The sequence below is a fragment of the Pelodiscus sinensis genome, chromosome 4 (assembly GCF_052426305.1).
Source record: "Pelodiscus sinensis isolate ZL-2025 chromosome 4, ASM5242630v1, whole genome shotgun sequence".
Classification (NCBI taxonomy): domain Eukaryota; kingdom Metazoa; phylum Chordata; order Testudines; family Trionychidae; genus Pelodiscus; species Pelodiscus sinensis.
The window spans coordinates 87,421,539-87,543,434 of NC_143055.1; the positions used below are offsets into that span (position 1 = coordinate 87,421,539).

At 40.7% G+C, this 121,896-nt stretch overlaps 1 long non-coding RNA gene across 1 annotated transcript; it reads right to left on the minus strand.

The window, feature by feature from the left end:
- Nucleotides 1–65,542: 65,542 nt before the first annotated feature.
- On the minus strand, nucleotides 65,543–116,159 carry LOC142829430 (uncharacterized). The gene is made up of 3 exons (XR_012903834.2): nucleotides 116,024–116,159; nucleotides 84,883–84,971; nucleotides 65,543–65,859 (listed from the first exon to the last, which is right to left on the minus strand). It is a non-coding gene; the product is annotated as an uncharacterized LOC142829430 (long non-coding RNA).
- Nucleotides 116,160–121,896: the final 5,737 nt, after the last annotated feature.

Genomic DNA, 121,896 nt, shown 5'->3' on the forward strand with positions numbered 1-121,896 from the left:
TGATACCTGACATGCTGTGGGCCTTGATATAAAAGCCAAGAAGGTGTAAGGATTCACCAAGGAAGTGGCCCAGGGAAGAAGAGTCAATAAAGGGGAGTAAAGGAGGGAAGGAAAGACTGCCACCAAAGAGTTCCTGGGTCAAGGACCTAGTATAATGGATGGGCCAGGGTCCCCTCCTCTTTTCTCCTTCAGCACAACTTGCTACCAAATATAGTAGCCTTTACAGATTGCGGCTTGCCTTGAGACAAGGGCTAGAATTGAGGCCATAGTTGGCCACAGTGACAGGAGAATCTGAGGATTTCCAATAAACCCCCGGAAGAGTGTGAGAGACCACTGTGTGGGCACTGTAGGAAGGCAGGAAGGCAGTGCCCCCAAAGAGTGTGCTATGGTCTGGGAGCAATGTGGATCTAGACTGTGAGTGTGGAGCAACAATGGGTGAGACACCACTCAGAAGGAGGCACCCTGTTGATGACAGAACTAATTCCCTGGAGCTACCAGAAGGAGGCATTGCAGAGGTGAGCCTGGCCCTATGACACATCCTACAGATGTGGGAAGAATCCCTTTTTCTACCTACTATTTTAACACTTCTAGAAACAGATCAGACAAAGTTTGAGTTTTCATGAATGATTAAAATGTGATCAGAAACTGAACATTGCTAAGTTTACAGCCTACTAATAAAGAGAGTAAATAAAACACGAATATTCTTCCTGGAAGGCTGCAACATAACACAATTTTATTTATTTAGAATTCAGAACACACACGAACTCCAAACCAAAGAGAAATGAAACAGGCTGTTTCTTATAACAGGGACACCAATTACCCCCACCTTGTTTTAAGTTGGCTATTTTTAGGCTGACTCCAATCTCCTGCTTTTCTACAGAACCCTTTAGTCTTCAAGCAGAACTACAAATCTCCTCAGATCCCCACTTTTTTAGTGATAATTTGCAATTTCAACACAATCCTCAATACAACACAGATGTCAACAAACAGGGTTTGGAAATTCTGCACAAACCATTGCATTACTGTGGAACTAAAGTGAAAAGAAATTAAATAATTTCAAATCTTTTGAAACACAGGATATGCCTACACTAAATTTAGAGTGTTTACATTCAATTGCATTGGAAATGTAGCCCCATCTTTGTGGGCAGCAGAAAAGGGCTCTGAATACATACCTATGTTCTTGAATGGGAGGTACTTTCAGTATCTGTTCATACCACTGTGGCTATATTTCTATTTTTAGCTTACTAGTTTGATCAGAGCTAGCATGAGTACGTTTTCTTGAGCTGCAATAATGGTTTCCCACTCTAATATAGACACATCCATACTGGTGGTGTTACGGAGCACAAAAGTGTGTTTGCTACTATGACTTGTCTCCCTGCACATATGCTGTTGATCTAAAAGCATCTTAACCATTTGTTTAAGGATCCCCTCCCATTTAATTTTCCTTTGAGGCTTGTAATTTTGCAATCTTCTTCCATCACAATCTCCAGACACATTTCATCACCCTACATCGAATACTATGATCCCAATGCACATATCACTTAGCTCCTTAAGCCCCATCTTCAAGCAAGCTATTTGAGTACAGCCCTGAATCCTACAGAAAGGTCAATTGCAAAGCCTCTTCAGATGGCTTTAGTACTATTTTAGCTACCAAGTTTCTTTTAAACAAGCTACATATGGCAATAAATGTGTTCAGAAGTTTATGTGACTCAGTAGTGATGAAAGGGCACAGTGGGTGGATAGAAGGATGAATGCACAAGAAGAAGGGGCCTCTGAGCATTGGATATAAAATACGTCTCTTTCAGTATAAGAAAAAATAATTCAAGAAACTGAACCTTAATGGCCAAAAGCAAAGTGCGTATGTAAAACAATTAACATGAAAAACCCATCTCATGCACTTCTCTGATCTACACTAATCAGAGCTACAGACCACAACGTTCCCATCAGTTGCTTGATTTCACTTTGTGCTTAGCTCACAACTGAGTATGTTATTCGTTCTCATAGATGTCAAGTTAAAACACGATGGCAATCTGATCCCATTTATTTGCAAGTACACTTTAAAAGATAAAGCCATATTAAAGATTCTTGACACTGGAAAGTATTTTCATGCTGTTTGTAGCCTGAACTGCAACAGGCAGGTCTAGTGTTAACAGCTATTAGCAATGGAGAAAAAAAGGGAAAAGTTGAATCAAAGAACAGATGTTGACTGATGAAAGAGCTAGAGGTAATAAAAGGACATATGCTGAAAAAGACGTTTTTCAGGAAGCTTTATTACTCAAATTTACAAACATTATTCATACAAGCTAGTTGGACTGTTTTCTTCTGGAAGCAGTAAAAAAGGTTTGATTAACCCATGGTTGGTTAAAGTCTAAAGTACATTAAATATAGACAGCAGAAGAAAGACAGCCACATTTGATGTCATTGTTTTTTTAAGTTCTCAATTCCTACCCTCCCCTCTCTCAAAAAAAATCCATTAGTAAAAAGCTTTTTTTGTAATTATTAAACTATTATTTACTACTATCCAGTGACTTGAATGTATACTCTGAAGAAGCAGGTCAAAGCATCAGCTGGTATAAATTGGAACAGCACCAACTGGCTACATAGCTCCTCTCCATTTGAGGATAGGTGTACAAATCTATTACTGTAAAGTAAGACTATTGTATGGAATTTTCTGAACCTTAATAGTAGGAGCTGACTGATCAATGGAATGGTTTATGGGTTAGTATTCTGTGTTTTATCCCCTGGCATGCTTGTAAAGCAGTTTAATATAAAACAGCAGCTGTCAAGAGATGTAGCTAGCTTATTTGGAATTTAAGAGGTTTTAAAAGGCCTCTTAAAATGGTTACACATGTAAACAATGGTTAATTTAATATCTAAATGCTGTTTAATGCTACTTATTCAAAAAGTATACTGTAGAATTATTTTGCTCTACTGTGACCTTCATGCATGATAACATGAATACTTTTTAGAAAGAGTGCATCATAAACCCACATACTATGTGACACATTAAACCAAGTTAAACATCAATGGCCCTTATGATGAAGCAAACTAGGAATTATTGGTGATTTATCAGGGTAGCATTTGCTTCAAAATGGTCTAGGAATTTAACTAGGCAGACACTTTCCACTGCAATTCACCCCATGTCCATACAGTTTCTGTAGCACTTTCATTCCTTTCCTGCTTGCTCTGTCCTCCAAATAATCTCTCCTCCTGCCAAAGTTAGGATTTGAATTAATAGGGTTTTAGGAGCTCATCAGTGCAGCTGCTTATGATGATATCCTCTCGCACAGGAGATGAACAGGTAAGCCTGCACCCTGATCACTCCGATATTAATTAGTTCTCCTTGAGAAAGTTGATGGATGTAATTAGATAATCAGGCTGGTTAGCTAGAAGGGATGAGACAATTAGTCCAAGAGAGGGAAATCTCTGTTCCCTTCAGGTGGTAAGGAGACAGTCACAAGCACTGTGGGTTTATTAAATACATGGCTTCACGGAGAATTGTGTCAATGCTGGAAGAGACTTAGATTAAAAGGCTACAGATTAAAAGGCATCACAGCTGGCATCCATGCAGTTTCCCCAGGGAACACAGTGGGAGAGGAGTCATGCCCTATAACAGGCCACTTCTGCCAGTACTCATCTCTGTACCTTGCTCTTTAGCTGGCCGCACAGAGAAGCCATTTGAAAGTTGTTGCATTCTTCATCTCATCCTACTTTACATAATAGATGTGGAATTTTTTTTGAAGTGTTCAGTATCAACTAATGCCACCACTGAACCCTGTTGAAATTCTGAGCTCTGTGGTTAATCTCTACAAAAGGGCCTGGACCAAGTGGGCAATACTGTTGTCCTGCAAATGGCCTACACTTTGAAAAATCCCCCTTTCTCTGCCTCACACACTTTTCACATACACAATTCAGCCATGTTTGAGAAGCAAAGAAATCCACTAAGCTCTCCATTGTTGGAAAACCACAGAATAAAAAGATAGGGATGAAGAAGTCAGAAAGGCAGAATGGCAGTGACAGAAGCTTGTTGTTTAAAGTGCAACAAACTGCCGTTTCTACACCAAGTATTTATATCAAAAGAAATTAATCACTCTAAGGATACATCTACACTGTAGACTATTCTGCATCTAATGAAGCAGCCCATTATTTTAAAATCATTTTGAAATAATGGGCAGCTTATTTTGATGTCCCGGTAACCCTTGTGTAGTCAGCACCAAATTATAAAATAAACTATTTTGAAATACAATCGAAATAAGCTATGCAATTTGCATAGTGCAATTTGCATAGCTTATTTCAAGTTAAGGGAGCTACGTAGATACACCCTAATTGTGGTAACATGCAGAAACTTCTTGGGGAACATTTTAACTTGCCCAGGAACTCATTAATGGATCTGAAAGTTTCCATATTATTATAAGCCAATTTAAAAAACGAGCTTGAAAGGGAGGCTGCAGAGATTAATTTCCTTTACAATTTTGATACCTACAATTGAGGTTTAAACAAAGACCTTAACTGGATTACCTGCTACATTTCACATGCTAATAACATAAAAAACCAAACAAACACCCAGTACTTAACAGTACTTAGAACCCTTTCTAGCAGCTTCATTTAGAATGGAAACTTTGAGGCTATGTCTATACTGCAGGATTCTTGCACTAGAACGGCCATTCGTGACCAACATTTTTTGCAGAGTGTCTACACTGCATGTGTGTTCTTGCGCAAGTAAATTTACAGTACAGTCTTGGAACAGAGGTTTTCTTGCACACGAGTTATTCCTCTCACCGCGAGGAATAAACCTTCTTGTGCAAGATCTCTTGCGCAAGAAGACAGTGTGGATGGGCAACAAGGGTTTCTTGCACAAGAAACCCCTATGGCTAAAATAGCCATCAGAGCTTTCTTGCGCGAGAGCATCCACATTACCATGGACGCATTGCGCAGAAGCACATCTCTTGTGTAAAAGCACATGATAGTGTGGATGTGCTTTTGCTCAAAAAGTTTTGCATAAGAACTCTTGCACAAAACAGTTCTTGCGCAAAAAGCCTGCAGTGTAGACGTAGCCTGAATGACAATTCTTTTACCATTTTCTCCCTCCTTTTCTTTCCCTTCCTGTCCCCTATCTGCCATTTTTTTGGAACCTGAACCCCTTAAACTCCATTCATCTGAAGAAGTACGTTGTGTCTACAAAAGCTCATGATACCATCTACCTTTTTTGTTAGTCTCTGCAGGACTTTTCATTGTTTTTTAATGTTTTTCTATTACAGATTAATACAGCTACCCCTCTGAAACATCTAATTGTGGTGTTATTTCTCTCTGTGTGTGTGTAATCTTAATTCACATAAATGTAAAAATAAAATTATCTGCATGATGAATTACAAAGAAATGTATAGCTTTTACAAAGGCTGTAGTTCAAATATCACATATAAATCTTTTCTTCCATTCCATTTCAGTTTATCTGTTAAAAGAGTGTAAGAACAGATTCTGATTTCCTTATTCAAGTTGTGAAGTATTTTAAGTAAGTCAGTGAGACTACTGATATGTTTTCACTGAAAAAGATGTCAGTGAGACTACATAAATCAGTGAGACTACCCAGACTGTATTTTCACTGAAAAAGATGTGGTTTTATACTGAGATATGTATCTCAAGATAACTATCACTCGGTTTGTCTATATTATACTCGTAGCTTGAAATAAGCTATGCAATTTGAGCTACGCAAATTGCATAGCTTATTTTGAGTCCATTTTGAAATACAGTAGACTTCTGATAGTCCGGAACCTTTGGGACCTAGGTGGTACCGGATTATCAGACATGCCGGACTATCAGGAGGTACTATAAGGTGATTATATGTATATGCAGTATATACTGTATATAAAGTGTTTTAAACCCTTTTTTTTTGTACATACTGTATACAGTATACTGTAATATTTTAGGTTATTTAACCCCTTTTTACCCCTTTTTATTGTACATACTGTAATGCATAAATTTATTAATCGAATGAAAGAATAAATGTACAGTACAGTACTCACCATTATTATTGCAAAGCCTTTGAATACAGAAAGCAGAGGATTCTCAGTGTAAAAGGTCAGAGCAGTCATAGTCTTGGAATTAATGGGGCTATAATAATATGGCTCATGTTGTCTCTGGACTTGGTCTTAGTGTAAATGAGAATCAATATCCACCATTGCAGTTATGTGAGTGGAAATATAATTTAAGGGCCCTTTTCTAGTGTGAAATTGTCTTTATGTAAATGAGACTCAGGCCCTCTGTGTTGTAGCATGTTTCACTCTCACACTATATCGAGTCTGAAGTACATACCATTCTATACTTATTTAAACTTTAAAAAGATCTCCTTTGAAATAGCTTTCTCATGATAGATTGAAGAACCCCAATAGAACAGGTGTGTGTGTGTGTGTGTGTGTGTGTGTGTGTATAATATATATCTATATTCTTCTCACTCTTTAACTTACTCTTTAATTGTGCATCTCAGAACAATAGGGACCAGATTCTACAACCATTACATTGAATTGTACATTATACCTTGAGTTGACCAATCAGATTCAGTGGACCTACCTGTAAATATGCATACTATTCAGTGTGAAGATTGCAGGTGAACTATGCAAAAAATATCCCACTTTACCATTTCTCCATACTTTTCCTGATATCTAAAACATTCCATAATTCTTAAAACACACACTCACAAAACCCCAAGAAAATGCAGTGAATACATTTTTCTTAAATGTAAATGATTCATGGGTGTCCCCCATAATTGGAAATATTTACAGCTATGCAGAATGAAAATATCTGAAGATGAAGGATTATGCATGTGTGAAGAAGTGAATATGAATAAAAAGTAAGAACAGGTTCTGAATATAGAAGTGAGTGGAAATGAATAGTTTTGATTCAAAATGATCAACCAAGCACAAAACCTGATTCAGTATGAATGAGCATGAGTGAAGCAGCGTAAATGGAAATAAATATGACTATCAACAAGAGATTATAAACGTGCGTGGCAGAATGTGACAGTGTCTATGAACATGTCTGATTATGGGATATGATAAGAATGGAATTTCATATTTTGTAATGCAGCAGCCAACTACTTCTATGTCTTAAATATGTGGCTTATTTTAAAGACAAAACTACATCCTGTGAAATGTTCAAAAGATATTATATGCATATCTTGATGTAGGTCTTCTAAAATATGTAACAATGTGAACAAAGAATGTGACGTACATTATGGAACAATGCTGTTTATGTATTTTAATTAAATACCAACTATATATTGATAAAAGTTGCTATAATTCTTTTGTAAGTTTCAAAATGATGAAAAACATAATTAGCCATTGTTGGAAAATGTAATTAGCATTGTATTACCAAATTTGAGGAATTTATCTCCATTCTGACATATGGAAACATGTAAATTGCAGGATTCATAATTTCCCTAGATAGAAGAGTGACATCACAATTACCGAATGCAAAGATATGCAGAAAAATATCAATTCTAAATCTGTATTTTAATTTTCTATATTTAGAGTATTTTTATGTTATTTGGCAAAGAAACAAGATGTTTAGCTGCTATTTCAAAGGCTCTTAAGGAAACCTGTCTCTGAACCACATCTATGAAATTTAGTGCATAAATTCCTTTACTTCATATATATATATATTATCCCAAACACATACAATCATCTGTCCTTTGAGAAGAGAAGGTTCTCAGATGAACCTGTCCTTTTACGTTTGTAATGACAGATCAGGCATTAAATATGGCACTTCACTCATGTCTATTGGTGGTCTTGACAAATCAGGATGGTGGTTTCTTAAGTGGCATCCAGTGGATAGAAATGCTAGTAACTAATAGATTTGAAAATGGAGCCTGGCTAACAGAGTTTGAAATTGGATAATTTTCTGAACCTGCCAATGACATTCCACCTTATAGTGTGTCCTCTCTGTTTTCCACAAGAAATCTGAATATTTAATATTTTAAATACAAAATGTTTAGATATATGTATAAAAAGCAGGTATACTAAAGACAATATACAAAAATCTGTATGTAGTTTTCATTCAAATTAGATGATTTTAGAATAAACCCAAAATTTGAAATAATATCTCTCAGATATTTTTGTAAGTTACCATTTAATTGAAGAAAATGTTTGAGATACTATACCTACAGTAATTGCATCAGATATTTCAGAACCTGCCTATTGCACCATTTGCAACAACTAAGTGTTGAAAATAACCCACTTTAGTGGAATAATGATAGAAATGTAGCCGTGTTAGTCTGGTGTAGCTGAAGCAAAAAACAAGACAATGTAGCACTTTAAAGACTAACAAGATGGTTTATTAGGTGATGAGCTTTCATGGGCCAGACTCACTTCCTCATTCATGCTTAAATTTGACACTTTACACTTAAGTTTGAATAAAGACTCTAATTATCTTACCCATTACAAAGATAGCTTCCCCAGTTATCACCTCTAATATCATTAGCTCACAGACATCTACCTCGTCCCCCATCCCCCTTCTGTTCTGAAATTTGATTTGTCCTTTTCATATGTGTTCATTTTTTTAATTGTATCCATTGGTATATATGGTTGTGACAATTTTCTTCCACTATTTGATCTGAGGAAGTGGGTCTGGCCCACAAAAGCTCATCACCTAATAAACCATCTTGTTAGTCTTTAAAGTGCTACATAGTCCTGTTTTTTGTTCCACTTTAGTGGGAATTCTGTTCTTATTCCCAGGGAAAGTAGTGGGATCTATAGATAAAGAGAGTTATTTTCAGCCCCTTTTCTCTGAATTGTTGGTATACTGTGTTTTAGAAAGCTCTTTACTTCAGCCCTACTTCTATTTAAAATGGACATAAATTATTTTCCTACCAATTGTATTATAATTAAATATGTCCTAACATCAACTCCAAAAATTTGAGGCCATATTTGGGACTCTAAGTAAAACTATAAAACACAAACATTTCTCAAATTGTATTGGGAAATACAATCTACAACTCTAATGTGTCTTTCTAAAAAACAATTTGTTTTAGTTACTAAATCAGAAAACTCTGAGCAATAAATTATGATTGAGATTTTTAGCATTTGATCAATTTAACAATAGTTCAGCTACCTTCACATTCTTGAGTTTCATTTTAATTTCAAATAACAAGATACAGAAAGCAAAATAACAATAACATATAGCTAATGCATGTCAGTTACAATACAAAACCAGTCATACTAGAATTTCTGGTTCAATAAAATCTATTTATATTTAACTATGATGCAAACTTTAATCCATTATCCAAATTTCAGAAATATATGAAGACTACAGTGCCATTTAACTAAGCCTCTTATGTAGGGCATTGCTTTGGAGTTATCTCACTCTATAGTCCAATCATTCTTCATTCCTAATCTTTTCTCCATGGTTTGGTTTTCCCACCTTAGCTGTCATTGTTTGTGTGCTAGTTCGCTGAACCCCTATCAAGGTCCACTGTAACACCAAAACTTAGAGATGAGCTTCTTCTATTTATATTTCAAAATCTCTTCTCTTTCATAAGCATCTTGCCATGGTTTATTTGGAAAATTTGAGAATATCTGACCTTTATAATTTAATACATGAACTTTCTTTTTCTATAAAAATAAAATCTTAAGGGCATCATAAGAACATAAAAATGGCCATACTGGGACAGACCAACGGTCCATCCAGCTCAGTATTCTGTCTGCCAACAGTGGTCAATAGTGGATGTTCCAGAGGGAGGGAACACAACAGGTAATCCTCACGTGATCTTTCCCTTGTCACCCACCTCCAGAGAAACAAAGGATAGGGACACCATTCCTACCCATCCTGGCTAATAGATTCACGGAGGTTAGGTCCATCAATGGTTATTTAGGTTTTTTTTTGAACCCTGTTAAAGTTCTAGCCTTTACCACATCCTCTGTCAAGGAGTTCCACAGGCTGACTATGCGCTGAGAGAAGAAAAGCTTCTTTTTGTTTGTTTTAAACATGCTGCCTATTAATTTCATTTGGTGACTGTCAGCCGACGGTCAGGGCAGTGTGTGTGTGTATGCTTCCGAGAAAAGGTTTAACGTCCGTGTCTTTACTGCTAGGACCGGGGTCCCGTCGCAGAGGGTGGCCAGCAGGCCAACAGACGCCCCGTTATATAGAAAGAGCTTATTACACCTTAGATTTTAACTGCTAGAACACAGGGGTTCCTTCGCAGCGGGCAGCCTGGGAAAGGCTGGAAAGGTGCCCCAACGGATCTTGTCACCTGGGAGTGACACAGATCCAAACGCCCAAGCTCTCCCTATGTCTGTCCTTTTATGACCGGCTGAAGTTCTTTTAAATTGTGCTTGATTCTGTTACAGCAACTGAAGGAGTCAGGTTAAAGCTTAAACAGTTACAGGTTTATTAAAAGACTTATAAAAGCATATGGTTACAATGGCTATTGCTCTATTTCTTAAATGCTAACAAATATAGATTTTAAAAATGGTTACAAAGAAAATAAAGATAGAAAATAGAAATAATGGTACCAAGTGACAGCTTAATCTTTAAAGAGCTCTAAGTCTATGTATATATATACTTAAACAAAGGACCACATCCAGGTACAATTTTTACCCCTTTCTGTGCCTCTCGACTCCAGCGTGTCAGGCCAGGGCCGGTCTCTCAATTCCTAGGAAAGACGAATACGAGGTGGGCGTCCCCTTGGAACCTCGGGAGATCAAACACCAAACCCGACCAGCAGATAGATGGTAGATTGACACTCAGAGAAAATGCACTGCTGGACCTATCTTTATACCCCTGGGGGCCCGTATTCTCTTTCTTATCTAAGATGCCGAATTCTACTGGTCCGTTTTGTGGCGCCAGTTCTTACAAGCAAGTTTCAAGTTAATTTACACTTGCAAGAGAGATAACTAAATTGTGAGCACTAGACATTTTTTTACTGGGCGAGAGATTCCTCCCCCCGCGGATGGATGTGTGTTCGTATCAATATGGGTTTGAGTCAAGGGCACTCCTTGGCAGCCTCTTGGTCAGCAATTGGCGTATCTCTGTTTACAGCCATTCACGGTCACACAGCCTGGGCCTTCTGCTCTGTGTGCCCTGTATGCTCCAGGCAAGCAAAAATGGATGTTACAAGGGGGTTCTTGTCTGGCTACATTCCACCCCCTGATACGACACACCACATCCCAGGATACAAGATGGCGGTGATACCAGCACCTCTTGCCCACCTTGGGGGAATCTAAAAGTGCCCGATGGCCGGAATAGAAGGTTCAGGATCTAGGAATTGGCTAGGGTCCTTTCCTAGTGCTGTATATCGAATGTGCACAAAAAAGGTAGCTGCTTTAACTAGGCATTGCACAATACATAGAGCTATGCAGAAAATGATTACAAAAATTACAGTGGTTAGAGCAGTGGTTATAACAGAGTGTAAAAAAAAATGGAGTTAGGGAAAATTCTAGCTCTTGGGCTAAACAATTTAGCCATGAGATGTTTACATTCTTAGTTACAGCATGTCTTACCCTATACCATCCATTGCCACTTCCTTTGCCTCCCCCCAAAGTTATTTTGAGGATTGCGGTGGTCGCTGTTATCGAACCATACCGGTCTCCATTGGAAGATGTCACTCTTGTTCCATCAGTTGTTTTGGGCTGAGAGGGACAAACTCGATTCTCAGTCCAGTAGAGGAGTTAAGTAAGGTGTTCTGGTACAGCAGTAGCAGTTGGGATGAGGAAGAAGACCATGGCGAGTTGGAGTACCATGTCTTGCTTCAGCTTAGGTTTCTTTTTCTATAGTTCAGTCTATAACAACAGCGATTGCAAGCACTGCAACAGCAAGCCGTATATATACAAAAAGTTCATGATGGTTTCCTGGATCCACACCAGCGCTGGGAGGGATACATCCCACTGGAGCACTGTTCAGGGCCATTGCCTCAGTTTCCTGTAATAAAACAAAAAAGTTCGCCGGTCTTGGATACAATCCAAGCCTCAGTAGTGGTTATTGGTGTTAGCCCAGCATCTGCAGTGGTCCAGACTCCTTTTCCCTTGTAGGAGTGCAGTACGTAGGTTTGCATTCTTAAACTGGGGTGTTTGATTACTACAGTGTCTTCAGGTGCATATTTAGAATCTTTGAGTGGCACAGTGTGGCTAGGAGAGGTTCTCCCTGTAGGGAAGAAATCTCTTACTGATCGGACTGCCCGTAGGGGTCTGCCGATTGTTTAATCTTTGCACCACAGTATCTAATCTGTTTTCTTATTTGCCATCTGTGGGCCTTTGGGTCTTCATGGATTCTTTACTTCCCCACTCCCATGGGTAGGCACGGGGGAGATGGGGACTCACCACCATCAGGGCTGGGTGGTCAAAGCTATCTTATTCTTCAATACTGGCTTTCTAATTCTTTAATTTAGTTCCATTAATTAACAATCTAATCAGTCTCTGGTCCAAATATCTGGTTAGATCTAGTGAAGTGGACACAGAGCTGGACAGATCCTTCAAACTATCTAGGATCACTTGGTTGGCTTGGCTGGTGTGTAGGCCTTTACAGGCACTGGATATTACTGCATCTACCAGCCTGTATTCTATACAATTTCTGGGCTATGGCATAAGTGTTGCTGACAGAGTTTCCAGGCTCAAACTAATCTGCGATTGTATCTGTTAAGCCCCGTCGTTGCCTAATTAGGCACTTGCCAATTTGATTAGCCAGTCTAGCACACAGCTGGTCTATACCAGTGTGGAACATCACTAAGGTAAGGACTAGTGACAGTTGTCCTGGTTCTGGGACAGGGGTCTGTTCAGGGCACAATTCACAATTAGGAGGCTTTTATTTTGTCCTCAAGGTCTTGGTTAATAATATCTAAATAAAAGCAAGTTAGCAATGGCCATTGTTTAACAAATGACAGCCATGCCTCAGGGGTTACCTTGTCTGGTCTTTAAATGGTAAGCCCCAGTGGGAGTCAGTAGGTCCAACTTCAGTGGCCTGATGTCAGTGTTTAGCTTCTTTCCCACAAAATTCTACACAAACTTTAACTCAGAGGACTGTGTATTCTTTGTCCTCGTAGTGTTCATGTTGTTACAATAAACAAAATGATTCTGTGTGAATGAGGGGCGGCCCAAGGCCGTGTATTCTCATTGCCATTAGCGTGTATTTGTTCTATATATGTGACTTGAAGGAGGTTACGTTGACTAGAGTCACTGTTTCTTCTTATAGGACCAAGCATGGTTCACAGATGTTTAACTGATAACTCATGCAATTCTATAATTCTTGAGGCCTTTTAAGGCATCAGGCACCAGTGAGTAGCAGGGCAAGTAGCTGTTATTGCAATGGTGAGGTTACTAGTTTCCTCATTGTTGTGGGCATCTTTACTTAAATATGCTGATGTCCCACTTGCCTGTGTTGTTTCTTATAGATTTCTTATTATCTCTGGCGCTCTAGAGCTATTAAAGCAAAACTAATCTGGTGGGGGAGAGGGCTGGTACCTCACTCCCAGTTTTTCTGTTCACGTGATGCACTCCTTGCTTCTTTCCAGTTTCTTCTTTATTCACCTGTGGAGACATTGTTAACATTCTCCTAGCCTAAACAATTACTAAACTATCATCCTTTCACTAAAGTTTAAAGTTGCCAATTGACTAAGTTTACAGTTGCCAATTGATTGGGCCCAATTATTAATTTTGTTGGTTTAAATTCATGCTTCTGCTTTACTCAGAGTATCCTTTCATTAAAACACTATCTTACACACAACAATATTTGCAATACGTATTACAATTAAGACACACAAGACAAACTTGGACAGAACACAAACTTATTGTGTCATGACACAGAACCATGGTTTTTTGTCGTTGTTGTTTGTTGTTTTTCTTCAGCTGGCACCAGCGCTTTCTGATGATCTGAAAGACAAGAAAACATTTCTACCCCCGTCGGGGTGGTCTATTATAACTTAAAATACTGCCTAAGATCTGCTAGGGGAATCGGTTACAGCTAGTTCCTTACCACTTCCATGGGCGAGTGAGCTATAACTTTACGAGAACAAGGGCGCTTCATCGGTACTCGTGACCTTCCACTCCCTCGAATTACCTCTAGAGTTGCTAGCCTTCCCCAACAGTGGCATGCCTCAGTTTCCCTCTTGTACCACAGATCAGGCTTAATGTGTAAAGCTATAGTGCTTTTCCTTAGCACAAGGTATTGGTTGGCCAGTTACTGTTCCTGCAAGCAAAAAGCTTTTATTTTCCTGAAAAGAATCATATGTACAATGTTACAGGCTTACTTATGAGGGACAGTTGGTTTCAAACCTCTTCAAAACAGACAGGCAGTCTGCACCCACTTACAACCTTGGATCTAAGAGCAAGCTAAAAGTGTTATCAACTCAGCCTTGAACATAGACACAATGAAGTTTCAGAGTTTGAATTTCTTAAAACAATAACTTGGTTTTCTTAAAGAGCAAATTTAACCTTAAAAGTTGAATGCCTAACAGAAGCACTAACCAATTTGTGCATTGTCTGTTTGCAATTTTAAGCAAGAGGACATAATCCAAAACAAAATAAAACTAGTTCATTTGAAACCTACAAAATAAAGTGACAGTATATAGAGCTCATTCTTTAAACAGTCATTTTCCTTTGGGCTATTCCTGGTGGCAACTCCTTTCCTTCCAATATAGGCTTAATGATTGGGAGAGGAGTGTGAAGTGTTATGGCTTGAGCTTGGGTTAGCTCCTCTGTTTCCCTTAGTGCTGTGTAGGCTGTCAAAAGCACTTTTCATAAAGCGTGTAATTTAACTGTGACCTCTGCCATAACTTCGAGCCAAACTGTATGGGGCGGCGGGGTACAGTTTCTCCTTCTTGCCATAAGGCATAGGACATCTCTGTGTTTCCCACAGTAAGGTACAAATGAAATGGGGCATTCAGGTGAATCGGACCCATAGACTGATAAGTGCGTATCTCATTATCAGCTGTCTCTCAGAGCTTCCTCATGGGGGGGGGGGACTCATTTCCAGCGAGCATGCTTCCTGAGCAAATTATACGGGGAGTAGGTACAAATTAAGATTCCCCGTTTTTCCAGATCTTTAATTAGTTCACAGACCGGAGCCATAGCTTCGGCTGGAATGCGGTACTGTATTATCTTGGTTACAGTGGAAGGCGGGAGAGCGGGGGTTTGAGCCAGCAAAGTTTTAAAGCCAGCTCCAAAAGCTCATTTTTCTCCATTAATTACTTTCTCCTTCCCCTCTCTAGCCTCAGGAGGAGCCGTTCCTGTAGGTGCTCTATGTCCTTATTTAGGGTTCGCACTTGGGTATCCAGGTTCTGGCATTGCTCTAAGAGTTCGTATCTTTCTCTCTGCACCTTTATCAGCACTGTTTCTAAGTTCCAGTAGCGAGAGCAGGCTGCTTGCCACACACCCTGTAACAGCCAGATGCAAGCGCTTTTCCCTAACATCTCTTTATCCCACTTAGGGTTGCCCTATCTTTCTCGGGCAAACTCCTTTTCTATAGAGCTAAAATCCATGTCAATCGTGACTGGCTTCATGCTGCTGTATTTGAACCAATAGCACAATCCTGCCGACTACGCCAATTCTGTCAGCCGACGGTCAGGGCAGTGTGTGTGTGTATGCTTCCGAGAAAAGGTTTAACGTCCGTGTCTTTACTGCTAGGACCGGGGTCCCGTCGCAGAGGGTGGCCAGCAGGCCAACAGACGCCCCGTTATATAGAAAGAGCTTATTACACCTTAGATTTTAACTGCTAGAACACAGGGGTTCCTTCGCAGCGGGCAGCCTGGGAAAGGCTGGAAAGGTGCCCCAACGGATCTTGTCACCTGGGAGTGACACAGATCCAAACGCCCAAGCTCTCCCTATGTCTGTCCTTTTATGACCGGCTGAAGTTCTTTTAAATTGTGCTTGATTCTGTTACAGCAACTGAAGGAGTCAGGTTAAAGCTTAAACAGTTACAGGTTTATTAAAAGACTTATAAAAGCATATGGTTACAATGGCTATTGCTCTATTTCTTAAATGCTAACAAATATAGATTTTAAAAATGGTTACAAAGAAAATAAAGATAGAAAATAGAAATAATGGTACCAAGTGACAGCTTAATCTTTAAAGAGCTCTAAGTCTATGTATATATATACTTAAACAAAGGACCACATCCAGGTACAATTTTTACCCCTTTCTGTGCCTCTCGACTCCAGCGTGTCAGGCCAGGGCCGGTCTCTCAATTCCTAGGAAAGACGAATACGAGGTGGGCGTCCCCTTGGAACCTCGGGAGATCAAACACCAAACCCGACCAGCAGATAGATGGTAGATTGACACTCAGAGAAAATGCACTGCTGGACCTATCTTTATACCCCTGGGGGCCCGTATTCTCTTTCTTATCTAAGATGCCGAATTCTACTGGTCCGTTTTGTGGCGCCAGTTCTTACAAGCAAGTTTCAAGTTAATTTACACTTGCAAGAGAGATAACTAAATTGTGAGCACTAGACATTTTTTTACTGGGCGAGAGATTCCTCCCCCCGCGGATGGATGTGTGTTCGTATCAATATGGGTTTGAGTCAAGGGCACTCCTTGGCAGCCTCTTGGTCAGCAATTGGCGTATCTCTGTTTACAGCCATTCACGGTCACACAGCCTGGGCCTTCTGCTCTGTGTGCCCTGTATGCTCCAGGCAAGCAAAAATGGATGTTACAAGGGGGTTCTTGTCTGGCTACAGTGACACCTGGTTCTTATATTGTGGGAATAACTAAATCACTTTTCCTTATTCACTTTTTCCACACCAGTTATGATTTTATAGACCACTATAATATCCCCCCCTTGGACTTCTCAGCTTAGAAAAGAGGAGATTAAGTCTTTTTAATCTGTCTTGATATGGGACTCATTCCAAAGCCTTAATCATTCCAAAGCCTCTTATTATGTTTTTTTTTTAAATTTTGGGTATACATTTAAGTTGGGCCTTTATTATAGTGTCTTTGAAAAGTTTCCATGCAGCTTGCAGAGATTTTACTTTTGTCACCGTACCTTTTCATTTCTATTTAACTAACTTCCTCATTTTTGTGTGGTTCCCCTTTCTGAAATTAAATGCTATAGTGTTTGGCTGCTGAAGTGTTTTTTCCACCACAGGTATGTTAAATTTTATTACATTATGGTCACTATTTCCAAGTGATCCAGTTATATTTATCTCTTGAACCAGATCCTGCACTCCACTTAGGACTAAATCAAGAATAGCCTCTCCCCTTGTGGGTTCCAGAACCAGCTGCTCCAAGAAGCAGTCATTTAAGGTATGAAGAAATTTTATCTCTGCATCTCATACTGAGGTGACGTAAACCCAGTCAATCTGGGAATAGTTGAAATCCCCCACTATTGCTGAGTTTTTAATTTTGATAGCCTCTCTAATCTGCCTTAGTATTTTATTGTCACTATCACTGTCCTGATCAGGTGGTCGATAATATATCCCTCTGCTATAGTCTTATTATTGGAGCATGGAATTACTGTCCATAGAGATTCTATGGAACAGTTTGGCTCATTTAAGATTGTTACTTCATTAAAAGATCCAATTCCATTACAGGTAATTTCCCTTGATATGACTGCATGAGAAAGTGTATAGAGTAAATATAGATTACTCCTACCAATTTTTATTTGTCTATTTCTACCAGTATTTCTACCAGATTATTTCTCTATTTCTATTTCTGACCAGTCCCAAATGAAGGAATTTACCAGACCAGGTCCCTTGCTACCAGTCCCCCCAGTCCACCTCCCCTCCCTGATGCTGGCCCTAGCCAACCCCCTGCTGGACTGCCGTGCTGTTATGGCCCAGGCTGCTGCGTCCCCAGCTCTGGCCCTGCTATCGGGGCTGCTGCATCCCTGGACCCAGCCCTGCTACTGGGGCTTCTGTATCCCTTGCTCCAGTCCACTACTGGGGCTGCCACATCTATCACATACCCAGGCCTGTTACTGGGGTTGATGCATCCCCAGCAGCACTACTGAGGCTGTCAACCAGGACACCTTGTTTCTGGAACATCCAGGGTTCTGTCTGACCATCGATGTTGCTGGACCAGAGTCCCAATTTTGGGAGGTCCAACCTGTATAAATGTGAGTAGGTAAATAGCAGGTGTCACTTGCAATCCCATTCTTTACATTTGTAAATATCTCTTTTTTTCATAAACAACTTGCTGAGGTTCATTTGGAAAATTTGTGAATATCTGAAATGTGTGAAATATAACAGAACATATATCACCTTAAAAGACTTCATTCATAGAATGCTTCACACAATTTCAAGATTTTATACAGGTTGGATGTTCCTGGTACAGCACCTTTGGGATCTCACTGGTCCTGGATGAGGGATTTTGCTGGAGCAGAGGAAGTCATTTCTGGGTCCTCCACCACCAGCCCCCACTAACCCTAGCCTGACTTCTGTCCTCCTAGCTGGCTCCCCCCTTTTGCTGGCCCTGCTGCCTAGTCAGTCCCACTGCCCTAGCAGGCACTCCCATCACCTCTGCTTGCAGGGCTCCCACTGCTGTGCCAAGCAGCTCTGCTGCTTTCACTCACTGGGCTCTCAGTGTTGTATTGTGCAGCCCCACTGCCTCTGTGCACTGGGTTCCTGCTGCAGAGCCTGCCTCCTGCTGCTACTCCAGGCAGCCCTCAGTCTCTGCACCAGGCTCCTGCTACCACACATGAGGCACCTGCAACCCTCTGGGAATCCCCATTGCCATGCATGGGGCTCCAGCAGTTGCATATGGGGCTCTCACAGCCCTGCCAGCCTGCAAGGCTCCCAGGTACTATCCTTCCAGTAGGACTCTGGTCCTGGAACATCCTTGATCCTACCAGACCACAGATGTTGCTAGACCAGAGAGTCCTGATTAAGAGAGTTTCAATCTGTATGGTATGTTCCTCTAAAGTTCTTCCATTCTATTACACAGGACAAAAAGTAAAACCAAAGAGAATATTCTGGCTTTCAAACCATTAGATTCCCAAGGGAGATATCAAAATATGGATTACATGGACATCAGAGCTATGTGTGGGATTTGCTTCCTGCTGTCAAAGGTGCAAAATATCAGCAAACAATATCTTCTGTGCTAGACAAGATGAAAACTGCCTGCAGTTCTTAACTTAATCTAAGAACTGGCAGAAAACAATTAAAACTGGCTTTCTCTTTGTACCTGACATTGTAAAGGCACAATTAATAGGTCTTTAAAAAGAAACATTTAATTTTGGATGGTATTTGTTTCTCAGACAGGAGGAGCAGAAAATAGTCAATTTTCTTACTGACCTCCTATTTTCAGTCAAATTTACAACATGCAATTTTTGTTGTAACTATTATTTTTTTCCGGGTTTCAAACTGTACAATAAGTTGGAATGCATATATATTATAAATCAGAAGCTACTGTTAACAATGAGCCAGCTTTCCTTTTCTTAGATTATATAGTCATATTATTTTCTGTTTTGACACTAATGCTTTCCTAGCAATGTGACCCTCAGTTAAATTTTACTTCTCTTGTGTTTTTTTTTTTGCTTAAATTGCTATAATCAGTGCAAATACATCCTCATTTACATGCATTTCCTTCTGTGTAATCATATGCATACAAATCTACAGACAATAGTTTCTCTGAATGCATTTCAAATCATGAGTCAAATGACATGGCAAAAGTAAAAAAATTCTGTACCTTATCTATACGTACATAAAGTAGAATAGGAATCACTGCATAATGTTATTTCATATTATACAGAGCAAAATGAATGAAGGACTTCTAGCTATGATAATGATTTTATTTATTTTATTATTGGCTTTATTTTGCTGTTGATCAAAGAAATATCTGAGCACATCAAAACTTTTAACAGTTTTATCGTCCTTTAAGGCATACAATTTTCACATCCATAGAATGAAGATTATTTGAATTCCATTTAAAAAATGTAAGAGTTGTTTCCATAATACAATAATACACAAAATTATGACATTTTCTTCTATATTTATAATACAGCAGATAATATCTCTATGATTTTTCAGTCATGTGTTCTCTGTTAAAAGAATACTTTTATCCATGAAATGATCAGATTCCCATTGACTTCAGAGATCAATATGCTGCCAAAATTTAGCTATACCAAATAGAAAGATTTACTCCAATATAATAAACATTTAACAAATCTTTCAAGTTTAGTCCCAAAAGGACTATCATTTTCAAAGAATTATTTAGATGTTTATGAAACTGAACTTCCAGTATTCACACATGGTCTTCTTTATATAAATAATCTGGCAAATTTTCAAATTTGTACATTTACACCTATGCATTTCCTGAGGTGAATCAGGATAGGCCCCTGCAAACTCTGGCCACATATATGATTTGAAAATCTGGTTTTGTAATAATAGCTTTATCTTTGTAACACTCTAAAGTCTCAGTACTGCAAATGATGTTGCACTATGGGGGTTAAATAAATTGCCCCAAATTTGTTACTGAGAAAGATAGAACTAAAGGGATTAAAAGAGGTGTTCATTAAAAGAATTAATGGGGTGGGGGGGGGGGGAGTATGATTTGGGACTTCCATATTGATACAGCAGAGAGCCAACCCCCTATTCTTACAGCCCACCTTAACACTTCTGGGTACATTTACACTACAGAGAAGATTGAAGCTGATGTTGTCGATCATCCAGGGTTTGAATTAACGGGTCTAGTGAAGACCTGCTAATTCGAATTGAGAGGAGCACTCCAGTATTGAGAGGACCTTGGCTGGCATTGACTGGAGTAAGGGAAGTCAAAGAAAGAGTGTTTTCCCTTTGTAGCCAGACAGGCATTCCCTGCCACATCCATTTTGCTTGCCCCTCTAAGATGCCTCAGAGCACACAGGGCACAGAGAGCAATAAAATCAGCATAGTCTTTGATGCCTTGACAGAAGGCCCAGATATGCTGGCTCATCATGACCCTAGACAACTGTAAACATAGATAAGAGGGTGGCCATCAAGCCAGTCATTGACCAAGAGGCTGCAGAAACTGCCCTTGGCTACTGCCGATATTGATACAATCACACAATCGTCCTGGGCGAGGAATCTCCCGCTGAGTAAAGAATGTCCACTACTCCCAATTTAGTTATCTCTCTCTTACAAGTGTAAATTATGTTTACAACTCCCTTGTAAGAACTGGTGTCACAAAGATGAACCAGCACAATTTGGAACCTTAGATAAGAAAGAGAATACGTGATCCCATGGATATAAAGATGGGCCCAGCAGCACTCTCACTTTGAGTATCAATCTACCAACTACCTGCTGGTCGGGTTAGGTGATTGACTCTCAAGGTCCACACGGGGATGCCCAGCCTCGTATTCATCTTTCCAAGGAATTGAGTAACCGATCCAGGCCTGACACACTGGAATCGAGAGACGCAGAAGGGGGTAAAAATTGTACCTGTATGTGTCCTTTTTCTTCTTGTCATTGTGCACGTATAGCATTACAGCTCTATATAAGGCTAAGTTGTAAGCTTATACTACTGGTGTGTTTTGTTTCCCTCTTTTCCTTTGTAAACATTTAAGACCTGTATCTGCTAGCAGTTAAGAAGTTGAGCAATAGCCATTGTAACCGTATATTTATAAGTTTCTCTAATAAACCTGTAACTGTTTAAGCTTTAACCTGACTCCTTCTGTTTCTGTTACAAAACCAGTCACAATTAAAAGAATCATAGCCAGTCAGGGGTAAATGCAGTAAGAGCTAAGTGTCGAGTTGTGTTGCTTCCACGAGGCAGACTCTTGGGGCTCCCGTCAGCTTTCCTGGATGCCCGCTGTGAAGGGACTTTTGGCTTAGCAGTCAAAGACTTGGGTGTATTAGGGCTCACAGACCACTCGCTACTCTGGCCACCGGCTGACACCCTTCAACTTCCTTCAGTGTGGACAGTGCCAAAAGTCAAGTTAAGGAACTTTGACTTCAGCTACGCAATTAACGTAGCTGAAGTTGCGTATCTTAATTCAACCTTATCCCACAGTATAGACATACCCTCTTTGAGAGTGCTGTAGATAGTAAGGCCCTGGCAATGGATTTGTTGGAAGGACATGGATGGGAAAAGAGGGGGAACTAGTAAAAGCTCCCTGGTTAATTATGGAGTAAACATGTGGGTTACTTGCACTGTGCACTTTTATCTATTGGGTACCCCCAGATATCTAATAATAAAGTTGTAGCCTGACTATTTATTTATATATATATATAAATAAAAGACAGGAAGCATTTGACAAGAAGTTATAGTCAGACAATCCAGGAATCTTATTTTCATGTTTATTGCTCTGGACTTGGTCAACCTATTAATTGCAAGCAGTTTGTCAATGTGATCTGTCCCTTTTGCAAATTGTCCTATAACAGATATAACTTTTACGACTGTATCCATTTTTTAATGATTCAAAGAATCATGTAACCCCCCCTTTTTCCTCCCCGGGTTATGTGGGAGCAGGTCACACTCACAGGTGTGCCTGGGCACCTGATGGTTTTAACCCAAAAGGAGATTCTGAGTACGCCAGTAGCGATGGTGTTTAATTTGGGGGAAAAACCCTTTCCACCCCCTTGCTGCAGTCCCTTGCTCGTAATGAATGCACAAATGGTGATGCCTCTACCTGGCTGGCCCTGCACACACTCACTGGTGTGCCTTGAGAGCCTCCAGGAACATACTCTTTCCAACTATAACCTGGATCTAATTCCAGAACAACTACAAATCATATACATCTAATAGAATACTTTAAAATAAACAATCTTTACTTAACTTAAATAAACAGGGGTTAACAGATTAGCAATGAACAGCATTAACAAAACGTACAACACTAATTGAAGCTTATATAGATAACATTTGTACTGCCAATATTGATCCCACCCCTGGACTCACAGTCCCAGACTCTTGCTTGCATTGGCATGCTGATGTTGCAGCTGTAGTGGAGATTCGGTCCAGGCTAGACAACAGCTCTGTCCCAGGTAGCACTTTTTCAACAAGGCCCAAAAACTTACTGCCTCATGCTGTGCCTATTGGAAGCAGCCTGCTAAATCCTAGTTCCAACAGGCTTCTAGTCTCCTTGGCAGCAGCCTGGCTCCCCTTCGGTTCCAAACTCCAAGGCAGAGTCCCAGACTGCTAGGCCTCTTTTCTTCATGCACATGGAGAGAGAGTCATCTCCCCAAGAGACCTTCCTTCCTGTTTTTTCCAAGGGCTCATGCAAATTGTAGTCTGGTTTGCAGCACACAGGGTCTTTCCAGGAAAATAACAGAGGCCCCTTTAGTAAGGGGACTATAATCATTTTTTCAAACTCATTTGAGTCTGAAGTGTTCGCTCTGAGTGCTCCTTTCCAGAACTTGATACTAGTAAGTTAGTTTTAATTTTTTGTCCCTGGGAACATTGAAACATGTAAAATTTATTTCTGCCTTCTTTTATTAAAAAAAAAAAAGGTTATGGAATTGATCCAAATTTCAGTGAAATCAGTGAGCTTTTCCTCCTTGACTTCAGTTTACTATGGTCAGGTCCCATATTTGAATATATATGTTAGTCCCAATTTTAAACTAACAGAGGAAAAAGAGAATAAATGTCTGCCTACCTGATTTTGCTTTAATTCTCTCTTGTCATAACTATGTACCTGTAGACGGTGGGCAAGTGAGTATTTTTGACATCTTTTCTTATGTACGTATACACATGCTTGTTTGCATACAAACACTTTTGTTCATGCCTTAATGGCCATATACATATGAATATAAGTTACTATTCAAAACATTTTCCTGAGCAAAAAAAAAAAAAAGCTTCACTAATGTCTGTAGACTATCAAACAACAAGAAAGGTACAAACATGGTTGAATCAAATCAGGATTTGAATCAAATCAGGATTTAGAGAGCATGTTTGTGCATACATTATTCCACTCTTTGCTCTGCTGCAACCAGAAATAACACAAAAAAAACCCCTCCTGTACTCATAGAAGTATTGCACCAGCTTTATTAAGTATACATTTCCTACAAGAAACCTGTGGAAATATATTTTCCAGACTGCAGTGAAACATTAGAAGAGAAGTAAAAACTCTCATAGCAAAAACAATGTGTTTTTTAGTAGCATGACAATTTTTGTTCTTGTCATTGAATGGAAAAAGTATTAATCTTTTGATTTCCTTACATATTTCCTGTTCCTTAATTTTTCTTCAGCTTGGAATTCTATCTAGTACCATAGTATTCTGCATTATCCCTGGACCTGATATGAGACGATGTAATATTTTTTTGCTACTCTGAGGAAAACTACAGTAACTTGAAACCTAAAGTGGGCTTTGAGGGAGAAGAACCCAAAACATAGTTATTCTTCTGCAAATAGATGAGGAACAGCATCTGCTCATCCTTCCTTGCATTCTTTGGAATGCATATATCCTCGTGATTAAGGAATTGTAATTCTGCCTCATTTTTAGTTCAGCCTCCCAATGGCAGGCATGGAGGCAATACCTATTGTGACATGTACCAAAACAAATAATTATTGGAACCAGTTTAAATGATTTGACTAGTAAAAGAGGTTGGTGACATATCTGTGATTGTGATGCTGGAACAATATTTATAGTGGGGCTGGAGAGAGCCATTAAGCCAAGGATGGGCAATAATTTTAGATGGGGGGCCACTTCACTCTTTTTTTAAGTGGCCCCAGACTGCCCTAGAAGGGGCAGTGCCTCTGGCGGAAGGGGCGGAACCACAACACTTCCGTGCTTCTCTTCCCACAGACCCTGATTGGCATGGGGATGGGAGAGCACAGTGAAGCCTTTGTCCTTGCTCTCCCCCACCTAGAGAGCACTACCAGATGTTCTGAACAGCTGGAAGTTCCCTCTAAGCACCCGCCCCCTTAAGGGCAGGAGGACACTTTGCAAGAAATTGGGGCCTAGAGGTGGGAAGAGCATGCAAAGTCTCTTGATCCCTGCCCCCACCCTGCAAGGGGTATGCGGTGCTTGCAGGGCGGGGACAGGGAGTGAGAGATTTTGCATGCCCCTTCTGCCCCCAGACTCTGATATGCATGGGAGCGGGGGTGCGGCAAGGCATCTGTGGCCTGTATCCATCTGCTTGGCTGACTGGATCAGGCCTGTGGTGGCCCTTTTGCCACCCCTGTATTAAACCAAACTGTAAACCCCGGATATAATGGAAACCACTTCAAGCTTGGCTGCTCGCTCCACACCCACACATGCCACACCACTAGTTCCAGCACCAGTCTGCTATGACTATTGGCTGGAGAGACAGTCTTTTGAGCTTACTTGAGTTATTTGTCAGCTCTGGGAAAGGTACTCAAAGAGTCACAGCTAAATACAAGTTTGTTAAGCATAAGTAGTTAATCTTTTCCTACCTTGTATTTAACTACTACACCGTATGCAAGTTTTCAGCACCATACAAAGAGCTTTGTGTAGCTTGCAATCTTGTCTCTCTCACCAACAGACATTGGTCCAATAACAATTATCCTATTGCTGACCTGGTATCTCTAATATTCTAGGACTGACACAGTTTGAACACAGCATACAACGATTGGATTTTTTAATCCTTCTTCTGCAGGAAATGACGTGATGCAGCTCTTCTTGGACTTTTCCATAAAGGGATCACCTCTTAATAAACAGCTTGGCTTGTGGAGCACTGTCCCTCCAATTCATGGTCATTATGTCAACCACCTTCCCAATGATATATGCGATCAGATAACTCACCTATGGCAACTACAACAATTGCCTATGCTTAGGACAGCATTTAATTACCTTGTATTTGTCTGTAATGCAATATAACACGGGGAAAAAAATAGGGGTGCTGGGACAGACATTCAAGTCATTCACAGACCACATAGATTGTACTTCTTAGCCACTTCAAGATTTAAAAAGGTGATCATTTAAAATTAACTATGCAATATTATACTACAAAGCCCACCAATGTTCAGGGCCTGATTTCCAGAAGTTCTGGGCTCCTTAACTCATCAGAAGAAAACTGGAACTTTAGGTATCTCCTGAAAATCAGGGATTTGTTTTTCACATTTCATCTCATTTCATCTTTCATTTTATTTTCTCTTTTTTCACTCCATACTTCTTTAAATAACCTTTTAACAATATTGTATTGTCAGGAAAATTTCAAGACCATTTATGGAAGCCTCCCACAGATACACTAACACATATTTCCGGATGCTGTTTGCTTATGATAATCCTGTTAATAAGAAACCAAAGAAACTTCAGTTGTATACTGTCTCTAGTAAATGTTTCCTAAGCCAAAACAAATTCATTTAAAAATGCTTTTAAAACAAACCAAGATTATAATATAATATTACACCATAGTGAGCTGGATCATAAAAAGTAAGCTTACACTTGCTGCTTCATACTATGAGCCTAATAACAATTCAAATACTTTAAAATATTGAGAAATAAAACAGAAGCAAAAAAAAAACACAAAAATAAAATGATGACATGTAGACTTGACCTAAGTAATTGGACATGAGTGAGGCCTTATTTCTTGGGAGACAGAATTAGGGATATAGATGAATCAGCTAGGTGGAAACAGAATGTCTGTGCTAGGTATGATAAGGGAGAGCACTAAGGGAACCATTTACAATAGAGAATATAACAATGAGTCAGATAAGCCTGGAACGTAAGGTGAGGTAAAGAGGAAGTTGTGCATGGACACAGCATGCGGTACAGTGATAATTAGTTCCTACAAAGTAACAAACCCAATCCCCAAATATTTAATGTAATGCACATAAAGGAAATGGTGCTTTTGCAGATTCAGACTAACACGGCTACTCCTCTGATACTTGACACATAAAGGAAGAGATTTGCTTATAGATTTGGATATGACTCACATCTTCACCCCTCAACCTGAGTATAATCAACTCAGGTTCTTTTATCTAATATTCACTAAGTTATGATACTGGAGTAAAACTGAGTTCTTGGAAGAGGAAGAGGTGTCAGGGAACCCCAACACCATGTACCTTGATATGACTGCATCCACTTCGATGAGTCTCCCAACTCCTCACCAGCAAAATAAAAGTCTCTCTGTCCCATCTACTTGCTATATATGGTGGCCATAGTGCAACAGATGACATTGATGGTGACACTGTCTAAACTGACATATCTTGAAAGACATCTGTCTCTTGGCTGCAGCTGGTTCTGGGCTAGGGAAGGGGTACCGTGGCAGGTCTAGGGCTTGGGAAAAGGCATCTTTCCCTACATCAGCTCTGAGCACCTGCACATCACTTAATAGACAGCTGAGTAGCCACATGGCATAGAGGGAACTTATCTTAATACCTTGGGGTATGTCTACACTGCAGCGCTAATTCGAACTAACTTAGTTCGAATTTGTTAATTCGAACTAAGCTAATTCGAACTAACGCATCTAGAACTAAAAACTAGTTCGAATTAGCATTTTACTAATTCGAACTAGCACGTCCACATTAAGTGGACCCTGAACCGGGGTTAAGGATGGCCGGAAGCAGTGCCGGCAGGGCATCAGAGGAGGACTTAGAGCGTGGAGATGATGTCTCAGGCTAGCCGAGGGCTGTGCTTAAAGGGACCCGACCCCCACCCCGGACAGACAGTTCTCAGGGGTGCCCCGCATGCAAAGCAGTCGGCTTGGAGTGCCCTGAGTGCCCACACTGGGCACATCACAGCACTCGGCCATCAGCCCGGCTGCATTTACCGCAGGCTGCCATCTGGGGAGAGAGGGCAATTGGGGGGCTGCAGGAGAGCTTCCACCCCCAGAAGCTCACAGAGCCAGCCCAGTCCTCCCCATCGGGGGCTCGTACCCCATTCCTCCCTCACCTCCTTCCACTTACCCTTCCCTAGCCCCACTTCTTGATGTACAAAATAAAGATAACGTGTCTTCAAAAATGGAATCTGTCTTTATTGAACAAAACTGGGGGAGACTGGGAAAAGTAGGTGGGAGAGGGGAAGAGAGAGGCTGGGAGAGGGGAGGGCAACTAAAATGATCAGGGGTTGGGAACAGGTCCCATATGAAGAGAGGCTAAAGAGACTGGGACTTTTCATCGTAGAAAAGAGGAGACAGAGGGGGGACAGGATAGAGGTCTCTAAAAGCAGGAGTTGGGTGGAGAGGGTGCATATAGAAAAGTTCTTCATTAGTTCCCATAAAGAAGGACTAGAGGACACCAAAGGAAAGGAATGGGTAGCAGGCTTCAAACTAGTAACAGAAAGTTCTTCTTCACAAAGCAAAGAGTCAACCTGTGGAACTCCTTGCCACAGGAGGCTGTGAAGGCTAGAACTGGAACAGAGTTTAAAGGGAAGTGAGATCAAGTCATGGAGGTTGGGTCCATGGAGTGGTATTAGCCAGGGGATAGGAGTGGTGTCCCTGCCCAAGGTTTGCGGAAGGCTGGAGAGGGATGGCACGAGACAAATGGCTTGGTCACTGTCTTCGGTCCATCCCCTCCAGGGTCCCTAGGGTTGGCCGCAGTCGGCAGACAGGCTACTGGGCTAGATGGACCTTTTGTCTGACCCAGGACAGCCATTGTAAGCTCAGGGCTCAGGGTCAGGGGTCTCACTGGACCCCCTTGATTCTCTTGCACACCTGGTCCTGGGTGGCCAGGCTGGCAGCTCTCCTGCCCTAGACGGCCACTTTCCTGTGCCTAGTGCGGAGATCGTGGACAAGGTCCACGATGTCCGCACTAGCCCAGGCGGGTGCCCGCCTTTTGCGGTCCCGGGCAAGCTCCCGGGAGCTGCCAGCCTGGTCACGGGAAGAGGGGGAGCGCTGGGGGGCATCGAGTGGGTGGCTCGATCCGTGCCAGGTGCAGGGTCTGCTGGCTGGGTGCTGGCAGGCTTGCACCTGACATGGGAATCGTAGCCAGCCCGTGCCCCTTTAAGGGGTCCGGGGCCAGGAGGGGGGCATAGAGTTTCTCTGGTGTTGGCCAGAGTGGCCACCAGGGAAACCTGGGGAGGGCTAGCCTCCCACTAGTTCGAATTAAGGGGCTACAGATCCCTTAATTTGAACTAGCTAGTTCGAACTAGGCTTAATCCTCGTGGAACGAGGATTACCTAGTTTGAACTAAGCGCTCCGTTAGTTTGAATTAAATTCGAACTAACGGAGCGCTAGTGTAGCGCCTATGAAAGTTAGTTCGAACTAACGTCTGTTAGTTCGAACTAACTTTGTAGTGTAGACATATCCTTGGTGAGCTAACAGAATAATTTAATAAAGAAACAAAACACAAATAAACAGATAGCACCACCTCCTTCCCCATGTGCTATTAAACCAAATTTCTGATAAATCACCAGCAGTTGCTTGGGATTGGACAGTAATAACTAATGAACAACAAACCCCTGAAAATCAGGCTCCTTCAAGATGACTCACATTTAGTCCCCAAAGCATGAGACACCACATTTACTACAGGTTGAACCTCTCTGCTCAGGCACTTTCTGGTCTAGCAACATCCATAGTCCAGTATGATTTAGTTAGCCAAATGTCCACTTACCATGATGTGAGCTAAGTTTCCTGTGCTCCTACAAGTCTTCTAAGGCAGTAGAAGTGTGGCTAATGCTGCTAGATAATATTGATGTCCCATGGCTCGACACATTCTCTGGTTTGGCACCGGTCAAATCCCAAAGGTACCAGACTAGGGAGGTTCAACTTGTTGTTACATTTGCAGATTTAGTGCTTTGCATATTTAATAACTTTCCAGTGGGCTCCCAACTTACATGTTCACCATTAGTTGCAGATAGAAATTTTAGACACACAAAAATTGAAGGACTGCTGCTAATTTTAGCCTTAGGATATTACTATCAATGTGCCTTTAGGTCTCTTTGCAGAAACACAGTATCATCATTCAACATATCTCTGGTTAGGCTAATGTTTCATTCAGCTCATTGAAAAAAGAATAAATCAAAGATAATTTTATCTCAGCAATCAGACAACTTAGGTTTAGCACTGAAAATGCATGTGTGTATATTGAAGCCATAGAACCCAGTCCAAGTTATTCATAAACTTTCCATGGTTCCCAGAATCTTAAATTCTTTACAAAGAGAAGTTGCCTGGGGAAATGACAAAAGAAAAAATCTCTGTTTGTCAGCTCAGGCAGAAGAAAGACACGAGTCCCAGCTTCTGAGGCTGATGTCACAAACATTTAAACAGCTGTCAGAACCAGTTCAGACAGTCATCAGGCTTGACCTTATATCTAGTTTAGTTTTTAAATGTTAGGAAAAAAACAACACAGTGAAGTTACACAGCTGCCTGAAATATTAAGTGAAAGAAATGAACATCTGTTCACTTGCTCTTCACATTTTAATGGCTTGGAGAGAGATTCTGTTGTCTTAGATCTTTAAGAACATCTGAGACCCATACAGCTTTAGCACCTGTGAAAGATTTTTCCTCAAAACATGCATACACTTCAAAGCTTATTACTTCTGGCTTATTTTGCCAAACATATGTTGCCAAACAACACAGCAAATTATTATTAATATTTAAGTTGTGTCTGACTTTTGTGTGGTAATGTTCTGACAGAGCACCTAAATACTATTTGAGTCTCGGTATAGTTATAATTAGAAATGTCAGCAAGGATTCTGTGCTCAGAAAAATAGTCAGAAATTGATTTAGGAGACCATAAGGAATGTTTTAGCTTTATGAATGTACATCTTTAGAAGCATAAGATTAATGCTTGTATGAATTCCATGTAATGAAAGTACAGTATAGATAAATTGTTTTGGTTTTGTTGATGTTTACTAAGCATTTTTACTTTTAATTTTCAATCCTTTTATCTCAAAGTTGTTAGCATGTGTTCATAACAAACCTAAAGGACGTGTCAAAATTAGGCAAAAAACACTACTTAAATCCAAAGAAAACTAATATTAAAATTAATACATCAGTTTCACAATCAGTATGAAAATAAACAAAAAAGTAATACCTGCGTGAAGTGGTTCCCAAACATAATTGCATAGTGACCTCCTTCTGACAACAAAAATGATTAGAGGTTGAACCTCTCAAATCCAGCACTCTCTGATCTGGCAACATCCATGGTCTGGTCGGGTCATGGATGTTGCTGGACCAAAAAGCCGCAGAGGAGGGAGCAAGAGCCAGCTGAAGAGCAGAGGGCTGGGGAGCCCTGATTGAGTTAGCAGTGGTTGGGCTAGGTGGATCCTGGGGGGCCTCAGCCCAGCTGTGGAATTCCCAACATCAGTGAGGAGTCCCACCTTGTCCAAAGAACCACTGGCATTGCTAGGACCAGGTAGCAAATAGGGAGCCCCCCACCCTAGCCAGGGAACCCCTGGTGTCAGCCTGGCTGGGCAGCAATTGAGAAGCCCCTGCTTCAGCCAGGGAACTCACTGTAGCAGTGGGGCCAGTAGGTCTTCACAGCCCCAATCGGGGAACTCCCCAGAGTTATCTGGGTCAGGGAACATGGGTAATCCCCAGTGTCGGTGGGCATGGGGTGGCCAGATGACCCCAGCCAAAGAACTCCAGGCAACAAGAAAGTCTTGGCCGGGGAGCCCTGAGGAATTCCCAGAAGCAGCTGGGCAGACAGCTTCTGAGCGAGGCTGTTGGCAGCTGGGTGGCCTCGGGAATCTTGGGGAACTCTGGATGCAGCGGTGCCAGTAGCAGGGTGGAAACCCCAGCCTTGGGAGCCTGGGAGTGGGGCAGCAAGTAGGGGATAAATGACCTCCCCTGGTCCGACAAACTCTCTGGTTTGGGACCACCCAGGTTCCAAGGGTGCTGGACCAGGGAAGTCCAACCTGTACATAATCCCAGGCAGATCCCAAGCATTGGTCCCCCTGGGTGGGGGACCAAACTCAAAGCCCAAGGACTTCAATTCAAGACATGGAACTTGAGCCCCACCTACCATGGCTGAAACCTTTAGGCTTTGGCTTTGGCCCTGGGCAGTGAAGCTCAGGCCTTGACTTCAGCTCCATGTCCCAAGAATTCCATCACCAGTCTTGGCAAGCCCATTAAAATGAAGTCATGACCCATTTTGGGGCCCTGACCCACAGTTTAAGAACCCCTTGGTGATAGCTGTTCAAAGTGAAACTACAGGGCTATTATTATCTCAGATAGACACTATCTCAGATGATACCACAACTGAATTCATTGTGGAACAGAACACTTACTCATGGAGTGGGAAAAAGCCTCCCATTGACTTCAAATGGGAGATTTGGGGCTATAGGATCAGACAATATACAGACCATTGATGCCAAACTTGAATCATACCAGTTGTGTTTCATAGCATCAACTCTTGTAAATGAGCAAATGGGAAATCTCTAACTGAACAGCCTATTAGGAACATTGCAATTCATTTTTTAAATTCTCACCAATTTCTCAATAGTCTTTTACAGGTCTCTATAGTTTTCCTCACTTTTCATAAATATCCAGAGTCTGACATTAAGGGTATGTCTAGATTACACGAGGCATAAGGGAGCAGTCTACACAGGCTGCCCTTGTCAACCGATCCATGTCTTGACTCGCGTGCTGTGCCGACGATCAGCTGAGCTGGCACAGCATGGTGGCCATTTTTATTTTAATGAAGCCAGGGATATTTAAATCCCTGCTTCGTTGACTATGTCGGGTAGCCTATTTTACATGCCTCTGTCAGTAGAGGCATGTAATCTAGACGTACCCTAAGTTATCCTATTTCATGGGCACTAGAACTCAAGACATAAAACTATTCTGAGAGTAAGGAATTACTCAATCTGAGATGGAATGAGAGTGGTCCTTGTGTAGTTATATTAATGTATTAAAAAAGCTTTTACTATGTAAATCAAATATAAATGCTTAAATATTTTTCTTCTTGATGATGATTATAGTCACTTTGCTTTTTATGGATATAGTTGCTCTTAATTCAAGATTATGGATTTTGTTTTGTTTTGTTTTTCCTTGAAAACTGTTCCCATTGGGAAATCTAGTTTAATTTTAACTGACCTGCTTGCAAACAAATTTTTATTTTGAAATATAATTGTTTGTTAGAAACAGATTGAAAATAAAATATTGCCAGTTAGAAATGCCATTAAAAAACAAAAAAACTGTCTCAAGAAAAAATATCTTTTTTTTCTTTGTTTTCAATTGAAAATATATAAGCTTTGTTTCCTTGAAATTTTCAAAGTTTGACTTTTCATTCAGATTCCAAACAGAAAGTAATTTTGAAATGCTGAAATTTCACACTGCAGGAAAAGTCCATTTTTCAAATGGCTTATAGCAACACTATTTATAGGGCCCTCAAATTCACTGTATATTTTTGGATTAGATTGTTTCTCCTTTTCTCAACTTGAGTAGTTCCTACTCTGCAGAATGAAATTGAAGCCATATAGAATCATAGGTAGAATTAAATAGCACTGAATGTCTGGGATGGCATAATAGGCACCTCCTGTTTAAGACATAACTTTTTTATAATAATAAAAATGTACAATATAATAATAATAACATAATAAAAGAGTTATTTGTCAAAAAAGAGTATGGAAACTAAAAAAAAAAGATACCTAGTACTTCATAGTTCTCTGTTTATTGTAATACACAGAAGTATTAACTATATCATTCTGACCTGTACAGAATGACTGCACTACGCCTTTAAGAAGGATGGGGTGGAAATTTGTCTGGCTGAAAGGAATAGTACTTAATGAGTGGGTGTGGGGAGGAGGACAATTGCTGCAAAAGAGAACAAGGGGTCAGAATCAAGCCTGATGCTTAGTAAGTTTGGGAAGCTCATTGCCATGGGATGTTATTGAGATAGTTTAGGGATTCCTTAAAAATAGTATTATACATTAATATGAATAACAGCTGCACCTGCAGCTACACTCTATGAGATTCATTTACAAAGAGCATCAATACTCATGTGCCATATGATGAAAAAATAGAGTAGATAAACGCAACTATACACATCAGTGTAATTTCAGAAACTAGATTTTTTTCCATTATGCTTCGATGTCTGAATATATAATACACCGCTGTATTTTGCATATATTTGCAATACCAGATTTTAAAACTAGGCTGCAAATGAAAGAAAAAGGTAGTCAGCAAGATTTCTGTTTACATTTATCTTTTCATTTCTAATGGGTTTCTATTGGAGGCATTCATTATCACTCTGCAGGGTGTCCTTTGCTCATCACAGCTCACAAACAGAACTCTATGAGATTTCTGTATGGAAAATGAGATTACAGGCTTTAATGTACTGAGATTTCACCAGCTGTTATGTTAGTTTTATGCAAATAAAATCGACATTTAAGTACAGCCTATTACTGTACATATGTAACCTTAAAGAGGAAAAGGAAAGAAGAGATCCTAAAGATATGGAAACACTCAGTAAAGTTATTACTTTCTACTATTGCTTCAAAAATATTACAATATATTTCTAACTGTGGCACAGACTGTGATTATAGGTGCTTGTTGGAAGTATCACCTGGTGGTCAGAGGTTAGTGAAAGGGGGTTTTGGTAGGGAACTCCAACACTTCCTACTCCCATAGGCTCTGGCCCAGGGCCCAATGATAGTTACAAAATTCTGGCACTAAATTTTTAAAAAAATCTCAAAACTTCCAAGTTGAAAGAAATGAACTGGACTAAAATCAATGTAGAGGAATTCTCATGCCACAAGACATTTAGTAGTCCCCACTTGAATTCACACATTTATTGGAATATGCGAAAAATGTTTTACTTATAAATACTGGTGTTTGTGAAATGAAAATTGGCAACTTGACATAAAGGTAATTCTTTTTATTGCCTACATTGTAGAACATCTCATAAACATGCTATATTATTTTTTATAATAAGTCATATATATTTACAATGCACTGAATACATATCTACTATATATTTCTCTGTGTGTCTCTGTGTGTGTGTGTCTGTCTGTCAGTCACTCCTCCCCTTGCTGTGCCCACTGCAGCTGCCAGAGCCATAGACAAATTCTTCTTGTTTGGCCCCCCTTGACTTGAGCAATACCAGGTAAATCCTCTAGTAATGATGTAAAATAGTATGATTTCATATAATAGAATGATTTAAAATAAGTCAGGCAGACTGTTCAACAATTCTGTATATAACAACTCTGTATACAGTCTGAAAAACTAGTCAAACTGTAGTAAGGTAATAAAGTCGTTCAGTATGATCTCAAAGCCCAGATTTATGTGGATTAAATTTTAAACATTAGAAATATTTATTTCACCTTTATAGAAATGTAGAAATACAGAAATGTGAGACTTCAGATTGTATTCCCTTATTATAAACATGGTCTATAGAGTGGCCATTTATTGAGCTGTACAATTTTAGATGCCATTCCACATTTAACGGCTGTGATGGAAGACCTCTCTGATATTCATTCCACCACCGACACCCTCAAGTCATATTTCTTCCTCTGTCACAAAGTATTTATTTTTTATCAGCAGCTTGTCATTCAAGAGTGTTAAAAATGGAAAAATGGACTGTTTCGGAGCCTTGATGTCACCCGTGAACATAATGGCCCTCAATTTAGTGCCACTATTTGGTTATTATACATTCATAAATAATCAAATATCAGTTCAAAGACTCCAGGCATTAAAATTGAGAGAAAGGATTGAAAGCCTAGGTGGTATTGAATTTTTCACTTGCTCTCTCATGAAACAAGTCATCCTGTTAATAATCTGGATCTCATCCCAGCCAGACATAACACATTTTAAAGTTGTCTTTCTGGCTGTGGCAGAATTGGCAGCATTACACACAACTAAAAAGAGTTTCCAAGTGGTCAGTCAAACCTTTTTTTCAAGTAAAAAGCAACATTGCTAGATAATTTAGTAGAACAAAAACATCCAGCAACTCAGCAATTGCAAATTAGATGAGTGTCATATTAATGGGAATTCAGAGAGCAGTAAATTGGAAAACAGAGGTGGATAAACTTTTGATTATTTGAGTGTCACAGGGATTTTAAGTATAAATCAGTCACAATTCCCAATGCAACTAAAATATTTAAGTTTATTTCCCTCTGTTGCTTTGTATTTGAAAGCTGAAGTTTAAAGTTCCGTTAAAAATGGAAAAAATAAATACCCTTGTCATTTTATGCCAGATTTTATTTTAAGTGAGAACAATTAAAGGCCAAACCTTCTCAAATAATTGAACCAGGAGGGTGCTTAGAATCTTTTACAGTGATAAACTACTCACAGGATCATATCTTTAAGATATGTAAAAGAGGCTATATCTTGAATAGAATAGAAAATGCTTCAGTTTCAAACGGGTATATTACTGTTAATGGGTATATATTGAGGTCAAAACAAACTGCATAGATTCATGAATTTGACAAAAGCAATAATCAAGATCATTCTTTTAATATACTAATTATGATTATGTATTGTGTAGTATAGAAAATTTAACTGATATTGAAATCATATGATTTTCAAAGCCTATTAAGAATTATGATTTGATGTAATTAGTGCATTCAGGACTTGATCCTGTACAGTGAAGATGCAGTCTGTATGAGCAAGGTTAAGATTCACTATGTTTTCCTCATGCTTGATCCATTGTCCATTCAATTCAAAGGATTCAACATCTGCATTAATGAGAACACTGGTCAGCCGCCTCTACTTGGCTAGGAGACTCCATCTTATCTTAGAGGATGAGATCCTGGCCTCATTTATTCATGATTTTGTCAACTCTCAGTTGGACTACAGCAATGAAATACCTCGGTATTAAGCCATTATCACTCAGGAAACTTCAGTTAATCCAGAATGGTGCAGGGGACCTTCCTAGCAACATGGTATGCTGCAAATTTATAAAACCTATCCTTGGCTTTTTACTCTTTAAAAATCTCAGTCCTTATCTTCAAAGAGCTCCATGGCCTGGACCCAGGATATGTAAAAGATTGTCTAAAACTCTGTGACAAATATGGGAGTGACAGCTATGCTCCTTTGCCACAGGAGAATTCAGTGGAGTAAGACTAAAACTTGTCTCAGTGAGAAACAGAACTCTTTCATCGGAGCTGTCCAAGATTGTGCATTGACATGACCCAAAGACTCAGGCCCATTGCAATCCTCACTTCTGTGCACTGGAAGTTCTTTGACCTGCCTTTTTTTTTTAAGATAGAAACATATTTCAAAGGTAGCAATGTTAGTAACAAGGAGTCTAGTTGCATCTTAAAGACTAACAATTTAATTATATCAGAATGGATCTCAATAGGAACTGGGAATGGGTCTTATTACAATAAGTAATTTTCCACTATAGGTTTCTCACCTTCTTATCTACATCCAGTCTGATTGAATGAGCTTTGATGTAACACTCCCATCTGTGCAACCCTGAAATCTGCTTCTTTTTCTTTCACTTTATGTATCTGATGAAGGGAGATGCAACGCACAAAAGCTTATTCCATAATTTTAATCCTTAAAGTGCCACTTGCTGATATAGCAACATGTATGTAATAAACAACAATAATTAAAGCCTACCAAAAAACAATTTTCCCTGTTAACCTTCCTCCAAGTGGAGAAATGTATAAGAGAGCAAAACATGACAGATGTTAAGTGACCTTGCTAACACACCAGTAGAAGATGCTCAGATATGCAGTGATAAGCACAGTATAAGACTATACACTACATAGCCTAGAACTCCCTCAGGGTGTTCCAGTGCTGTATGGAATTAGATTTCAATTCCATAACTTTTAAGCATATACATAGCTTTATTTAATGTGAGTAGATCAATTAAAATCAGTGGAAATATTCACATTAGTAAAAATGCGCAAGTGCTTTGAAAGGTGAGGGCATTATTTTGTAAGAAAAATAGCTCTGACAAAATGAACAGTAGATATTTATTAGGCACTGATATCCTTGTTGTGTTCTATGAAATATGTGCTTGTTTTCTTTGCATTGTCTGCCATCAAATAGCTTGTGAACAATACTGCTTAATTTGTCTGGATGAGTTTAGTTCATCCATTGCTCTCACAATCTGTCAAATACATCTTTAAAAATACATACAATTTATTATTTGAAATGTTATGGTTTCAATGTATTACCAGTGCTGGGGTAAATATCTATATGGGTTCAATTTAGAACTGATAAAGTGTCATGTCATTAACATAAGGCATGACTTGGTACTGGAGCTGTCAATGAAAACAGTAATACTCTTTTGAAGAAAGTGGCAGATTTTTTTGTGTATTCTTTGGGAAGCTGGTCTAAGTTGTTCTAAAAACTCCTCAATATCCACTTATTTTGAGTCACATTCTAATTATAATCCACTTGCCACTCCAGTTTTCTATCTCATTTTGAAACATTTTGTATTATTCCTGCATGATCCTTGTGGAAAATCCGATATTTGTTTTTCCCAGCTCTCCCTTGTTCAGCACCACGGACATTACAGTGCCATAACATTCAATTAATGTGTTTAGTAAGTCTTCTGCTAGAAAGGTTATAACTTGAATAGTTTTTACCATTACAGGTGAAGTACGGCTTGTATGTGTTTGACATTTCAGAGGACTTTTTCAGGGATCCTAAAAGGGTTTTTTTGTCATATAATTATCTAAAAAGTGTTCTCCTGGGAAGTCTTAAAATGAACAGCTCCTGCTCATAAACAGCAATTTACCTGTGTGGAATACTGATCCTCATAAATCTTTTTCTGCTGCATAATGAACTAGAGGCTTTTTTTCCACAAGCAAAAGTTATTCCTGTAGAATATAAGATCAAGAACACATATTCCTGCGCATCCAGAAATATAATCTATGCTATCATGTGCCGAAAGTGTCCGTCTGCTATGTACATTGGACAAACATCTCAGACACTTCGCCAAAGGATTAATGCCCACAAAACAGATATCAGACAAGATCACAAAGAAAAAACAGTTTCTTGCCATTTTAACCAGAAAGGACACTCTCTCAATGACTTAACCACCTGCATTCTGCTACAAAGACCTTTTACATCTGCACTTGAAAGGGAATCCTCTGAACTGTCATTCATGTTAAAATTCGACACTCTCCAAAGAGGATTGAACAAACACTTGAACTATCTTACACATTATCAAGATAGCTTTCCCAATTATCACCTCTAATACCATTAACTCACAAACATCCCACTCTCCCCACCTCTAATATCGTCAATTCACAGACACTTACCTTCCTTCCTCCCCCCCCCCTGCATCCCCTCCTGTTCTGAAATGTGATTTGTCCTTTTCATATGTGTTCATTTTTTTAAATTGTATCCTTTGGTATATATGGTTGTGACTATTTTCTTCCACTATTTGATCTGAGGAAGTGGGTCTGGCCCACGAAAGCTCATCATCTAATAAACCATCTTGTTAGTCTTTAAAGTGCTACATTGTCCTGCTTATTCCTGTAGTAATTTTGTAAAAATCTTACTTTACTTAATCAAGGTTAAACTTGACCAGATCAAATGGAAATTGGCTACATACAAACTACTTTGAAATGTAAACTTTGAGTATGTATTTGTATTTCTTTCCACTCCCAATGAATAGCAACCCCTGACAGGATTGTACAGATATTCAGTATCTATACCTATTGCTTGTGTGAAAATGACAGGGCATTTAATTTCATGCACTACAGTCTGAACATTCACTTTCAGGCACAGGTTTTTAATTTACACATGTACTAATAATGCAGTATGCAACATTTTCACAAACTAGTCCTTGATCATTGTTGCTGCTAACAGTGACAACATTAATACTAATGTGCAGCATCCTTAACAAAGAACATCATAGGGTGCTTTGCAATTCAAATATAATTAAAAAGCAACATCAAACAAGCATTTGATCTGGATTTAAAATATCTTAGTGATTCAGATCTCAGAATATGCAACCAGTTAAAACATTAGAAAATGAATTCCTAGGCCCTTATTGTTCTTCACATATTAAATGTGCACATAGTGAGTAGGAAAATGCAAGACATTGTTCATAGAAATCTATCAGATGAAATAACCCACTGAGATAAGGAGGGAGTTTAAACTAGAAGATCACCAAACACTTGAATATCCAGCAGCCTTACCCTTTTCTGTGTATTTGAAATCATAGCTGCAAATTCTAGTTACTACGATAAGGTTTACTCCTGTTACAAATGCAGAGAGTTTGATTCTATTACTTGTGCATCACAATACTTGTACACTGGGTTAAATCATTTCCATCTGTGTAAACCAACAGAATGCAATGGGACTTCACAATGAGGTTTGTAAAGGTGACAATAAGGACAAAATGTGCCCTAAAGAATTTTAGGAATGTTGCTGTAAAAAAGGAGAGAATCCAGCTTGAATTTCCTGGCCCAAGTAGAGTTTGCAGAGCTGTTAAAAACAAACAAACAAACAACTTTTATTTCACAAATTAAGCAAATTTGACTTGGAATTCCCTGAAAGACAAATATGAAAGCTCACTGTGCTGTTTTTTCAGAAGCACTTTTCAGAGAACCACCACACTTTGAAATGTGGTGCATTGGTTCTAAAGTATGACAAATATTTTGCTTATTTTCTTGCATACTCATACAGAGCCACACACATGCACACTTTCTTAAGTTAATGATATGACCCTGCAAATCCACAGGGACACTCTATAAAGTTTCTGCCTTTAGGACTCCCTTTGTTTTATATCTTAAAATCAACACTGTTCTTTCAAAGTGAAATGAAGGTTTCAGAATGTAATATATTTTGATGAAAAATTTACAGCAGATTGAATTGCTTCTTGAGACTTGATAAATTTCACGTTTTTATACTATGCAACCCTTCCCGATAGCACTCTGACATCAGTATATTGGTTTTGCATATTTTCCTCCCTTGGGAAGAACCTTTCTTTTCTTTGTGACTTTAGTCACTCCTCCAGGGGAACTAACACACCAGCAGGAGAATGCAAGAGAGAGCAAAACCAAAGAATAAATTTTTAAGGAAATAATGCATACAATATAAAATCACCAAAGGGATTGACTATCTCAGAGATATTGCAGTAGCATACAGGGCTTTTTCCTAGTTATGCTTGGAGTTCTTATTCAACCCATAGGAGTGACAATGACTGAAAGTTATTACTTCATAACTGTTTAATTAAATGGCCTAGAACATATGATGTGTTTTATAGCTTTCAATTTATGAAATGCTCAGTAGGGGTCTATGTGTATCCATTAGAGTCTGGGCTTTGTTACTTAGACATAGACCTGTGTTATGGAAGCTTCAGAACTTCACTGCTCCATGAGGAGCTCAGGAAGAGACAATGACTCATAGCAGCATCCTTCTCTTGAGTTCTGAAGATGCATGAATGGAAAAGTCCTCATTTATTGACCAATTCCTGAGAGAGGGTTATTGGTTAACGTGGAAAACAGAGGGATACACTCCCTAGTGTCTTTACACTGGGTGTCACACTAACAACCCACAAGCCAACCCCGGCAGGAGTGATTGTGCAGTCTGGCCCACAGCTCCTGGCGGGAAGGCTGTCTGTTACTGGCTTCTTGCCACCATCACCCCACCCTCTCCCCTCCATGGCATCCTATCTCCCAAGAATGTGGCTTCAGAGATCACCAGGGGGCTGATGTGATGCAGTGCAAGTCCACTCACTCCACTATGGTCCCCTTCCCTGTGGCTTTTGCCACTGTGGGGAGTGCAGGGCCCTCCTAATGCACTCTGCTTCCCCACAGCTCCTGCTACCATGGGGGGTGTGGGGGGAGGGGGCCCAATCACTGCCACTGAGCTGCACCAAGGCCCCCTCCAAAGTGATCCTAAGGCCATGTCCTCAGGGGAGGGAGTGTTACAGGGGGGGAGAAGGCAGAGCAATGATGGGAAGGAGCAGGGTTTGGGGGCAAGTAACAGACAGCCTCCTTCCCATCCTTCCCGAATCCCAGGCCAAAGTACAGAGTTGCTCTGGCGGGGATGGCTCACAGGCTGGAAGTTTGACACCCTTGCTTTACAAATGCTCAGATGGGTATTATTGCTTTTGTTATGAATTATTTGTGGCATCACATCAATAGTTTTTCTTTTGACTTTTTTTTTCTTCAAATTTCCTCTTCCTTTGGGGCCAGGTTCATTTTTGTTTAGATAATATCAATTGTGAGGTGCAATATGATCACATTCTGTTCATCAATGAAAGCCTGCAGGTGACTGATGCAGCCTAAAAAGTAGATGGATTGGGCCCGGGATGAATCAGTGCCAGGGCAGCTATGGGATGTTCAAATTCAGCACAGCCGACATCACTTAATACTGCTTTTGGCCACATGTGCTGGAGTCTAGCCCCAATTTGTTCTTCAACACACATGTGCCTAGGAGAAGGGAAAGTGTTCTCCCAGGGGAGCAATTGGCTATTGTACACCGCCCACCTCCTGACATTTAATACTTGTGGGGCATCTTGGAACCATCTTGCTGGGTCTGCAGCTCCTTTTACCCTCCCTATTGCAGAGGTTTATTGGAGTTTTTGTTAGCCTGCAACAAAGGGAACACCGACATCTTTGCAGACGGAAGTCCCCTTGGTATCCTCTACCTCATCTCATGGAGGAGAGTAAGAGGATTCAGAAGTGAACTGAGTCGTACCGATATGCTGAAGAGGGTCTAAACAACTTATTAGTAATATAGTAGGAATTCAGTAACACTGCCCTAGAGCCTGTTAAATAAGTGGTGTGGGAGAGGGGTAGCTGTAGCCTGCCACATAAACCATCTCTGAGTCTGTTGTTCATTTACATCCTCATGAAGAAGTTCTTCTTTTGAGGAACACTCAGAGGTAAAGTCGCCACAGGATTAAGTGTGATCCAGGAACTTCTTGATACCAACTGGCAGAGGACAATAGGGATGCATGCTCTGAGTTGGATATATCCATATTAAATTCACCAAAGGTTGCATGTAAGCGCTTCGCCAAAAATCAATTATTCTGAAATATACGTATGAATAATATTTAAGAAGGTATGAATCAATCCTGAAAATTATCCTGAATAACCCAAAGCCTTAGAATTAAGATAGGTACCACTAGCTAACACATCTTTCAAGCAGGAGATTCTTCACCACAGTTCACCTTTCCTAGCCAAGGGAGATGTGGGATGTGGTGACCCACAGCTCCCATTGGCTGGAAATAGCAAACCACAGGCAACAGGAACTGGGAGCGGCTGTACCTACAGCATCTAGTGCCCTGCCAGGGGCTAATCCTGGTGAACAGCACCAAGCCCAAGGGCCACTTATTGCTCACCCCTTTGATAAGGGGGTGGTCACCAGGTAACTCATAGCCCTGGGTAGCCCTGAGGAAAATCATTGTATGGTGGGCCTAGCAAAACCTGAAAACAAATGTTAATAGTTCATTTCCCACTCTTCCCTAGCTCACACCTTTTTTTCGGTGAGAATATGTAGGAAAAAAAGGGGAGGAGGAGAAGAAAAGTTAGTAAGAAATAAAAAGAGGGAAAACCTCAAAACATGAGTATTTTCAAAGCTGAAAGCTATTATGTTTGAAAACATGCAGAAGGAAGAGTATTTGAATTTTTTCATGAAAATGCATTACTACTTTCCAACCAGCTCCAATGTCAATAAATCTTAGGGTATGTCTACACTACAAAGTTAATTCGAACTAACGGATGTTAGTTCGAATTAACTTTGATAGGCGCTACACAAGTGCTCCGCTAGTTCGAACTTAATTTGAACTAGCGGAATGCTTAGTTTAAACAAGATAAACCTCATTCTATGAGGACTAAGCCTAGTTGGAACTTACTAGTTCGAATTAAGGGGTGTGTAGCCCCTTAATTCGAACTAGTGGGAGGCTAGCCCTCCCCAGATTTCCCTGGTGGCCACTCTGGCCAACACCGGGGAAACTCATATGCCCCCCTCCCGGGCCCGGACTCCTTAAAGAGGCACGGGCTGGCTACGGTGCCCGTGCCAGGTGCAAGCCTGCCAGCACCCAGCCAGCAGACCCTGTACCAGGCACGGCTCGAGCCAGCCACCCGATGCCACTCGATGCTCCCCAGCCCTCCCCCTCTTCCCGGGACCAGGCTGGCGGCTCCCGGGAGCTTGCCCGGGACCGCAAGAGGCGGGCACCCGCCTGGGCTAGTGCGGACATCGTGGACCTCGTCCATGACCTCCGCACTCGGCACAGGAAAGTGGCCGTCTAGGGCAGGAGAGCTGCCAGCCTGGCCACCCAGGAGCAGGTGTGCATGAAAATCAAGGTGGTCCACTGAGACCCCCGACCCTGAGCTTACAATGTCCGTACTGGGTCAGACCAAAGGTCCATCTAGCCCAGTAGCCTGTCTGCCGACAGCAGCCAACCCTAGGGACCCTGGAGGGGATGGACCGAAGACAGTGACCAAGCCATTTGTCTTGTGCCATCCCTCTCGAGCCTTCCACAAACTTTGGGCAGGGACACCACTCCTACCCCCTGGCTAATACCACTCCATGGACCCAACCTCCATCACTTTATCTCACTTCTCTTTAAACTCTGTTCCAGTTCTAGCCTTCACAGACTCCTGCAGCAAGGAGTTCCACAGGTTGACTCTTTGCTTTGTGAAGAAGAACTTTCTGTTATTAGTTTGAAGCCTGCTACCCATTCCTTTCCTTTGGTGTCCTCTAGTCCTTCTATTATGGGAACTAATGAAGAACTTTTCTTGGTGCACCCTCTCCACCCCACTCATGCTTTTATAGACCTCTATCATATCCCCCCTCCATCTCCTCTTTTCTAACCTGAGAAGTCCCAGTCTCTTTAGCCTCTCTTCATATGGGACCTGTTCCAAACCCCTGATCATTGTAGTTGCCCTCCCCTCTCCCACCTCCTTTTCCCAGTCTCCCCCAGTTTTGTTCAATAAAGAGAGATTCTATTTTTGAACACAATTGTCCTTTATTTTGTACATCAGGAAGGGGGGCTAGGGAAGGGTAAGTGGAAGGAGGTGAGGGGGGAATGGGGTACGAGCCCCGATGGGGAGGACTGGGGTGGCTCTGTGGGCTTCTGGGGGTGGAAGCTCTCCTGCAGCCCCCCAATTGTCCCCTCTCCACAGATGGCAGCCTGCGGCAAGTGCAGCCGGGCTGATGGCCGAGTGCTGTGATGTGCCCAGTGTGGGTACTCCGAGCAATCCAAGCCAGGACTGCTTTGCAAGCGGGGCACCCCTGAGAACTGTCTGTCCGGGGTGGGGTCCCTTTAAGCACAGCCCTCGGCTAGCCTGAGACAGCAGCTCCACGCTCTAAGTCCTCATCTGATGCCCTGCCGGCACTGCTTCCGGTCATCCTTAACCCCGGTTCAGGGTCCACTCTGTGTGGACATGCTAGTTTGAATTAGCAAAATGCTAATTTGAACTTGTTTTTTAGTCTGGATGCGTTAGTTCGAATTAGCTTTGTTCGAATTAACTAATTCGAACTAAGTTAGTTCGAATTAGCGCTGTAGTGTAGACATACCTTTATTCAATACTTATGGTGATCTGCCATTCTTCCTATCATCCATCTGCTCCTTATGTTATGCCCCAGTACTCGTGAATTGACCCTGTTTTAGGCATTTGCTTTCAGGGAAATTTATCTACTTTGGAAGAGGTGTATGTTACATATATTAAATGTAGTTTGCATCTCGGTAACCTAAACAGATGTTTCAAAACTTCTTTAATGACCTTTTACGGAGTCACTAATTACATTTGTGAGTCCTGCTGAGCTATAAACAAGTGAAAACCCAGATACTTGCGCCTCAAATTTTGGCTTCTACCCAGGGAGATCTTAACAGGTTTGGCAGGTAATCCAATAATATTTTATCTGGGCTGTACTAGCTCCATAAACCTGCTAGAAACACTGAAACTAGGACCCCAAAATCTACAGGCAAAGAAAGGAGAACAACTTTTCAAGAGGTGCATCAAAACAGTTAACATTACTTTTTAAATAAAGTAATTAACACAGTCAGTATGAAAAAAAGTTTTCTGCATAAATCAGTAAAGGACTAACTACATTTACTGACATTCTGACCTCTCATTTTAGAAAAGTAATTTAATTTTGGAAGGTCACTAATGAACAGTATATACATATGAACTTTTCAAGACAGTAAAAAATTAAAACCAATTTAAAATTCATGTCAGTCCCAGGTCTTTCAAAACATCACCTGAAGAGGTTTATAAATTTATGAATGGTGTGAAGAAAGTGAAGAAAAAAGTACTATAAACCCCTTCACATAACACACAAATTAGAGGTCTCCCAGTTAAATTAATAGGCAGCAGGTTTAAGACAAACAAAACGAAGCGCGTTTTCACACAAACTCATAGACAACCTGTTGAATTTGTTGCCAGGGTATACTGAGAAGACCTAAATTATAAGTATGTTCAAAAAATGGATTAAGTAAGTTAATAGTTAATAATAAGGGTATAGTTCCATCAATGGAACTTAGCCAAGATAGAGAGGGGTGCACCATGCCATAAGTGGCCCTAAAATCAGACTTCCAGATATTGGGATTGGACAATGTAATTGTAATTTTAATTGTAATTGTGTTTTGTTGCAATTGTCTAGAAATGGGTGACAGAGGAGGGATCACGTGAGTATTACCTGTTGTGTTCCCTCCCTCGCGGGCATCTGGTATTGGCCACTTTCACCAGACAGGATACTGGGCCCGATGGACCGCTGATCTGACCCAGTATGGCCATTCTTATGTTCGTATGACAGGAGACAGGATAATGAGTTAAATGAACTATTGGTTTGACTCACCATTGACATTTTCATACCCTCCTTCATTCTGGGGTATCTTCAAGCTTGGTAGTTACCATTGTGCTCACTTTGGGTATGTCTACACTACAAAGTTAATTTGAACTAACAGCCGTTAGCTTGAATTAACTTTCATAGGCGCTACACATGCAAACCGCTAGTTCGAACTTAATTCGAACTAGCAGAGCGCTTAATTCGAACTAGGTAAACCTCATTCTACAAGGACTAACGCCTAGTTCGAATTAAGTAGTTCGAATTAAGGGCTGTGTAGCCATTTATTTCGAACTAGTTGGAGGCTAGCCCTTCCCAGCTTGCCCTGGTGTTCACTCTGGGCCAAACCAGGGAAACTCTTCTGCCTCCCTCCCGACCCCGGAGCCCTTAAAGGGCGACGGTCTGGCTACGGTTCTTGTGCCAGTTGCAAGCCTGCCAGCACCTAGCCAGCAGACCCTGAACCTGGCACGGGATGAGCCAGCCACCCGCTGCCACCCAGCCCTCCCCCTCTTCCCAGGACCAGGTTGGTGGCTCACAGGAGCCTGCCTGGGGCCGCAAGAGGCGGGAGCCCACCTGGTCTAGTGTGGACATCGTGGACCTCATCGAGGTTTGGGGGGAAGCCTCCAAAGTCCACGATCTCTGCACTAGCCACAGGAACGCAGCGGTCTACAGCCGCATGGCTGACAGCCTGGCCACCAGAGGCCACATGTGGACCTGGGACCAGGTCTGCTGCAAGGTCAAGGACTTGTGGCAGTTCTACTCCAGGGCCTCCCATCCAGGGGCTGACCCGACGGCCTACCCCCACTTTGAGGCCCTGGACCGCATCCTGGGGGCTCACGCCGTTCATGCCCCCAGGTGATGGTAGACCCCGGGGCAGAGGGACCTGTCCTGGACATGGAGGAGGAGGACGCTGAGAGCCAGGAGCCTGCAGGGAGCCTGCCCAGGACCCAGGACCCAGGACCCCCGAGGCACCCCACAGAGCACATTGGCTGCGTCATCCGAGGCAGGGGAGGGCTCCACATGTGAGTGCCATCATGCTCACCTTATGTGTATGGGGGGCGTTGGGCGAGAGGGAGCCCAGGGACATGTGCCTGGGCCTTGCCCACCATGGAGCAGCAGCTGGGTGTCATGCAGGGGCCCTGGCCCGTTCCCCACACGCCGACCTTGCCTTGCAGAGGGGGACTGGGTTTCACCCACCGTGTCCCCAGGGAGAACTGACCACTGCTCTTGTTTCACCACAGCCGCAGCACCTGGGACTGCAGGGCGCACCACCCCGCCTGAAACAGCCACCCGCACCTGGGCCAGCAGATGCACCAGGAACCTGGAGGACTACCAGCAGTGGCACCTGCGGCTACTGGAGCACCAGATCCGCATCCAGGAGCACTGGGTCCGGGAGGACCTGCGGCTGCGGCAGTGGAGCTTGAAGGTGCTAGAGGAGCAGAGCCGTGCCCTCAGAGGTCACCTCCAGACCCTGGTGGACAGGTTCCTGCCTCCTCCTGCTCCAGTTTCAGCCCCGTGGCCACCCCAGCTCTTGCTCCTCCTCCCACCTCTGCTCACCCTCCCACTTCTTCCGCACCCCCGTCCCTCCTGCCCCACCCTCCACACCCACTCCCCCAATGCCCCTGCACCCGCAGTGCTGTGAGATGGGAGAGCCAGCAGGACTCCCAACCCTGAGCTTTCCCTTCCCTTCCTCCCCTTCCACCCCTTTCCATCTCCCTCCTCCCAGGTTTCCCCTCACCCACCCTCACTCCTCCCTCCTCCCACCCCAGTTATGTAAAATAAAAAGAGATTTTTGTTGGCAAAACAGGTGTCTTTATTTGACATTAGGAAGGGGGGATTAGGGAGGGGAAAGGGGAAAGAGGGGAGGGTGGAAGAAGGCCCCAGTGGGGCATGCAGGGAGAGTTCAGTCCTCCTCCTCCACCTGGAAGCTCTCCCTCAGGGCTTCCCTGATCCGGACGGCCCCCCGCTGGGCTTCCCGGATGGCGGCGGTGCGGGGCTGCACGTACTGGCCAGTCATGCAGTCAACCTCAGCCATTCAGTCTGGCAGGAAAGCCTCCCTCTTCCGCTCACATAAATTGTGGAGCACACAACATGCTGCCACCACAGCAGGGATATTGTGTTCGGCGAGGTCGAGGTGGGTGAGGAGGCAACTAAATCTGGCTTTCAGGCGTCCGAAGGCCCCCTCGACCACAATACGGGCCTTGGTGAGACTGGCATTGAAGGCCTGGCGGGAGGGGTTGAGGTGCCCTGTGTATGGCTTCATCAGCCAGGGCTGTAGGGGGTAGGCCGCATCCCCAACCAGGCACACGGGCATGTCCATGCCCCCGACCCTGATGTGGCGGTCAGGAAAGAAGGTCCCGGCATGCAGCCTCTGGCACACGGAAGAGTTGCTGAACACCCTGGCGTCATGTGCCTTGCCGGACCAGCCCACATTAATGTCTGTAAACTGGCCCCAGTGGTCACACACGGCCTGCAGGAGCACGGAGAAGTACCCCTTCCTGTTGATGTACTGGGAGGCCTGGTGTTCCGGGGCATGGATGGGGATGTGTGTCCCGTCAATGGCCCCCCTGCAGTTGGGGAAGCCGAGGGCGCCAAACCCCCGGATGATGGCGTCTAGGTCAGCGAGGCTGACCACCCTCTGGTGCAACACCCGGTTGATTGCCTTGACCACCTGTTGAGGGTCACAGCAATCCGTGAATCACTAGGGCACCCGAGTGGCTTGGAGTGTTCATTCCCTGGCACTGCCCCGTGCCCCACTCCCAGAAGCAACCCCCACGAGCGGCGTGTAGTACGGCTGGGACAGACCGAACCCTCTGGTGTGGGGCACTTTCGCCTCCTCCCCCCCATTTTACCTGGGGCGGCCCATCCCCTCCTTGGAGCTCCCCTCCCCTCCAGCCCAGTCACCGGTGGGTGCCATACCTCCATGAGCATTGCTCCGACGGTGGATCTCCCCACGCCGAACTGGTTCCTGACAGATCGGTAGCTGTCCGGCGTGGAGAGCTTCCACAGGGTGATGGCCACACACTTCTGGAGGGGAATGGTGGGCCTCATGCGAGTGTCCCATTGCTGCAGAGTAGGGTCGAGCCACTCGCAGAGCTCCAGGAAGGTGTCCTTCTTCATCCTGAAGTTCTGGATCCAGTGTTGGTCTCCCCAGCACTCCAGGATGATGTGGTCCCACCAGTCGCTGCTGGTGTCCAGACGCCAGACACAGCAGGGCACCATCCGGATGCTGCTGCCACTCCTCCATGACCCCCGGGGAGGTCATGGGAAGAGGCAGGGGGCTGATGTGCACCAAATGGTGCAAGACAGCTTCCACTGGCAGGCTTGCAGCAGCAAGTCCAAAAACTGGAGCAGCATGCCCAAGGTGAGCTCTGGCTCCATGTTGCCATCTGCGGCGGCGGCCCCAATGGAAGCACTGACACAGGCAGGCGGACAGAAAAATGCTTTGCTGTCCCTCAGCGAGGTAGACAAGCAAGCAGAAAAGCTAAGAACTGACTGTCCAGGGGGGTCCCTTTAAGTACGAGCCTCAGATAGCCTCAGACAGCAGCCACACAAAGCAACTACTGATCCGATGCCCTGCCGGAACCAGTTACAGTTGCCCTTAAATGCGACCCAGCATCCAATCAGTGTGGACACGCTAGTTTGAATTAGCAAAACTCTAATTTGAATTAGTTTTTAAGTCTAGATGCTCTAATTCGAATTAGCTTAGTTCGATTAGTGCTGTAGTGTAGACATACCCTTTGACTCTTGGGGAGCTACAGGATATTTTCTACATACCCACAAGTTACTTTTTGGCAATGGCAATGGAAGTGGATATTGGAGAACTATATCTGTGGCAATCTATACACTCCTTACCAAAGTACCCTGTGTCCGCCTCTCCTACCTGCTCTAGTTAGTTTCTTTGCAGTTCACCTGCTTTCTTGTGCTACCATAAGCCAAATGTGGCTCTTACTCACACCTGAGATAGATCAAATGGGTTACAAGTCAGAGCAGAAGGTATCCCCAATGGGGATTTGACACTCTGTATTTTATCTTCCCCCCTTCCCCTCACTGAACCAGGTAAAGCTACACAATGCTTATGTTTGCAAGCATGAACTTTCTCTTCTATCACCGGTCAATAAGTCATTGGCCATAGCGGATCTCATTGCACTAGGAAGATTCCACCATTTATTCAGCAGTTTCCTTAAAAGTTCTCTAGAATCTGTGCATTACACTCTAAGTCAACACAGGGATGGATTCATGAGTTTTCCTTTACATGGGACAATTGCATGAAGAAAACTGCTGCATTTAATGTTATGAAGATGTTGCTGTACAGTTGCAATTTAACTGGATTTTTCAGAGGCTGTGCTGTTAATCTCTCCCTTACTCTGGTGTCAGAGACAACCAGTATAGTATAATCATACTCCTACTAGCACATGTGAAACTGCAATCCACTGGTCACCACATATTATGAATCTTTATTGTGTATGATTCATGGAGGATGAAAGTCTGTTCTGATCCCCAGTTATAGAGCCTAGCTTTTAAGTTCAAGGTTTAGAGATTCATACTTTTTAACTCTGGAGGTCCCCACTTTAATCAGTAACATCTGCCAAAATGTCAGCCATCACTTAAATGGCCTATAATGCACATCAAAGAGTTACAATGATACAAGGCCTAAAGGAGCTATACGCAGTGGTTAAGGTACACTGAAAGATAAGGGAAATTGTCAATGCACCAACTTAAAAAGGGGAACTGCTTATCTAGGCCAAGTGGGGTGCTGGGGGGAGCCAGCACAAGGGAGTTATGTTCTTTCTTTTTCTGAGCCTTGCTTGTTCTGGCATGAGTTTTCATTACTGATCTATATACAAAGACGCCTGCCTAGTTGTAATAGCCTGGTACCAAGGAGCTATTCCTAGTGTTTAGAGTTTAAACTATTGATAAAGATATTTTGAATTGCAGTTTTCCGAATTCAAAATTTTTTCAGGTAGAAAATGATCAAACTAATTGCTTGTTTTACTTTACATTTGTTATTCTAAATTTATGTCCCTGATGGCAATATTCTTCTGGGTAATACTGCTCACTGATGTTTCAAATGCCCACAATTACATGGAGCCTACAGAAATCAATCAGTCATATTTCTCTTCTGAACTGCATCACATGACAGGTCATTAACACATTTTGATCCAGGAAGGTGGCAATTGATGCCAAAATACTCTAGGGTGTTAAAATGTTCTCTAAAATCTATTTCATCATTTTTTTTTTCTGACCACTTTGGAAAAACAAGCAGAACAAAGATAGATTGTATTATAAATTCTAAGTATTTGAAGGCTTAATTTCTTTACACCTTTCTTCCTGAAAATAAGGCCTCAAAGGATTGTTCTTATCTGACAAGTGTGTATAAAATAAACAAGCCCCCCCCCCCTGCTCCAATCCTATTTTCTATTATTTTACTGAGGTGATTAATTGGCTTAAAATATCAATTTTACGTACACCCACTTCATTGTGTAATTTCACAATTATTCAAGGTAGTTTTTCTGCTAGATTACTTTTGGAAACATTTTGGAATCTTGTATTCACTGGATTTATTTCAAGTTCCAAGCAAACAGGAAAAAATCTAGAAAAATAAAAGCTAACTAGGTAAGTAATAGCATACAAATAACTAGCTCAGGTTAGCTCTGCTGTTTTATAGTACGAACAACAATACAGCTTTTCTCAACTCTGCTCTCAGTATTCACAAAAACTTTCTATTCCGCATTCAAAGAGAAAAGGTATACCCGTGTTCATATTGCTAGGGCCTTTGCCTTTTCCCAAGTGTTTCACCTCCATTATAATGAATTTCAGCTGAACTTCACCAATAACCAACCACACCAATTACCAGTGGAATTTTTCTTTCATTGGCTTATCTTGAATGTTTAACCCATTGTTTTCCTGAAGACAGTGACAAATGAGGAAAGGGTAATAATGCTAATAATTCCACTTTACATATAAATAATATTCTGTACCTTGCTGGGGCAAGGATCCTACAGGTGCTGATTAAACATCTCCATGTTAATTTCAATCAGCAGCACTAAAGCCAACTATGGGGGACAAATTTTAGTTCTGATATATCTCTGACAATGTTAGTGGACTTTCACCAGGGCTGAATACGATGCAATGAGATTAACCCATGGGAAGTTTTTTTCTGGAGAGAGCTAAGATTAATAGGTAAAAGAATTGATCAGATCAGGTTATTTTGAAAAGCCACTCATTGTATTGTGGTATGGACTTCTAGATGCATTGGGCATGATTCTATATTATGTTAAGGTCCCATTGAACTACTTCAATAGATTTGATAATAAGAGTTTTTTGATGTGGGAGGAGAACCAGTGTTACAGTTCTATTCCAACTCCTTGTGTCCCTCAGTTCTCTGATTATGAACAAGTCATAACTGAAAGGAGTTACATCATCTTGGCCTCCAAGGGCACATCTACACAGCACGGTAAAAGTTGTATTAAGCTACGCAACTTGAGCTACGTCATTTACATAGCTTAAGTCAAAATAGCTTAATTCAGCTTTTAGTGCTGTCTACACAGCAGAAAGTTGAAGGAAGAACAGTCTTCCTTGGACATCCCTTACTCCTCGTAAAATGAGGGTTACAGGAGTCAGAGTAAGAAGTCCTCCAGCTCAACATTATTTCAACATAAAGACTTGGAGTGTAGACACACTCATTGTTATTTCCAAATAACATCAGTTATTCCAAAATAACACTGCTATGTAGACATAGCCCAACTGGACCCAAGATTCAGGGAATTCAAAAGTGCCCTACAGCCACTTTTGCTGCCTCCCACATTCAGTTCCACAATGTTTATCTTCTATTCTGTTTTACATAAATGTAAAGGTTACAAATACAAAATCCAGGCAAAGTTTCTCTTTCGCACACTTGTCTTCCAAATGAAAGATGTTTGTTGAAATAGGTGACAGAGTGTAAGAAATGCCCCCTCACCACCACCCCAAGGGAAAAACATACAAAAACAAACCACAACCCAAAGAGAAAATTTCCTTGCAGCAGTGGTTAAATGGTATTTGATGCCCCAGGGACCTTGAACATTTTTATTATAGAGCCAACCAAAGCTTCATTAAATATCAGTCTAGCAGGTGTATATCTGGTACCCTGCTCTAGCCTCAGGAGCTCCCCCAGGCTATGTTCTATAGGTTTCTTTCGTCTGTCATTTTGCTTTGACTTGAAGCGATTATCACTTTTATCATTGACAATATAAAACTCACTCCTGTGTGCATTTCATTTTCATTATTCTTTGCCCCATGAGGTTGACTGACATACTGAGATTCTTTAAAGTCTTTTTTAAAGTCTCAGAGTTAATCATTTTAAATTCTTGCCTTAGAGTGCTATTTTATTAGCATTGTTGAGTGAAGTCAAATTAAAATGTACTCTTGTACAAGGAAAACTTGTGGGGCTTTTGTACTTTGCTTCTTATAGTAAAAAACCAAGGTGATGGATTTTCATCTCACACCAGTTTTGTACTGGTTTAACTCCATTTGACTTGAATGTAGCTACTTTTGATTTACACCAGCACTAGCAAGAAGGGAATCTTGATATCAGAGTGGGTAAATTTCTGAGTAATAATCTCTATAGGCTGAAATACTCATCAATTATGGTAATCATGGGTAAGCTGCTCAAGTTCTTTTTACCTTAGTGTCAATGCAAATACACATGAAACTCTTCACAGAGAAAGGAAGGAAGATTTTCTTTTGAGATTAAGGTAATAGTCCAGAATTATGAGATCTGAATTAAATTCTGGCTGCTAATATAGAATTTTTCTATTACCAGCTCTCTTCATTCTTCGATTTACCATCAGTTTGGGATAATATTTTTTTCTCCCTCTGTTTATTCAAATTGTGAGTGCTTTTCTACAGTGACTTTCAAATACAACTCAATTTATACCGCACCTACCACAATTCTGTTTGGTTATCTAGTTACTAAAGTAATACACAAATAACAATTACAGGCACCTGCCACACTATTTCCTCCATGCACATTAATTCAGCAGCATTGACAAGAGCATATAGTCTTCTATTTAGCAGCAGCTGTGCTTTTACCACCAGCTCAGTGGTTATGCACAATCTAACTTAGTAAGAGCCAGAATTGGTGAAGTATTAGATCCCCAACAACTGATGGAGTTGCCTTAGAAATTAGAGGTAAATCAAGGTGCACGTTCCTGGGTAAAACCAAACTGTAAACAAAGAATAGTCATGTTGTACTTAAGTATAATAATGTGCTTATATATATAAAAGTTAAGTGGTAAATTTTGGTATGATACTGACATTTATTTCCAGTGTTAAGATGTAATGATAAAAAAGATTTTATATCAATGCCAAAGGGCTTTGCTTTGTAATAATGCCATACCAAAATTTTATCGACAAAAAAAAAAAACTTTAAAAGGGGCACATGAGGGAGATTTTGCGCTATTTCTCTAACATTATGTCTACATGTTCATGCTTCCCTGGAATTTGGACATGTACTGCATGCACTTTTATGCCCCATACTCCATCCCTACATATATATACCTCTTTTCATTCTCTGATAGTATCACTACCATTTCATGGACAGTTTTCCCAAGTCCTGTGTGTAACAGAAGCTACTCTGGAAACTACCTTGCTGCTTATTGCTGGTATGCCATCTTCATACATATTATGATGACTGTATCCACTCACCTCTTCTTTATGGCAAACATTGCTGGTGATATGGGGCAAATGCATAAAGATGTGGTTCTTCTCCTTCCACTGCTACCTGGACAACTGTTCATGAAGTGCAATAGCAGATACTGGAGGGAATCAGTCCATACAAATTGATATAGCAAAAAATGTCTGACGGAGAGGGAGGGAGGGGGGCGGAAAGAGGAAAAAACACTATGGTCCTGAGAAACACACATGTTTGGTGTCACATTTGTACTTCTGTGCCCAAAAGTCGACCATACTTCTGTTCCTGAAGAACTAACACTCTGTGGTGGACAACATCATCTTGGAAATTTGAGATAACTTGTGGTTGCAGACATTTGGAAGAAGTGAAAAGACCTTCATAGAGTTGTGCAAGCAGCTTGCACTAACTTTCCAGTGCCAGGCCCCGCTATCTTAGAAATCCCTACCAATGCACAAGCAAATGGTTACCATCCTTTGCAGTCTGGCATCATGACATTTACTGTCACTTGCAAACTATCTCAGGATTGGCAAATTAACTCTTAGGGCAGAGGCTATACAGATTTGCCAGCCTACCAACCCTGCGATATCCCCAAGAATGACCACCAAACTCAAATCCCTGAAATTATTCACAATTTCAGCAGATGGGGTTTCTGAAACGTGTATGTAGGGGGGAGTATCAACTAAACACACACCTGTACTTTGTCCACCAAAAGGGGCCAAGGAATACAATAAGGCTATGTCTAGACTGCAGGCTTCTTTCGAAAGAGAAATCCGCTTTTTCGAAAGAGAGCACCCAGCGAGTCTGGATGCTCTCTTTCGAAGACGGCCTCTTTACATTGAAGAACGCCTGCTTTCGAAAGAGGAGCTTTCGAAAGAAGGCGTTCTTCCGCGTGAAATGAGGTTTACCGCCATCGAAAGAAAAGCCGCGGTCTTTCGAAATAATTTCGAAAGAACGCGGCTTGAGTCTGGACGCAGGGGAAGTTTTTTCGGGAAAAGGCTACTTTTCCCGAAAAAACCCCTGAGTCTGGACACGGCCTAACTGAAAAGATTACTATTCACTGGTTATCCAAGGTTTAGTAGACCACAGTGATGGGTCCATGAATATGAACAATTCACACACAGGAAAGAAAAAATCCATCATGCTAGGGTATTCAAGAGCTTAGAAGTGTGACATTAGGGGAATAAAGTCCTCTCCAGCTTCCCACCAAACAATCTGATTGTGTGTTGTGCTTCTGTGTCAATGTCATATCCATTCCTACCGTGGTTCATGAAATCATACTCCGATGGTTGCAAACCCCCTCCCTTCCCCCCCAAAAAAGAGAATTGAACTACAAACTGAGTAGTTACCAAATGGATAGGGAGTGCATCTTTGGGCAGCTGAACATCTGTTAGCGATCACTCTAGACCAGTGGTCCCCAACCTTTTGGGGCTCCTGGGTGCCCAGGTGTGGGGACACTCAAGCGCCGGGCACCCGGGGGCGGGGCCGCACACACGCACTGGAGTGGGGCTGTGCACACACCCGGGGGCGGGACCACACATACACCACGTACCCAGTGCCGGCACCACCCATGCACTGCACTCCCAGTGCTGGTGCCGCTCCTGTGCCACACACCCAGGGGTGGGGCTGCCCATACACCATGCGCCTGGGGCCAGAACGGCCCATGCGCTGCATGCCCAAGGCCGGCACTGCTCCTGTGCCAGCACAGCCCATGCACTGCGCGCCCAGGGCCAGTGCATCCCTTGTACCACATGCCCGGGACCGCCCCTGTGCTGTGCACCTGGGGCTGGCACCACCTCTGTGCCACGTGCCCAGGGCTGGCACCGCCCATATGCCGTGCGCCTGGGACTGGCACAGCCTTTGCGCAATGCACCTGGGGGTAGGGCCGCCCATACACTGTGCGCCTAGGACCCAGCATCGCCCATGCACCATGCACCCAAGGGTCAGCTCTGATCACTCGGAGGGTGCCCAGAAATGGCCAGGCGGGCAACATGGTGCCCGCGGGCACTGCGTTGGGGACCACTGCTCTAGACCTATCCAGATACCAACATTCCTAATGCAGTTTGAATTAAAATGAACCTGCCAGGCCACGGATGTTCTAGAACCAGAAAGCCCCGGTGGAGGTCTGGCGTCTGGGTGCCCCACAGCTGGGCTGCCTGGAACCCCACATCCAGTGTGCTGCATCCAGGCTGCTAGTTACAACCCAGTGGGGCTGCCAGGCAGGGACAGGAGTCCAGCGTGCAGGGAGCTGGGCTGTCCGATGTAGCCAGGAAGGGACTAGGGGGACTGGCAAAGCAGAGAGGCCAGTAGCACAGGGGGAGCTGGACAAGAGGTCAGCAGCTGGTCCAGGAGGCCAGCAGCTGGTCCAGGGCTGAGGGGCACCAGTAGCATAGGGACCAGATATGACCTCCTCTGGTCCTCATCCAGGTCAGGTCCCAAGGGTTCCAGATGGGGGAGGTCCAACATGTATATTGTGCTTTACACAACACATGCTAGTTAAAGGAGAAATTTTCCAGAGAGGGTGGGCACAGGAAAAAGCCATTTTTCAAAGCCTTACAGAAAGCCCGATCCCACTCAAGCACAAACTGCTCCTGGTTCCCAGACGGCCATAGAAACTTGTGGTGCTGTGTGGTCATGTCTTCTGGTTTCTCAGTGCTCGATAATGTGATTTAAAATGAATTAGCACAGTCTTATTTTGATGTTATAGTGCTGCTGTTAAAGCTCATTAGAGCATTGTCACACACTTCTGTTGGAAGATACTTCAGTGTATTTCAAGCTCCTGCAGCTGCATTTAATGTACTAACTGAAAGCAAACAATCATTACATTACTGCCCTGTTAGCACCTCTGGCCCTGGTTTTGTGCTGAGGGAAGTTTTAATGCTATTTAAGGGTACCTTAATGTGGAGTGCTTAAACAATGTTAAAGTAATTGAAAAAAAAATTTAGTTTTGGTAGGGTTTTCCCATACTCCTTCCTCACAATGTTTTCTGACACCATTGCTCACAGCATTTACCAGGGGCCATTAGTGATTACTCCCATGCCATACATACTCTCATGGTTTTTGCTCTTCAATTCATCCCTGAACGAATAATGAATTTTGGAGGGAAAGAGGTGGAAAAGAACAAGATATCAGTATCAGAGATCTTTAGTGTTAATTTAGTTTCCCTTGCCTGTATTCTCAAATTGTTAACAAAGCCATAAAGACATTTCAGTCTTCTCTTTTTCATTCTGACACTTAGAACACCATCAGCTATTTCATAGCATACCATAGTCATGAACCTTTAAAAAAGAGCAAATTCATAACCGGGGGGTAGGCAAGAGGGATAGTGTGGGAAAAGTGAAATTGTTAATATTTCCATGTCATCAGACTGTAAAGAATATGCTTTGAATTCTGCTATAGGGTCCCAAAGCTCTGAGAAATATTTCAGTGATCAGATTTGCAAAACTAGGTTCACACACAAGTGCTCACAAAAGTGAAATGAACAGTAATAAGAACAATAACTTCTATTTACATGCATACATAAAATATTGATCTAAAACAATTTTTAACGGGAACAATTGAACCAAAAACAAAACAAAGAACCAAAAAGTCAAATTCCCTGAGAAGTGGACAAACCTTAATGTCTGTGAATACACTGCTTCATCCTTCCCCTCCTTCTCTCCTGGACAAGGGTAGAATGGCTGCAGAATATGATGCCCATGGGCAAATGAAGATGTCTACTGTGCGCAGCTTGGGGGTGGTGAGTGAACATAGTCTGGACTGCAGAGCTTGGATCAGGCTCTTCATTTCCTTCCTTGATGCTTTGGGTTCCCCAGAAAGACATTTCATGTACCTGTGGATAATGTTGTATCAAGCTCCAAGCAAGGCATTGGGGCGGGGGTGGCGGACAGGATATATTACCTCAGCAGCAATTTGGACAGCTGCTGAAAGAAGTGGAAGGAAATAATGAATGGGGTGTTGGCTGTTCCTGTATAGGAGCAGTGTTGAGGACTGTAAGGGGGGCCCTGAAAACATTTGCTACCAGTTGAACTATGGACTGAGTACATTATTCTATTCTCTCTGTGCAGCCTCTACTCTCTCTCCATTTTCAGGATGCCTAAGAGCCCTCACCATGCCTAAGAGCCCTGCCCATTCCTCCCTTTTCCTAGGAAATTTGAGATGCTCATGACTCCTTCTGCCATTGCCACAAAGCAGGTCTCCCAGGACTTCATACTTCTTTGCTGTCTCTGTGGTGCCACTTGTTCTTTTTCACTGTCAGCTCTGGAATTTCCTGACAAGTTAAAGACAGGAGTAGCATTCAGCAAACAGCACTGAAAAGGACAAGAAAACTGAGGGGGACTCCAAAAGTCACTTTTCTTTCCAGAATTTTTGGATTAACATCCCAAGCTATTTGCTTCTCCCTTGTTAAAGAATATGACATGATATTGTCAACCTGCCAGAGCAGATGTTCACCACCTCTGCTTTATCCCATCTTCTACAGAATGGTTCCATGCAAGGAGAGTATACACCCTAGGAATTAGAATGGTACTAGACTTTTAAGAGAGTCACAGGTGGAATGGTCTGCTCTGACTTTCCTTGGACAGCCTCTTCCCTCCTGGATGTAGGCTGACTAACACACAAGCCACCATCCTCTCCAATCCTGTTCTTTACAGTTTCTGTTTTTAAAGGGGTGACTGCATGATGCACCTATTTCCTGTCCCCAAAGAGTAAAGAACTCCAACAGTGTCAGCACTGGGTCAGCACTGAATGAATGGAATACTCCTCCAGTCTCTGGAAAATCTCCCGCTACAGAGAATGTTCCTGCTGATCTTTGCTAAGATTTGGGGATGGCATATTCTTATTGATCAGCATCTGTGTGTGCTTTAGAGATGAGAGTGCTGCTCTCAAAGGCAGAAAAAGGATAAATTGGGTTAATGGTCCTGGAGGGCTATCAAAATTCATGACCTGACACAAACCCTTTGTCCCTGTGCACTGTACAATGGGTAGAAGGCCTAAGTATAGCAGAGGAATGTACATACCCATGCCCTTCATGCATAGTAGTTTCACATACTGAACTGTCCTTCATTAATATGCTTCAGGGTTTCACACGTGGACAAGAGGGGGCTTATGGCACAACAACGCACATGTAATCATATCTAGTCATAAGTGTAGATGGATCCTTCAAGCAACAACCATAATTTACAACCCAGGAAAGGGGAAGCCTGGGTGGCAATAAACTACCTTTGTGCCCTCCCATTTCTGGGCGACTCTGCAGCCTCCTGTGTAACACGAGCAGTTCTGAGGTGTATCTAAGAACAACCTATTCCCACCTACCTATGCACCTGAGCACTTCCCAAAATCTCAAGTTTTGTTTGATGGGGCCCAACCCTGACATACCTCTCCCACACTCAGACTTTGCCTATGGTATCCCCCTCTGCCAGAGGGAGCCAGCAGTAACTAGGGTCGGGTTCAATATCTAGAAGTTCCTTTCAATTGATAGAACAGAGAAATGACACGAGTCCCTTCCCAGCAGCCTGGGAAATTTATACCTCACTCCCGGACACCTCTGAGAGGCAATACTTCCCCACTCACAAGGACAGACTTGGAGCACAGAAAGAAATAAAATAAATAATAATAAAAGGGAGGGAAGCAATTTGACATCAATTTGGGAAAATGACACAAAGTTCATAAGCATAAACAATGAGTAAAAGACACACTACAAGTAGGTTGGGCAGATTCCTTTTCCCCTAACAGTCTTATGTCCAGCAACCCAAATGTCACTTTCATATGTCTGACCCTTCGCTGCACCCCACTCACAGTTGCTGTACTTGTCCGTGCAAACAGAGATACCTCTGTGGAGTCCACCTCCCACACCCTCATGAAAAGGATGTAAAGAGGCATCTTACTCACTCCTCTACTCAGGCACTCTCCTTTGCAGCTACTATGTCACCAGTCGCTCCTGCTGGCCACTTGCTCTCTGCTCTTGCTGCACCTCTTCACCCGCTACCCTGCTGGCCATTTGTGCACTTCTCTAGCCATTTGTTCACTGCTGTTTGTCAGTCATATTCTGCTGCCACCAGCCTCTCTGCTGTGACCACTACACAAAACTCTCTTAGGGTATGTCTACACTGCCACCCTAGTTTGAACTAGGGTGGCTAATGTAGGCATTCGAAGTTGCAAATGAAGCCCGGGATTTAAATATCCCGGGCTTCATTTGCATCTTGCCGGGCGCTGCCATTTTTAAATCCCCCTTAGTGCAGACTCCGTGCCCACGGTTACACGTGGCACAGAGTAGGTAGTTCGAATTAGGCTCTCCAATTCGAACTACCGGTACACCTCGTTCCACGAGGAGTAACGGTAGTTTGAATTAGAGAGCCTAATTCAAACTACCTACTCCGTGCCGCTTGTAGCCACGGGCACAGAGTCCGCCCTAAGGGGGATTTAAAAATGGTGGCGCCCGGCAAGATTCAAATGAAGCCCGGGATATTTAAATCCCAGGCTTCATTTGCAACTTTGAATGCCTACATTAGCCATCGTAGTTCGAACTAGGGTGGCAGTGTAGACATACCCTTAGTAATTTTCAGCTCTTTGCATACGGGCTACAGACACAGTCCTACCAGAACAGAGCCCGGCTATGACTGAGTATTTAACATAACAAAGAGGCTCCTAATGAAACCTATTTAGCTCTTTCACCAGGAGAGGAGAAGAGGTTAAACTAATCCAAGAAGGACACTTGGGAAGGGTTTGTAGCCTACATGGTAAGACACCTCTCCCTACCCCTCTAACATTTGAACCCCTGGCTTAAAAAGATTCTTTCAACTAAGATTGCCTCCCTCGCTCCCCTCCCTCCTTTTTGGGACAGGTTACACATAGTCCTGCTTTCCTGTATTCTAACAATAATAACATAATTGGTAACCATATTTCACTACCCCTTCATACAGAACTAAGGCAATTTATACTCCAATTGCAGCCAAAATGTATTACTTTGCTCCCGTTCTGCTTACATATTCAGCAGATACAGCAGTGTCTACTGTATTGACATAAACACACCCAAAGTCTCCCACTCCCTGCCAACTATCAGGGAAGTATTCATTCAAACCAGTTTACACTATGCCCAGGCTTTCAATGAGGTCCATGGAAGATGGATTTACAAGTGTCATCCTCAGATCCAACATTTGGCAAGATTTATGGTACATTTAAAAGTGTAAAGGGGTTCACCTAAAGTTTATATTCTCCAAATTTTGGAGAATTTGCCAATCTACATGGAGAATAGGAATGAGATTGTCAGTTTCATTGAGATACCCAACATATAATTATAGCCAGTAATACAGTGTTTTTGTAAATTCTTAATTGCATCCCTAATTTAAACTGATTTAATTTGCTGATTTGGATAAAAGATGAAGTAAATATAGACGTTTTTCCTTAAAACCAAATACAACCTAAAACTTACTTTAAATTACTCCTGTTGACATTCTAATATCAAAATGTGCTAGGCACTGTACAGTTATCGGGGAAGAGGACAGATCCCTGTCCTAAAGGACTAGGAACATAAACTCATGTCCAGTCCCAGTGATTTAAAGGTTTCAAGTTCTATGCAAATTTAATACATTTTCCTATTTATTGACATAGATCATGATTCTATAACTAGCTCTGCAGCAGTGAAACCCTGTCCCTGTGCAGAGCTAGTTATAGCTTTGAGGACCTACATTTAAATTTAGTTTTGAATGAATATACAAAATAGAACAGGTGAATGCCACTGGTATCCTAGTAACCACATATTACAACATAATGATCATTATTGAAAAATGTACCACAAATGTCCTTGACCATAAGTTCTAAAATGCATAGTTTATTAATATTAGCCCCTTTTCCTTTATCTTTTACTCATATTGAATGCACATTACATCCATAAATTCTTAGAAAATAGTATTAAAATACATTAATTGCAAGAACACTTGGATTTTATTCTCACTCTTCATTTTGCACATAAAACAACGTGGGGAGTTTGGGGGTGGAAGCTATGCAGGAAATTAGCAACAAAAGGAAAATATGTCTCTGTTTTTCAGAGAGAACTGTGAAATGATGGCATTCAAGGAATGGGAAGGCTGAGACTGCACAATAACATAGTTAACTAGAAATTGAAATCAAGCATAGTATCTGTCTGGTGCTAAAGATTTTATTTGATGAGCAGAAGTATTTGTGGATTTATTATCCAAGCTTACAAAGGAGTGGAAACCATAGGATGCTGGACTACTAGGTCCTTGGATTATAGAACGAATGAAATAATGAAAGTTTCACTTTGTACAGTTTTTCCCAAGCCTGATTAGACAAATCTTACCCCCTGAAGCTACCTTGCAGAAAAGCATATCCTTGATAATTTCAGATGTCAGATTTCTGTAGTTACATATGGCATATTTTATGTTAAGGATAGCAGGCGGCAGACATATTGCTTTTATAAATCTGTATAGTCAGCACTGTGCCCATTATATCTTCTGTGGATCATCAGGAGGCATATACCTAAAGCACTGAAGAACAAGGCCCAGACCCTTAAAGTTATCTAGGCCTGGTTTACACAAGAAAAAATAGGTCCATTTGACTACATCAGTCAGGGATATGAACAATTCTTTCATTGACCTAACTACCTCTCAGGGAGATGGATTAACTATGCTGAAATGAGAATCCTGTTGGCCCAGTTAGTGTCTACATTGAAGCACAGCTGTGGTGCCACTATGTCACTGTAATATTTTAATTGTTTATAAGCCCTTTGACTTCTAACTTCCCTTAATTTTTAATGGAAGTCAGGAGCCTAAATACCTTTGAGGACCTGGGGCCAAACATCTACCAATTGAGGTAAATGTACAGCTCAGTCAGGAAGTTGCATAAATAAGGCTTTTAGGCTCAAATCTTTCAAGGTATTAAAAGCCTGACCAAGGGGTTTGGTTCGAACTAACGCATCCCAGCGCGCACTTTCACTTTCGAAACAGCTGGTATTCGGAGTAACAAGCCGGCGAGATCATGCTAATGAAGCGTGGGATATTTAAATCCTTTCTTCATTAGCAATTTCAAATGTCTGCATTTGCATCCCTAATTCAAAGTAGGGGGCAAGTGTAGACATACCCTAATAGATTAAAATAGGCCAGAGCTGTTAGACATGACACAATTACTGTTAATTAAATGCATCTACCGCTAGGAAAAATGAGCATTGTTTTGGAATTGTTTTGTGTGTGACATGATATTCTAAAGCCTTTCTGATAGCCAGAATTTTATTTAACCTTTCCCATGTTTTTAACAAAGTACATTTTGTACATTCATTTTAGTCCATTTCATTAGGATTCTTTCCTTTTTTTTTTTCAGAATTCAGTGGCTGACTTACTGGGAACATTAGGTTATTTCTTGTCATTTTATCACTTTTTCTGCCAGCTAATTGAAATTGATTGTTGGTAGACATGCAGTCTATTATATGGAGTAAAAGACAGTCCATTTGGTCATGTACTTCAAGAGGCTGGAACAATATAGAGGCTACATCCTTAACACCTGTGGTGTTACACTGTACTGAAACCTTTGATCATTTCAGGAACAATGGTTGATGGTTTCCAGAGAGAAGTATGTCAAGTTCTGTTTGAATAGAGGAATTATTATTGAAATATGAGGAATAGATTATTGAAATAATTCATAGGAGAGAAGGTGACTATTATCAGCAGATAATTAAATTAAAGGAAAGATGTGTTTAAATGATTTAAGTTAAAATCCCTCTGAAACAATGAAGTCCTGATTTGGATCAAAAGTATGATTAGTTAACTTTGGACTGGGATTCAGACTGATTTTTCAGTTTCTATCCCAACACCAAACAGAGACCAAATTGCTTTTTCAGAGTTCTTACATATATGCACCTTTGTAATGTGTTTAAAAGCAAATCCAAAGAAAAGCTACAGTACAGAATTATTGCTCTTCTCTTAGAACAGGATACTAGCAGGCCTCTCTGCATACTAAGGGCATGTCTACACTAGGAAATTATTTTGCAATAACTTATTTTGAAATAATAACTCCTGAAATAACTATTTCTAAATAAGTGTTTTTCCTCATGGAAAGCAGGAGTTGTTATTTCAAAATAACCAGCCCCTTATTTTGAAATAACGGGCTTGATAGTGTAGCTCTGCCTTACAATAACTTCCAGCAGTGTCGCTCTTCTGAGTTTACAGCATCAAAGGAGCCATGAAAGAGAGACATCATTACCTCACCTTCCTGAATGTTTTAGAAACCCATCAACAGATAATAAATATGACCTCACACGTTTGTTCTCAAATACAGAAGAACGGCCATACCAAAGGTCCATCTAGCCTAGTATCTTGTCATCTGATAGTGGCCAATGTTGGGTGCTTTAGAAGAAATGAACAGAACAGGTACTCATCAATCAATAGATCAAAAGGTAATCTGTCTTTTGTCCCCCTTTCCAAAAAGGCAAACAAGCAAGAGATGAGGTGAATAAAGTAATATATTTTATTAGACCAACTTCTGTTGGTGAGAGAGACAAGCTTTGAAGCTTAGACAGAGCTTTTCTTCAGCTTGGAGTAACTTACTCGTTATGTCACAGCTAAATAAAAGAGGGAACCGATTGTTTAGCATAAATAATGAATACTTATTTTGAGAGACCATTTAAGCATTTAAGGTCTTTTATTATTGGGAATGGCATTATGGTATTCTACTCTTCAAGAAGTTCCTATGATTTTGAATCATTTCACCATCAGTCTTCCTTGATCTTTTGTGATTTTTGCAGATCACTTTCTTCAGTAATTAATGTACTTATTTTTCTCTGTTGTCTCCAGGTAATCTGAAACAGAAGGCAAGATTTATTTGCCTTCCTGGTTTTCTATTGTAGTGTCATGTAATAAAGTCACATGAAGTTGCACACAATCCAACTGGATCATTCACTGTAGGAAATAAAGTTTTTGCCTCGGGTATAGTGCAAATCCTTTCTACCATTAACACAATCTCAGCAAAAAGAAAAATGAACCCACATGATACAATGATGTTTTATTTAAAGAAGTGGAAACAAATATTGAACTTAAAGACAGAAGACATGGATATAAAATCAATCAAGTTTATAAAATTTTTTAAACCTAGAGCCCATTGTGGGGAAACAAAATAGAAATATATTGTATAGTAAACTTCCGATAATCCGGCACCTTTAGGACCCAGGGGGTGCCGGATTATCAGATATGCCGGACTATCAGAAGGGGGGGCTATGAGGGGTCTGGAGTGGGGTGGGAGGGGATGCCACCCCAGACCCCTCATAGCCCCCCCTTACGATAGTCCGGCTCTGCCCCAGGCGTCCCTGATTCAGCTGCTGCAGGTCAGTTTCAGCAGCAGCTGAATCGGGGACGCCTGCAATAGAGCTGCTGGGGTGCTGCCGGGTTGGTCCCACAGCGCCAAGGGGTGGCGCTACAGCACCAACCCAGCAGCACTCCAGCTGCTCTTGGGGACGCCTGGGACAGAGCAGCTGGGGTACTGCCCGGTTGATCCCAGAGTGCTGCCCCTCGGGGCTGCGGGACCAACCCAGCAGCACCCCAGCTGCTCTTGGGGATGCCTGGGACAGAGCAGCTGGGGTACTGCCTGGTTGGTCCCGTAATGCTGCCCCTCGGGGCTGCGGGACCAACCCAGCAGGACCCCAGCTGCTCTGCCCCAGGCATCCCCAAGAGCAGCTGGGGTGCTGCCAGGTTGGTCCCACAGCCCTGAGGGGAAGCGTTATGAACCAACCCGGCAGCACCCCAGCTGTTCTGCTCCCGGCTTCCCCGATTCAGCTGTTGGTCAGTTTCAGCAGCAGCTGAATGGGGGAAGCCTGTCCGGCTGCCCCAGCACTTCCGGGTTCCTGATGGTGCCGGACCATCAGGAGTCCCGGAGCATTGGATGCCGGACAAATGGAGTTTAACTGTACTTCACAAACCAGCGATACATACTGTTCCCAATTTCTGGTGGCTGTTGGACGAGGAGGAGCTCAGCAAATTTCAGACAAACTGTTATCCTGATAATTTTGGTGAGTTTTAAATCAATGACAGCAGCCAGGCCAGCAGGTCACTGAGTTGCAAAAAAGCCCTTCCAACACCTAAAAACACTCTTTTTTTTCAGAGCCATTCCCAAGCAAGATCTTTACCTTACACAAAGAACTACCTGTCCTTTTTCCACCTGTTTCAAGCTGACATAGAATCTTAATTGTACTGAATTGAGTATTCCTGTTCACCTGAGGAAGATCTTTCTATTGTGAGCATGTTCACTCCAGTGTGAGCTGTCCATGTTTTGACACAGTTATGCTCCAGTTTATCAGGAATGAGGGTTGCAAGTGAATTTTCAAAACATTTTTATTTTCCTTCATCTACATTTACAATGGATTGTACCTTGAATCTTTGCATATTTAGACATCTTTTATGGTTCTATTATCCCTGTGCTATTCTTTTATAAGTACTTTTCCAGTTTGCAACTGCTTTAAGTTTCAGTTCTGATTTTTTAAAGAATTCTCCAGTTTCTTCTTCAGAGCATCATTTTTGTGCATATCGTCTAAAAAGATAACTCTGTGCAACTCAACTTCCTCTTCAGTGATACTGATATAGGGGCTTCCGAGCAACAAAGCTTATCCTCTTTTCTAAGACTATGTCTACACAGCAAAGTTATTTCGAAAAAACGTTCCTAGCATCTACACAGCCAAACCACTATTTCAAAATGAATTCGAAATAGCAGCATGCTTATTTCGAATCTGGTAAACCTCATTCTACAAGGAATAACGCCAAATTCGAAATAGCTAATTCAAAATAAGTTCTGTGTAGATGCTTATTTTGAAATAGGGGGCCTCCAGCTCTTCCCAGTTTGCCCTGGTGGCCACTCTGGGACAAACCAGGAAAACTCCTCTCCTCTCCTCCAGCCCTGGAGCCCTTAAAGGGGTAAACTCTGGCCACAGTGCCTGTGCCAGCTGCAAGCCTGCCAGCACAAAGCCAGCAGTCGCTGCCCCTGACCCAGTGGCCCCACCATGAGCCAGGCAGCCAGTGCCAGCCAGCTCTCCACTGCTCCCTGGGCCCAGTCCCCCAGCTCCCAGGAGCCTGCCAGGGGCCAGAGAAGGAGAGTGCCTTCCTGGTTCAGTGCGGAGACCATGGGGCATGAGTGTGGTCTCAGGGCAGCTCCCACTCCCAGGGATAGCAGGACATTCTGAACATGGCCTGTGTGCAAGCACATTGGCTCTGATGGTGCAGGGAATGGTCATCCTCACCTTGCAGAAGGGGGCTGGACTTCACCCACTGTGTCCCCAGGGATAACTGACCACTTCTCTTGTTTCTCCACAGCCGCACCAGCTGCGTGCGCAGGGTGCAGCACTCCACCCGGGACATGCTCCCAATCCCGAGGGCTCCTCAGGATCACCAGTGCAGTGGAGGGCTACCGACAGCAGCACTTGGGGGCACTGCGAGCCCTTCACTGCACCCTCCAGCACTGGGTGCAAGAAGACCTGGAGCTCCGACAGGAGCAGCTTACCCAGGGCCGTGCCATCTGCCAACACCTGCAGACCCTGGTGCAGAGCGTGCTGCCTCCTGCCACTCTAGCCCCTGCTGCCTCCCCAGCTATCGCTCCTCCTCCTCCTCTTTCTTGCCCTCCTGCTTCTCCCTCCACTTCCTCCACCCCCTCAACACCCTCCAATCCCTCCCCATCCCCCCAGGGATGCTGAGGCGCCTGCATCCGTGGTGCTGGGAGACAGGGAAGCATAAGGGATCTGTTGAAAAAGGCTTTCTTTCTCAACAAATCCTCCTCTAGACTGCCACTTTTTGCAGATAAAGTTCTGAGTCAGCAAAATGCAGCAGCCATTTTTATGCAAATTAGGCACAGGATATTTAAATCCCTGCTTCATTTGCAATGTCAACCTGACTAATCTGCATGCCTCTGCTGACAGAGGGATACCTCAAGAAGCCACTGATACTAATTTTTATGCTTCTCATTTGGTTGAGTGGGACAAACTGTGTCAATGAAAATTTTATCAGGCTTAATTCCACTTATGACCTCTCATACCACCCGTGTTTAAGGGCATGTTGACCCCAAAACTATGGTTACATAAGAATGAAATATCCTTCCAAAAGAATCTTGAAGCAGACAAGATGGAGCATCGTTCTGCATTATGGGACTCAATCCTGCAAATATAGGCCTATCCAAACATTTATGAATTTTTGTGCTTCTTGGATCGACTGCTTATTTTAAAGGCAGCAGGCCTTTAACTCATCTTACACTAGTGTAGATTGTCAATGTACATCAGTATACATTGAAATACAAATTGGGCACAAGACTGCTGAACTTTTCATTTTTATTTTGTAAAAAATGCTTACCTGACTTATGAGAAATCAGAAGCCATATTTGCGGTGTCCCTTTTAAATCTCTTTTTAACTCAATCATGTTGAGACTGATTTGGTGTTGAGCCTATTTCATTTGCCCCCCAGAGAGCCAACATTTATTTGATTTATTTTACATTATTTACAATGGAAATGAGCTCATCACTATTCCACTTTACATTTCTTATTAATCAATTCACTTTTCTGGCTTGCAATCAGTTTATTAGTTTCAATAAGTGCTTCATGAATTCTTAATCACATAAAACAAAAATGACACCCTAGAAATGAAAAACTGACTCCCCTGAAGATTTTAGTCTCATGCCACTGTTATGTGTGAATGATATGAAGTGGGTAATAGCAGTATTATCACATGATAACACCATGCCATTAGCATCCCCCTGTGTGGATTAACTTGACTGTAAGCTTGTACTTTTAGTGTATGACTAAGTTTAATATTACATAAAAAGCACCTACAGTCTCTTAAAGCATATGGGGTTAATGCATGTTAGCATGCTACAGAGATACTTCTCACATGCATCCCTGTAAGGTGTTTTCAGACACTTGTCAGATGTTTCTTCTATGACCTTATCCAAAGTGAAGGAAAAAATAAAGTGTCTCCTCTACACCTAACCTCACATCAAATCATATAGAAAAATGTTTTAACTAGAGTTCAGTGAAGAGTAGAAATATATATTCAGATACATTAAAATTAAGCCCTCTTTCTGGTTCACTATGTCCGTGGTCATACCTTCATTTTGTACAATTTTTCATAAATATTAGTCCAACTGCTTTTGTTTGCATATAGGTATGGGGAAGAGCTTTTATCTGTTCAAACACTCATGTTGAATTTGAATGTGAACATGTATTGCCATGAGTGGTCGCGATTAAGCAAACCACCCCCTTCTTTGGGTTCGCTAGGACTGTCCAGAATTCTGGTCTGGCCCCTTGCTTACCTGGGAAGTCGTCAATAATTTAGACCAAATACCAATTTTTGTCTTAATCAATTAGCCTAACTTTATTGATGTTGCCACTTAATGAATAACAAAGTCAAAAAATAACAGCTGAGAATTAAAAAGAACATAATAAAAGAAGTGGCGAGGAGTCCTGTGACACCTTATAGACCCGCCTCTGGAAATTTCCACTACATGCATCTGACAAAGTGCCCAGACCACTGACCTACAAAAGGATTCAGCAATTAGACTTTGCCTAATTGCTACTTAATAACAATGACACAACTTTAAGATGCTAAAAGGCACAATCCACCTTAGTCTATCTCTTAGATCCCTTACTGGGACTCACACATGAGAGAATACAGACCCCTATTCAAATCCTTTCTCCTCAGGTAGGAAGAAGGAAATTGAACCAGTGTCTATCCTGCCAAGGTGCCAGCCTCTGCTTGTGATCCCTGGCCAGGTTTGGAATTAGGTACCAAATCATTTCTCATGAGGTACCTTTGAATGCCCTACCAAACAACGGAGGCCATAGGAGGAAGGAGGCTTAGGCCTACCATTATCTTTAGCTTACTAGTAGGGGCCTCATCTGTGCCTTCAGGGAGGAGGGAGCAGCTCCTATTTCAGCATGAAAAGCCATTACAAAGGCAGGATATGTTAGAGATATATAAACCATTGGAGAAGTGATTTTATCAGTAATAGGGATGTGTTACTGAGAATTGCCCTCGAGATGACTGAGGTCCTCATTGGGCACTGACAGCTCTTGGACCTCCTTCCTCTTGTTGTCAGAGAGCAGCACGTGAGTTAAGTTTCCAGAATGAGTTGTATATGATGAGGTACTCGCAGTCGTTACAGCAGGGTATTTATGGCCTGATGTCTCATTGTTTATTTAGTTCTGTGGTTAATTTGAGATGCAAAAAATTGTTTTCTCTTAAGGGCTAGCGAATTAGCTGAGGATCTTGTAAGTAGATGCAAAAAAATTTTTTCCCTTACACCAAATTTGGTGTGTTGCTTAAGAGCTAGCGATTCAGATGAGGATTTTTACTCTTACAAATTTTACTGCTTATCCTACTTTATCATGTTTCATAACACATTTCCTAATACACTCCTTACCAGCAAAAAAAATCCAATACATGTAGTCTGCAGTTAGGCTACTTCCTCTTAAACATAGCTGTCTGTGCTTTTGCTATGGCTTAATTTTAAAGAGCTGCTAAGCATACATGACATGTATAAATGAGATCATTCAAGTTAGAAGTACTTGCCAGGTCATCCTGTATGTCTACATGATTTTCCCTGAGAAGAAGGCAAACTTGAACTGCTGGTTAGGTAAGTGGTATAGAATTTTGATTTTGTGAAACACTAATACACCTTCAATGGGAATAGGGCTGTGTAGTTTGGATGACCTTTACCTCATAAAAATGGAACCCAATGTTCCTGGGGCAGATGGGCTAGATGAGTCAGGAGGGAATAATATAAATAATACAGGAGAAGGGTTAAAAGAGGGAATAATCAACACCCATTCAGAATAAAATTTATATTCCTAGAACAAAATGAATCAAGGAACCAGAGGACATGAAGGGAAGAAATTATTTAATTTCCTAAAACACTAATGCTACGAGATCCTCAGCAAGAAGGGCTAGAATTTCTCATTAACAAAAATTCAATCAACTTGGTATACCTGAAACTTGGTGGAATGAGTCACGTATTTGGAATGTTAAAATCAAGGTTGTAAGTTATTTGGAAGGATCAAGTAGGTAAAATATATGCGGGAGTGGCACTCCGTATAAAAAATTGCATTATCTGTTTGTGATTTATTGATAACTCAGAATAAAATTATCTTGAATGCTGCTGGATCAATGCCATACCAGATAAAGCACAAATTGGGATATTAGTTGATGTCTACTACAACTCACCAAATCATATCACATACAATAGAACGATCAGTTCCTTAAATGCCTATCATATGTTGGACAAAAAAACTGTTACTTTGGTGGGTTTCAATTGAATGATATTGGAGGTCATTCGCTGTCAGTACCAAAACATCCTTAGACTTTCTAAATATAGAAGACAGTTTACTAACTCAACAACTGTTACACTCAATATGAGGCAATTCTATTTTCACTCACCTTTTTAGATAAAGAAGAACTGGTCACAGAACTAAAAATTAATTAATGGTAGTTCATGCAAAAGTGACTATGACTTGGTCATATTTATAATGTAAAATCAAAATAAAATCTAGACTAGGAATTTGACTTGCAAGAATGTTAAAAGAGTTCATTGGATTGTTAATGTTCATTTTAAGACATTTTGGAATAATAGAGAAGTTCTAGAATACTGAAAGAAAGTTATAATGTTTTGATATTTCAAAGGGGTAAATTATGTGATCCGGACATTTGAAGGCCTGTCAGTCTAACATTGATACCAGGCAAGATAATGGATGGGCTGATACAGGACTCATTAATATATAAACAAAGGAGGGTAATAAAATTCATCCAAATAAAAAAGAGTTTATGGAAATCACTTCCTGTTAAATGAATTTAATATGTTTTGATGAGGTTGCAAGTTTGATTGATAAAGATAATAGCGTAGGTATAATAGATGTCTGTAGGGTATTTGACTTGATAAAGCAAGACATTGTGATTAAAAATATAGAATTAATATGGCACACATGAAAAGGATTAAAAACTAACTCATAGGTCTCAAAATGTAATTATGAATGGAAATTATCAATTGTGAGTGTTTCTAGTGGGTTTCCAGTGATTGTTTTTGGCCCTCGGCCTACACTATTTAATGTTTTTATAATATACTTGAAAGAAACCATGAAGTTTGCACATGATATGAACGTTGAGGGACTGATAGATAATGAAGGGGAAGTTCAGTGATATAAACCACTCAGAATGTAGGATGCAAATACAGGATGAGGAACTCTATCCTGGGAAGCAATGTTTCTGTTTGCAACAACTCTCAGGTCTTTTTCAATCAGCTGAACACTACCTCCCAGTGTAATGTTGTGGCAAAAATGATTAATTAAATTAAGGGCAAATGCTCGGATGCAAAACAGGGAAATCTTCAGTGCACAACCAAGCAAAACTTGAGGACTAGATTGCTCCTGTAATACTGTGTCCTGTTTAATATTCACAATTCAAGAAGGTTATTGATAAATTAGGATAGTGATAAAATAGAATAGGGAAGAACCATAAGAATGATGAAAAAATTAGAAAACATATATTGTAGTGATAGATTCAAGAGCCTAACATTCAACATAGTTAGCTTAACAAAGAGAAGGGTAAGAGGTGACTTGATAACAGTCTACATAAGAACCTACATAAAGAACAATTATTTGGCAATGAGCATCTCAGTTGAGCAGAGAAACATGTAACCCAGTCCAATAGATACATTTTATCAGTAAGAGTAATTAATCTTTGGAACAGTTGGTCAAGAGTCATGGTGGTGCCTGCATCAGTGAGAATTTTTAAATCAAGATTGGTTATTTTTAGGGCTGTGAATTAACGTGTGTTAATGCCTGTGATTAATGCAGGGCAGAATTAATGTGTGAAAAAATTAATGCACATTAATCTAGGGTTACCATACGTACATTTTTTTTCCAGACATGTCCTTAAATCATGTTGTTAAATCTCCATCCATCTGGCTTTTTTAAATGGCAAAAAATGTCCTGGATTTTGCCCTACAAAGGGAATTGGGGAGGAGGCAGAGGCCTGTGCTTGTCAAATGGAACGTTTGGAGCCTGGAACGTGCCTGGACCGTCACATCCACTTTGAACATGCGCCCCAGTTCCTGGAGAGAAAAGCACGTTGCCACGGTGGCAGCTCTGGTGAGACCAAGGGCGGTGTGATGTAGGGGAGGTTGGCTCCTCCCACGGAGCCACTGCCTTATCCAACAGCCCATTAGGTTATGTCCCTAGTTCTGTGGGAGAGGTGGGGCATTGGGTTAGAGCAGGTGGCATGGGGGTATCTGGCTCTGCAGGAGGGGTGAGGGCATTGGGTTAGAGCAGGGATGTTGGGGGGATGGCTGGTTCTGGGGGAAGGCAGGAGCACTGGGTTAGAGCAGGGCAGCTATGGGTGCCTGTCTCTGTAGGAGGGATGAGGGCATTGGGTTGGAGCAGGGTGTCTGTATTCTTATTATTGTTTAATAGTGCAATTAATTGCACAATTAATCACAATTAATTTTTTTAATCACATCATTAAGCATGATTAATTTTTTTAATTGCTTGACAGCCCTAGTTATTTTTTTTCTAAAAGATATGCTTTATGCATTATTTTGGGGAATCTCTACTGTATGTGCAATAGAAAAATGACTGCAAACTTGGCTAGGATTATATGAGAAAGGAGCACAACAATCTTGAAACTAGGGTCAGTTTATGGAGACAAAATGAGCTCCCAGTCATTTCTCTGGTAAATTAAACACTCCTAAGGCACTAAACTTGCTTCTAAATATTGGTCCACCCAATTAATGCAGGAATTAGTATTGGGTTATTGAGACAACCAACCATAAAAAGTGAATACAGTTTGGACCTCCCTGGTCTGGCACCCTTAAGATCTGAGTGGTCCCGAGCAAGAGGTATTAGAAAATCTATTCCAGTAACTTTATTCCAATATCAGGTTGAGTCAACTCATGGCCTTTCCAAACTAGCATGTTTCCCTGGATAATAACATCTCTTGCCTCAGAATTTAAACTTTCTTTAAAAAAAATGAAGGGTGAAATTCTGGACTTATTAATAAATTGAAGTTTTGCCATTGACTTCAATGGGGCCAGGATTTTACTCAAAATCTGAAGCCCTTTTAGTTGTCATGAAAACCTTCAAATTCTAAACTGAATGGAAGGGTGCATCTAGACAGCACCGTTCTGTCAGAATAAGTTACACGATTTGCGCTATGCAAATTGCGTAGCTTTTTCCAAGTCTAAATTGAAAGAGATTATTTTGAAATTTGGCGCTGTCTAGACAATGCCAATTTTGAAAATAAGACAATATTCTGACAAATCCCTTAGCCCTCATGGGATGAGGGTTACAGGGACACCTGAATAGCGTGCCCACTATTTGGGGGAAAAGCGGGTACTTTTAATGACGCGTCGTTGCTATTTTGGGATACTTCTGGTATCCCAAAAGTGCAACAAAGTCTAGATGAATGTGCTGATGTATATCTGACTATGAAAACAGCTGAAAGAGTAAGGTATAAGAGAAGTACCACGTGCTTTCATTTGATTCAATCTGCCCTGTAATCTTAAATGTAATGATGAATGATAATACACCCACATACCATACATATTAGCTTTGCAACAATTGCATCAAATCCTCACATTCTCCAGGTCCCTGAGGAAGGAGCTATGTAGAGACTTCTCCTTCCCCTTTCAGAATTCCAGCTATCTTCTGAAGCTGCACAGGTCTCTGGCTCCACTCTGTGAATCACCAAAATGGTGCTGTGGTTCTCAACCTTTCAAAACTGCTGTGTCTCTTTCAGGAGGCTGATTTGCCTTATGTACTCCATTTCACCTCACTTAAAAACAGCTTGCTTACTAAATCAGATATAAAAAGACAAAATTGTCACCACACCCCATTACTGAAAAATTGCTTACATTCTCCTTATTATAAAATAAATCAATTGCAATATAAATGTTGTATTTACATTTCAGAAGAAGGAACACTATGAACAAGTCATTGTCTGTATGAGATTTCAGTTTGTAATGTCTTTGCTAGAGCTTTTTTTTGTAGCATGTTATAAAACTAGGCAATTAGTCTAGATCTAGAGCTGGTCTACCTCTGAACAACGTCTGTGCCCTGAGGAGTACATTTGCCCCTGATTGCCTAGGGAGGTTGTGGAATCTCCATCTCTGGAGATATTTAAGAGCAGGTTAGACCAGTGGTCCCCAACCTTTTGTGGTTGTCGGGCCCAGGGGCGCCCCCCATAACCGCATGCCCGGGGGAGGCCCCCCCCATAGCCACTTGCCCGGGGGCGGTCCCCCCCATAGCCACGCACCCGGGGCCGGTGCCCCTCCCCGCAAGCGCCGCACGCCCGGGGCCGGCGCTCCTCCCCCCTGCAAGCGCCGCGCTCCTGGGGCCAGAGCTTCCCCCAGCAAGTGCCGCGCGCCTGGGGCCGGCGCTTCCCCCCCCCCCCCCCCACAAGCGCCGCGCCATGTGCCCGGGGCCAGGCCAGCCCCGAGCACCTGGCGGGCGCATGCAAATGCCCCCGCGGGCGCCATGGCGCCCACGGGCACCGTGTTGGTGACCACGGGGTTAAACAGATGTCTATCAGGGATGACATAAACAGTTCTTAGTCCTGCCATGAGGGCAGGGGACTGGACTTGATGACCTCTCAAGGTGCCTTCCAGCTCTAGTATTCTATGATACTATGAAAGTTCTCTGATCCTTTCAATGAACCTGAGGGTTCTTTCATAACAACAGTATGCTTGACAGAGAAGATCCATAACACTGAATGTGCATGAACACTTTGTATAGCTTTATTCCAGGCATTTTAAAGCTCCTCAAAGGTGTTACTGATCCAATACAGCCAAATTAATCATGGATGACCACAAGGCTGCCACTTGTCTGTGACTGAGTAACATCTCCTCCTGACCTAAGTCTTCAGTGTTCACTATGCAGGAACTTTATCTCTGAGGTGGACTCTATGACCAACAAGTTCCAGCTGTCAGTGCCCAATGAGGACCTTAGTCATCTCGAGGCCAATTCTCAGTAACACATCCCTATTACTGATAAAATCACTTCTCCAATGGTTTATATATCTCTAACATATCCTGCCTTTGTAATGGCTTTTCATGCTGAAATAGGAGCTGCTCCCTCCTCCCTGAAGGCACAGATGAGGCCCCTATTAGTAAGCTAAAGATAATGGTAGGCCTAAGCCTCCTTCCTCCTATGGCCTCCGTTGTTTGGTAGGGCATTCAAAGGTACCTCATGAGAAATGATTTGGTACCTAATTCCAAACCTGGCCAGGAATCACAAGCAGAGGCTGGCACCTTGGCAGGATAGACACTGGTTCAATTTCCTTCTTCCTACCTGAGGAGAAAGGATTTGAATAGGGGTCTGTATTCTCTCATGTGTGAGTCCCAGTAAGGGATCTAAGAGATAGACTAAGGTGGATTGTGCCTTTTACCATCTTAAAGTTGTGTCATTGTTATTAAGTAGCAATTAGGCAAAGTCTAATTGCTGAATCCTTTTGTAGGTCAGTGGTCTGGGTGCTTACCCAGATGTGTGGGTGATACACATTTAATTCCTCTCTCAGTTTCCTGAAAAGGGACTTGAGCAGTTGTATATGAAGTGAACATCAGGCTGCTGGACTCAGATGTGGTCTCCCTGAGGTGGGCCTGGTGTTTGCTGCCTCATTCTGTTCTGCTGCAGTTGTTCCACTTTAATTCCATACTCATGAGGGGGTCACAAGGCTAGGCAGCATCCTTGTGGAGTTTAGCAATCTGGAATATGTGCTTAGCATGTTTTAGCTTGGGGATCAAATCCCCCTTTAAGCTTGCTGAGAAGGGATTTGAAACTTGGTTTCTATCAGCCGATGGTCAGGGCAGTGCGTGGTATGTGTATGTTATAGTCTTCAACTGGTAGTACCAGGGTCCCTTCGCAGTGGGCAGCCTATTGGAGAGCTGACGGATACCCCAAGGCGACAAAACCCAAGGAGAGTTTTGTCATGGAGGCGACAAAACCCAAATGCCCAGCTCTCACTGCGTCTGCCCCTATGACTGACTGGAGTTCTTTTAATTGTGTTTTGCTCTGTTACAGCAACTGGAGGAGTCAGGTTAAAGCTTAAACAGTTACAGGTTTATTAAAGAGGTTTCTAAAGCATGTGGTTACAGTGGCTATTGTTCTAATTCTTAACTGCTAGCAAATACGGATCTAAAATGGTTACAAAGGAAAAAGGAAGATAGAAAATAATGGTACCAAGTGACAGCTTAATCTTTAAAGAGCTCTATTCTATGCATGCACTAAAACAAAAGGACACATACAGGTACAATTTTTACCCCCTTCTGCGTCCCTCGATTCCAGTGTGTCAGGCCAGGATCAGTCCCTCAATTCCCTGGGAAAGACGAATATGAGGCTGGGCATCCCCATGTGGACCTCGGGAGGCAATCACCTAACCCGACCAGCAGGTAGATGGTAGATTGACGCTCAGAGTGAGTGTGCTGCTGGACCCATCTTTATACCCGTAGGGGCACATAGCCTCTTTTTTTATCTAAGATGCCAAATTGTGCTGGTTTATCTTTGTGACGCCAGTTGTTACAAGGGAGTTGTGAACTTAATTTACACTTGTAAGAGAGAGAACTAAATTGGGAGTACTGGACATTCTTTGCGTAGCGGGCGATTCCCCCCCTCCTCTCCCCCGAGGACGGCTGTGTGTTCGTATCAATATAGGTGCCAGCCAAGGCAATTCTCGCAGCCTCTTGCAGGTCAATGGCGTATCTCTGTTTACAGCCATCCAGGGTCACAGCGGCCAGCATATCTGGGCCTTCTGTCAAGGCTTCAAAGACTATGCTGATTTTATTGTTTTCTATGCCTTGTATGCTCCAGGCACCTCAGAGGGGCAAGCAAAATGGATGTTGCAGGGGGGGTTCCTGTCTGGCTACAGTTTCTTACCTTTCAAGTGAATGGCCTAAGTGCTGCTGACCATGGTGCTATTCTGACCTGACATGGTGCTATTCTATCCCTTGCTCTTTTCAGCTGAAGCTGCTCCACTGTCAGAACATATTGATTGGGCCAAAGCCCCAACAAACAGCTCTTCATAAAAACAAACTAATGAAATATTTAAAGCCAATTTTAAACTAAGGTCTTGTAGACCTAGCAATAGACCAATGTTTTGTTAACAAATTCAGGGTTTACACATGCACATTAAATGGCTTCATTCCCATTTAGAGGCTCTTTCATAGGTTCAATGTTATATTAATAGGTCTGGAAGGCTTTTCACTTTTAAGTTGACAGATCCACTTCGGGGAAAGAGTTACCAGTCTACAAGCAGCAACAGTCTGCTGTGGGAGCCTCAGGAATGGTCAGAATAGAGATAGAAAAAAGGGACAGGTTGAGCACTAAGACCTAGGGAAAACATTGCCTCCCCTTTCCTCTTATTCCAGCTGCCCATGCAGTTGCAGTGAAACTGGTTCAATTGAAGTACCAGATAACCAGGAACCAGAGTGTGATGGTGGAGCCGCAGTTAAAAGAGACCAAAGAGACTGAGAGAAAGCCCAGCAAAGATGCGTGGAACAACAACAACAACAAAAATGGTGAGAAAGGTGCTCTCACATTGAAGCTCAATACTGGAGTAGCAAAAGGAATGCTACTAAGTCAGAGTATAAAAAGGAGTGGGAGAAAGCATGCCCAATATATAAAGAGACAAGCTATTCCAAAAAATTGTGCCTATCTTTGGGAGACTGTGTAGTATCCAAAAGATCCCACAGGATAAGTAGATGCCTATCTTCTTGACCAAATAAACTAGGAAGGTGAGACAAGATTTTTAAGGAAAGAGAGAAGGGTGATGTTATGCTGCATATGAAACTGAAAAAAAATATATACCGAAAGGTTTAAGATTACCCTGATTCTATCAACTGAAGTATAGAAATCTACAAATGTTTCACCATATCACTCATGTTGAATATATACATAAAACGTGTAATTTTATGAGAAAATTGATAATGGGGTGGAGGCTGAGGTTGATTATGAGATCTGTTTGATTTAATGACGTAGGATCAATTGCTGTGGGCAGTTACAGATAAAAAGGCAGCCATTTGTGACAAAAACACCCACCTTCTACAGTTTTGGAAGCTGCAGAAATTGTTAATGAATATATTTGAAGGGCTCACAGGGGGGAGAGATTTATTTCCAGACCCCTTCTCTCTCTCAACCTCTGAGACAAAGGGATTTCCCTTCCCAAGAATCTAACCCCAACTTCAATAAAAAATCCACAAGAGAGTGCAGGTTTTAAAAACCCTACCCAAAGGCAATTTAGGTAATCTACAGTCACTGTGGGCTTCTAGCCATATAAAACTCAATTGTATAAAATTTTAAGGGCATGTCGACACTGGAGAGTTATTTTTCATTAATTGATTTGTTATTAAATGACCCCCACAATTGTTACAGCTGTCATCTGAATTTATTTCTGTCTCATAATGGGAATGTACCATTTTTGCAAGAAATTTCTGTGTAAATGAGAAAAGAAATAATTTATTCAAGTGACCATAATTTTAACACTAATATATAATGTGAGAAAAACCTCTTCATATTTTTTAAATGAATGTTATTAACTTTCTCTGTCGCTAGCTTGAGCTTTTCTAAACATCACTCATCACTCTAGAGAGTACAACAGGTACCTATTTAAACAGCATTTTTATGGTCAATGTAATCTTAAACTTGTTAACTCTTTTGTCAAATCATGGTTTGTTATTTTAGTTATGGTAACATCATCTTTTCATCATATTTCTATATATATGGAAATAGAACTAAAAATATCATATAAGGCCATCATAGATATATTTTCCATAATCAATGCCTAAAGTAGCTCTTAATTTTGCTTTAAATTATTTACAGGGGATACATTCAAAATATAGTCTCTTTGAGAATGCTAAACTTTGTAATAAATTGCATACCCCATTTCTGAATGAAAATAGAGTTTGTATGAATACATTTTATCCTTTGAACACACAACTGGTATTGTACAAATCACATGTGCAAGTGATTATCATACATACAGTTGTTTGGAAACAAATATGGGCAAGCTTGAAGCTACTCTCAAAATCAGGAGATAGAAATACATACTTCAGGCCATATGGCACCATTCACTGTCATTTTCTGAGAAGTGTCCCTCTCCATTAATTTTCATGTGTACATTTAGAACTGTTATCTCTATTTATTTTCAGTCCTTTGTTAAAAAGAATGGCTTAACTTCCAGAATATGTCAGTATATCATAGGGGGTCAAAGAGAAGATCAACAAAAATAATTAAGGCTCTGGAAGGGATAGAATTGTGTCAAATGATTAAAATAACTAAATATGGATTTGTCAAACAGTGACTAAGGGAGACATGAAAACCATCTAAACATAATGCTATACAGATTCCTATATTCAAAGGCTACATTTACACTTGGAGCTAGTGGAGTGAGTCCCAGATTTAATAAGCATACTTACCCCAGCTTTCATTGAGATAGCTTACTAAAGCCAGTAGCATAGCTATAGATAGCACAGGCAATGGCAAGTGATGGCAATGGCTAGCTGTCTCTGTTATAGTGGCGAGGAGTCCTGTGGCACCTTATAGACTAACCGAAGTGTTGGAGCTTAAGCTTTCGTGGGCAAAGACCCACTTTGTCAGATGCATGTCCTGCACGTCGTGCATCTGACGAAGTGGGTCTTTGCCCACGAAAGCTTATGCTCCAACACTTCGGTTAGTCTATAAGGTGCCACAGGACTCCTTGCCGCTCTTGCAGATTCAGACTAACACAGCTACCCCTCTGACACCTGTCTCTGTTATGTGCCCATCAGGTCTGGGCTGGTGTGTGCTTGAGACAGCTAGTTTGTACTGCCACTTGCCACTGCTTGTGCTACTACAATACATTATTCTTTTTAACTGGCTCGCTCAATGAACGTTAACATGAGAATGTCGACTCAAGCTGAGAACCCCACTCCTAGTTCCAAGTATACACAGCCTAAAGTGCCCAAAGTAACAGAAGTCCAACTCAGTCTGTTATATAAAATTGTTTATAGATATAGAAGTTATGAAAAATATTGGTATGCAAAATGTGTGACTTCAGGGGAGTCCAGTATGTGGTTTCTTGTCTCATTTTCTCTTTTGAGCCCACACTAATTCCACGTGAATGTATTGCCTAATCCATGGTTAATTAACTAAACAGACTGGAAAAGACTACATTTCCAAATTCCCCAATCATTATCCATATCACTCCCCAGAACATGTAGTCTTTAAAATCCAGTTTTTTTCTCACCATCGATTCTTTGTCAGTCCTGCTTTGTCACTCTGCTAGGACAGCCATCACAGCCCTTCCTTCTGAGAATGCAGGAACTCCACAGTCCTTCTTCTGGAAGCATCCCTCATACCCCTGACCTTCTCTTGGTTCCTCTGAGGCCTGGCTCTCTGGCAGTCAGACATCACAAGAAAAGTCCCTTTTTGGCCATTGGGTCTGTCCCTGTGGCTGAGACCCCACAAACATCTCCATCTGGTACTCCTCTTATCATCACCCGTCTTCTGCCCCAGCTCTCTGGTTTGTGGATGCCAGGCAGCGAACCTTTCTTTTTTTTTTCTCATCAGCTCTTTCTCAGGAATCACCATCTGCCTCTGGCAGCTCTCAGCTCATGTTGTTCCTGAGTGAACCAATTAGCTGTGCATCCCTGGGTCATCATCATCTTCTGCTTTACAATGAAGCAAACTTACCTATAAGTTTAGATACAGCCAACTCCTATTTTATTAATGGTATACTCTTGCCTCTGAACTCTCCTACCTATTCTACCTTCTTAAAAATAACAACAACATAACAGCTTTTTTATTCTTATCCAGCTTGCCCAGTGCTCTCGCTAAACTCCACATATAATCAGTCCCCTTAAAAGATCCAAACTCTTCAGAAAGAGCTTTTCTTTCCTGGGAACATTGTCTGCATGTCTTCTGATGATTTTCTATTTCTTTAAGGCATGTTTGCATCTATTCAGTAACTATGCATTGCTGTTCAATGTACAAGTGCCCAGTTAATAGTCTAAACATGAATACTTCTCTGATCCCTTCATAGCTTTGGACTAATGCAATATCTTCTAATATGGGGCATACCTCAGGAAACCTTCTTCCTCTTTTTCTTCCTGATCCACCATTTTTGCCATTTCACATTAAGTCCTTTTTAAATCAAACTTTAATGTATAAAGAAATTGATATAGATTCCTTTGTGCAAACAGGAATATTAGATTATTTCATTACCAGGTATCCAACATGTGCTGGAATCCATGCTTGAACAGTTTTCACACCTGAACATACTAATTCTGTTATCAAAAACAATAAATTATTTATTAGATCATTTGCTTACTAAGGCACTGTAACGGTCCTGGCCCCTACCTCGGGAAGAGGGGTCGTTATCCTTCGCTGATTTGTCTCTTGGATGGTTCCCCGGTATCCGACTGGGGCGGAGGGGGACCTGGGCCCACCCCCTCTCCAGGTCCCAGCCCAGGACCCTAAGGGAGTGCATCTGAGACGCGCTGTCCGACCGGGGGGGAGGGGACTATGGCCGCAACACACTGGTCCCTGGGGTTTCTGACCCCGTCCTGGGCTGCTTCCTCCGACCCTTTCGGGTCTGTATGTCTCAGTTTGGTTCAGCGGTGTTTTCGGGGTTGACTCACCCACTCAGGTTGCGGGACAGTCGGTTGCCCGTCCTGGGTCCTTCCACCCCGCCGTCGTCCGGAGCAATCGTTCTCACCCCGTCTCCCCGGAGCTCCCTCCTCTCCCCCCTTTGAGTCCAGGCCTTTAAACCCCGCGCTCCTCCTCAGGGACGCCGGCGCATGCCCCCTGCAAGAGGGGCTGGGCGCGTGCGTGGGCGGTCCCTCCGGGCGAAGGCTCCTGCGCCTGCACCGACCACCGTCCCTGGGCTGGCGTGTTAGAGCCGCTCGGACTTCCCTGCGGCAATGTCCCGCGGCGCCCCTGGCGTGGGGCATAGGGTTGGGGCTTGCGATCCCCACCGCCCGGCCCCTGCCTACATCGGCAGCCGCTGCCGAATAAGCACGGCAGAGCCGCTCAGGCGTTTCAGCGCCTGTCCCCCGTGGTGCCCCAGTGTGGGGCGCGGGGTTGGGACTCACGATCCCCACCACCCCGTCACAGGCACCCCTTTTAATAACCAGTATATCTGATAATGAATCTAAAAATATAATAGATGTCATATTCTGTACAACCTTTATCCAGTCTAATGCTAACATTATTCAGGTACCATTATGGTTTTCAAATTAGAAATTCTTTTGGACTTCTGAACTGCAGGCATCCAAAAGGCTCTTTTTCTATCCATTTTTCATCTTTAGGTCTGTCACTATATATTAAGCAATGGTGACTAAATTTACCATATCTAAACACACAAACTTAATTTCTTATGTAGGGTGATTCTTTCTTTTGCTTTCTTTTATTACATAATTCTAAATACACCTCCAGAGACACCATTTCCCAGATATAATTTACTGCCCCCAACTATAGATTTTAATTTCTTCTAGTCCTTAGTTTTCTGCATTTTGTCTCTGCTCTCTCTTCTCCTTGTCCCTATCTCTGCTCTCTATGCTCCCTCTCCGTAGCTTGTCACTGCTCTCTTTGTTGGTCTTTTTTTCTCTGAGGCTATGTCTAGACTACAAGCCTCTTTCGAAAGAGCACTTTCAAAAAAAGGCATAATTGCTTGTAAAACGAGGCTCTCCACGGTCGAAAAAACTGCCACATTCTTTCGATTTACTTTCAAAAGAACGCGGCAGCAGTCTAGACGCAGGGGAAGTTGCCTTTTTTTGAAAAAATCCTGTACTCTAGACACACCCTGACTGACTTGTTGAGTGACACAGCAAATCCTTCACCTCGTCATTGTGCATCTTTGGCTTCTTTTTCCTCAGTTGCTGTAGTCCGTCTGCTGGTGGATACATCGGCTGAGTTCTCAAGATATGGTCTGCAAAAATAACCATTAACATAGAGTGACTCTACTTATCATGATCAAGATTGTTGTATTTCACTAGCAAGCATGCCCCTGAAAAAAATCACTCTTCTTTTTGGATTAGCCTGCAAGTGAACACAGATCTCTGCAGACACTGTGATCATGATGAGTTTTAAATGTGGTGGTGGGAAAATGGGGTTGCTTATGACTCCCCAAGAAAATACAGATCGCATTTGTGCAGCTTTTGTACAAGAAAATTATTTTTGATAATCCTACACTTGTCCACAGGCTGCAATCACTCTTGTTAACTTATCCTTGCTGAAGGTTAACAAACAAACCTATGCTGCACTTTTGGAGGCTCCCTGGTCCTTATGCAGCCAAATTGTGCGGTTTGGGAAAGTGTCGTACCATGGGGATAGGGAAAAAGCAGCCCTGCTATGGAATCTCCATGACAAAATTAGTAAGAACATAAAGCAAATAATCAATACTATTTCTCAGGAAGACTGTCTTCTTATCTGTGCATGCATCGATGTTGTGTTAGGCCATAATGCAGACCCATGGAGTTCTAGGCAGCTCACAGAAATACAGCCTCTGGTTGTCCAGTACTGCTACCCCCTCCTCCATGACTGTATAGAGCAATTTGCCGCCCTGAATAGCTGCTGCCTACTTAGCTCCCCACTCCACCAGGCCTGCACAGCAACCACTCACTCCAGCACCACTACCATACCGCCTGCATGGCTTCCACCTGCTCAGGCCCCAACTCCACCTGCCTGCACAACAATGTATCCTGCATCCCTTCCATTGCCTCAATATGCGGTATCTCTTCCACAATGAGTTGCTAAGCATTGTCGCAAATATCTTTACTTGAGAACAGTTCCTTATTGCCGGGCGCACAGGTTGTCATTGGATTGAACCTCACCTCCTGGCCCTCTTCAATCTCCTGATCAGCTTTAGTCTGTGTATCTGGGACAAGTATTTCTGGCTCTGTTCTCTGAGAGCTATCTATAGTATTGTGAGGTTTGATTGTGAGATTCCCATCCAGGATTTCATCCAGTTCTTTAAAAACAATGAGCATTTCTGGGTGCAGTACTAGACAGGCTGTTTGCCTCATTTGCTTTCTGGTAGTTCTGCCGGAGTTCCTTGATCATGGCTCTGCATTGTGGGGTGTATTGCTCATATCCTTTCTCAGAGGGCTCGAGAAATGCAACTTTAAGTGTTTCAGGTCCTATGGCTCACTTGCATCTTGACTACACTGTTTCTTCATACCAAACACCAGTTAGATCCAAAAGCTATACATTGTTCCAAGCAGGAGAGATTTTGAAATGATAGCCACCACCCCTATTTCCCTGAGGAGATGCCATGAGAACCACTACATAATGTGCCACAGACACAGGGAATGGATTTAAATTTCCTAGTGTCTGGAGATGGGATGGGAGCATCTCTTTACCTATAAACATTACCTGGCTGAAAGGCAGCTGAGTTCAAGGTGATGTCCAGAGTGGCTAAAAGGGGCACTGTGGGATACATGCTGAGACCAATAAACTCAACCAAAACCCTACCTAGTACACATTGCATGATAAGTCCCTCGTGGGGCTGGAAGTTTTTGTCACCAAAAGTGACCATATGTCATGATATTTGTCACGTTGTAATGTGCACGCTCAAAAGGCAATTTTTTGGTGACAAAATGTGCCTGTGCTGACAAGGATTTAGTGTCATCTGGAATTGCTATGAAAGGATTCACACAGTTCTAATCATGACTTCTACCAGATTCATGCTATTATCCCCTTCCTCCCTCCACCTTATTCCTCCTCTTTTCAATTTTTTTCTTTTTCTTCAAGAATCTGGCTTAGCCAGCACAGATAAATGTCTATTTTGCAACACTTCTAGGTGCCTGTAAAGACAAAGGAAAGGTGGAAGTAGTAACTTTAATATTCCAAAGCCACTAAAAGTTTGTTGTGGCTGATAGGACCTTGTGCTGTGCCTGTAATTTCCCACCAACCATGATCCAAGCAAAAGAATATATTTGACAAAAGTTGTACTTTCTATTATGCTTTTCTTTTCTTTCCCTACTGTGTGAGTTAAGTTTGTTTTGTTTAGTTTAATACAAAATCAAATAGAATTTGAGTAACAGCTCATAAATATCTAAACTGACTTTCTCTTAAAATAAAAAGAAGTTAATATTGACTGTCAAAGCAAACATATCCCCCTTTGAAATGTTAGACAGCTGTAGGGGAAGGTAATAAGGGCACTGGTTAAAAGAAAACCTTACTTAATTTCTTATGCTTTAAAATATTTGGCTATTTTCCTTCTTGCTTTATATATCTTTTAGAAATGGTTAGTGTGATTTTTAATGGTGGTTTTTACAAGGGGATTAAGTCAGAAATAACTCAAGAGAAAGCTCTTGATACTGTGGTATTAAGAGGAGCCCAAGGGCAAGAGGATCAAGAGTGCCCTGATAACTAACAGTAAATTTGAACTAGCTAGAGGAACACAATATACCGCAAATCACTATTGTTATAATCTGTATCTAAAAGATATAAATAATACATTTTTGGAAAGTTCATAACTCACCGGATATTAATAATATTGTATAATGTAGGTGCAAACAATGGCATAAACTGAAATGATAATTCTTAAAGTGTGTTTGCCAGTCAAACAAGGGGTAGCCCACCCTAAACAAGGGAAGTTGATTTCTCCATTAGGCAGTTACTTCCAAAGTACTTCGGAAGGCAATGAGAATGTACTTATATATCAGATAAACAAAATTATCAAGCCAACAGGGGGAGCACAAAGCGGGGAAGGGAGATAAGTCACTGTGGTGTATCAGGTGAAGATATTTTGTGCTGAGGAGAGCTCTCTTCTGTTGGCAAAATAAAATGAACTCTGTAAGAGGTGGTGGCTGTGTCTGTGGGAGAAACTCTTTTCCTGCACCAGCATTTCTAGTTCCTCCTTGTATTTGAAGTCTTTTCTTATAAGTAAATTTTGTAATGTGATGTGACAGCATCATGGGTTCAGTTCTAGCAGCTACAGTTTCAAGCTTAACAGAATGAAAATCACCTCTGTTACTTGCTTCAAATTTAGAATCTCTAGAAACACATAGAAACCAAAGGTTGTGACCCTGTAAATATCCACCATTACAAAGCCTAGTCTAGTTTATAAGTTTTATTAAAATTACATTCATGATTACCCAAGCATATACAAATCCTATACAGACCTATGCACCAGTTACAAATATACTTAAATTCATATCCTTGACAATAGTGTTAGGATCTGATGGGTCTCTTATGACTTGGATCATCAATAGACAGATAATTCCTGCTGGAGTTTCCCAGAGGGAGCTCAGTTGTCCCATTCTGGGCAGACATCCCTTTTTTTTATAACAGTTCTATCTAAACCTACATTCTGTGCATGTCCATAAAGGTGTCCACCTTCTTTCCTCTTATTTGTTTGTGTTCCCCTTACAGGACACTGTCCCTACCAGTCTCTGGAAACTGAAAAGAACCCTCCACTAAAACCACAAAGACATACACACATACCCCTTTGGCTACGTCTACACTGCGGAGCTATTTTGGGATACTGGAGGTATCCTGAAATTGTTATTCCACGTCTTAAGAGCTATGCCAAGGTCCGTGTAAACCTCAATGCACAAGGGATAAGGGGCATTTTGGAATAGTGCTTTATTATTTGGTTCCCTGTCACCCTCCCAAAGTTAAAGTTCTGGTTCCTGATACATGTTTAGAGATCCAAATGTTGGGCTGCCCACTCACTGTACATGCTCATTACTGCTACTCTGGTTCCTTCTGCTAAGCCTCTTGGGGTGATTTTGCTAGGATTCTGCTGGACACCCAATTGCTCCTGGCACTGCCTAACCCAACATGGGATTAAGGAGAAGAGAAATAGTTGCATATAGCCATGGCAGTGCGGACATGCAGCTTTTCATCCCTGCACAGAATGGTGCCCCAAGAAGAAGGATGGTCTTATTAGTGCCCGTGAACAAGGAAAGAAAGGCAATCCTTAAATGGACCACAGGTTTAACCATCCTGGACCAGACATAGATCTCTACCTTTAGTGCTATAGATAGTGGAGAGAAGAGGTATTTTCAGACTGACAATATATCAGAATTCTCCAGAGAAGATCTGCTTTCATGAGATTTTCAGCCATTTTTTTACTACCTGAATCAAACCCAAACTCTAAATCTTTTGAGGTTCTTAAATCACTAGTCTGCCTGATAGATGTGACCAACTCTGCTGGGTTTTGCCACTATCCTATTCCTGCATCTGTGGTTAGAAGAAGTTTCTTCCTTCCCCAAATATGAATTATAAATATTTGAAAAGACATTTGGGAGATGTTTCATAGGTGAGAATAAATTTAGTTTTAAAAAAAAGGTGTGATGACGAAAAGTCTTGAAGAACCAGAATAAAATATTCTGTAAGTACTTCACAGAACATTTTCCTATATAAGCAGTACATTTTACATCTTACATGCTCATCTCCATGAAGAGCTGGGAAGAGGGGATAACTCATTAACAGTATCTCAGGAGAAAACGTTTAAAAGAAATATTAAAATTCAGCACTCAGCAGTACCATTAGTATATAGCCTAAAATATTCCATTTGGGTAGCTAAGTTTATTGTTCTATTAGGAAGATAAAATTTCTTTTCTTTCTGTTGAAGGAACTTTAAGATTCTGAGTTAACTATATCAACTATGTTATTTTCCCTTTATGTAGGAATATTAAGTATTGAGAAACTCTATAAAATTTAAATGACTTTGCCAATATGCCCATTGCCTTTGATATGTGCAACATCCCCATCCCTCTCAAAAAAAAACCCCAACAAAAAATAAAAGCAAACAAAAAACAAATCAAATTTGTAGGGCTCGGTTCTGCTCTCTAATTAATACATCATCCTCTCACTGGAATTCCTGTGCATGGATTGGAAGAAAGAATTTTGTCATTAGTAAGGATGTGGAAAATGTTAGAGTCCAAAAGTAACTACACTTTCTGTAAGGGAAATATCCCGAAGAAAGGTTAATAATCACTTATGGTCAGGCTTGTTAACTTGATCCAGGCCTTTAGTGTTCAAGAGATATAATGGAGCTATAATCAGCCTGAAAATTCGCACCAGAGAATTCCCATGGTATAAAGAAGCTTTCCACATAGAATATCTATGCCAGACCAGTGCCCAAGACCTTGGAGTAGGAACCTGTCAAAGATGGGGAGTGGGAATGGTAGAGTTATACAGAGTTATGTAATCCTCCATTGATTCTGAGTCCATCAAAAATCAGTGGCACGATTTAAAGCTACCCAAGAGCCACTTTTGTATGGTATTAGGGCGGTCAGTGGCCCTCAAATCAAGGAATAATATATGTCTTCCTTCTGCCTGCTGCCATGTTGTATAGAATGGCCCATGATCACGAGTACCAATTTCAAGGCAGACTGTTCAAAAGCAGAGTAGAAAACCCAAAGTGACTGTATGTTCTATAATTAGATTTCACCAACCCAGTAAAAATTCTGCACTACTAAAGCACTATATCAGTCTTATGTCAGGCACTCTGGTCTGCCTTGCCAGCCTTTGCTTTGCAAATTGGGCTTAGAGGTAGATGGTTGCTGTACACAAAATAGTCACATTGTTCCTAGTCCCAAGAGATGATGTAAATGTGTACCTTAGTCCTGGTCTACATTAGGGAGTTATTTTGAAATAACAAGCTAAATTTGTTAAGGGGCTGGTTATTTAGAAATAATAATTCCTGCTTTCCCTGGGGAATAAGCTTATTTCAAAATAGTTATTTCAGGCGTTATTATTTCAGAGTTAGTTATTTCAAAATAATTTCCTAGTGTAGACATGTTCTTAGTTTTCACACTAAGTCTATCCTACAGAAAATGATCTAATGATTTATTAACTAGGAGAAGAAATAGAGCTACTAAAGGGTTAAAGCAGGCAAACATATGTACACAAATGAATTACAGTCTACAGCTTCAAGAGGTGACAGAATTTTAGTAATCTGTCAGGTCTAGTTGTCTTTTAGGGCAAACTCTGGGGATCTCTGCTTCTGTTTCATAGCTCTGGTCCTGTGAGTGTTCAAACAGCAAAAGGTGAAAAATTAGCTTGTGAGCTATTTTTATGTAGTTCTTCCAGAATTCAAGCTTATGGGCTAATCCTATTTGTATGCAGCTTCTGTATGAGTATAAGAGGGCAATTAACAAAGTCTTTGCATTCTGATGTCCCATAATAGCCCACTTAGTTTTGATAGGTCTTGATAATTAGATGATCCTTGTTCACTGGGTTCCCAGTTTCAGTATACTTTTTACAGTTACAAAGCAAAAACTTAAATTATCACTTGATCAAGATATTAGATTAATGCATGCAGCAATTTATAAGCTTTTTATAAAGTCTAAACATATTGTCATAAATCCAATGTATGAACCTATTCTTTGCTCATGGTGTAAGCACCGATGATAATTGTAAAGCTCTGAGCTCCTGGTATTTGTAAAGAAGCCCTTAGAGTCAAATTTAAATATACTAGAAGTACTTTACCACTCTCATATTAAATTCACACCTGATGATTTAAATGTCAGTCTACCTGGCAGCTTTTTGTAGCTTTCACACCTGAAGAGATATCTTTTCTCTTTAGAATATATTCTGAAGCTAGGCTTACAAGAAAACCTAGAATCTCTTGTCATATCAGAAGATAAAGAATTATTTTATATTTGTTTTACAATTAGAGCAACACATCTCTGTTTGAGAATTGAAACATTCAGATTTACTTTAAAAAATACAGTTACAGAAATTGGAAAAATCAGTATACATTACTCTGCAACTCACCTATGAATACTAAAGACATCTAGCACTGAGTAATGAATAAACGTATATAGCATTGTATTAAATTCAGCTTAGCTATGTAATGCCAACTGGCATGCAAATAATTCTCAAGTATACAGTTTTAGGCAAAAAATGTACCACACATTTTCTGTTGGTAGAATGTATGCAAAAAAAGATTCACATAGATGAGTGTTTGTAGTAAAAGTATAATTCTCTCTAAATGCCTAGCAATGTACAAATTAAAATGCATTTCACAGTGACTTAGATTTTAGCATGCATGCCGAAATTCCATTATTAGAAAGACCTAAGATTGCAACTAATGTTTAAAATTAAACTGATGATGTTCCCTTCCTTAATTTAGTTAGTTGTGCCTCTGATGAAAAAGGTTACATACAAAGACGAATTTTAAATATTAGGAAGTTATTTCTCTACAATGTGTATTAAGGAAGCTATTTCCATCATGAATACTCAGTCATCTGTTTAATAAGTTAATGCTTCTGCAAACAGAACGTGCTCCAGGGTTTGGGGCTTCACTATTCTTCATTTTCAGCTTGTTCTCTCCCATTGTGTAACATCTTTTGTTGTTATTTTATATAAAGACACAGCAACTGGAAATAATGACGTCCTCTGATTTTTGCTACATTCAGTAACATTCACCTTTGTCTAATTTTGTACACTACATTAAGCAAAAACATAACAAGCAATGATTATAGAGTCTGCTTTCGATTACAGTGAATCTTTGTTGCATGAGGGCAGAAAAGCAAGGAACAAAGAGCAGAAGATGAAAAATAAGAACAAAATAATTGTACTGTACTTTGTTAGGGCTAGTGATCAGGTTCCAGGAACCATAATGTTCTCATTATATAAAGAGCAATAAATATAACAGTATAGGAAAACAAAAGAAAATATTTAAGAAAAGGAAATACAATATTTTGTTATCAAACCAGCAATCTACTTGGAGGCATAGAACAAGGCATAAGAAAGCACAGTTTTCATATGCAAATATGGATAATAGTGCTATATGACTGCATTGGGGTGACACAGAACCTCTCCAGTGTGTGTTGTATCCCAGAATCTGATATCCCTGAATGGAGCACTTTGAGGGCTCGTCTACACTGGCCCCTTTTCCGGAAGGGGCATGTTAATTTCAGCTATCGTAGTAGGGATAAGAGCCTTCAAAAGTAGGAATAAGTACTTCAAAGTAGGAATAAGAGCCTCCGGAAAAGGGCGCTTTTTCCGGAGGATCGGGGCCAGTGTAGACGCTCTTTTCCGGCTTTTCTACAAGCCGGAAAAAAGCGGCGGACATTTTTATTTAAATGCCGCGGGGGATATTTAAATCCCCCGCGGATTTCCCTACTACGATAGCTGAAATTAACATGCCCCTTCCGGAAAAGGGGCCAGTGTAGACGTAGCCTGAAAGTCTGATATCAGAGAAGTATGACTATCAGTTATGAGGTCTGCACATTAAAGAAACAGGGTTTTTTTTGTAAACCTCACAGATGATAATGTTAAATTGGCAAGAGCCTCCATCTAATCATCTAGAAGTATATGAAGACCTAATTAGATTTCTAGGTAATCAAGAATGAAAAACAAAATGTGATAATCTGATGAGGTGATAGATAAAAATCTTCTATAACTTCTCTAGGTTGCTCCCAATTCTATTTCCAAACCAAGTGAATTAGCTTAGTCATCTTTTGGGTATGCCTCTGTCAGGTAACCATAATCAAAAGCACAGTCTCATTCGACTATGACAGATGCAATGGTTATATTAAGATTTTGTTTATAAAGGACTCTAATGCAATAATATTTCTCCTATGCATATTTATATAATACTTCCTACTGCAAAAGATGAATAATTTAAGACTTTTTTTTGTTTGGAGTTTTCTAGGTTCTGTTTCCTATATGAACCATTCTCTGTTTGCTTTAAACTGCATTGCAATCAAAAGAAGATTAAAATCTTAAAAGAACAATAATTTATTTCACTATTAAATGTATTCAAATTATTTAAAATATTGTTTTAAAACATCAGAAATTTCAGTCAGATTTCCCTTTTATTTCTGTCCTTTATAATATGCTTTCAAAAATATTCAGGATAAAAAAAATCTACCTTTACTCTGCTGCAACTCCCCTGAAGTCTGCACAGATTTACATACTTTTACTTTACATACAGATTACACACAGGTTTTACTTTAAAAGGAAAAGGTCAGATTATACTTCCTTCATTCATGCAAAGGGGGTTCAGCCATCTGTCTGACATTGTCCATCACTACCTGCCTCTTGTAAGACAGTTTATGACCTGAATAGATTCAGAGAGAGATAAGAATGGCTAAAGTATATGGTTGGAGCAAAAACATTATTACAGCATTGGGCCTCATGGAGATCTTCAGAGAGTTAGTAAACCTCAGTTTGTATTATCTTTCTAGGGAAACCACTGTTCCTGGAATACCCTTTAAAATGGTGGAGGTGGAAAGTGAGTATTCCAGGGCAACTGCTAGCTGAAGGAGCCATTTCAGCATGGTTCAGTTAGTGCTGTATTGCTAGCCAAGTAGGCAGGCTACCAGAGAACCAGAACTTGCCCAGAGCCTTAGGATCTCCATAATAATGGCTGTGGGCTCTCAATGAAGACATGAGATGGGATTTGTGAGGTGGCCCGAGATCTGTTTCATGAAGGACAAGTTATGGTTTTCCCCAACTCAGAACTGGGAAGAAAATCTCACTTAAATTTCTTCCTCCTAATCCCTTTTGCTTGGGTTAATATATATGGGTATGTCTACACTACCCTCCTTGTTCGAACTAGGAGGGTAATGTAGGCATACCGCACTTGCAAATGAAGCCCGGGATTTGAATTTCCTGGGCTTCATTTGCATAAGCGGGGAGCCACCATTTTTAAAGCCCTGCTGGTTCGAACCCCGTGCAGCGCGGCTACACGGGGCATGAACTAGGTAGTTCGAACTAGGCTTCCTAGTTCGAACTACCATTACTCCTCGTGGAATGAGGAGTAACGGTAGTTCGAACTAGGAAACCTAGTTCGAACTACCTAGTTCGTGCCCCATGTAGCCGCGCTGCACGTGGTTCGAACCAGCGGGGTTTTAAAAATGGCGGCTCCCCGCTTAGGCAAATGAAGCCCAGGAAATTCAAATCCCGGGCTTCATTTGCAAGTGCGGTATGCCTACATTACCCCGCTAGAATGAACTAGCGGGGTAGTGTAGACATACTCTATGAGGGGACAATGGCACTGAATTTACTTTTGCATACTACGCATTGCTCACCTCTATTTAAATAGTGACTTCTAATGATTAGGACTAGGCACAATTATATTCCTCATTTTCAACCAACACAAAAGTCATTGGTTTAAAAATTTGACTTGAATATTATTAAGTTTGCACTTTTATTAGAAAAGACTAAATTGGGAAAAGAGCAAGCATAGAAAGCTGAAAAACTGAAAACTTAAGTTTGTGAGTGCAGAGGGAGAAATGAGAGAGACAACAAATTATATAGAAAAGGAGAGACAGAAGACTTTGATAAAAATACTTCATACGTCCCATATGTAAGGTATCCAGCGTTTATAGTGACTTACTCTATTCTTCACACAGATCACAGTTTCCAGTTTTCCCTTAATTAAAACATAGGGAATTATTGTTTTGTTTTAAATTGCATCATTGTTATTGAAAAGAGATATTGATTTAAATTAAGAAAAGTTTGCAAACTTGAACTACCGTAGTTTGGTAAATTTTCAACCTCTATCTTAATTCAAGATGTTTCCCAAACCTCTGTCTCTGCCTTCTTTATCTCTATCTCATACATTGGAAGTGGCGAGGAGTCCTGTGGCACCTTGTAGACTAACTGAAGTGTTGGAGCATAAGCTTTCGTGGGCAAAGACCCACTTCATTGGATACATGTAGTGGAAATTTCCAGAGGCAGGTATAAATATGCAGGCCAGAATCAGCCTGGAGATGACGAGATGGATCCAATCAGGGAGGATGAGGCCCACTTCTAGTAGCTGATCTGGAGGTGTGAATTCCAAGAGAGGAGAAGCTGCTTTTGTATTGTGAATGACTAGCTAACTATAAAAGAAGCTTCTTCTCTCTTGGAATTCACACTTCCAGATCAGCTACTAGAAGTGGGCCTCATCCTTCCTGACTGGATCCACCTCGTCATCTCCAGCCTGATTCTGGCCTGCATATTTATACCCGCCTCTGGAAATTTCCACTACATGCATCTGACAAAGTGGGTCTTTGCCCACGAAAGCTTATGCTCCAACACTTCAGTTAGTCTATAAGGTGCCACAGGACTCCTCGCCGCTTTTGCAGATTCAGACGGCTACCCCTCTGATACTTCATACAATGAAGATATTTATTCATGGTATTGAGATATATAAGTGCTTAAATAGTACTCAAAGGAGATGTTTCTAGAAATAACTCTAGATTCATTATTAAAAGTGTTCCACAATCTTGAACTGCATTCCAGGTAGCATGTCTAAGAAATACCATTTAAATTTTGGATGGAATCCAGCATATTAGTCCAATTTTGTGTGATAATGGCAAAATGTTCCACACTGACAGAGGCTGACACACAGTACAGCTAACACAAAATAATGTGAAGTTTCATGACAGTAACAAAGCAACTGCTTTTGTTTGAAAACTGCACCTTCAATCATTCCAGAAAGCAAGCAGCCAACTCTGAACATATTTACTGCAGATTCCTTTTGAGAGTGGCACATCACTAAATCAAAGTTGCTTAGTGGTTGCCAAATGGTAGCTCATTAAGCTGAAGGCCTCACTAAGTAGAATCAGAAAGGAATATGGGATGAGAATCAGATGTGAATCAGAAAGCATTTACTCTCTTAATTAAAAAAGTGGAGAACAGCACTGAGGAACATTACTGAGTTGTCTTGGATAACATTTTCAGTATTACAAAGATTTCAAGAAACCCTGCTATGCTTTTCTCTTGCCTACTGCCTCTCCTCTGTGTCTACAAGCAAGGGCTTGCCATAATGACAACAAGGCGACATTTTTTCCATAGCCAAGTAAATGAAGACGGGATAACGGAGTACACCAAAGGAAATATGCACCGACATGTGAAAATTGAGTTTTTATTAATAAACACATATGGCAAACTCATTTGGTGTATTGTAGACTAGAATACAGACAATTTCAAAAGTGACACCTGAAATTTACATATTAATGATACCTTTTTGAAATACTCTATTCACTGCATTCACTTTTTTCTATTTCAACAAGAACAGTATTTAAAAAACAGAGAGAATTAGACCAACTATGGCTCTAGTTACAAGAACTTGAAAGGATAAAAGAAAACAGAGAAAGAGAGAGAGATGACTAACTAAAGTGAACAATGCACATCTGTACCTTTGATAGTTCATCCTCTTTTTTAATGATGCTCTGGAAAAAGCTGTTTATCTGCTAAGACTTTTGCAATAAATAAATAAATAAATAAAAATAAAAAACCTCCACCTTATAGAATCAACTTACATTATAAAGTAAAGAAGTACATTATATTAACAGAGTTACAGTTTTGGACACCATTCTACTGTGTGTGTGTGTCCTATGGAAATTTCTCTAGTCAGGTAAGCTATACTTAGTTATACAAAGAAGATTTTGAAGATTTCTGGGATGTGCTGTGTAAGAGATATTAGGAGAACACTTTGCTAGTGAAGCGACATGCTATACCAATGAAGTTATAATTATAATCAATACGTGGTATAATTCTTTGCAGTCTTAAAATTGTGTTGTTCTGTCGAGATGAGATCAGGAAACATTACTAGAAAATTCAAAAGGGCAAAATTAATACATAAATGTCCTAATGAATCCCCTATTTTAAAAACTCAAACTCTAGATTTTCTGTGAAACAAAACTGTGATAGATAGATGGAGAGATAGTTGTATAGATAGGACAGGCACTAGCAGGAGCAATTGAGGATACTATCTAGAGTTTATAATGCCAAGGTGTTTGGCAATTGGTTGAAATACTGTAGAGCCCATAAAAGTGACCCAATATAATTGGCTGGTGATAACTTTCTCTTCTGAGATTGATTCTTTTTCATTATATTTCTGGTTGAGTGCAGGTGTACAGAATAATATCCCATGGCAGTGAACAGGAAGATGAAACTCAATAAAAACTGGGGATGAAAAAGAAAATTCATTTATAGTTTGTGTTAGTTTGTTACTGCTGTAAACACAACTACACACTTTTATCCCAGAACGAATAAAAAAGTCAACATGAAACATTTGTTCATTTTAACCCTCTGTATTCTTTATCCAATACGAGAAGATATATGAAAAAGAATGATATTAAGGCACCATACCATAAGCACTTGGGGTTCGTCTACACAGCAGAGTTATTTTGAAATAACATAGCGTGCATCTACACTACAAGCCTTTATTTCAAAATAATATCGAGCTGGAGGACTACTTACTCCGACTCCTGTAAACCTCATTTCACGATGAGTAAGTGTTCTTCCTTCAACTTCCTGCTGTGTAGACAGCACCAAAAGCTGAATTAAGCTTTTTCTACTTAAGCAACACAATGGACATAGCTGACGTTGTGTAGCTTAATTTGACTTTTGCCCTGCTCTGCAGATGTACCCTCACACATCAACTCTCAGCACAAAGTGCCAGCTTGTCTCACTAATGTGATCTGGAGAAACAGAAGTTTAAAGTAGCATGCTGCATGCACAACTAGTCTGTCTTTTGGCTAAATTCTTCTAGTCATACTCAGGCCATAGATTCCAGGGTGGTCTTGTCTGAATAAAGATAGAAGGTTATACTTAGAAGGGAATGAGGAAAAGGAAGCCTCTGAAACAGCTGGAGTCTCTTGAGGCATATAGGTTGAATGAGCCAGAATAGCTCAAGAAGTAGTACATTGCAGCAGCTGCTGAGCTCTCCAGCTCCCTAGCTGTGGGCCTGTTCACATCACTCGGTAACAGATTTCTTTTTAAAAGAAATATGCATAACTCTAGCAACAAAGAATGTATCCAGTCCTAATAATCTACTCTAGAACCCTCTTTTGCAGCTTATGCATCAGCTGATCTTCTGCTGATATGGCATTTCCATATGTTTGGAAGTGAGTTTTAATTGCAGTTGAACATTTTGGCCTTGCTAAGTTCCTGGCTACAACTTCCCTGAGCTATACTTATGTGCACCCCAACTCAATCATATGAAAAGTTGGTCACTTTTTTTAAACTCTTCATTTCTCCATGTTTGGGGCTGGAAAGAGCCCAGAAAAGAATGCTTATTTACAGTATATCTAAAATTCTTATTACCATAGAAATATGCATTAAATGTAATCCACTGATTCTGAGATACCTGTTTTCCTCCGCAAAATAGCCATTTACACTATAAGGAGAAAATACTACAACAAAGGAGGTGCAGTCTTCTTGCTTATCATATATATATATATATATATTAGAGTGTGTCTGTCTGTCTGTCTGTCTGTGTGTCTATCTGGGAGTCCTTTTGTTCCAGAACCCCTCCTAAATACTAAGATCAAGGGTCACCAAATTTGGTATTCAGTTTCCTCTTCTCCAATATTAAAGCAAGATCAGTGTTTGATTGTGCCAGGACAATCAGAAGGACCCGGGAAAAGGACTGTTTTCCATAACATACAAAGGGAGGGGCTGCTGTTTGGAGGGATGCAATATGAGAGTGGCCACTGGAGGCAGCAAGCTCACAGGGGAGAGCTATCCTACAGAGTGCCAATGAGGGGGCAGATATACCACCAAAGAAGTGGCCAGCAAGGCTGGGTATGCACCATCTTGCCTGCCAGCACACCAAGTAAGCACCCCCTTTGCCCCCCTCTCAGCACTTGGACACATCATGGAGGCGAGGAGGCAGGAGGAAGGTATTGGTGGCTGGAGAGTTTGGAAGGGGGGAGAAAAAGACTCTTGGGAGCAGGAGAGAGTGGCTGGGGGAAGAAAAACACCCATGTGGGGGTGCTGGGAGGATAGAAAAGTCCTGAGGGACACATGGGACCTGCTGCTCTGAGCCACTCCTCGCCCCCAAACTTCACTCTCATCCCCACAGCTTCCTGCACTTGTCCCACATCCACAAAGCCCTACCCTGAGTCCTGCCCCTCCCCCGTGTTGTCAGCCCTACCCTGAAGGATCTGGGCAATGCTAGGTAAGTCTGTTGGTATTCGTATATTCTCATTGGTTTTGCTTTAATAGGCATTTTCATTAAGCAAAAAATACAGCTTAATCTCATATCCTGTGATCACTATTACTAATGATCACATCTTCATCAGTGGAATTATTTATATTAGTAAGGGAAGAAGCAAAACACTCATTGCTTATAGTTATAGAAGTGAGAGTTTCATACTGGAACTTTGATTAGAAGCACTAACCCTTCTCACCTCCTAGCTCTCCAGCCTCCTTCCCTAACCCCTCCCCCGCCCCCACATATCCCCATGGCCTTGCCCTGACTTCTGCACTGAAGGACACAGGCAACATTGGGTATGTCTTCTAGTTTATATATAAAAGAAGGAGAAAAAATCTTTCATTGGATAAACTTCTGTGGATGGCAGATGCAAGCTTTCCAGCTACACAGAGCTCTTTGAGACTGGAGAAGGAAACATAATTACTGAACTAATGACAAATTTGGATAGACTGGGAAGCAGAAGAGGCAATGCATATTGGAGGTGGTTACCTCAAATTAAGTGGAAATATGGGAGTGAAGGGGTTTGAAGTAGACCATCAAGAGTAGCAGGGCCCAAGCATAGGCGCCCATAGTAAGCTGTACCATTACCTGTGCACCAACTGGGACCAACAATAACAAATGGATATTTGTGTGTGTAAATAAGATACTTGTACTCCTAATTCATTGTGCATTTTGTCACAAAATTTGAATGTCAAAATTCAGATTAACACTATACCAAAGATTTTATGCAAATTTTTACAATTCCTCTTAATGACCATCCTTTGACAATTTCACTCTCTGTGTTCCTTGACAGCTAAATTAATAAAGCAAGCATTCTTACCAGAAAACAGAGCCTCATTGCAAACTAGCAGATAGCAACAACTCTGTATCAAGATTACTAAAAAACATCTATTTATTTTTGCTACTGAAAAATATTTAGCTGAATTTTTATTTCCGTTACGTTGACATTAAAAATACCCATGAAAAAAGATTTAAATAGTAATATGTCCATGATTTTTCTTTAAATTAGTGAACAAACTTAATTCTATTCAGATTCAAATATTACTCTACAGTATCAGAAACCCAAATATAATGTTCAGGGCTAATGTATGAGAACCAACATATTATGTTGACCAGTTAAAAGAGCAGAGAAATGCAGAGGGTAAATAAAAATGTATATTTGGAATGTACATTGAATTTTAGTTTTGCTTTTAATTTTAGTAGTCTAAAACAGTTGCAGCAATGAAACTGGGTGGGTTGCTTAATATATAGGACCAAATCTTTAGCTACTTTTAATTAATATTGTTCCATTTTTCTCTCGAGCCATAGCTTGCATTACTTACTCCTGTGAGCACTCACATCATATCAGTGGAGTTATTTGCCTTAGTAAGGGCTGAAAGAATAGGACCATTACTTCGAGTTACAGAAATGATCTGCTTTTGTAACAGAACATCAGAAGCTGACTCTTTCTCTCTCTGTGTTTATAAGCCATTCATCACCAAACTAAGACCTCAGTGTTGCTGTGCTGATTTATAGTAAGAATCTCCCACATAATTTTGATCTTGCCCGTTCCCCTTTAATTTTTTTCTTTTTTTTCCTTCTTCATTTATATTCAACATTTTCTCCATTTATAGTCACATTAAGACACTCTCAACAGTGCAGCCAGGCTGAATAATAACATAGTACTTCTTCAGCATTCTGGAAGAACTCTGCATCATTTTGTGCCTCGCTCTGCACCTGAAGCATATCATTATATTCAGCAATACCATACGGTCTGTTGTGCACTAAGCATTCAGTTTTCAACTGTGAATGTCAATTGGAAATAAATACTTGTAAATGGTAAGCAGCACAGGAAAAGACACAAGAATTCAGACACACTTTTGTTTTGAATTACATAGTTCTATATATTAAATGTGCATGTTGCATCTCTATAGCTAAAAAGAGTATGTGCTGGATGCTGGAAAAAAGGCTTTTAAAAATGGGTATTTATAGGGATAATGGAAACTCTAGTTACAATGAGATGAGCTATTTCTTGTCTCTTATGTGTAATAACAGAATTAGCCACACTATTTTTTGGATTCATAGGCCAGGCCACTAGCTCACTAAAATCAAGTGAAAAAACGATCTACTTGGATCTGATTGTTTGAAAGCAGTAAGACACGTGAGATAGAGTATGGGGTGACTACTGTGCCTCCAGCTGTCTGGGGCTGGAACATTTGCTCTTTATTGGAAAAATGCTAGATGCTCCATTTAACAGGGACTTTACTCTGGAGAATGACAAGAGTCCTTCCTAGGAAATTAAGGAGACACTAGGAGAAGTTCCATTAAATTATGTGAAACATATACATATTATCATTTACCTACCCAGATATTACAGCGATGGGTTTTACTCTGTCATGTGGACAAAAAACAGAACTCAGGTAAATAAAAAATTCCTTTAAAATGTTTACATGTGTTGCGCTAGGTTACAATTTATCATTCCCTCCATTTGGTTTAAGGAGTGTCCTGTATTTTATGTACATAAAATCTCTCTCAGTCTGAGTGGTGAAATGAAAGTAAGTAAGCTGTGCAAAATGGGAACAGTCTGATAACACTGCCATTTTGTATTTAGGGATTCTCTCAGTGAAAATTATTCAATGTATGCTGGAGCTCTTCAGATCTGAGAGAGTCTCTGGGTATACAAGTTTGAATATAGTCTCAAATTGGAACCCAACATTCTCTGAGGTCTACCTTGAAGTTGACTCCTTTAATATGCTAATGACAATATCAGCAATGGTTAGAACATTCTGGAGATTAAAGGGCTGGGTGATTCAGAGGTCGAAAAACAATACCAGTAACTGTGTCAAAGCTAGAAGGATCAACTATTTCTACAAAATAGAAAGTGGCATGCCACCAAAACAGGGATTCAGGTATCAGGAAAACGAAACATTGAGATTGTCTTAGGACAAATAATTTGAACAGAAGAGAGTGATGCTAAAATTAGCAGCCAGGCAGGAAGAGCAGCATTGTCTGTCTTATTTTCATTCCCTTCCTACTCTAAACCATGCAGATGAACCACTTGAGGGACACTTGTTCCTACTGCCTGCTACTAACTATTCCTTAAAGAAATGAAATATTTGGGGCTTATTCAGACAAAATTAAATATCTGAACTCTTTGAGGTACCATGTACTGGGAGTTTATTTCAGAATTTTTACAATTGCATGTTTCTGATGAAAATGTTAATAGGAGAAAATACCTTATATGACTTAATGTATGTCTTTCACCCTGCCAAGAAAAATTTAGTCTGTATTTTGGTTTTTGAATATTTAATTTTAGAGGAGATGGGGCTAAAACAAAACCGAAACTTTATAGGAAGAGAGGGAATAGCCAGAATACAAATCAAAATTACTGGCTCCTACCTCTGTAATGTATTGACTTAAATACAATATCTGAATACTGAAGGTTTCAAGATCCATCTTAGAATTCTATGGGTCAGATAAGACTTCACTTTTCTTGAAGGGGATTTGGAAAAAGTGTAATAATGAACTGGCTTTGCCCAATATTTTGCATAGAAATTGAGACAAATACTGCTCTTGTATATTTGAATGATAACAATCAAATGTAAAAGTTTGGTGACTGCCAGGTTTGTTGAATAAAAATATTAACTCAGTTCAGGACATAAAACATATTTGGAACATCACATTCAAATGAAATTCAAGATATTATTATTGTTTATGATTCACCCTGAAGTTCCAGTTGTCAGGAGTTCATTTATAGCACAGGATATTTCTAGGGAGTTCCATGTAAATTCTGCTCAATAAGGACCCAGTCTCACAAATATCACCAAACACAGTGCTTGGTGATATTTGAGATCTTACTGACTTCATTGAAAACAATCATATAAATTAAATTATTCAAATGCATGGGTGTTTTCTGAATTCTTACTGTTGAGTAGGTCGGACAACTACTAGCATTCTGAAACAAAGCCAAAGAGTAATCTCCAGGACAAAATTAATTATTTTAAGTGCTGTCGGTCTCCTTAGCTGTGTGAACAAAATGCAGATGACACAGTTCTTGTGACCCAGAGAGCAACTCTGCCTCATAGCCTAGTAACTTTGTGTCTCTGTATTAATGTTGTTAATGTTGTGTGGCAATATTTCACTGAAGTGAGTTACCATCAAGAGACTTCAAGGAGGAAGAAATAACAATTATGACACAAAATATTGGCAGGCCAGTAGTAACAGTCACTTTAATCCTTTTTTTTTTTTACAGCCCATCCTAAGCAGTTATGCTAGGGTGATCTACAGGGAAGCTTGTGCTCAGGAAGGGAGGGAATGCATCCTAGTAGTACATCGAGTGGCTCTGAAGTTTTCCAGCCCTGAGACTCTGAGACTTTATTATTCTACCTCTGTGTGTATGCACAAAAGGTATGACTACATTGCATTCCTCTTTCGAGAGAGGAATTCAAATGTAGCTGAGCGAAATTGCAAATGAAGCGTGGATTTCCCGTGCTTCATTTGCATAATCGCGTCCGGGCACTATTTCGAAATACCTTATTTCGAAAAAAGAAAGGCTGTCTAGACACGATTATTTCGAAAGAAAACCCTTCTTTCGAAATTACCCTAACTCCTTATAAAATGAGGTTTAAGGGTAATTTTGAAAGAAGGGTTTTCTTTCGAAATAACCGTGTCTAGACAGCCTTTCTTTTTTTGAAATAGTGCCCAGATGCGATTATGCAAATGAAGCATGTAAAATTCAAATCCACGCTTCATTTGCAATTTTGCTCAGCTGCGTTTGCATTCCTCTCTCAAAAGAGGAATGAAGTGTAGACATACCCAAAGAGATTAGAAGTATCTAGATAGCATCAGAACTTCCACCCACACACTTGCTTAATTCTCATAGACTCATAGTCTCATAGACTTTAAGGTCAGAAGGGACCGTTATGATCATCTAGTCCGACCCCCTGCACAGTGCAGGCCACAGAATCTCACCCACCCCTCCTAGAATAATCCTCTCACCTATATCTCAGATATTGAAGCCTTCAAATACTTTGAAGACCCCAAGATGCAGAGAATCCTCCAGCTGTGATCTGTACCCCATTCTACAGAGGAAGGCGAAAAACCTCCAGGGCCTGTGCCAATCTACCCTAAAGGAAAATTCCTTCCCGACCCCAAATATGGCGATCAGCTAAACCCTGAGCATGTGGGCAAGACTCATCAGCCAGACGCCCAGAAAGTTCTCTATAGTAACTCCTATCATCCCTCCATTGACCTAGTTCCCACTGATAATGAATGGTCAATTAGTTAACAAGATCATGTTATCTCATCAAACCATCCCCTTCATAAACCCATCTAGTTAAATCTTGAAACCAGATCGATCTTTTGCCCCCACTACTTCCCTTGGAAGGCTGTTCCAGAACCTCACTCCTCTAGTGGTTAGAAACCTTCGTCTAATCTCAAGTCTAAATTTCCTACTAGCCAGCTTATATCCATTTGTTCTTGTGTCCACATTGGTATTAAGCTTAAATAATTCCTCTCCCTCCCTGGTATTTATTCCTCTAATATATTTAAAGAGTGCAATCATGTCCCTCCTCATCCTTCTTTTGTTAAGGTAAACAAGCCAAGCTCCTTGAGTCTCCTTTCATAAGACAGGTTTTCCATTCCTGGGATCATCCTAGTGGCCTTTCTTTGTACCTGTTCCAGTTTGAATTCATCCTTCTTAAACATGGGAGACCAGAACTGCACACAGTATTCCAAATGGGGTCTTACCAATGCCTTGTATAATGGAACTAGCACCTCCTTATCCCTACTGGAAATACCTCGCCTAATACATCCCAAGATCATATTAGCCTTTTTCATGGCCATGTCACAATGACGGCTCATAGTCATTCTACAATCAACCAGGACTCTGAGGTCCTTCTCCTCCTCCGTTACTTCCAACTGATGTGTTCCCAGCTTATAACTAAAATTCTTGTTTTTAATCCCTAGATGCATAACCTTACACTTCTCACTATTAAATTTCATCCTATTGTTATCACTCCAATTTACAAGACCATCCAGATCTTCCTGTATGATATCCCAATCCTTTTCTGAATTGGCAATAGCTCCCAACTTTGTGTCATCCGCAAATTTTATCAGGACACTTCCACTTTTGGTGCCAAGGTCAGCGATAAAAAGATTAAATAAAATTGGCCCCAAAACTGATCCCTGAGGAACTTGGCACTCCCATAATAGGGGATTGTGATAGAGCCAAAATCCATGCCATGCAGATTGTGCATATTGCTACATGACTCTACATCCTGTTTCTCCTTGGGAAGCCATATTTGGTCACTTCCAGTACCAAGGGATAGTCTATAATCATAGCTATATTCTCTGATAGGCCACGAGTCCAGAGAACCAGCAGTGAATAAAATGGAAGTAAAATCAAATAGTCCATCATCATCAGAAAAAAAAACTAAATGCAGAAAGAGGAATATAAATATAGAAGGTAAGATTGGGAGAGATAAAAGAGAATTTAAATAAGTTTTCAGTATGTGTGTATGCTTATGCACACATTCATACAGAGGATTTTGGGGCAAGGTATCTGATGTGGAACAGAGAATCAGTGAAAAGCAGGTTAAAAATGGAAAAATGTTAATACTAAATGGGAAGAAAAAAAGCCAGATTCCGCAGGAAAAACTGTACAACTTCAACACTAGATCTTGCCACAATACAATCTGACTAACAGAAATCCCCTTAGGAGTAGAAGGCACCCATACAGAAGAAATATTGAAAACACTATATGCATAATATCCAAGATGAATTTATAAAATATATTCCTATCACTGAAAGAGCACACCATATGCTTATGTGGTGTCATCCCCTCTGGAGTATTTCTTATATCATATTTTGCATTGGCTGAAAATTAGAGAACAAAATAAAATCCTGCATATTTCCTGGACAACCTAAAGTCATCAATACAAAATTGTCAAAAGAGGTCCCTTACTTTTACCATGAAGTCCTGAGATGTATCTCACAAGCAGATTCAGAGAGTCAATGTCAACTCCTGTCACAATAATCTTATTCCAGTCCCATATCTCCAGAGCTTTCCAGATCATCTGCCATAATGACTTCCTCAGGCATACATCCATGGAAGGCTATGGATGATGTTAAAGAAGCAACATTCCCCCTCCTTCACACACATGGATTGTGCCTATCATTTGTGGCCCTGATTAACTCTTTAACTGTGCAAACTTTAAGGAACAGTAACACAATTATCTGAATTGGGGGTTTCAAATATATAGTCTGATAAAGTCCCCAAGCACAAAATTCATCCCCCAGTGTAGCTTCACTGATATCTCTGCAGTTATGTTAGGTATGAATATGGACCCTTGTGTTTTGCATCTCTTAGTATGTTTCATGTATATATCTGGTTTTTATACATACGGTCCTTTCATATGACAGATAGATTCAAAATTTGGCATGAAGGTGTTAGAACATAGGGCTTGCAGCTTAGCCTAGGACCAGCTAGTTCTACCTCCTTACTGAGTGGCAGAAGAATAGCAGATAATAGCTGGCTTTCAGTAGATGAATATGTTTGGCCAGACCACCCAATTGGTTGGAGGAATCAGCAGGCCCACTCTTCAGCCCAGAGGTAGCACTAGGCCAGTAATAGCATTTGTCCTTGATTTTAACCACTGTACATACCTGTTCCCACCCTGTTCCAGTCTTGACCCCAGACTTCCCTCATTCTAGGTAACTCAACTCTGACCCTTAGCTACAGTTCCTGACCCTTGGTTCCTATCCCTGGCTACTGATCTTTTGGTCCAACCACTAGGAATGGCCACCCATCTCCAGGGACCTAACCACGGGTTTTGTTGATATTCACCTAACAACATTCAAAGGAACAGATGAATAACCCATGTGCAGAAAAATAGAAATACTGATATTTAAAAGCCTTGCTATAGTAGTGGGAAGTGCACTGACCCTAGAGGTTTGTAATAATTTTAGTGAAAAAAACCCAACCCTGAGTACCAGTATATCAATTTCAATTATAATGTTTTCTAGTAAAGGCCCACTAAATCAACCACTTATGGCATCCCTGTTGATCCCAGTACTCCATTTGGGTCATAGGGAATAATGGAAATTAATGGGAGGAATTTTCCTGTTGACCTCCTGCAGTGGGAACGCTGCAGAAATTTGACTTAAGACATGCAACTCCAGCTGTGAGACTAGCATTCTTTAAGTCAACTTTCTCTGGTAGTTTAGACCTGACCTCAGTGTAGCAGATCTAACATCCCTTTCATTGTTAAACCTCTTAGAGTACTGTTGTACTCATAGGGAATGTCTACACTAGGTAATTATTTCTAAATAACGTATTTGAAAATAATAACTCCCGAAATAACTATTATTATTTGTTATTTTGAAATAAGGGGAGTTATTTCAAAATAACTCCTTAATGTGGACTAGGGCTCAGTGAGGTACACAGTGAAAGGCTGTCTTCTGAACTGATGAACTTAGGAGTTGATAGAGCAAATGAACACTTCCCTGTTCCCCTTCTAGTTCTCCCATGTTGGATCAACCCATATTCTAACTTTAAACATGATATTGGACACACACTTTTAATAACTGTTGCAATAATGTACTGTGAAAAGAATTTTAAAAACAAGTACACAAATAAAGTTTATCCTTTGATGGTAACTGTCATCTGAGCTGCCTTAGCTCTCCTTTTTTCAACCTCCTACTGCTTATGTCAGCAAAATATGTATCCTAGAAATCTGAGGTATATTGTGGAAAGACTCATTTAACTTTGTGTATTGCTCTGACATTGAACTTTAGCAGCTATGTGATACATTGCTGTAGCCCAATCTTGAAGATGTTTTCCCATGCACTATTGACCATAATAGCAGCTATGCACACTGAACAACTAGGACCAAGAAATTGTGCCTGATCTACATCCATGTAGAGATCCACCATGAAGGAGCAAAGTTCATGAAAATGGCAGATTTTCATTCAAAAGGTAAATTATAAATCTATTTAATTTGCAGATCAAATTCTTACCCAGGGTACATTCATGGGTATGTTTATCTAAAGGTAAAACTTTCAAAATGTACAGAAATAAATCACCCTTTAAGAACATATCTGGAAGCTTTTCATTGCTTCTCCTCCTGGTTATAATGTGGCTTCCTATTTCTATTAAAGTTTCCCAGCATCAGTCTGGTGTCCAAAAGAACACTCATATCTCTTATGCAGCTCTCAGAGTATTTCAACCATCAGCACTCATCTTTTATAGATAGATAGATAGATAGATAGATAGATAGATAGATAGATAGATAGATAGATAGATAGATAGATAGATAGATAGATAGATAGATAGATAGATAGATAGATTTCAGGATATCCCTTTACTGTCACCCTCCAACAAGTCACTTATGATTCCATTAAATAATTATCTTTTTATGTTTCAAGCTTTCTGAAGAGCTCCATAGGCCATTTTTTGGAAAATGAATAGTAGGACCAAAGCACTGATGTGACTTGGGTGCCAAAGTCTTCAGCACCCTCCTCAAAAGTCAAGACTATAACATACTGTATAGCAATAGTCTGCTATGCCACCTGCAAGTTCACATTAGCTTCTTACTATTATTTTCAATAAGTGAAAGTCACGGTTGGGCCACCATACAAATCATATTTATGCAAGCATAATAAGCCTCATTGCAAGTTATTTCTCAGATTTTCATGGTCTACTTATCTTGGAAGGTATGCAACAAAAAAACAAACAAACAACAGCAATGATTATAATAATTAAACAAAAACTAGCACTCTTCCAGCAATGAAGCAACAAATAAAAAACCCAATGATTTCCAGTATTGGCATGTATTATGCTCAGTGCTGTGCTGTGAAAGTTCAGATGGGGAAGCACTTTTTGCCATGTAGAAACTGAAAATCATATAGGAAGATAAAATTTGATTAACATGTGCTTTCCCAGAAGCATTTGCCAGGAGTCACTGCATTGCTATAGTGAAAAAGGGGCATCATTTGTGGCACTAGCACCAGGTGGGCATAGACTCAGATTTGAAAATGTGTTCCATTTTGCTGTTTAACAATCCAAAAGTGATCTTAGTTTAAACATTATGTTTAAAACATTTCTCCCCAAAGAATTGCACGGAATATAGCCAGACAATGCTTTTAAAAATCTTTCATAGAACCATAGAAATGTGAAACTGTAAAGGGACTTGGAGAGGTTATCTAGTCTATCCCTGCAACCCTGAGGACCAAAAATAGCTAGATCCTACCTGACAAGTGTTTGTCTAACTTGCTCTTAAACATCCGCAATGGTGGGAGATTCTTCAGTAACTTGTTTCAATATTAATCTATCTTTATAATTAGATTTTTGAAACATCTACACAAAAACTCTTGCTGCAAAACAAACTTATTCTTTCTAGTCCTATCTTCAGATGAGATGCAGAACAAGTGATTATTGTCTTCTCTTTCTGATTGCCTTAACATATTTAAAGACTGTTGTTTGGTTCCTCTTCAGTATTCTTCTCTCAAGATCATGTATATGCTTTTATATTAAAAAAAAAATCTTGACGATAAGATGTTTGTGTCCTCTGGACTTTCTCCAATTTGTTTACTTCTTTGGTAAAGTGTGGTGCCCAAAATGAAGACAATACTCCAATGTATTGCAATCACTTTAAATTTTAATCTTGTCCTCCAAAATCCTTGCAACCTCTCCCCGCTTACAGTTTTGTGCAAACTTTATATGTACATTCTCCATTCCATTATCTAAGTCATTAATTAAATTCTAAATAGTGTTGGAGACAAAACTGATTCCTTCATGTCCCCATAAGATGTGCCCTCCAATTTTGATGGTAAACTTACACACCCACTTCATAGTAGTTTGATCTAGACCACATTTTGCTAGTTTGCTTATGAGCATGTCACGGGGGACTGCCAAAAGTTGTATTGAAATCAAGATGTATGCAGTTTTCTCCAGTCTACTAGACTAATCATCCTGATCAAAAGGGAAATTAGGTTTGTTTGGCATGATTTGTTCTTGACAAATACATGTTTCCTATTATTTATCATTCTAGAATCTTCTAGGTATTTACAAGTTAATGGTTTAATAATTTGTTTCAGTATTTTCCCAGGTATATAAATTAGGCTGATTTATCTATAATTCCCCAGATCCTCTTTGTTCCCCTTTTAAAACATAACACTATGTTTATCCTTCTCCAGTCCTCTGAGACCTCACCCATCCTCTGAACTCTTGAAGATATAAAATATAAAGGTACATTGGGGATTTCCGGGCTATTCTACTGCGAAAAAGAGGTGCTAGCACACTCTGCAATTATTTATCAGGGTTTTTTAAAATCAGGTTCACATTATATTTAGCTAAAACTGACTCTCAACTCAGAGATTGCAATCAAGCATTAGGGAATTGTAACTGTCCTGTATTTCCAAAATTGTTAAATGGTAGGTACTCCCTGTAGGATTATGAAGTGATCTTGCTAAGGGAGTTAAAATGTGGACATGGAAAACAAATCAATTATCCTCTCCACAAAACCTTCCATGTGTAAGATCTAAAATAATGAGAAAATACACTTTTACGGGATATCAACAAGAAACATGAGTTTCTTCATGAGAAAAAGAACATTAAAGTTTAATTTCACATATTTCATTTTTGTGTACATTTGCAATTCCATTCTATGCAAATTGCTGATTGTTTTACAGTCACTAATGTGGCATCTACGTATCTGAAATAAATTTTTCACTCACTTTTTGTCAGTTTTGCCTTTTTAAACTAAACTATATAAAGATGATCAGAGGCCATCAAGTTGTACATCAACTAATTCCAGTATCTTGGCTCAGACAGTGGCCAGTGCCAGAGCTTCAGTGTTTCAAACTGTGTATATAGCTTGGGATTACTTTCTTTGAGGTGCATTACTTTACACTTATCAATGATGAATTTCATCTGTTATTTTATTAATCAGTTTTGTGAGATCCCCTGTGAGTCTTTGTTGTCGGCTTTGGAGTTACGAAATTATTCAAGTTACTTATTGCCTGCAGACTTTACTACTCACTGTACTTTTTTCAGATCATTAATAATCATGTTGAACAGTACAGTTCCCAGTACAGAACCTTGGAGAACTCTACTCTAACTTCTACATTGTGAAAACGATCCATTTATTCTTATTCTCTGTTTTCTATTTTTTAAACAGTTACTAATCCATGAGAGGACCTTCCTATGATTACTTTGCTTTCTGAAGGATCCTGGACAAGAGATCTTGTCAAGTTCTTTCTGAACATTCAAATATGATATAGCAATTGATTCACCTTATACCACATGCTTGCTGACATCCTTTAAGAATTGTAATAGATTGGTGAAGCCTCTTCCCCAACAAACTGTGTTTACATATTTGAAAGAGGTTCTTTACTATAGTTTCTACCATGCTTGGTACTGAAATTAGCTGAGCAAACACCTGCAAGTGCTGGGACCTGCCACTTTCCACCCAAGTCCCCATGTGAATAATTCCAAACAACCTTTTCTCCCTCTCTCTGCCCAACCCTACAGCTGCTGAATTGTGGGGTATTTTAAGGAGTGGGAGCTCTAAGAGGTGGGGCGCTGACACTGGGGGGCCCTGGGACATTTCGGTGGGAAGCTGGCACTGGGGGGGGATGGCTCTGGAGGTGGGGCTAGCAGTGGGAAGGGCCTATGGGGGCAGACACTGGGGGGTTTGGGTGATGAGGCTAATATTAGGGATTGGAGGCTGTCACTGGAGGGTATATTGGGAGGGTTGGGTGCAGTGGGGCTCTGGAAACAGAAGGCTGGCACTGGCAGGGCCTGGTGGGGGCTCTAAGCCTTAAGGGGAAGGGGGCTGGAAAATCTGTTTGTGGCAGCTCTGGGGGCCAGGGCTTTTGGTAGATGGGAAACATTTTATTTGCATATTCATTGTTTGTATAATGAATATGCAAATAAAATGTTACCAGTCCACCAAAAGCTTGTGAATGGGTTTTCCAGTCTGTGGTATAAAAATGGTTGGGAACCACTGTTCTAATCACTGGATCATCCTTTTCTCCCATAAGAATGCTCCCATTAGTAGTCCAAACTTGGAAAACAGCTATAAAAAAGTACAAACAAGAGGGGATTTTCTGAAATTTAAAAGTCTTGTGCCACTCCCTGTAAACGTAAGCTTATATCTCCTACAACTTATATCAGCTATGTAACATTTCCCCCTTCCCCCAAAAAACCTACTTTTACCAGCCATCAAAGTTAATAAATTTGTAGTTTCTCTGTCCTGAAATAGTGATAAGTTGTGACAGTTCTACTGAAAAGTACCTGTAGTAGAGTATGAGTAAGCCTTTTGTATCTTTCCAAGGCTATTTGCAGGCTCCAGACTCACTAATTCCAACACATGTACTTTGAAGAGGTCAAAAACTTAAGTCATTTTGCTTCTGAGACAAATAATAGAGCAATAAAAACTCCAATGTAAGATAAAGTGATAATGATTGAATAGCATTACCAGTTACTCTCATATGTGAAAGGTTAGTTATCACCAGGATCTTTGAAGCCTCTGTCATATTCCATTGATCCTGTATTATTGCTGTCTCCCATCCTCATATTCATTACTATCCCTATTGCAGTAATATTAAAATATATTGAAATGCTGCCTTACCGTAATGATTTCTTGTTTAACATTGAGTCGTTCCATGATTTAAAAAAAAAATCAAAATGCTGTATATCATACCACCACCATCCACGTAGGAAAATAACATGAGATATGTTACCAAAAAAGAGTCCAAAATATGTTGAACCTGACCAAAAAATCAGCTCAGAGTGATGGCAGGCTGGGGGTAGGGGAGGCAGAAATATATTTTAAACAAAGATACAATTACCCTCTTTTTCCTGTTAAATGAGCTTTTTAAGGGGAAAGATTTACTAAGCCTAGACTTTTGAAAGTAAGGAGTTAGATGTTAGAGCCTAACATTATGCTAAGTATTGAGGCACGTGTAAAGTTCCAAGTTTCCACTGACATCAAAGAGTCATTTTAAGAATCAGGCAGAGAGGATGGCATTAAGACTCTATATCAGGCCCCACTTTAGCCTAGGGTTATAACCTGTCATAATATTTATAAATCAGTAAAACAGTTAAGATGAACTAATAATTAAAAGTTATAAAGAGTTTATAAAAATATGGAATGTCCAATAGCACTGTTATTATCTTACTTGCTGGTACACATTGGCATATTCCTTTGTTGATGGTGTTTAGTATGCACTATGCAGTAAAACAGATAACAAATGGACAACATCTTTTTATTGTACTTGCCAATTTGTTAACTATAATCTTCTTGAAAAGCAGCCAATAATATGTCATTGTATTCTTTTTGTTAAGTTATAAACCCCTTTTATTTGTTCATTAATACTTTGAAAGAAACTGAACAGTGTGATTATTCGTTCTTCTAATTTAGTCACATCCGCTCATAATTTGAAGTTACAATGTGTACTTATTTTAGGATGCCTTTAAAATTCCAGTCAGTTACAATTTATACACAGACACTCAGTGAAAGTGGCTGAAGTTTCAGGAAAAGACTTGAGTTTGGATCTCCTAATGAGTCATATGTATAATTTGCTTACAAAAGATTGAAATACCAATCGCAGTCAATGCCTCTCATTCTTGCTCTTTAGCTATGAATTCAAGAAACAAGATTAGAATATTTTTTCATGAAACTAATTTGATTTAATTTAGCTTCTATCTAGAACATATTACTATTTTATCCCATGGCATATAGCTTGCAGTCACTATTCTATTAAAATAATAAAAAACTGTTTCCAAATATGTTTTATATAATGTTCATTTTAAGATTTTTAAACTTTTATTGTACTCTCCTTGATTTTCAAACACAATTTTATTTCATACTACATTAATTTCTATTACACACTTCTGTACTTTATCATTAACACACCATCATTATTTCAATAAACGAAACTAAATGTAGTGTTAGCTGTTTGGCTCTCTGCTTCAATAATCTCACCAGACAGCTGTAGGACAATCAAATAAATGACTGCAACATGCCATTGTTTTAATTATACTCATTGATTCAATGGTGTTTAAATCCTTGTGGTTTTTTTTTCTTGAGTGATAATGTATTTATGTCTATAAATTGATTAATGGATTGCAATCTTTATCATGCAACAGCGGAATCTACAGCTGGTTAAGTAATGTGTTTCTTGTACAAATTATCTAAATTATACATGCCAAACACATCACATTCCCCATTTAACAGAAAAGAACTAGCTTGCCAGGAAATCTTTTTATCATTAGCTGTTCTCAAGTGTGGTACAGCTGTTAGTGTCTCCACAAGCCACTTCAAACAAGTAACACCACAAATGCAGCTCAGAATTATACATAGGCAATGTGCTCCAAAATATACCATTACCCTTAAAATACTGTATGGCTTTTCTACATTAGTCCATTTAGCACAGACCTTAATTTTCACTCTTTTCTTAACTGCCTGCATAATCCTCACTTTTATTTAGAACAATTTGGTTTACAATACATCTTAAAAGATAGGTGTACTTGATTAAAGTATTTTTGTTACCTCCTTATTTGCCTTTGAGTCACCGTTTATTTCAATAGGATTGCTCTTATGTGAAACCGCTTGCAGATGTGAGTGAGTCACAATCTGGCCCTGAGTGAGATCATTACTTTCTTGTCCCTAAAATGCTGCATCAAATCTGAGGGTGTGTCTAGACTACAGGGTTTTGTCTACAAAAGTGGACTTTTGTCAACAAAACTATACCTGCATCTACACTGCCGCTGAGTTTGTTGACAAAACATCGACAGAACTCAGCAGTTTTGTCAACAGCTGTAAACCTCATTCTATGAGGAATAACGCCTTTTGTTGACAGAGTTCTGTCGACAGAAGGTGTTATTGCATCTACATTGTCCTTTGCGTCTACGCTGTCATGTCAACAAAGTGGCTTGTTTTGTCGACAGAACTGGATGTAGTCTAGACGCTCTTTGTTGACAGAAGCTTTGTTGACAGTATCTGTCGACAAAACTTCTGTCGACAAAAGTATGTAGTCTAGACGTACCCTGAGACACTAACCCATAATAAGGGGTGGTGTATAGTTTCACTGACCTCAAGTGTGCACCCTCTTCTGCTCCTCATTGGTGTCAGTCTTGATCCATCAGCATATATGGGAGATGGACTATATAGCTCATGTTGGGTGCCATCTGCCTCTTGGGAGAATAGAGGCGAAGTAGTCCCTGTTCTCCTTGAGCATAGAGAATTGACTGTGATGTGCATGGGTCCAACTATTTGTAGTCAGAAAAATGTCTTACTAATTACTCAGCATTATTCTTTCACATTTTGTATTCAGCTTCTGGTATTCACACCAATGTGCGTCAAGCAAAAAAAAAAATCACAATCTTATTCTAATTTTCCATTTGGAATGCTGGAGTTGTTTACTTGCCTGGTCCTGGAATTAAGTCTTGACTAAAGTAGTACATTAACTTCATGAACTTGTGAAATAGATTGACTAATTTAAATATTAATGTAGTGAGAGCTTGTAGGAGTTAATTGCAGAAGAACTTTGTACGTGCAACTTTAGGGGTGGTGAGGCCTGAGTTCTTTCCCGCCTTTCCCTATGTCTGATGAGCCAGAAACAAATCTTTGGGAACATACGCCATTTAAGATAAGCATTGTTGCCAGTATAGGAAGAACAAGTATAAGATAAGGGTAAAGGGCAAGAACGTATAAACAATTCTGTTTACCCTAACATACTGATCACGTAAACAAGGCCAAAGAACAAGTAGAACTAGATCAGAACCAGGTCGATAACTAACAGCTAAGCTCTACATCAGCACGTAATGAGTAACCCCTGGAAATTTCCAAACTGCAAAACAAGACAAGAGAACTGTATTTAAGGCTGCACTAAAGCACAGCAATTTGGACCTCACCGATGGGCTTTGGGTACCAGTGCCTCAGAAGCTGAGGCAACCTCCCACTTTGTCTGCAGCCTACCAGGGTTCCAGGCTAGTAGGAAGGGACATAAGATATGCCACTTATTCGTTATATTGTTCTTCCAGTTATGGGGCACAGCTGCTAGCTGTCAGAAAATAAACTACTTGTGTCTGACAGATACCTGTGTGGCGTCCTTTGTACCTTGAGAACCCAGTGTCAGACCTGAGACTTACTCTTGACTGCAACAGAGCTACATTCAGTGTGTGGAGGAATCAAAAGGAAAAAAATCAGAGAAAGGAAAGGTTTGATTGTTCTATTTGAGCATGAATCTGTAATAGTAGAATTGTGGGAGCACATGAAGACTTTCTCTAAGGCCGTGTCCAGACTCAGGGGTTTTTCGGGAAAAGGCTACTTTTCCCGAAAAAACTTCCCCTGTGTCCAGACTCAAGCCGCGTTCTTTCGAAATTATTTCAAAGAACGCGGCTTTTCTTTCGATGGCGGTAAACCTCATTTCACGAGGAAGAACGCCTTCCTTCGAAAGCTCCTCTTTCGAAAGAAGGCGTTCTTCAATGTAAAGAGGCCATCTTCGAAAGAGAGCATCCAGACTCGCTGGGTGCTCTCTTTCGAAAAAAGCGGATTTCTCTTTCGAAAGATCTGCAGTCTAGACGCGATCTTTCGAAAGAGGCTCTTTCGAAAGATGCTTTCGAAAGAGCCTCTTTCGAAAGAAGCCTGCAGTCTAGACATAGCCTAAGTGAGCAGTTGAACATCATAAAATAGATGCAAAGCTGCCATAATAAGGCACCTAGGTATTTCCACCTAGTGGAGAGATGGGATCAGCACATACCAGCTGTGGCTCTAACCAGAGTGCACTCTGGCTGATCCCCACCAGCAAAATTTAAGATACTTTAAAGCTGTTTTAATTCACCCTGAGAGTCATCATACTGCCTGCCCTTAGGACTGTAGATTCTGCAACAGAGCTCAGCACTACATACAAATCTGAGCCAGTTAGATGTTTTGAGGAATTTCACTGGTTTGGGTACCAAACAGAATAGAGCTAATTTGGGCAAACCCTTTACCCCTTGTCCCCAGCAATTAGTATATTCACCAAAGAGTGCATTTTAGGTCACCAAAGCTATTCATCATTTGGGCTGAATTTGGCAAATGCTTTCAGCTACAAATACTTATACATTTTTAAAAAAAAGTTGTATATCAATATAACTATTTTGACACTTTTGGTTCTGTTACATTTCATTAGTCATTTTAAAATGACATTCAAAATGTTTCATTTGATCAGAAGAACCCTTCTCTTTCCAAGAAAATATTTTTTAGCTAAAAGCTAACCATGTTTAGCAGATCAGCCCCTGACTTCCCGAAATCAATTACTCATTCTGCTATACAGAGAAATCAAGTGGCCAAGAATAGTTAATCTGATGCACTTACTGCTGTCAAAAACACAAGGAAAATGAGATAAAATGGGGAGGGACTAGAAGAAAATGTACCACTTTCTTATAGTTCCTTTTAGAAAGCAGAAACAGGAAAGTAGACACAGTCTCCTAGGAGCAAAACTCTGGAGGAGAAAGTAATGAGCATAATATTCATATCCTAGTCATCATATAAAATAGTTTAAGGAAGAGAGCAGATATACTGTAGTTGGTCTTTGAAAACAGTACATCTGGGTGTAGTTCATTATCAAGAACACAAGCTGCTCCAGGTCAACACTTCTACAGAATACAGATAAGTGAAGCATTGATCAGTAATGTGTGTCAGGTGACACAAGGGTAAAAAAACCTTATTAGAGAAGAAACAAGTTACAGTTATCTTTGTGACCACCTATTCAATTATCAAATTTGCACCACCTACCTCCCTTCCCTGGGCAATAATGCTCTTTGTTATTGTTGTTTACGAATGGAGTTTCATTTAAAAAGTTATTTTGGAAATGTATGTTTTCAAATTTTATTGCAAACAAATGTCGAAACAAACGCTCTTGTGGAAAAACTTATTTTTGGAAAAGGGTATTTTCCAATCAATCTTTTCCTAGTTGTACCCATGAGAAAATACACACTTATCTCAATAATTAATTTATTTCCTTTAGTAAAGTCTAGGAAGGTTTAAAGAACAGTTAAATGGAGGTATAAGTTCATTATTTACAAGTTTTACATTTCACTTTTTAAAAGGAAATCTAATGCTTAATAGTGATAAATACTGAATATCTCTTTCTAAGACAAAGTAATACTTTCACTCTTAAAATTCACACTCTCTCAAACTTCTTAACACTTTCTCTCTTCTCAAGTGAGAGAAATTAACACTAACATTTTCCAGTATGAAATGTCAGAAAGTAGGAGTTGAGAGAGAACCTGGTAAAAGTGGCAAAAGTTGGGGGTGGAGGAGAATTAAAAAAAACTGAAGAAAGTAAGTTTCCCCATTTCTTTTTAATGTATATAATATTTTCCTCCACCATAGGAAAATATCAAATGGGGATTTTCTCTGAAAATGTGAGGGTGAAAATGTCCCAGTTTCTGCCAGCTCCAGTTAGCATGGTTTAACTATACTTACATGCAGATTTATTTAGTGTGCTGTGTTTGAAATCAATCATGAAGTTAATACTCAGGACAAAATGTATGTTCACAAGGCAAACCTGAGCAGCCAACTAGCTTTCCAAAGTGTCATCCAACACTACCCCATTTAAAGAGGCAGATTGGCTTGTCAATGGGCCATGATTAGATTCTTGGAGATTTCCTAGCAGCCAAGCAGCACAGTTGATAGGGCTGTTTTTTGGCTAGACTGCCAAGAAAAAATATAAGTAATAAGATAGTTTTCTCATATTCCTGGAGTAAATGATACATCTAATTACCGTCAGGCTACTTCTTGTTCATACAATTTTACATTTCAGTTAGTTAAATATACTGTTGCACTATTTTTGCTAGTTTTAGGGCTTATGTTCTCAAAGCACACTCACTTCCTTTGCAAAGTAAAGCAAAAGGTATCCATTTCAACTTGAACTTCGATAGTCACAAAATAATTTATATGTGTAATATTATTCTCAAAACAAGTAGGGGGTACAGAATCTGTCTTTCCATCTCTTGAATCCTTCCAAAATATTTTTCAGTCCCTGTCCTTGGATATTTTATAACCTGCAAATATAAATGTGGGGATATCATGTAGTGATTCTTGACTGGCTGTTGAACATTCATTTCAAATTCTTTTTCTAGTATTTTTACTGAATATGCACTGGGTTTTCCAGCTTTCAATCTTCAGAAAAATAGTCTTTAGCTCAGTTACATTATTCAAACTTTTAAATACAGAATGGAAACAGCTCAAATGAGAGTCATTTTTATGCTAGCAAAACTACATTACATGCAGCAATACAAAAATGCTTAGATGGCTGATCTATTTGGCAGTCTCACTAAACCAAAATAACTTCTCAGTAATATTATCTGCTTTATTAAAACCAAGTTCCCAGAGTCTTTAAAATTAACTTGATTAAACAAAATTATTTTTGTCCAGTGTGAAAGCAAACCTAATAATCAAAATTCTACTTTTGAAATATGAATTTGAAGGCTTGTTGATGGAAGTGTCTCACCTCTGCCATCTTCAGTGGAGGTGCACTTTCTTTTACCAACAGTGAGTATTTCCCAGTAATTTTAAATCCTTTCAAACATCTGCAATCCTTTTTCAGGATATTATCTCCAGTTATGAAACCATTGTTGCCATACTACCTGATTGTTCTTTTAATGGGTAATGTTTCCTGCTTTATGTTTTTGAAAGGTAAAATTCACATTTATTCTTATAATGTCAGATCTAATCATAATGTATAACTCCCTCACTATCATATTTTCAGCTGTTCAAGTACGGTTCACTGCTGAGTTTTGGCAATAATCCTCAATGCCACGGGTGGTCTACTGTATTTTTGTTTCCTCTTGAAACTGTGTTTAATTTGTGTGGTTTTAATGTAGCAATGTATTCTGAGAACTTGTTTTGTCCCCTAAAGGCTCACTATAAACTCAGAAAATATGTATTGTATTTGTACATCAACACAGCGTGAAAAAATATCTCAAAAAGTTATGAGCCAATGTTTATTCCCTCACTGTAGGTTTTATACTGAATTCCAGAGTGCAATTACTAGAGTGTTCCGGCATGACTTAAAAATGAAAAACTTTGGAGGGTTTCTGAACATTTATTTTTCAACAGTTGAACAGTAGATCAATGAAAAGTTAGTTGTAGGGTTTTTTTTTTTTTTTTTTTTTTTTTTTTAAGATTAAGAGCTGTAACATAAACCATGCAGGAATACTGGTTGCTAAAATTTTCTCTTTCCCTTGAATTGTCTGTGGTATTCTGTTTTGGGGTTGCTTGTTTATTATTTTATTCATCTATAAATGCTTGACAAAAAATCCTAACCAGAAACTTAGGGTCACTGCAACCTAAATAAGATATAGCAAGATATAGAGAAAGTGTGGGGCTTTCATTATATTTCTCTATAAAGAGAGAGATGCACTAGATCTAAATTCATGATCAGCTGGATCTATTACACAAGGACACATATATAAAAAGGGAGAGAAGAATAAGCCTTTCCTTTCATTACAACTCACAATACAATGAATATTGAATAATGAATGCCTAGAAAATACACTATTATAAAGATATTACAAATATCTATATGTTTGGCTTTACTGTGGGAATAATTAAGGACAGGATTCTGCTTTAACATTGTTACAAGCTTGGAGTAAAATACACTGAAGTCAATGGAGAAGATCCTTCAGCCGTTTTGCATCACGTTGATGACATGAAGTTGCTAAGAAGCTAATTTAAGGAGCCACACAAGGATCCTCCAACATCTTGTGTGCTAAGAGCAATTGTAGCCAGCACAAGCAATATGGCCAGAGGAAAAGGAGTATGAGTAGGCATTCCTGTGCCCTAATAATCCCTAGCTGCTTGTTATAATGGTTTGTTGGAGAGACCAGGAATCACACAACTGCTTCCTGCCCCTGCCAATTTGCATTAAAGTTCCTCAGACAGACCCAAGAACTGATCTAATGGAGCTACATCAGTTT